The following is a 144,179-nucleotide window of genomic DNA, read 5'->3' as shown; positions in this document are numbered from 1 at the left end:
GAATGATTTCCAACCTAAATTTTCAGCTTTGGGTTAATTTTCCAAAGAGATTATTTTGTGGGTAATGGTGATTTAAATCTCGTAATATGTTTAATGCTTGGACAAGCAAATCCTTTTGATATCAGTTGAATTTCAATGTACAATTTCTTCTTATTTCACTCTTTGAATACGAAGTAGAGCAACCTCTGTCCTAGGACTGGTCCAGATTCCTGAGCTGGCTGGCCTTTACTGCTTGTGGAGTGAGGGGTCATGGAGAGTGCTGTGTGAAACAGCTGAGGAACGATGACATTCACGTAGGAAGAGCAGATGATGCTTTGTCAACAATAGGCATATTAGCTGCTTTCCACAAAATGTCTTCCAGGGAAAAGCCAGAAAGAAGCCCTTACCTTCTGATGGGAGAGACAAAGTGCTTGGGCATCTGCCTGCTCATTTGGGAGCTTCCAAACGTTCTCTGATGGTCCTTGCAGGGTTAGTCTTTTAGCCAGTCTGCTCCCTACTAGTTGCTTTACTGAGATAAGATAAAAACCACGACACAGGGTTTTTATTTTGAAGTAGTTACTGCTGGAATCTTCAAACTATTTAAACGTTGTTAAGTGACACTATTATTTGAAGTAATTGAGACTGTCAAAGGCTGCAGCTGGCCGGTCCATAAGCCGTTACCACTCTGATGTGTCAGAGACCAAGGGAATGGAGATTTGTATTGTTGGCTTTATTTTTAGCTTATGTCAGTCAGTCCTGCTGACTGAGGGCTGACACTAAAGCCAGACTATAATGAGATGTCATATTTTGTTACTTTTATGCATTCACCTTGGGGCAGTCATTATACCAAGTGAAGAACTCACAGCATCTCTTCCTGTGGCTCCTACTGCCCTCTCTGGCTCCTGCTGTTCCTGCAGTCATTTTCCCCTCTCCTGCCAGCGCATCTCTAGCCAGGGTCTTCCACCTCCCTTTCCCCTGCTATTGCTGATGGCTCCTGGCTCCTGGTGGCTCAACTACTGTTGGAAGCTAAAGGCTGCTCTCTCTCATTGAAGTGTGGTTTCCCAGAGTGTAGCTGTGGGCTGGGCACCAACTACTGTAAAAGGGCACACCCGCCTTGTGCTCCTGCCTCTCCCACAGGAAACGGAGGTGCAGTCCAGTATACCTGGTCACCTGCACACCTGATGAACTGTGGTGTCCAGCTGTACAGCATCTTTTAAGCATCACGATACTTTCAAGACTTTTAAAACTGCCATCTATTATTATTCTACATGAGTCCCAATTGGAATGATTTCTAGTTCCTGATTTTGTGCCTCGTAGGTTGGCAATAGAATACTTCTTACGAAAATCATGACAATAAGAAAATAAATGTGATGATGCCAAAGCACATTTTCTTGTCCATCAATAGTAGGATGAATAAATATCTAGTTTTTGGTAACTACAAATAATTTCATTATGAAAATTCCTGTCCCTGTCTTTTAGTGAATATATATGTATACATTTTTATTGGCTATGTACCTTGGAGTAGAATTGTTGGCTCATAAACTATATGCATATTGTTTTAACAGATCCTTCATTTTTCTTTTAACTTCCTACCGTAAATATTCTTATTGATTACTACACCATTTTTCAAATTAATTTTTAATAGTTACACAATATTTCAGTAAGTGGTTATAATGCAATGTACTTAATTCTTTCCTTAATGGTTCAGTATTTTACTGGCTTACAATTTCAGAACTCCTTATAAAAGAGCTTATAAAATATTTATTAATTTGAGGTATAACCTTTTTTACTTTATTTGTGGAATGTCTAAATGACATCCTGGAGATGATAGTCATATTCACAAGTGCACTTATTTACCATCTAATTTGACCCAGGCATTGAGACAGGTGCTGTATTTATGAGGATGAAATAAATGTGGTCTTAAGCACCAAAAACTTAAGTGCCTTGTGGCTGGGTCAGAATCAGTTTCTCTCTCTCTCATGTCCTCTCTCATCTCTTTTTAAGCAACACATTTGGAGGCTTTTTCCTATCAGTACATACAGATCTGCCTCATTCTTCTTAATGCCTCATGCCATTTTAATTTGTTGAATTACTAATTAATCTATTATTGCATTAAATAAATATACAACAACCAGGGTTGAGAAATCAGTAATCAACAGTCAAGACATAACCTATAGATTTTGATAGACTTTTCCACTGTAGAAGAGGCTTTTTAGGCTGCAAGTCCTATTTTCAGCAAACATGACTTTGCATATATAGTTCATCCTCACAAAATGGTAAAAAAATAAATATTTAATTTATTCAATTTTTCAGTGACAGGCACCTTCACTGTTTATTTCTTTCAACAAATGGGGGAACTAAAATTCTGGTGTATTATTCAATTAAACCAAAGAAACACAGCAAGTGGTATCCAAGCTGGGATTATAGTTCAGGGGCTCTCCTGGCTTCATGGACTGCTTATTAAGTCATGTTTCAATTAGTGCATCATTTCATATTCCCTGGTGTCTCATGCAAATGCAAAATGTTTAAGTTAAGGAGATTATGTTTTTAAGAACTCCAAATTGCATTTGAACATAAATTCCAGGAAGCCAACTCACCTTCAGAATAAAAAAGAATTTTATAAAAAGAGGGTCATGCAGTTAGGTATCTAGGGTCAGAACAATTGCATTTTTGTCCCTCTTTCCTGAGAGTTTGGAAGTGGCTCTGAGGCCCAGGTGAATAGCTCGTTGTGTGAAAAACTCAACTCTGATCAAATGGGCTTGGAGTGTGTTCAGATTTAAAAGATTTTTCCATCATTCTTTGTTGTGCTGGTTAGATGAACCTTTGTATAGGTACAGACTGTAAGTCAGTGCAAAGTGTATAGCAGGTACCTTGTAAATACTTTATCAAATTGACTTTTTGTTTGACTCATTTCTGCTTACAAGTTTCTATTTTTAAGTTTTTATCTATTCGACATCGGTTGGTGTATTTGCTGAAAACATTATGAAAAAGCATAACGTGTCAAGACAAATAATATGCTTACTATTTAAATCAATAGAAATATGTTAAATACCTCATGAGTGACATGCTGGTGCATGGAGAAATATTAGTATGATCTTATTAGAATTTATTTAGCTACTGATTTAAACAAATGCAAAATAGGGACATGGTGGGAAAGATTTTATACCACATCCACAAACAATATACGCATACGTGGTATATGACATTACAGTCTTGTAAGTCTGAAATGTACACAGTATGCTAATACTCAATTTTATAATTTCTTTTAAAAATGTTTATACCCTGCTGCTAAGAGCAAAAGCATACAAAAATCAGTTTTCTGTGCTTCCCTAATTCTGGGATGCAAACTAGCATACCCACATACCCAATACTTTCCACGTATTAGAGAAAAAGCTAGTAGCTTTCAGATACTGGATAACACACACACACACACACACACACACACACACACACAGAATCTTTTTCCCTTTAAAACCAATGACATCAACCAAGTAGCATTATTATTTCAACTTGTCAACAACTGGAATGTTTTGTTTATTAAAAACAAATCACTTTTTCATAAAACAAGTGATATATTTTTGCGACTGTGAGTAATCTAGGGATATACTTTACTTTTCTTATGAGGGAAAAAAAATTTAAATTCCTGAGTCAACTCTGCAAATAGTCTGCATAACAACAACAACAACAAAACTCCTTCATCATATGAATAGCATCATAGGATTTTCTTGGTGAATTTTATTGTCATTACAACAGTTAATTTTAATGTAATATGTTAAAGAGCATCTTGAATAAAACTGAGTCTCACTCCTGCCAAATAAATATTTCCTGATCAGGATGAATTACTTTATACTTTTCTAATCAATCAAGAGAAATATTTTAGCAACACCAAAAAAGGCACATACATCATACTGATTCTTTTAGCACTGATGCTCTCCTGAATAAGATTAGGTAAAGAGCCTATCTCTTTCATAAGAGCACAGAGAGACACTGAGTGTGATAGTGTGGTGAATTTTAATATTTCACAGTTTTGAAAGAAAGAGGTAAGTAACTGTGTTTTTGTACCTAAACATGCTATTCATTAATAAACTATTTATAACAGGATACCTTTTTTTTTTTTTTCCCCAAACTAGTGCAGTTAGAATAAATATATTTGTCGGGGCTAGCTACAGAGAACAGAACTCAGTGAGCTAGTTTCAGCAGAACAAGATTTATGGCAGGGTGTTAAGTGTCTTGCTGAATCTCTGGGAGGGCTCAAGAAAAGGACTTTAAGCTGAGTTTCCAGGAACACCTATGAGAGCCATACTCCAGAACTGGGCTGCCAGGGGGACTGCTGCTGTTGCCATGACCTTGTTTACCTGGGAAGCTGCAACGGAACCACCTGGCTCCCTGCTGCCTCTGGCCCAATTTCCACTAGCAAACCCGACGTCTCATGTCACTTCTCTTCCATTTACTTCAGATCCAGATTCTAGTCCTGCATGAAAACATCTGACAGCAGAACATAGTATCTGGAAAGCTAACTGCAAAGGAATCTGAGACACTCAGTCTTTAACTTCCTAGCCTTTGTAGCATACAAAGGCACATTGGGAGGAGATTGGAAAAGAGATTCAGCAAAGCAAATTACATGATATGCCATAGAAAAGAATGGTGACATATAGAGACAGTAACATAAAGGAATGCACAAGTTAACGAGTCAAAGCTTAAACAAGGGCAGATGTAGCTCTTTAGCTTTATAATTTCATACTCAGGAGATTGATTCCTATTCACAATTCTCTTTGTTCTTGCATAGAAGGTCAATTCCCCTAGTCCTTTTTATTTTTTTGATAGTCAAAGTTTCCAAAAGCTGACTTTTCCATAACCGTTCAGCATATGACTCATTGACACCAATCCTTTGTTTCACTCACCAACACCTGCTACGCACAGCCGTACTTCCCTCCTCACCTGGTTGTGTCCTATTGGCAATTTTCTCTTCCTTTCCATTTCTGGGCTTCTTTAATTCTTATCCAGCTCTCAAAGGTCAACACAAATTTTATTTCTTTAATGCAGACCTTGTCAAGCATCCATTTCATAATACCGTCTTTGATTTTTTTTAAAGCATCAAATGATTAGGAAGTGACAAGTTTTTAATATCTGTTTTGTAAATGGATTGACACATAATTGAGTTAAAGTAAATTGCACATATTTTAAATGTACATTTTGATGTTTTGATATATGTTTCCACCATCGAAAACCAAAAGTTTCTGCCCGCCCTTTTTTCAAGCTTTTAAAAAAATTTTGGTAAATACATACAACATGAAGTTTACGGTCATAACCTTTTTGTGTGGACAATTCAGTCTTGTTAGGCACACGCATATTGTTGTATAACAACAGTATTTTCCTCCTTGTTGCTATAAAAGCATTAGCTCTCTGTAGGCCACGAGTTGTGGTACCTTCTCTTTTGGCATTAGAGACTTCTTGGTTATCAGCCACGGAAATCAGCTCTGGTTGTCTGGATGAAAATCAGCAATCCATACATCGTAGAAAGGCGGAAGACCAGGCTGGAAAGTGAACGAAACCCAAGCGTTAGGCAACTTATACCACAGCAAACACCAAGTTGGAGGAACCGTCTTTCCCATGCTCTCTCGATGCTGCAGGGAAATTCTAACTCCTGTAATCTCTGTATTGTTAAGTCACGCATTCAGGATTTGAAATCCCATGTGTGAGGCTGTGTTTCTGATTAGGGAACCTATGCAAGTGTACAGTTGGTAACAGGACAAGGACAGGGAGAGGAACTGTTATGTTTCCCTGGACTTCCGTGGTGGAAGGGGGTCACTTCCTTTTAAGACCACACACAGTAGGGGCTTTATCAATTGTTTATGAGTCTCCTAACTCTAGTGTGACTATAGGGTCTTGCCTTGTGCATCTCTCATTTTCCAATAATTGGAAAATTTCTAGACATACTGCAGTTGTCTATATACATTTGTTAAATTGATTTAAATAGCAAGATACTATCCTTATGTTTCTCAGAGGGGTTATGTTCAACTAATACTCACTTATTCATCTGGCAAAAATAAATAAATTAACAAGAAATCAATCAATGAATCAACAGGTGAGTGGGGTGGTGAATCCGAGATTGCTGAATGTCTACTCCCATGTGCAATCCCATTTATGAGCATATTTGGTTCATGCGAAATGGTTGTGGGCAAGACCAAATATCAAGGGCCTTTTGTCATGAACCAAGTGTGTCCATGGATGTTTCAGATAGGACCAAATGTCTGCTAACCAAGTATATGCTATCCGTGAATAGAGATAATTTTATTTCTTCCTTTCCAGGTTGAATGTCTCTGATTTCTTTTTCTTGCCTCATCACTCTACTAGAATTTCCAGGACTCTGTTGAATAGAAAGCAGCTATCCTTGTATTGTTCCTGATCTCAAGGAAACACCTGCAGTCTTTCAGCAGTGACTATGATGTTAGCTACACAGATTTTTGGCTGTTTAGACTATTCCATCCACTTTCACCTCTCCTGCCACTTTTTGACTATTTTTTTGGGAGGGTTCCTATCTACTGTGGTCACTTTTTAGAAACTCAAGCTATTCACATGGTAGTTCTCTGCCTGTGCTTTCTAAAACTGTCATCATCATTTCTATCATTTTCATCTCTGTGTCCATATTCTCATTATTCTAGGGACGGCTTTCTTAATTTTCTTTTACATATTACTGATTCCAGTTTTTCCACATTGGTTCGGTTCTGTTTTCAGTATTTTTTATTTTGTCATTGCATCTTTTATTACCTTGTATTCAGTCCATATTGTCTTTTTTGGTTTTTTTGTTTGTTCTCTTATTATGATCTTCTGTTTCTTTTTCATAAAGGCCACATCTTTTCCCACTTCATTTTACATTTACAAGTACAAAAAATAAAATATATTTACATACATTGACATACCTGAGAATGTCAAGCAATTTTATAAAATTTTGTCTTGTGTGCTTATAATACAGCTTTCTCTGTCTCTCTGTATCTCTCTTTATACTTACAGCAGTTTTTAAATATATGTGCATGATTTTTTATTAATACCTGTCCTACCTATTTGACTTTAAATTTTATGCAGAAGACCCATGACTGATTTATTTTCCCTTCTATCTCCAGTGCTTCACACAGTGTTCATTACATAGAACAAGTTCAAAAAATATTTGTTGAACAAATGAATAAATAGTTTTAGAATTATCTCTCTTTCCTTTATATAATGTTTCTCAGAGACATTAGGTTGAACTTTTACATGTATTTGTTTATTAACATGGCAAGATCTAGCCACACTTAAGATTTTTACACACAGGTAACTCCTGGACCCACTCTTGTCCATGTGAATAGCAGCTGAATTTTTTTTTTTTTCAGATTTGAAGTCAGAATGCAAGTTGACATTCTAGCAGAAATTTTCATTGTACAATTCTGCTCTCCTTAGGGTCTCTTTCTATCCCTTTTCCATTTGATCTCAACACCCTGAACTCATGGAATATATTGAAAAACTACAGATTCCAGCATGCACTGCTACCTGGCTTCAGCTTGTACACATCTCAGGATGCAATTTGCCACTGCCCATCCTTCCAGATGGTCTATAGGTGGATGTGGTGTGAAAATTGGGGGAGTAGGAATGGGGAGGAGTTTCTGTGTATGCGCATCTATAAAATAGTTTTCTGGTTAATTAAAAAGGAAGCATCTTAAACCTGTATAGTAAAGAAATTAACACTTGGTTTCCAGGTTGCTAGAAATTGTGAGTGTCTGAATTAGAGAATAATCAATGTTCCCCTCCTTTTTAAAAGTAGTCTATATTTACTGCGATGAAGCCCAGATTGTTAAAAAATCAAGACAGTTATATTCCTTTCATAGTTTAATTTTGATATTTGGTGTTTTTATTCAGTCTCAACTTTTAGTTATGGTGTAGGATTTGGTGTTTTTTTTTTTTTTCCTGTGTATTTGAGTGGGAAGTAGGGAAACCTGTATGGGTGGTTCTTTTCTAGATGTCATTCTAAACTGAAAATTCTTAAAATCTGTTTTCAAAGACAGCTGGGTACTGTCTGAAAGCACAGTAAATTCACAGAGTCCTCCAAACCTTCTGTGCACGTGAAATGTGGCAACATCACCAGATGATGATAAACGAAAAACCTGGAGGCTCTCAGGAATTATAATATGGAACCATGGGCCAGAATACAAGTGAGAAACTGTAAACATTCTTCATACCGAGTCTGGCTAACTGTTAACATGACACGATTCCACCAAAAGTTCCTAAAGGGTCTGTAGTAATTGTAGACCAGGATATTTCACTTTCCTGACGGAAAGCCAACAACACTTACAGTTAAAGGTGGGCTTTCTGAAAAAAGATCTTTGAAATCAATTATCTTTCCATCAGTGGCTTTATGGAGACAGCATAAGATACGGCTCCTTAAATGAAATCAAGTTCGGTCAAGGCATTAAAGAACCATTCCTCCACCAGGGCTCTGCCACGCCTGGTCTCTGCCATGGTCACAGCCTGACCTGCCCCCAGCCAGCACGGATGACATGCCTGATACCCACAGGAGGGGCCTTGAAGTCACTGTTTCTAGGCAGGAAGCAGCTAGAGTTGCTCTCTGTGACTTTCTTGGAACTTCACATGTTTATTCCTCAGTATCAGAGTTTGAAGTTCGGGAGAAGTTTTACCATGGTAAAACACATCTATGAACTTCAGCCCGGCATGAGGATTGAAGAAGTGATGTCGCATGTTGAATCATCCTAACATTTTAAGTTAAGAGCCCTCAGCTTGGGCTACATTAATGTGTTTAATCTTCAAATAGAGTTTTGTTAAACACGTTGTGGTAGGGTGACCTGTGAAATGAGAGGCTCCTCAACCTCCAGTGAAGGATCTCATTTTCTTGGAGGAAGAGTTACTTTTCATTTTCCTCAAATCCTAACACATTTTGGGGGGTAAGGAGACACGGTCAGCTAGTACTAATTGTGGATGGAGATGCTCTTGGGGCCTTTAACCACTGCCAGGTCTCTGTGGGATGTAGAGAGCGGTGTCAGGATGAGTCAACCAGTATTGATTTCTTTCCCAGTGAAAACCAAATGACGGTGAGATACTATATTAAGTGGTTTGCCAATCCGAGAGGGTGACTGTTTGATGGTTATTGACCTATTTGCATGCTCAGCTCTGAGTGGGAGAATGTGATCTCAGTGAGGCATCACTGTGAACAGCCAACAGGGGGCTGAATTATGTACACAGTGCTTGCTCAGAAACCAGGCAGGGCCAGGGGGAAGAGTAACTGTGGTGCCACCATTTTACAAACCAAGTAAGAGAGGCAGAAACTGGCTGAGAAATTCCTCAGGGCACAGTACAAATTAGGGACAGAATTAGAATGAAATTCACAAGCACTGAGGTTCCAGTCTGTTGCTTAGTCACTGAATCTTTCCTCTATTCAGCCTTCAGTCATGGTTCTCCCTTTAGCCTGAAAGACAGATTTACTCTTGAAAGTGGGTGCATATAGTGTGACGGGGGAGGGAGCGGGAGCGCGAATCCAAGTGACGTTTCTAAATGTAGTGACTGTGGACACTGCCAAATTTAGGTGGTAAATATTTTATTCGTTACTTCACATTTATCTTTCTTTTAAAGAGGATACCTACTTTCAAAAAATTTGGCATTACAGTAAAGCAAGAAAGAATAATTAAAAAATAATTGTCCCATTATCCAAAAAAAAAATCATTTTGCTGAATTTCCTTCTTTGAGCACACACACATGCATTTTATTACATTTATTATATCCTGACTTTATCAGTCTTAAACAATGCTTTGAAATTTTAAAACGTAATTGTAATTATTGTGAAGATTGTAATTTGATGGTTAGAATTCTAAAGGAATGGCTACTACTCTGAAGTTGAACATACAAAATACGACAGAAATTCAGGGTTTGCCGTACAGTTCCACAGAGGCTTAATAAGTGTTTGTTGAAAAAACAAACATATATATATATACACAAACATATATATGTACACAGGTAATGCTTTATTATTTATATGTATATGTGTGAACACCCATAATTGGTTCAGTTGGTTAGAAAGAGACCAGAAAAAAAATACCAAAGCCTTCAATGGGATTTCATTATCTCATAATGTTATGTAATAATAATAACCATTTATTATGTACTTACTGTTGTACACAGTACCATATGGATGTAAATTCTCTTTACAACAATAACCAAGAAAGAAGTGCATAATTATCTCCATTTTACAGATGAGGAAATGGAGGTTTAGAAAGTTTAAGTGATTTACACAGGTTCACACAGCCAGTTAAGTTGCTTAATTTGAACCAGTTTACATTTAATTCCAAAGTTCTTCCATTTTCAATCAGTGCACAGGGATAAAGACAAACTTTTGTTTCTGAATCTCTATAGTTCCACAAAAGACTGGATGCAATTAAAAGACAAATGGATGAAGTTAGTCTCCTACTCAGTGACCTATCATAAGAAGTTCTGTAAATGTATTCCTCTATAAATACATGGCATAAATATCTTCTATAGAAGGAATTTAAAAAATTATCAGTAAAATAAGGCTGTAGCATTCTGAATGCTGTAGGTTGGAAATTCACCCTGTGCTAAACTATTCTGGTCTACCTGTCACTTAAAAAACAGTTTTATTGTGGTATATTCGAAATACAATAAACTGCATATTTTAGAAGTGCACAACTTGGTAAGTCTGACACATGTAGATGCATATGAAACCATCACCACATGTCCCTCACCCCACTGTTGTCATGCTTTTATGTAATGTCCCCTCTCCCCCCTGCCCCCTAGGCAACCACCGATCTGTTTTCTGTCACTATAGATTAGATGATCTTGTATTTTCCAGAGTTTTGTATAAATGGAATTCTACTGTATGTTCTTTTTTGTTGTCTGGATTATTTCAGCATAATTATTTAAAATTCATCCTTTCTTTTGTGTGTGTCAAAAGTCCATTTCTTTTTATTGCTGAGTCGTAGTCCATGGTATATATTTGCACGCTCCGTTTATCCATTCTCCTGTTGATAGACATTTAGGTTGCTTATAACGTTTGGCTACTACAAATAAAGCTGCTGTGACCATTCATGTTCAACTTGCCGTATGGACATACACTTTCTTTTCTCTTAGGGAAATAAGTAGGAGTGGAATGGCTGGACCATTTTATAGTGTACACGTAACTTTTTGTGAAATTACCGGATGGTTTAACCAAGTTGTGCCACTTTATGTTCCCACCAGTAGTGCACGAGAGCTCCAGTCCTCCATACTCCCCTCACATGTGGAAAGGCCAGCTTTCACACTGGAGCCATTCTGATCTACCTGTCATTTTAAAACAAGTTAAGCAATCTTTTTTTTTTTTTTGGTGGTGCAAATATTCAAACCAGGGTAATATTAGGCAAAAAATGTCAAAAGGACAAAGCCTTCCTTGATCACATTAGATAGCGTTGTCATTTTTTAATATTTGATGATGTCATGAACACTTATATTTCAGAGTTTTCCACCTAAAATGACAGTTCCTAGGGTGGAGAAGATGTTATTTATGGGTCTTTTTTATGGTTTTCCTGAAGATTTATAACATTCATATACAGTTCTTGTGTATTTTTGTTACACTAGCTTGTTTCTTGTTATTGTGAATTTAATTTTTAACATAATATTTGTATATTTTAAAAACATTCTTGATTGTTTATAGGAACAATGTCTTAGTCTTATTCAACCTCTTTGATAAAGTCATCTCTTTCTCTTGGTTTATCTATGAGTTCATTTACATTTTCTATGTAGGTAAACATTTTGTCTGCAAATGGCATATTTTGTCATCTTTTCCAATCTTATACTTCTGATTTCTCTTTGTATTGCATTAAAATTAAATGCTTTTTCAAAGTGACAGATTATTAAGGTTCTCTCCCTACTGTTTCTTTTTGGATCAAACCGGCATATAGTATGGTGCCTTTTGAGGACGTGAATTCTAGTCTTTTCTACTTATTATGTGTAAACTTGAGCAAGTAATTTGTTGAACTGAGTCTCAGTTTCCTTGTCTGAGAATAGGGATAACAAAAATATTTGAAAACATAATTTAATGGGATGTTGTGAAGATCAAATGAAATAAAATATGCAAAATAAATTTTTAGGCGCTGAATGGACATGCAGAGATTAAATTAAATGCCTGTTATAGAGGCACCATTGCATCTATTTGGGGTTGTTTTAAGGGAGCTATTTTATCCTTAAATAACCTTATAAATAGTCAACAACTTGTTAAGAACTTCTCTTTTTAAACAGTGATTGGTTCAGAGCCAACTATTGAAAATTTAGCATGACAAATAAATATAAATAATGAGGAAATCATTAGTTTTGTGTTTTTGGAGAAAATTTGAGAAAAAGCAAACCACATTAATAATAGGTTTGGGCATAAATGCTTTTGAGAATAAGACATTGTCTTAGTTCAGAAATTAGATCATATAAAACCCTGAAATATGACATTTGGTCACTCTAAATGACATATTTTGAACACAATAATCATCATTACACTTATCTTTTGGTAGTCTGTGGGAGGTCTGCTCACAACTAGATGACATATTTTAAAGTAATTTTCCTTTTTTATAAGGAAAAATATATATGAGAAACATGTATAGCCACATACTCTAAGCTAAATGGACCAGTTAATACTGAATTCCTCATAAAACTGGCCATCAAGAAATTGTTCTGACCTTTGACGTAAGAGTTTCATTCTGATCATTGAACATTCACTCTTGTTGATCAAAGGCGAACCAGTTATCAAAAGAAGAAAGAAAAATAGGTCAAAAGGTGAAAAACAAAATGAGGAATAAACTAAAAGAAAGTATCTCTCATTCCCAGATCACTAGTTAATCATGTGGTTTTTAAAAAACATATTTAAAATGTTTTAGTCATGGTAAGATACCATGGGTCATACTAGTTTTCACCATTTTAGACTCATGAACAGAGTTTATGGTGATCTGTATATTAGCCAATAGTTTTAAAATATGACAGTCAAATGGAAGGCATACTTTGCAAAAATGGAAAAGGTAATCTTGAATCTAATCAGAATTTATAAGTTAGCATTATTTCAATTGCTGCTATATGTTCATGCAACGTGGATGAAATAACTGAATGCTAACTTTAAAAATTATGTACATGTATCTAATGTCATAGTGAATTCTGTTCAAGCAAGTAGCACAGAGTTCAGATTCTGAGGGCTAGAAATTCTAAGTTTGAGCTACTTCTGACTTCTTCAAAGTGTGTATGAAAGAGTGTGTTGTGGGAGGAGGAGAGGAGAAAGGGGATATGGAGCAGGTGTCCTAATGGGGGCGTCACAGATCACAGAGAAGGGTACGGCTGCTAGCTGTGCTGTCCTGAGTTGGAGCTACGGGGAATGGTCCTGGCTTGCATGTTGACCATTAAGCCTTCTAGATTAGTGGTTAGATTGGAGCTAGTTGCTGAACAATGTTATGTCAGGAGAATCTTAAACAAAGCATCACGATAAGCAAACTATGGAATTTTGTATATCCTCAACCTCCTCTGTTATTTTTCCAATTTTTGTCACCCGACTTTTCTTAGTCTTTCATGCACCTCATTTCTGCCATTCATTGGCTTTCGTTGCCGTCTCCCACTCTTTGATGACGTCTGCACAGAGTACAAGATTTCTTTCTCTACTCTGCATTCTCTTCTCTGTTTCTGTGCTTGGCTCATACAATCGTGGATTCAGATTTCCTGAATCACTTCAATTTTGCTGAGTTAAATCCTCAGTTCATTTCAACCATGGGTCAACCACCATCCTGTCTTAGATCATGCCAACATTTTGAACATCTGAACATCTTAGACTAACAAATCCCCTCATAATTTCCTTGATTCATATCTTTCACTCCTTTACTTTACTACCATCCTACACCTTCTGAAAGTGTCCTCCCCCTCATTATGACTTTTGATCCTTTGATTTCTTAGTTGTCTCAGTATATTTCCTGCTGTGTGTCTTAGCTTGTAAAGTTCTTTCTGTCCAGAATATTATCCACCTATTGAAATACTCTTCATCATCCAAAGATCATTTTAATGTCATTTGCCTGAAGCATTCTTTTGATCTCTTCAGTGACAATTGAAAAAAATTTACATTTATAAGGTGCTTTCTCCTGCAATACTTGATTTTATGATCAGCTTTGTGAGTTCTGCTGTTATTTCACCCATTTTCAGGTGGCAGAATCGGATCTACAGATGAGGTTTTATTCCTTGTTCAGCGCTCTTTCTGCTAAGCCAGTCTGCCAGAAGCAAATCCTTAGAATTTGTTTAGTGTATCATTTGCATCATTCAATGACACTTAACTTATAGTGGTTTATTTTTATATGTGTAAGAGTGTCGGCTTCTATTTTTTAAGCTCTGGATAATGTCTTCATTTCCTTTAGAGTCCCAAAGAGACTGCCCCAGTGCTTTAAACATGGAAGATGCTCAATATATATTTGTTGAATAGATGAACAAATTAATTAAAGGACACTACAAAAGACAGAGTGTTGGAAGCCAGAGCCAGGATGTGGAGCAACATACTGGCACAATACTATTTTGTAAGTAAAACAATTGAGGCTTAAAGAGGGCAAAAGGTTTCTTGGGGTCACGTCACAAATTAGGAGCAGAATTAAAAAGAAAACGCAGAGGCCCTGAGGTTCCACTCTGCTGCTTAGTCACTGAATCTTTCTTCTTTTCAGCTTTCAGTCATGGCTCTCTCTCTAGATTGAAAGAAAGATTCGCTTATGGAAAATGGTGCATATAGTGTGACGGGGAATGAGAGTCTGGCCCCACGACATTTCCATACACTCTTAACAAGATCAGCTGTGTTTAGCATCTTTCTTTATCAGTTTTGTCCACTTCATGATCTTTCAGGTTTGAACGTGCTCTTTACTTCCGTTGATTCCCGTAAATATGGGATGTTATGAAGATTAGTGATGCAAAACACATAAAATCTTGCAAAGCTCTGCAGAAGAAAGGTATTACACAAATACAAAGCATGATTATTTCTGCCACTAGCAACAAGACGAGGCTTACCAACACATAGTGCACAGGCTGCTGCGCCATCAGCAGAAGATATATGTCTTCTTTTCCTCTATGTGGATTAAAGTGGAAAAGCTTTCCTTTGGGATATTTGGACCATTTACTCTATTTAAGTTTTTTTTGGGGGGCGGTGGGAGAAGGGAGTGGTGGTGGTAGAGGGAGAGGGTTAGAAACAAAATTAATTTCAGATGAAAACATGCACGGAGTGCCCAACAGGAAAACTAATATAAGGAAGTAAATACAAAAATAATATTTACCTGTAAAAAAATACAGACTTGTTTGTCCCTCACTTGCTTTTCTTGTGATGCTGGATTTATTCTGAAACAAAATATTATCAAACACATTGAATTCAATTGGACTTAGAAGAAAAATCAGTTGTGAATTCTCTGGGGGGAACCCCCTGTATCAATGGAGAAATGATAAAATTTAGAGTTGATTATAAGAAACACTATTTGATGAAAAAAGTTTTGTATGAAATCAATGTTATTACTGGATTTGTTGTGAGTTACACTTCTCACGTCTGGAAGGGATGTAATTCCATGACTTAATGCTCAGATGATAGTATTCAGCAGTGGAAAACAGAGATCACCTTTGTTCTACTTTTGTTTAGTGTGTGTGTTGATATTTTGGCATTTTATATCCACAGTGGAAAAGATATCCTTCACAGTCTGATGACCTGGTTTGATGGCTGCGTAAGGCAAATGACCATAGAATTTACTGCCAGAAAGATTGACTCAACATTAACTAGGAAAAGTGAAACTCATTATCTGACAAAGACGTGCTCCTAAAATTAGAACAGTGAGCACTAAATGTCTGTATATATCTGGTCCATGTGTTCAATGATCTGGGCATATATTTGCAGCTAACTAATTCTGGCATGCTCATGGGAAAGGAAGCTAAGTGGCTTAGCATCATCTAAGCCTTGGAATTTTTACTGAGACTTTTCTGTGGCCAGTGTGAGCAATGGAAAGTGTCTGCTTTGTACAGTTTCCACGTCGATATTGGACTAATTCTGTGGTGTGGAAATATGGAATCTCAGTTGAATACTTGTCTAATTCCTGAAGGGATTACGAGTTGCTCCTGGTGTAAGGGAGTCCTGGCTTTGCTCCCTCCCCTTGATTAGGCAGGTGGTTCTTTGGTAGAATGAGAATCCTGGAGAGACCTTTCTTTCTTTTTTTTTTTTCTTTCTTTTTTCTTTTTGGTATATATAAATTTTTATTGAAGTAAAGTCAGTTTACAACGTTGTGTCAACTTACACAATGCTTCAGTCATACATGAACATATATTTTTGTTTTCATATTCTTCACCGTAAGTTACTACAAGATATTGAATATAGTTCCCTGTGCTGTCCAGTATGAACTTGTTGTTTATCTATTTTATATATATTAGTTGATATCTGCAAATCTTGAACTCCCAATTTATTACTTCTTCCCCTGGTAAGCATAGGTTTCTTTTCAATGTCTGTGAGTCTGTTTCTGTTTTGTAAATAAGTTCGTCTTTTTTTTTTTTTTTAGATTCCACATATAAGTGATATCATATGGTATTTTTCTTTCTCTTTCTAGTTTACTTCACTTAGAATGACAATCTCCAGGTCCATCCATGTTGCTGCAAATGACATTATTCTATTCTTTTATATGGCTGTGTAGTATTCCATTGTATCAGTATACTGCAACTTCTTTATCTAGTCATCTGTTGATGGACATTTAGATTGTTTCCATGTCTTGGCTATTGTAAATAGTGCTGCTATGAACACTGGGGTGCCTGTATCTCTTTGAATTAAGCTTCCCTCTGGATATATGCCCAGGAGTAGGATTGCTGGATCATATGGTAAGTCTATTTTCAGTCTTTAGAGGAATCCTGTAGAGGCTTTTCAAGCATCATAAACATTGTAACTGTTTTGTCTGCTCATCTGAAATCCAATGTCCCTTATTTTTCTGCAGCAAGTAATGTCTCCTCCAGGGCATGTGTGATGATTTTATTTCTGCCTCTATTTCTCAACTGTATATTTCTGCTAAGGAAACTCGGGCTCTGGGAAGTGAAATAAGTTGTTCAAGATGAAATGGATTGTCAAGTCTGAATGTCCTTTTGATTCCAAAGCCTGTGATCCTTTCCCTGTGTACTATATTCCCTGTGTACCAGAGTCTGAGTGTGAGGTGTGATTTTTTGAGAGACATTAGTCCAGGGGCCTGAAATGGATCAACTTCTGTGGATACTCGTATGTTTTATCATTGGGTACAATTTGAAGCCAGAGTGGCAATAATATTTACCTACATTAACTTAGACCTGGTGGCGTCACTCTCCCTGGCTTCAGCTTTTATTGAAAGAGATCACAAAAAAAGCAGCAACATTAGTCCATTTCTTTCTCTGAGGTCCCAGATTAAATTTCATAGGAGAATTTATCCTAGAATTTAGAAACTGTTATAATTGTCTTCTGTGAGGAATTGAAACACTTTCTACTTAATAAAAATTACACAACTTTATAAGTTTCTTTTTTGCACTGGCTGCTATAAAGCTCAGTGTTAAATTTGATAGTTCTTCATATGAATCAAATAATGTTTTGGGCTAAAATATTTAGTTTTTCTCTTCTCGGTTCTGTTTTTCTAATTTATTAAGTATATTTGCATGTTATTCAGTTCAACCATCTCAATTCATGTCAATAAATAAGAGTAAATACCTTTATAAAGAGAACCTTTTATCTTCTTATGCTCTCTTAAAGAGATATTATATGCTGTACAGTGTGTCCTTTTATAGAAGAGGATCTGAATTCTAGGTAAATATTCTACAGAGAATAATTATGTTGAAGATAAAGAAACCAATTAAACTCATCCAATACTTTTTGAGTACAGACTATGTGTTAGGCACCACGGGATATTATGAGCATCAATATAAATGTAAACGTGGCATCTGACTTCCCTGGTCACAAACTAGAAAACAAAAAAATTGGTACAGTATGTAATTAATTTGATAAAAAAAAAAGAACTTTAAGAAAGTGAAAAGCCTCTAGAATATTATATATTATGACAGTGACATGTTAAAACTTGAAATCACCCAAGATAGTAACTTACAGCTTTTATTCTTGAAACTAAATAGGATTACCTCAGCAGTGTATTCTAGGTATGATTAGCCTTGTTTTCTAACGCTCCTTATACTGAACTTTTTATTCACTGCAACACATGTCATGGTGTTGTTCCAGGAACAACATACTATGCACAGGCAGTTGCATGATATTGTCATCTGTGTATTATGTATCTTTTCTGGTTTATCAGCCCAACCTCCTTCATTCAAGAAAGCAGATTGGAATGCAAGTGAGGGTGACATTGGTTTAAGGACAATCTTGCATCTGCTTTCATTTATATGATAAGTGAATTATTTACAGACCACAGCCTAATTGTGACTACAGTGAGTCAAGAGAATTGCTATGCCACACCAAAACAGGCTCAAAATTAAAAGGTTTTAATTTTGCTCCAGTTTCAAAGTCTTGGTACTTTACAGATATGAAAAAAATATTTGATCACTATCTTTCTTAGGGAGTCTTTGCTTCTCTAAACTTAATTGTTTTAATTCCTTTAAACCATTCTTTGTGACTTACTTTTGTTGCTAAGCAACTCCATGCCTAGCTGTGTGTTAGTAATAAATAGAAGACAAGAATCTACTAGCAACTATGGACTTGTGAGCTTTCCTTCTAAACTGGCCATACTGATCACCTGCACAATCAATTCATTAATTCTAGGTCTTGTTTTTGCTTTTGTTGCCCATTGCTTTTGATGTCATATCAAAAAAAAGTCATTTTTTTTGACTATTTTATTTTACATTTTTTAATTGAGTTATAGTCATTTTACAATGTTGTGTCAAATTCCAGTGTAGAGCACAATTTTTCAGTTACACATGAACATACATATATTCATTGTCACATTTTCTTTTGCTGTGAGCTACCACAAGATCTTGTATATATTTCCCTGTGCTATACTGTATAATCTTGTTTATAAATGTCATTGTTAAGATCAGTGTCAAAGAGATTTCCCCCTATGTTTTCTTCTGGAAGTTTTACAGTTTTGGGTCTTGTGTTTAAGTCTTTAATCCATTCTGAGTCAATTTTTGTATATGGTGTAGGAGTTCAGTTCTATCCTTTGGCATGTGGATATTCACTTTTCCCAACATCATTTCCTGAAGAGACTATTCTTCTCTACTGTGTATTCTGGGCACCCTTGCCATAGATTAGTTAATGCTATTTGTGTGTGTTTATTTCTGGGCCTCCTATTCTGTTCCACTTGTCTGTTTGCTTTTATGTCAGTACCATACTATTTTGATTACTAAAGCTTTGTAATATAGTTTAAAATCAGGATTATGATGTCATTAGCTTTGTTCTTTTCTCAAGATTGCTTTGGTTATTCAGGGCCTTTTGTTGTTCCATATGAATTTTAGAATAGCCTTCTCTATTCCTGTAAAAAAAGCCACAGTGCCTTTGGAATTTTGATAAGGATTACTTTGAATCTGTAGTTAGCTTTCAGTAGTATGGACATTTTCACAGTATTAATTTTTCCAATATAAGAACATAGGATGTATTTCCATTTATTTGTGTTTTCTTCAATTACTTTCATCCCTGTTTTATAGTTTTCAATGTACAGATCTTTCACCTTTTTGGTTAAATTTATTCCTAATTTAACTCCTGATGCTATTGTAAGTGGAGTTGTTTTCTTAATTTCTTTTTTGAATAGTTTGTTGTTAGTGTATAGAAAAGCAACTGATATTTATATATTGATTTTGTATCCTGCAACTTTACTGAATTCATTTATTAGTTTTAACAGTTTCTTGGTGGAGTCTAACTGGTTAGATATGAATATTCCTGGACCCTAACATCCATCCATCTACTAAATCAGATTTCAGTTTAACAAGATTTGTAGGTGATTTGTATGCACATTGAAATCTGCAAAGCATTCATTCAGACCACTCTGCAGGCTGATGCTGACTGGTTTTAGCAATAATTTCAGAAATATGAAAGAGCAACTAATTCAACATTTAGATTGACTGGTTCTCTAGTTTTATTTATCCTAAATTTTATGAACAAAGTAGGTCAAAATTTTCAAACTGGGTTTTTAAAAACATTTAATTTTGTTAAATACAAAATGGCCTCGTAATTTACTTTAAACATGTAACAGCTAAAAAAATCTCTATAAATTTACACATGCAGTCTGCTTGTATATCTGTAGGCAAAAAGACCATTGAGTAGATACATGATTAATGTAATAGAGTTTGCCGTCTCTATCTGCTGGTTTTGCATCCACGTTGTCAACCAACCATGGATCAAAATCCACAGATGTGAAACCTATGGATGTGGAGGGCCAACTGTACTGGTTGTACTACACCATTTTATATAAGGGACTTGAGCATCCTTGAGTTTTGGAATGGGTGGGAGCTCCTGGAACAAATCCCACCAGATACCAGGGGATGACTGTATGTGTAGAGAATAATTTCAGTGGCTAGTTTGCATTTGTTCTTTCCATGAATTCATTACATTTTTTATAAAGATACATGTCTGTTGAAAAAGAAGACTGAATTTCAGTTGAAAACTATGGAATGTGATAAAAAGTTTCCATGTTATGATTATCTATCTATATCTGTCTCTCTCTATCTATGTATCTCTCACAAAAAAGTATCTGTTTTGGTATCCATGTCTGTGCCAATGCTTATGTTTATACCTACATATATATGATTTTATATCAAAAGAAAGAACCTGTGGTTTCTTAGTTAATTCATAAAGAATAGAACATTGAAACTGAAAGAAAGTCTATTACACACATTAATCCAGTCTCTGGTCTCCATTGTAGATCTAAATCTGTCATTCTAAAGCTTTCTGACCATAAGGTTCATCTGAGACTTTACGTTCAGGAATCTGTATTTTAATAAGCTCCTAAGGTGATTCTTATGGATCAAGGATGTTTGGGAAGCATTGAAATCAATGAGTTAGTGTATATATAAATTATTCTCCTTTTAGAAGAAAAATAACTCTATTAAATTAATATATTCTGTTAAGGTTTTTTGATATGAATTTAGAGTTAACTCTAAATTTAGTATTTTGAAACTCTATCTTTAGTATTTTATAATTCAGAAGAGTCCAAAGCCCATTGAAAAGTCATAAAAAATAAATCTTTTTGACTCACTTTCAAGGTTTTTAAAAATACATAAAAGATATAGTCCATGTCATTTGTGAAAGTAGATTTTTTGATTTTGACAGATTGAATTAAGAAAGCATATACTCTTAACACAATCATTGGTGTGAAATATATCTCACTCGTTTGCCATTTGTCTTGATGTTGGCATCTGTATGTTCAGAGTTAGGGGGCTCCAGGACCAGAATATTTGGTCTATATCTATGAACCATGTAGGGGGACTTCAACTATTCTGCTGAAAAAAAAAATGCAGAACAAGGGAGAGACTACAATGAGCTGGTTACTTTAAAAAAAAAACCAAAACAACAGATTCAGTAATTATTTCTGTCTTTAGCTTAAGGGTTCACCAAATGTTTACAATCACTTGTTTGACAAGCTAGATTTTTGCATATTCCTCTAGTTCAGGAGTCAAAACCACATGCTACTTATAGCAATGGATTTTTCTAGGGTACCACATTATCATATTCATGTCACAGGAATTGTTTACATGGGAGCAAAATGCTCTAGCATCAGAACAAATCAGTCACATTTCAGAGTTCAGATTTCCATATGCTTCCTTGGCATAATAAAGAAGAAAAATTCTGATGTTGTATAATACACTTTAATTAAAAACAAAACTTTTCTACAAATCATGTAAGTTGTGGAGTAGCGCAGACAAATGTACCATTTTGCTATATCATAAACATTTATCATCATTTAGTGGAAATAAGAATAGAAGCCACAATGCAGGTATTGTGTACTTTTTCACCTCTGAAAATATCAATTTATTTTAATCAATTAAAATAGGGTTTGGCGTGGATTAGGTCTTAAGAGTTGTGCTCTGTCAGACTGCATCAGGAGAAATTGAGCTATGTTGTCTAGGTGATACAGAGATACCTGAAACATTTAATTCTTCAAAAAGTTATGAACTGAGGTTTTGGTTCTGCTTATTTTTTATGTTTGCAAACTTAGGTTGTTTAGGGTTCCTCTTATCATTAATACAGTTTATACCAATAGTTGATGATTTTGCTATTATTTAAAAGCTTAATTCACAGTTGTTTTGATGCCTTTCAATGAAGAAAGGTCAGCAGTAGTACATATAACTCAGAAAATTTCAAAATAGGATCCTGACTACGATAGGGAAATAGTCAATATGCATGTGAAACATAGAGTTCCACTTTATGTGATGAGTGATTTAATGTACACGTTGCTTCTTTTTGGAAAAAAGGCATTTGAATTATTCAGAAATACCCAGAATAACTAAGTTATTTATAAACATTTTTTCAAAATATGCTCTGGCACTAAGGTGAAAGAAATAATAAAATCAATGTGTTTTTTTAAGTGGAAGTTTCATCCTTAAATTACTAAGTGACTATTGGAATACTTCTTATATGCAAATAAAACATGACTGAGTTAAATCATCTGAACCTAGGATTTGCTATTGTCATCAATTTCCCCAGACCGTTTAGGTTAAAATACTCTTGGATTTTTTTTTTTCACTCTGAAAAAGTAAGTAGTAGAGCTGCTAATTTCATATAAAAAGGATAAGACTATCTATTTAGATATTTTTAATAGTAATTGCAAATACGTAATAAAAACCAATGTTTCAGATACCACCACCTCCCAATAATATTACGTGTTTTCAAACAGAAAATACAGGATTTTGTACTATACCTCCAAAAGGTAGCCTATGGAGAAATGGCAATTACAGAATGCACAGCTTCCATTTGCACGGACGGGTCTTATCTTTGAACCTAGCAGCAGTAAAACTTCATTGTCACTATTAAAGAAGTACACAGGCTTGAATGTGTTTTCAGGGTATCCAGGACCAAACATAATATAAAGTTTTGTTTTTGTTTTTGTTTTTTGCACTACACTTCGAGTTGCACCTGGAAGTAAATAGCTAACTAGAATAGACTAATGATGTGCTCAGTGTCGCCAACAGCCATGGAGTAAGTACTTCTCCCTGCCTAGGTTCTCCAGTGAACTCTTATACCACTGGCTTTTAATTCAGGAACACACTCTGAGGAGCGTGTCCCCTGCTCTTTATTACCTTCCAGGGGCAGCTCCATCAAACTGCATCACTGCCGCTTAGCGCAGCACTTACGCTCCCTAATAAAAAAAAAAAAAAAAAAAAAAAAAAACACAAAACACTCCAGGTGCTATGCTGAATGGATTATTATCAACAGAGGATTCCAAAATTTGGTTTATGCCCTGCTCCTGCAAAATTCAGGGCAGCCTGAGATGCCAGATGTGTTTTATGAATGCCAACGTGACAACTGAAAAAGATTGGGCCAGGCGCATAAAGATGGTCAGCAGAGAGCAGCGTTCCATGTTGGTGGCTTAGGAAACCATTTCAGGAGAGACAAAGATGGTTACTAAGCCCCTTTGTGAAAATGGTATGGAAGACGAAATGTTTGGTAAAGAAGGAAAGAGAAACAGCAATAGAGAGGGAAAGAGAAAGCAAGCCCCCGCATACGAGAAATACCAACAGGACCAACAGGACCAACAGGATTGAGGAAATAATCCCTTAGATGTAGTAGTTAAAGATTTGAGGATCTAAGTACCTTATTCTTCCTAGGAAGAAAACCAAGAACTTAATGGAATAAATGATGGGATTCATAGTTGCTTCAAGGTTATTTTAACATTTTTATTGATTTATAATCATTTTACAATGTTGTGTCAAATTCCAGTGTAGAGCACAATTTTTCAGTTATACATGAACATGTGTATATTCATTGTCACATTTTTTTCTCTGTGAGCTACCATAAGATCTTGTGTATATTTCCCTGTGCTTTACAATATAATCTTGTTTATCGCTTCAAGGTTATTTTTAAAAAAATATTTTAATACTAGCATAAAATCATCAAAGCCTGGTAGACAAGGCAGTACATAAATATTTAATGATAAATATTAATCTCAAAAATAGATTTTTGTGTATAAAATGGTTCTTTGCAGCGAAAGACTAAACTCAAACTTAGGGAACAGTGATCCCTTGCCTGCTGCCTCTTTTCCTCCCTTCCAGGATCCTCTTTTAAGTCTTCCTGCTCTCACATTTATATGTTCTGTTAGCAGTGCATGGTCCTGTTATCCTCCACCCATACTCGCTTTTTCCTCATCTCTGTGGCTTTGCATATCATCTCTTCTGCACTTGGAATTTCAGTTCCTTTTTGTCTAACGCAAGCCTTATGTTAAGGTTCAGATCAAGGGGTGCCTCCTCTAGGAAGGCTTCCGTGATGTCCTCACCTCCACTCAGCACATCTGTGTGCACCCTTAATTCTCAGTCCATTTCTCCATTGCATTATGATTGCATTTTTCTGTGTCTTTCTTCTTAACCAGTCTCTCATTTGTTTGACTACAGAAACTGAGTTGCATGCATCATTAAATTTCATGTTCCTGGAACTTAGTGGCTGTTCAGTAAATAATTTTGGAAAGAATGAATGACTGAAATGTCTTCAGCCACTTGTACCCCTACCATTAGGAAAAAACCAGCTTAGGTAATTTTATAAAGGAAAATGTTTTGAGTTCCAGATTTGTAATACTTGTGGGCTTCAATTAAAAGCCTTCAGTTGCTGGCTAGGCAAGGCCAGGGTTAGAAAGATGTTCTTAATAGGCAGGAAAATATTGAAATGACTATTCTAACAGAACCAAATATGTTGGTACATACTGCAAGGAGTCATTCAGAAATTGTGAATTTCATTTCCTTTAATATCTCTTTAAAAATAGAGTAGCTTCTGTCATTCATTCATATATTTATTTTTGAGAAATTAAAATGACCCAAGCCCTATCTTAGGCTCTGGGGAGACAAGGCTGGATAAGACACATGTTTTGTCTCTGAGGGTTCACAGTCTGGTCAAAGGTGATACTATGGCTAGCAGACAATTCTATGGGGATAAAAGATTTTGAGTGAAGAGAATTTCGCCTAGTAAACATAGAAGAATCTTCAAAGAGAAACAGACAACTTAAATCAAATCTGCAGACTGAACTGGGGTGGGTGAGAGAAGCAGAATGGGAGGAGATGGCAAGCCAGAAGTTCTCATGAAGCATTAAAGTGGGGAAGCGCTCAGACTCGTGAGATTTATTTTGCTGAGAAGGACTTTCATGGAGGAAAGAGAAGGAAAACAGTGAACAAGGCTGCCTGAGATAGAAAACGATGGTACGGGTGGAAGGGTTACACATTTGTCCCCCAGAAGCTTGTGACACTGTCCGGAACTAAGCCTCAGTTTCCTCACCTGTAAAATGGGTTTAGAGAAGTTATGAGTAAGTGTAAAATCTTTATGCAAAGGTGAAGAATCAGACAATAATTGTATTTTTTTAACAAATTAAGACTGTTTTTAAGCATACTTTAAAAAAAATTGAAGTACAGTCAGTTACAATGTGTCAATGTCTGGTGTACAGCACAATGTCCCAGCCATGTATATGCATACATATATTCATTTTCATTAAAGGTTATTACAAGAGATTGAACATAATTCCCTGTGCTATACAGAGGAAACTTGTTTCTTTCAAAAAATCTATTTTTATATATAGTAGCTAACATTTGCAAATCTCAAACTCCCAAATTTATCCCTTCCCACCCTCTGTCCCTGGTAACCATAAGATTGTTTACTATGTCTGCGAGTCTACACACGTGTATTTTTATGCACACAGACTGCGCATGCCCTGGGTGTCATCTGGCTCTGGCTGAGGTGCCCTGACAGGAGACCCTCGGAGGCACCCAGCCCAGGCAGTGCCCGTTGAGCAAGACTCACTGAGCTCCGAGCACAGCATGGCCTCCACTTCTCCACATTTGTAGCTGGAGGCCTTAACCTTTTATCATTATTAATGATGTTTTTATGTTTAATTTAACTGTAAATCACATTAACAGAGTTTTGACTGGTATGTCAGAGGGCTTAAAAACGGAGTTGAAGTCATTCTAAGAGCTGAAGAATTTGTCAGGTCTGATATGTTTAGTCAAGATGATCCACTCAAGTGTGGAGACGCCGGAGAGCTGGTGCAGGACGGTGTTTAATTTGTTCAGGATTTGAGGAGTGGAAATAAACTCGTCATCGAGCTTTTGCTCCCCATTAGCAACAGTTAAGAGGATAATTTATGGCTTTTGTTAAGGACATTAACCCAGGCAAAAATGCCCCTATAAAGCAACTAATTGTATATTATGCTTAAATTATTTTCTGAAGAATATGATCACATCGGAACATGGCATCATTTAGGGAGCAGTAGTGAAATTCTATCCTTCCCTTATATCTCATCAACGTATTGTGGTAATGGGACACAGGCGTTCATTTTCCCATCTTTGGCAATCATACCTTTAGGGGACAAAAGTCCCATTTGTGAGGTTTTTATTACCAAATAGGTGTTTTTTTTTTTTTTTATTGTAACGCAAGTTCTTGTTTTATTTATTTATTTTTTTAACATTTTTTATTGATTTATAATCATTTTACAATGTTGTGTCAAATTCCAGTGTTCAGCACAATTTTTCAGTTATTCATGGACATATACACACTCATTGTCACATTTTTTTCTCTGTGAGTTATCATAACATTTTGTGTATATTTCCCTGTGCTATACAGTGTAGTCTATTCTACAATTTTGAAATCCCAGTCTATCCCTTCCCACCCTCCACCGCCCTGGTAACCACAAGTCTGTATTCTCTGTCTGTGAGTCTATTTCTGTCCTTTATTTACACTTTGTTTTTGTTTGTTTGTTTGTTTTTGTTTTTGTTTTTGTTTTTTAGATTCCACATATGAGCGATGTTGAAGCAAGAAAAATGCAAAATACCAAAAAACCTACTACTACTGTTAATATTTTGATATATATAGTACTTTTTTTTTTCACTCTTTTGTATGAGTAATAGTAGTCAGGCTATCTCAACTGCTGAAACAGCCTCTAAAATATCGGTGGCTTAACACAATAGTTTATTTTTCATGCTGGAGGGGACTGCCACGGTAGGGTGATGGTGCACTGGTGCTCTGCTCCATGCAGTCACTCAGGGGAGGCCCGACATGAACACCTGCTCCTCGAGATGCCTGCCCATCAACCTCTGGCCACAGGGGAGAGAGAGGATGGCAAGAGAGGTGTTTATTCATGTCAGACTACAAAATGCTGACATTTCTGCTTACAATAGGAGAGGCAGTCTACCGATGGGCCCAGTCTGGAGGGGAAGCATTTTTGGTGTGCATATTGTTTCTTTGCCATAGCAAATATGCCTGTAAACAGCTCACCTACTACTATACATTCTGTTTACTATACGTTCTATACCTGCAATGTTGTTCATTTACTCAGCTGGTATATCTCAAGCCTCTTTTTTGTTACTTGTATCATCAGTATTTGATTGTGCTACAGTTTATTTTACTTGCTAATTTCTTGTGAAACATTTTGGTTATTACCAGTTTTCATGAAGGTGGTGGGCAATACTCTAATAACATTCTTAAACCTTTGCTTACTAGCCTGGTTGCTTCCTTAAAAAAAAATTCCCAAAGTAGAATTGCTGGGTCAGAGTGTATGTAATTTAAAAAAAAATGCTTTTGAGGGGGAGGGTATAGCTCAGTGGCAGAGTGCTTGCTTAGCATGCAGGAGGTCCTGGGTTCAATCTACAGTACTTCCCTTGAAATAAAAAAAAAAATAAACCTAATTACCACCCTCTCCAAAAAAAGGCTTTTGACACTGCCAAATTTCCCCCAGACATTTCTATTCCTACCATCAGTGAGTGTACCAGCGATGACATTTTCCTCTTGCAGCCTGTAGGTGGAAGCTGAAAATTGCACTTACAGTATCCTTTTTATTTTGGTGTGAATTAAAGAATCAATCACCAAGTACTTATCAAGCATCTACTAAGTGACTGGCTTGTGTTATAGGGATTTCAGGAAAAGTAAGTAAAGTTGTTTTTATTGGGAAAGAGTACTCTATTCTGTATATTTATCACTAAAAGGAGGTTTTGGTTTCCCATCTCTTCCTAACTCTGATGCTTTGGTTTTTACTGTGGCTGGAGAAGGGAGGAGGGGGAGTAGGGGGGTTTCTTAAAATTATAAAGGAGGAGGCACCTACACTATAACAAATTCAAATGAAAAAGTACAGTGCTTAAGTTTATCCTTATTGTGATAATGAGCTCAAAATGATTTCTGGGTACAGGTGGCCAAAAGCCCCAAAATTAGGGAAAGGCCACAGAAATCCAGCGAATGTATACAGAGGATCTCAGAATCACACCTCAGCTTTGGCTTCATGCATTTCTTGGGAAAAAAAGGATATGTAATTACATACTGTTGTAGTTATCAATCCCTGTGGCCAGTGGTAGCTAATGACAACCCTAAATTTTAATTTAAGGACATTTTTAAAGAGGATGTAAAAATTGAGGCACTTCGTGAGCTTTCTTTTTCTCATTATTTTGATGATCATTTTCTAAGTAGCTAATGATCCTTATAAGCTCATTTTAAAAGATAATGTTTAGATATACCCTGCAACCACATAGATTGATTTTATTTCAATGATAATTACCATCTTTTCTTTCATTATTTAAAATTATATTGGATTTAACTTTTATTTTAAAGTTGTGATTTTCTCAGATTTAGATTTGTTGCTATGTTTATGTATATATTAAATGGAAATAATTTATTATGAAATTCATTAATTAGATTCTTATTTTTCTATTGTAAACTATTGAAGTTTTTAGTGAAATTAAGACCTTGTATCTTCCTGAGATGTAGTGTCTATGGAAATATGATTTCCACAAAATGGAAATATGGTCTTTGTCAGTAGATACATGAGTTGTAGGTATGTATGTATGTACTTCTATGATATATAAGCATTTCTATGAACAGATAAATTAATACATGTTGTATAGAAATCTGAAGCTTTTCAGATAGATACTGTAGTCTCTAAATACACAGAATGGCCCTGAAAAAGTTCAAAGAATACTAGAGTAGATTTCAAAACTAATAGGCATTTATGCTTGGAGTAGAAATAATTATAACCGTCCCTGGGTGTCTGTGGGGGAAGCTCCCCAACCCTCAACAGATACCAAAATCCACTGCTGTTTAAGTCGTTTATATAGAACAGCATAGTATTTGCATATAATCTATGCACATACTCCCATGTACTTTAAATCATCTCTAGATTACTTATAATGCCTAATACATTGTGAATGCCATGCAGATAGCTGTTGGTATATGGCAAATTCAAGTTTTGGGTTTTGGAACTTTCTGGAATTTGTTTTTTCCTGAATATTTTCTGTCCTTGGTTGAATTCGAGATGAGGAACCATAGATACAGAGGGCTGACTCTATAAACAACAACAACAAACAAGTCAATCACATGAAAAAGCAAATCCCATTCCTTTAAATATACCTAAACCAAAATTCTCAGTGTCAAAATTTGTCTCACCACGACTTGTTAGCTTCAAAAACTTTTCTTTTGAACTTATACTTACCTGAGTCCACTAACTCAATTAATTCATCAAGTATGCATTGTGTGTAAGATACATAGTTCACTTTCCTTACGACTTCACAGTCTACTGGGGGAGATACAAAACAGAGAACCATGATTCAAAATAAGTGCTCTTGTAGAGGGAAGTCCTGGATTCTCTGGGAACACAAGAAAAAGACCGACTCTAGAGTACTAAAGAAAGGTTCCTGAATAAAAAGATCAGAGGACAGAGATTGTTTTATGTTTGCATCGACACCAGTTGTATTTTGAAACATTTGCTAATTTGTCAGTTTTGAAAGTTTCTAAGTGAGTTATCACCATTGCTAAAGACTCTTCTGATCATTCAAAGAGGAACACGTCTAGCAGTTTAAGTTTCTGAGTAAGTGCTATAAAAAGTACTGGAAGGCACTGTGCTATGAACCATAGTGGTGCACGTGGCTTGTCTTCTGGCCTCCATGATTACTGATGTTACTATTTCAGACAACACTGTCTGCAAATCTTTTTTTTTAAATAGATTTATTTATTTACTAATGGGGGTACTGGGGATTGAACCCACGACCTCGTGAATACTAAGCAGTCACTCTACTGCTGAGCTATACCCTCCCTCCCGCAAATCTTATTAAAGTGTACACATCCTAAACTTAGGGAAAACTTACACCGCATGACTATTAATGATTACGATGATGTATGGGAAGTTTTAATTGTTTATAGTCAATCCTATAATTTTACAAGTGATCAAATTCAAGCCCAAATAGACTTGAAACAACATAGGTCAAGGGGGATTTGAGGAACTTGAATCGGACTGAGAGAACATCAAAAAGGGCCAGAGAATCTGTAACTTAGGGTCGGAGTTGCTCGAGGTCAGGAAGAGGGAGGTTCTCTGTAAAAGGCTCCCAACAGCTGGGTTGTAAAAGGTACAGCTGGAGCAGTTGGAGGGGAGATTGGAAAGGTCTGAAACTGCAGAAGAATGAGGGTGAAATGAGATGTGACTTGCTCAGGACAATAAAAGAAAGGCAGGAACAGCTGCAGGGTTTGGATCTGAGATGCACGGCAAACCCAGTGTGCAGACAAGGCTTAAATGAACAGTGATGGGAAATGTATATGTATGTATGTGTGTATATATATATATCTGAAGATGCAGAAAACAAATACTTAGGAAAAACTAATATGCTTAGAAAGTTCTGAGCAATGCACTGGAGGAATGAGGATTAAAGGGCAGGAAGAATTGAATCGACAGATATTTTGATGCTGCTTTTGAGTTAGTAATACACTGTAACTACCATGTGAAGGAATACTTGGAACTCTACACTGGCCACCAAAACCAGTTATGATCTAGGTGAGTTTGGTATATTCCAAGTTCTTAACTGGAGCTTTTAAAACATTCCCCAGTCTATTTATACATGGACTGATAGGAAATCATTTTAACTTGCTCTACAGTTATTTAAAAATATTAAAACATTTCCATAATTTTGAGGTATTTTTCATTGTAATTGTAATAGGGTACAGTCATCAATTAACTTTTTTCCTTCATTATTAACAGTGAACTTTTATGAAATTGCTGCTTGGTGCAAGAACTGTTTTCTATCTTCGGGTCATTAGATTTGCTGATTTGAATTTAAACGGAAAATAGTATTAATCCCCCAAAATACCTTCTCTTCAAATTATGTGGCATTGCCTTTTATCCCCCCTTCTTTTTTGCACTGCATAATACAGCCTGGCAAAAAGTAAGTGTGATCTTAATTGTTAGACTTGTTTATTCCAGGGAGGAACCAATGGAGCACTTACAGTAATTAACATATTTTCTCTGGTCTTCTCATTTTGTTAATGATATCTTATTGAAGGCTGTGCAGTAATTACTGCCCACTGAGGTACATATGCCAAAACAAATTAATGGCCAATGACCAATAATGATTACACTTGTAATTACCTATTGTGAAGTATAAGCAGAAAAAAAATGAAATTAAAAACAATGTTCTCTGAAGCTAAAATTAAACTGTATTGTTAAACTGTCCTAAAAATGATATTAACAACTCAACAGAGAAATGATATTTCATGACTTTATCATCATATCATCAGTTGCATGGGTAAGTTACAAGAGATGTTTTTTGCTGTGTTACACAGTGTGAAGAATAGGGCATAAGTTTACTCTCAGGTATGACTTTTAGGTATTTGTGACACATTTATCTTAACATAAGCAGCATAATTTTCAGTGATTTCAAGAAATTAAAGTAATTTTCTTATACCAGAAAACAGTATTTCCTTCTTCTCAACAGCAGATTTTTTTCCCCCAGTGGCTTCTTGCTGTCTATGCTTAAGAAATGCTGGGTCACTTAGCACTTTTAACAATATCAATACTGTTTAATGCTCAAACTTTATTTACCTCATGGGTTTATCAAAATAAAGAGAAATTTTCCTATAACACTGCCCACCATAACTGGAGATAGAGGGTAGTGATAAAGATTCACACAATTTTCATGTGACATAATTTGATTTGTAAAGCTGAGCAGTTTGAAACTCCTCTTTCTTTAGACTACCAACAACTTTGGCATCTTTTTTCAAATGTGGGAAAAAGAATAAATTTTAGCTAAGGATTAGCATAGTACAGTATCGGGTTTCTCCATACTGAAATATAGGAGCCCTGGCACCTAAGCCTGTGTCACTAATTAGCTGGCAAGTCACTATTTCCGGGCCTTGGTTTTCTGATCTGAGAAATGGGAGCTTTGTATTAGATCACCTCCAAGGTCGCTCATGTGCTATGGTGAGCTTTGTGATAAGGATCGCAGGAGAATGGGAATCCCCTCTCTTATCTCTGGTTAAATTCTTGTATGAAAACAACTTGTTAGATGATTTTATTTATTTGGAGTTGAGTTTACAAGTCAAATTTTCTTATCTTTGATTCTCAGGCCTCATCAAATACTTAGGCTATGAAATAGAATAAAACATTTTTGTTCACCTGAGTAGGAGAAATGACACTAGTACCTCCACCTGGATAACTAGCTTAGCTGTCTACATTTTCAAATAAACTTTAAAAATAGTGTTTAGAATGATATGATTTTTAATTGAAATATTTAATAGAGTGTACTGATTTTGTTCACTGTAGTCTTTTGTTCCTAAGGTGAATTTGAGTTCCTGCAGATTCAGAATTAAGGTTTTAAGTATTTTCATACCTGTTAGCACTTGACCCTGTAATAGTGTTCAAGAAGTATTCATTGAAAGGGGGAAAAACATGATTGCCAATATTTCTTTGTTTTTGGTCATTCTGTACGTTGCTACGTTGTTTTAATCTGTTTTCCGGTAAAATATTGTCTCCTCAAATAAGAGGAGACAACTTAAATGTTTTACAATGAAGCAATCAAGGCTTGATTCTTTGAGTTAAAGTTTATCATTTGGGTATGGGTGTCACAATGAAATTATGATCTTGCTGTTATGAGTTGAATATCACCTCCAAATTACTTTTTTTTACATATGAGGAAATTGAGCTTAATGAAGATGCAAATTGCTAGATTATTATTATCTAAAATCTCTGCTCCGGAGATTGTAGTCCATCAATTAAAGTTTATTAACGCCCTCTTTAGGATCCACTAGCAAAAGATGAGAAAAGTTGTTATCGAGCTTTAAGATTTTTCAGGACCTCTTACTGCTTTTAATTTTTCCTTTCAGTTCATGGGAACTGGTCTTGTATGCCTGGCTGAACTTGGTTTAGAATTTTGACAGTTTTTTATTTGCGTCCCATTTGGATGTTTTTCAAAACGTCCAGACTATTCACATTACATCTGAATAAGCACCACCCAATGGTTTAATTCAAATTGTCTGACATACCTCTAATTAGTATTGCTCATGTTTACAGGTTATTCTTAATAACACAAAACTTTGTGGCCTAATTTAAAAACAAGAAGTAATTAAAGTTACAAATAAACTATTTCTAGATTAAAAATAATGTGGAAATTATCAGAAGTTTTAAAGAAAAATTTGTTTTAAAGAGCTGACTTTGATAGAAAACTCTTGGTCAGGGTAAAATGAGAAAGGACTGAGTAGCCAAAATAATGGTGTCTTATGATCTAATTCCCAGTCTGAAATAATCTTGATAGTCATCTGTTAATATATTTAGACTTAGAAGCATTGGCAAACTGGAGGTTATAGAGATGCATATAGAGACTTTGGCTATTAGTCTTGCTATGCTGGTAATTACCAGTAAATTTTAATTATGTCCAAAGCCAGTATATGCCTGTACATCTGTAAGTATTTTAGCAATTAAAAAAAAAAAGACAGTTTTCTACAATATTAAGCTAGAAATTTTTTCCAGTTCTAACTTAATCAGTAATGAATGAAAAAAATAATGGTTTCTGAGAAAAATGATTATTTAAAAGTAGGCTGGAAAAATAAAATTCTCATTACATGTCTCTAAGTTTCTAGCCCTGAAATCATGATACATTTGTTTATTTTGCTCAATATCATTTAAAGAAAGTTATTTAAAAAGTAAATAAGGCAAGAACCTGATATTTGTTTAACTAAAAAATAATGACTTTAAAAAAGGGAGGTTGCAGGTTCTTAACCTATAGTGTCGTCTCCCTAGCTAAGCTGCTTCATGAACTTGGGCAAGTGTACTTATCATTTAGAGACTCATTTTCCGCATCTGACATTCTCATCTTTCCTTATTGAAAGCATCACTGAAGTCCTTTCAGAAACCATTTGCTTTGTGTATGTTGGTGTTTATGGTTTTAGTTTATATATTATATACATACATTTAGTCTGTATGTATATATATCATATATAGCATCACACATTCTCTTAAAATTTATATGAACGTTTATAATTTTTCCATGTGTGTATGTATACCTTGTATGTTAAAGAAAAATTACCCAAAGGAATAAATTACTTTCCTTATTTTGTTCATATATTTAAGATAATTCCTGCATGTCATTTTCTTCAATGATGTGTATATTGGAATTATGGTCATAAGAATATCACATTCATTATTTTTTTTTTGGAAACATTTCAACATCTCTATTCAAGGACTCACTGGATCATGTTTACAGAAGCTTTCGAGGCATCTGTTCTTAGCCACAGCTGAGAATGGGGCCCACCATGCAGAGTGGAAGGATCCACCTAGAATTTGTTGAATTAAGTCCTTGCACCTGGATATAATTGTCGTGCCGCTGTGCTGGGGTTTTCTTAAGCTACTGGTAAAACAAATTAGCTCAATTTAAACTGGCATCCAGTAGAGAAGCAACAACTCACCTCATATAATGTTTTTCAAATAATTATTTTTGTATTGCCAGTTTTACCTCATGCATATTTTCCTGGGGGCTGGGTGAGGGGAAAAAATGTAGCTAAACCTGAGACGTGATAAAAATTCTACTCACGTTATAGGCGTTGGTATCACGGCAGTGTAATTAAGATATGGGTAAATATGCGAGTATAATTTCAGTTCAGCTGGATTTGTTGCCTCCCCCCCCCCCAAATGAAACAGAAATTCAGATACTTAGTTGTGAGGTAGAGTTTAAGAAGTATTCTCATACCCATATGCAATTTCATAAACCCCTGTCATATTTGCTGTGCTTTAACGACATAACGATTTTTTGAGATAGAAATGCGTGTGAGAGTCATGATAAACCGGAGACAAGATTCATTTACATTTGTCAGTAGAATTCATAGAACTCATATGGTTATGCATTTTCCAGTCATTAGTACTTGGCAACCAATTTCCCAAGTTTTCTGGAAATCCAATAAATTCAAAACGTCAACGGCTAGTAAGAACGGGGTTAGCGCTTGTGGAATTACGAGGCTCACCTGCACATGTATGTCCGTGGGCATTCGTCCCTGCGCCACTTAGCTCAGATTGCATGGCTGCCAGGATGCTCAGCAACCAGGACACAGCAGGGCAGCGGGAGAGGCTCCTGCCTTCCGGAAGTTTACATTCCACTTTGGGATACAGACCAAAAAAAAAAAAAAAAAAAAAAAAAAAAAAAAAAAAATATATATATATATATATATATATATATATATATATATATATATATATATATATATATATATATATATATATATATATATAATTTCAGGTAGTCTTAAGTTTTATGAAGAATATAGTGTGGGTTAATTACAGAGGAGGGACAAGGTACAATTAGATTGGTCAGGAAGACTTCTCAGCAAGCTTTTGTGTCAATGTACCTGTCCATGAGTACATAATCTGGCTGCATTAATATACACATTTAACTTCTGAATATGACTTGCTCAGTGTCTAGTGGGAGAAAATCATGTCCAGGTGGGAGAAAAATGCCCTACTTGATTTAAGACGGAAAGCATCTAGAATTTAGAAAAGTCTGTGCGTGTGTGTAGCAATAGACACATGTGTCTCCCAAGTATAACATACAGAACATAATAGATCAATATTACATGTAATTTGTTATAAAGGTTTGAATGTGAAGTCCTACAGAGTCTTTCCTAACCATTCTTTTCTTCTTTCCCTGTCTTAATACTTGCAAACATTTCTTATAGTACACCTCACCTTGTATCGCCATTAGCTGTATACCAATGTCTTTTCCTTTTAAGATTTTTCCTCCTTGACATGACTTTTCCTTTATGTATCTTTGTATTTCCAGGACTTTACACCAAGTCTAGAAGGAAATAAAATGTATGAGCTTTTTTGGGGGGTGGTTTTTTGGGGGGGGAGTTTTTTGGTACGGAAACGCGAATGAACCAAAAATGTGTTTTAATGTAAGTGTGTGTTAAAGGGCTTCTACTGTATTTCAATTGAGATGCCCAGAGCTGATTACACAGGAGAATTTCACTTATTTATTAATGTTCTGAAAGTAAAATGTTGTAAGTGGCAGAGCTGAATTCCAAATTCCAGCAACCCAGCTGGCTGACATGTGCTCATTGTTGGCAAGAAACACTGCAGCCGAGTTTGATTATCAATGACAACACTACTGCTGCCGATGGAAATAGCGACCCTTCATTCAGCTCCTTCTAATGTCGGCTGTTGTTCATTACGTACATTGTCCTATAAAATCCTGACAGTTGCCCTGTAAAGCAGGTCTTATCACCCCACTTTGCAGAGGGAATGAAAAACTGCCTGAAGTCACCAGGCTTGTCATAGATTAAAATACACCAAAATAATGTGTATTCCAAATTATGAGATGTACGATGTATAATAAAAATAGGATACAATTTCAGAAAAAGAATTACAAAGTGGCTGCCATATATATAATAAAAGTTTATGTATTTATGATGTATTGTTAAATGGCAGTGGGATAGTCTTTCAAATGCTTGGAGAGGAAAGGGTGTGAAGTGGCAGGGATATGTATCTCGGCAAAGTCTGGGGTGGTGTATGTATGCGTGAGAGTATGTGTGTGAGTGTACATATATGCTCATCATATGCATAGATATTTGCATAGTTTGACGCTATTACTTTTGAACTGACTTATTACGGTGCAATGTCTCCCTCCCACAAAATGAACTTTGGAGGACAGGACCATTTCTTGCTTATCTCTATATCCTCAATGTTTAACACAGTGTGTGATACAACCTAGGCACCTACTAAATGCTTGTTTTAAAAAATGAAAAATTAACAAAGCAATTTTATCACTAAAGTGCTCCGCAGCATAGGAGCGCCTAAGATTTTTATTCCCATTAGCTTTAAAAACCAATATCAACAACATGGGAAAACAACACATAAATACCTGTTGTTATGTTTTTTATTCTAAAAGCTCAGTGGAGCTTTTTGTAATTACAAGAATTAATCTATCTCAGTATTATAGTTCTGAGTTAGGCAGTATGGTATGGAAATGCAAGACTTGAAAAAATCACACGTGTGTGCAAAAATCTAGCAATAGTTTTCCTTCTTAAGTCTAACATTGGCATGTAACCAACAAAAAAAGCAGCTAAATGAGGTATTTTATGAACTTAATGCTAATAGTCACTGATACACATTTATATATATTCACTCAACAGGTCGTAATATTGACAATATATGTGTGTGTTCTAATATGTCATTCACACATATATACTCTGTAACTCAAAACGAGGCTGCCATGCACTATAAAGCTAACTGCATAGGTTCACCAAATATCATGTGCTTTTCAATTTATGGATTCTTTTGTTAACATAGACAAAGAAAAGAGGCACAGACAAAAAGATTTGTAACCTGAATAACAGGAGAAATAGAAATCTTTACAACTAAGCCTTTTCGGAAATATAAAAATAGAATTGGTTCAAAATTAATTAAAAGGATATTTTTCTCTTTCCATGGGATGATGGAGGTGAAGGGCAGCCCTCACTGCTGGTAATTTATTTTATGTTTATGTGTCTCCAGGTTTAGAGAAAGTAGAACTCACCCAAAATGCTCTCTAAGAATTTAAGCTCACAGACTCATTATTCTGTGCAGCTCAAAGTGAAGATATGGTTTGGGTATAAATGCAGGTGATTTGATTAAACAATCTCACTTTTACATGATTGTACATTTCAGATATTAGAAAAACCAGAATGTGATTCTCTACCTAATGAGTTCAACTTCCAAAATTACTGAGTACACAGTAAAAATAATCTAGTCCACAGTGTCTGCTCATTAGAAGTAGACGAAGACTTTGGGTAGAAGCTCCTTATAGACTGGGGTACAAGTGCCCAATTCTCAGAGTTAAAGGAAGATACTTTATAAGGATATTCTTATTCCCATATTTTTTTCTAAGGGGACACTGAGTTCATTTTGTGAAACTAGAGTAATCTCACAGAATGACATACTGCCGCAGACATCCCAGTATAAGCAAGGGCTCTTATAGTTCTAACATTTTTCTTAAATTAATATTTAGAACAAAACGTGAGTGTGGCAAGATTGAACATTTCTTAACTTTTCTGATCTACTCTTAGTGTTCCAAGTATAACTATGAAGACAAATTAAATTGTGTTGTGTTGAAAGAGAGTGTGGTAGAGGCTTATTACAAGATGTTACCTGCCTGTCACCAAAGGTTCGTTTTTACGGGACTGCATGATCGATTGTTAGTTTCATAGAAAATTCTATATTTTCAAATTTTTGATGTCCCAAATTTAATTTTGCTAAATGATACCCACAGAGTGGTTATGCTGAAGTGATACGGAGCTAGGTAATTGGAAATGAAGAGGTGCACAATAATCTAGTTGCTCCAGGCAAAAACATAGGCAGCTTTGATTTTTCCCACTTGTTCATGACTGCAAATGATCGACCCTCTGCTTTGAAAGTAAGTATTGTGATTCTGTTCACTTCTCTACATCTCCACTTGCACCAGCACCATCTTCTGTCACCTGGGCTCTTGGGCTTCCTTCCCCGCCTGTGGCTTCCCACTCTACACACTGAATTCACTCTCCATCCAGGAGCCAGAAAGTCTGCTTCTAAGCATAAGTCAGATCATGTCACTCCTTCTCTAAAAGCCTCCAGAGCTTAAATCATAATGGCCCCAACTAGAAACAACCCACGTGTTTATCATCAACCTGTGAATGGATAAACAAATAGTGCATTCATCCAATGGAATTGAATTCTTTTGGCAGAAATGAACAACTGATACATGCAACAGATGGAAGCATCTGAAAGGTGTTATGCTAAGTGAAAGAAGCAGGACAAAAAAGGCTACAGGATTCCATTTATATGACATTTATGACATAGGAATAAAAATCAAAGCAGCAGTGGCTGGAGGGTGGAAGACACAAGGGAGCTGTTCGGGGTGATGATCTATTTCTTGATGGTGGTGGTTACACAACTTTACACCTTTGTCTATAATCATCAAACCGTTTGACATTATTACATTTATATATGTGATGGTTTTATATATATTATATACAGGATATATATATAATGAGCACACATATAAATGTAATAAAACATATTATATAGAATAAAAATCCACACCCTGACTCAGGCCTGTGAGGCCCTTTGTGAACTTGCCCCTGCCTGCCCTTCACCTCATTTCTCTTTGTACCTCATGTGGTTCTTGACAATTTAGGGTGTTTTCTTAGACATTTGATTTGATGTTGACATTTACAAACAAATCATTTGCCTTTAAAAATACCATTTAATTTTTATTAATGAGGATTTAAAGTATAAAATTATGTATTAATAATTCTTTTGTGGTATACCTACATTTTCTCATAAAAATGACAAGCCTCGTCTACAAAAACTCTGTCCTTATCATCACGGGAAGCCTAGTTCTCTCTTAGTTCATAGAAAGGGAAGAGAAGAGGCAGTGATTTTAACTGCCTGAGATCATCTTCAACTCAGTCAGTGGCCAGGTACTTTCTGTCAGTTAAACATAATGTAAGCAAAGATGAATTTATGTAATATTAATTAATTAACTAATTAAACAAATGATTTTTATACTATTGTTTAACAGGACCCTCAAGGGGCCATTTTTGATTTTATAAAAATGTGAAAATTAAATGTCATTAAATAGTAACGTCTCCTTTTTATGGACAAATATAAATTTAATATACAAACATTTAATTAGAACTATTTCAGACAGACACCTTCATGTATGTCTGATGTGGGCCCACACACAAACACACAGAGGGGATAATACATAAAGAGATAGAAACTATGTGTAGAAGACACACGTCTACACCCGCACACACGTTTTCCTCAGTTCTAAGAAAAAATGTGCTTTTCTAATAGTGGGATTATATGGAAGTAAAAATTCAGTTCACATATCTAAATTAGATTTACAGAACTTCTATAAATGCATTAAAACAGATTCACATAAATCACTAAAATGTCATCTTTAAAAAACAAGTCACATCCATTATCTGATCCTGCACCTCATCACATGGTTTACATTTACATATTCTGCACCCCAGGAATATGTCAGGACTAGACAAAATTTTCAGCTCACATGAGAAACAGCAAAAATACAAGTTGACTCTCTAGTGGGATTATGGGACTTGAATTTTATTTTTTTTAATTTACTATTTCTTTCCTCCTTCGTTTTCCCCCTCCCTATCTCTCCTGTCCCCCCTTTCCTCCTTCCTTCCCACTCCCCATTCTTCTTTAGCCTTCCTTTTCCCCTATGCTCACTGAAAAGAATCTGGTCATTGCAGGAAGTTTCCAGCTTAGGGCTTTAGGATAGTTTCAATTCACCTTAAACTTTCGCTGTTCAGCATGAATCTAGTCAACATACTAACTTGAGTCCCAGAATGTGTTTCTTTTCTTTTAGTTTCCTTTTGAGCTATCCAAGAACAGGATGACATTATTCAGGAAACATCTTGTGCAATGATGCCACATCCATCACTTGACTAAGAGCTTGTTTTCAACTTTATAAACCAGCGGGGTAACCTTCTGTTCCCAAGAGAAGGCCTGAAACGCACTGGGCAAAGCTCTGGCTCTTGTAAGAGCTGTTCGCTGATACAGATGTTCAGGTGACTGACTGATGGTTTCCTTCCCCCGTGAGACAGCTCCTGGCAAGCTCTGGGATGTGACTTAAAACTGGAGTGACTCTCTGGAGATAGGCTTGAGATGGCATGGTCTCAAGGTCCTTAGTCGCAAGTTCTTTCAGAAAGTCTGATGAGGTCCAAACCTTCCCTGGCAACCCGGTCTGCTCACACAGTCTGACAGCACAAGCAGGGAAATGTAAACAAGAAAAGTGCCAAGGTCAAGGTCTTCCCTGGTGCTTCCTGGACTAATACAGCAGAGGGCTTAAAAGCTCTGGCTCTGAGGCTGAGATGCCTGGCCATCCCTGCTGGCCGCAGGACCAGAGGCTCAGGGTCCTCATTAATGATAATCACGTGTATTATTGTTTCACAGTAATAACAGTACTTTTCTAATGGAATTGCTGTGAGGGTTAGACTAAGTTAACACAGTGCCTAGCACAAAGTGAACACTAGCTAAATGTTATCTGTTAGTATTGTTGTAATTGCTATTATTTTTTTTAACATCTTTTGTTGTGGTATGGCTCCTGTACAGTAAACTACACATATTTCAGATACAATTTGATAAATTTTGATAGGTGTTTACGCCCATGAAACCACCACCGCAATCAAGATAGCTAACATTTCCATCGTTCCCCAAGAGGTGCACATTTCGAATTCCCAATTTATCCCTTCCCTCCCCCTTTACCCCCTGGTAACTGTAAGTTTCTCCTCTGTGTCTGTGAGTCTGTAGTCACTACTACTGTCATCCTAAGCCTCAGAGAGTAATCTGGCCCCAGTTGAGAGACGGCTGGGAATTTTCTCCTTCTATCAATTATGAGAATAATTTATACAACAGTTTTGATGAAATATATATATGTAGAGAGCTAAGTACATTGATAAGCAGAGTTCAAAAATGCAAGTGGGTACTGGAATTTAAACTATTAGAACCAGTGTATACAGAGGAAGGGAAATTTTGTGTTTTGAGTCAGTTTACTTTGTTCAGTTTTACACACAAACATCTTGTTTTCTTGGTTTTCTAATTAGATAACAATATTTAAGGTAGAATTAATTTGATTACTTACAGGAAGAAGCAGCTTAATAAGTAAACCAATAAATGTTGTATTTTTCTAGTATAACATTTCTGTAAGAAATTAGATTAAAGTAAGAAAAATAAAATCTCCTGTTAGAATTCTTTCAGCATTTTGTAATGCTTCTTATACTAAGTATTAAAACCAGAAAAAGTCCTGTTTCTTTCTTTTTGTACCACACATACTTTAGTAAATTCTGTACCAGGCAGGTCTGGGGAGCTAATTATTAAAAATGCATCTTCCAGCAAATAAATAGGCAAGTATTAAAATGTAAAGTTTTTTATATTATGTTTTAAATATATAATTATTTATATATTATTTAAATGTTTTAATATAAAATCGATGGAAAATATTTAACATTATTTTTATAGTATCTGTTTCTTTATCTTCCTTCATTTCTCATTATTATTTTTACTGCTTTTATTATTATAGCTGTCCAGAAATGACACATTACTAAATACCAGTGAACACTGGAGGAAGGTTAAACAAAGTTAATTTATGCAAGGAAACTCCAGCTAGAAATGCGGGAAGACCTTTTTCTACTTAATAAATACATTATTAGCACAGGTCATTTTTACCTGCTGGGTATTTCCAGGCATCCAAATAATTGTTATTCTCAACTGTCTCTTCTCGTGTCTTAGCCAAGCTAAGCCACAAAGGACAGACAGCTCAGAGATTAGCGAGTATTTCTCAGCTGCCCCACAGAGGAGCTGGGAGCGAGCCTGAAGAGTTTCCCAGAAGGCCTGAAAGCACGCAGCAGCATCTTTGAGCAGAAACAGCCTTGGAAAATGTTCGTTTTGGATTCATCTTCTGGCTTCGTGATCTTGGGAGACCCACTTCTTTCCCTTCATGTCTTCACATGCAAAACAAGAGGATGAATACCCACTTTACAGTTTGTTTTAAATGAGAAACAAAGGAAATAGTGTTTGTAAAATATTTGCTGAATGCTCCAGTTAAATCTATCCAGTAGTTCAAGGTGTGCCATGCATCTTGGCTTTCAGATGGGAATAATAATTGCCTTACTGTTCAGGGTTGTTGAGCAGGAGCTACTACATGTAAAACAGATGGGGCAGTTCTTGGCACATTTTAATGCTTTTTGTTGTCATTAGTCCACATACTTAATATAGATTGTAAAAATGATAGGGAAATGAAATAGTTTTTAAAAACGAACTTGAAAAGGAGAATCACCACATATTGTTTATGAATATGCAATATTGAAGTTCTACAGGTTAGACAGTGATAAAATTGTTCCAATTACAGAAATACCAACTGAAAGAAGTAATTTTGATCGTTCACATTTGTCTACTCCTTGGACAGGCTCATGTGAGCGTGAAATGAGATGGCTTTAGAAAGTCTTTCTGGCTTTGGCTGGAAATAATGTTTTTAATCGGAGAATGTTTGGCACCTGGTGGAGTTCTCGAACATCTTTAGTAATTAATGCACACAACATTAGCTAGGTGGATTTTGAACATCCAGAGATATTTTTTATCTTAAAAACATTGTGTTTCATGATTCATCTACAATATACAAGCTTATATCCTCTTTAAGATGAGATGAAAGTACATGATTTGATTATGTATTAAAAAAACTGAGCTGGTACTTCTTAAGTGTTAACAGGAGCAAAGAGGACAACACAATCAACCACAATAAATAAAATATTTCCCTGGTCAAGTTTGAGAAACACTAGGCTAGTTAAAACTCTAAAGTAAAGCTTTTATTATAGCATTTCTCAGAATCTTTACTATATAATGTGTGTTGAAAATCTCCAAGCTTGGCTGTAGTTGTTTGCTGTGCTTTCTAATATTATTTGACTACTGAATTCTTTTCTTGAGGGGCTATTATGAGGATATATTTTTGGGAAGTGCTGGGTTAGAAGATTATTGTGTTTCTTGTCTTCATTTTTAAATGAGGGGAAACAAAGTTTATCCAAACCCCAGGATGGCATATGAGTTTATAACTTCCCACTGCATTCCCACCTTGTTTGGTCATTTCCATTGGAGATATCCTCATAAAGCTAGCCTATCACGCAGTTCCTAGGATAAGAGTCTGTAGCTTCTGGCTTCTTTCTTCCTTTTTCTGTTTCAGAAAAGTGCAAATTATCTCATAGGCTAGGTCCAGAAAAATGCTGATTTTGCTTATAAGAGTGTCTGATCCTGAGGATGGAGAGAAAAAAAGTAGCTTCTGTGATTTAAAGTATCAGGAGAAAGAGTCTAGACTCCAAACAAAAGTTGATATTCAAGAACAGCCGTGGAACTTTAAACTATTATTTTAAATTAGAAAATCAGATGCATCGATTAATCACAAAGGTGATCATGATGACAAGTTTCATCATGGGTTTTTGGCTATCTTTCCCCAGGAAGGAGGGAAAACAACAGAAAAAAGAAAACCTCAAGTGAGAATCCTTTTACTGTGTTTTGTTGTTTTTGTTTATTTGGTTTTAGTCCTCCAGCCTTGACACCACTGGCATTTTGGGCTAGATAACTCTTTGGTGTGGGGGGCTGTCCTGTGCACTGCAGGATGTTTAACAACATCCCTGGCCTCTACCCACCAGATGCCAGCAGCACCTCATTCCCTTCCTTTGATAATCAAAAGTATCTCCAGACATTGCTGAATGTCTCCTGGGGGCAAAGTCGCTGCCAGTTGACAACCACTGAACTACTCGTTTCCCTCTGGTACTAAAAGATGGATGTAGAAAATTGAAGGGACTTATACCGTATACATGTTTGTGTGAATAATACAACAAAACTACAAATACATTCAAGAGGATTTACAATTCTGTAACAGATTTTGTCATTTTTCTAAGTCTCAGTCTGGAAGTATGAGATGACTTTCTAATCTCCTATTAACTGACTTATTTTTCATTCTTCTACACTGACTGATTGCCATTTCCACTTGAAAGAATATTGGCGAAAAGTTCACTCTTAAAGCATTTAACATGAAAATTATTAAAACTGTGACTTAACCTATCTCCTAGATAATCTTTCTGGAATTAACAAACGCAGTTATTGAAGTAAATAAGTAGTTGACAAATATGTTGGTTAAATCTATAAACCTAATGAAATGGGATGGTATGCAATGCCTTGCCTATTTATATTTTAACATTCTTTTGGGCTTTAAATTCACACCTATTTTTCTATCTCTCAATAGTTTCCACCTTTCATATTGGTGTTTGGGACTCTTTTATAGAAATGAAGTGGTCCGTGATAGGTTAGAAAAGAGAGTGTCTGAAAATAAGATTGTGGTTTTCTAGCACAATCAAGACTAACAATGTGAATTACAAGATTATTATTTTAATTCTTATTTATGTTTATTTTTGTCTTGAGCGTCTAGGATTGAAAATTCACTTCTGAAAAGAAACATGATGAATTTTAAATTTAATTAACTTACACTGAATTTGAGTAACTCCCTAAATGAAAAAAAAAAAAAGAATAACTAAAAAGAAAAAGAAGGCTGTATGTCATCATAACTAGACAGATTCTCAAAGCTTGTATCTGTGATGTACTCATGGGATAACTTAACATTTTGACATAATATCTTCTGTTTAGTTAATATTCAATTATATATTTTCCAGTTTTAAATAATCTAATTATGATATAGGTAGAAAGATGAGCTCTAGAAAAATAAATATCTTTTTAAATTAAAATTTAAAATTTTTATTGAAGTATAGTTGATATACAATGTTGTGTTCATTTCTGGCTTACAGCATAGTGATTCAGTTATACATATATATTCTTTTTCATTATAGTTTATTATAAAATACTGAATATTGTTCCCTGTGCTATACAGCAGGACCTTGTTGTTTATCTATTTTATATATAGTAAATTATATCTGCTAACCCCAAACTCTCAATCTATCCCTCCCTACCTTTGGAACCATAAGTTTGCTTTCTATATCTGTGAGTCTATTTCTGTTTTATAAATAAGTTCATTTGTATCATTTTTTAGATTCCCCATATAAGTGATATCCTCTTTCTGGCTTACTTCACTTAGAATGACAAACTCCATCTCCATCCATGTTGCTGCAAATGGCATTATTTTATTTTTTTATGGCCAAGTAATATTCCACTGTATAAATATACCACAACTTCTTTATCCAGTCATCTGTTGATGGATGTTTAGATTGCTTCTATGTCTTGACTATTGTAAATAGTGCTACTATGAACACTGGGGTGCATGTATCTTTTTGAAGTAGAGTTCCCTCTAAATATATGCCCAGGAGTGGGGTTGCTGGATCATATGGTAAGTCTATTTTTAGTTTTTTGCGGAATCTCTATACTGTTTTCCATAATGGCTGCACCAAATTACATTCCCACCAACAATGTAGGAGGGCTTCCTTTTAAAGAAATCTGTATCTCAATAGTAGGAATATTATTTTCTTTTTGCTTTCCAAAGTTTTTCTTTGAGTACAGAGTTTTTAAAATGATATGAAATACATTCCCCACCCAGTTATTTTTTGTGCTTATATTAGCCTTAAATAATAAAAAGCTTAAAGCCTATTTTTTATTTTTGAATTTTACATATGATTATACTTAAGTTAATCTTCTTTATTTGTTTTCCTTTTATGAAAAGGTACTCGGTTACCACTGTCAGATTACATTAGAGGATTTCAGTGACATTCTTGTACTAGAGAGACTACAAACACTTCTGCAGGCTGTGTATTTATGCAGCCACAATGGGCATAATCCTATTTTTATGAAGAATGAATAGAATTGACTTAAAAATAAAAACACCTTCCTGAAATCACCTATATTCTATTTAGCCCAATTAAAAAAAAACTTGCAAACATGTTGCAAACATTTAAATCAGACAAGTCAGCAAATCCCTTGCCAAAGGTCAAAAAGATTGCAGTAAAAATCCAAACAGAATATCAATTGGGACCTGACAAGGCAAAGGAAGTGGACGACTCAAATAAATTTATTTTCGAGCACACCTTTGCTCATCTTTGCTCAAGGGTCAAAACAGAATTATTTCTAGAATAGAAATGGTGACTATATGACCTGTTGTTCAATGACTTGTTGCTAAACTAGTTTATAATTACCAAATTAATCTCAGCATATATTAAAAACCGATTTGCACAAGCTATGGGCAAGTAAAAAAGGTTGCAGAGCACTCTACCTGCATCAGTACAAAGCGCTGCATAACAAGTATTTGTTTTTGTAGCTATTGTGGCTTTGGGAACAAGTAAATACAAACAGCGGGAAACACAAATACAGCGGCAGTGCAACTGGACGTTGTTAGGGAGCAGTGTGGCGGCTTTAGGAACTGAATTCGGCTTGAAATAAGCTTTGTCTCAGTATGCGTAAGAGGCTTTGGCGCGGTATCAGACCTCTGGGGCAGCCGCTCAGCGGGACAGGGATTAGCCAGCGGTTTACTCTAGTCCGTGCTTCCCGATTCACAGAAAACTTGCTTCCCTGTCACACTCTTACGTTAACTCACTAGGGACTGACTTTTCCATCTATTTTTTTTTTCCTTCTGGGATTTTTGGGTCTTTTGCCTAAAAACAGTAGCAGATGTTAATTCAGAATCCAAAAAAAAAAAAAAAAAAAAAAAAAAAAGAATTTAATAAACATGTTTGAGAAGATACCAAATGTTTGGCATCTATAGATAGTAATAAAGCATAACCGTGGGTCATTTTGCAAGCTGAGTAATTCCCATTTTTCTGAAATTGATGTTTCTTTTCTATGGGTGGCCCTACCAGAAATGTCTCAAGCACAAATGGCCAGTATTTTAACATAACTGCTACTCACTCAAATAAAATTCTGAATGTATTTCTATTCCAACAATGAGATGTGTTCTTTTTTTTTTTCCCCTTTTCTTTTCACTCTCTCTCTCTCCTTTTTTTTTTTTTTTTTTTTGAGGCTTGACAGGGTTAATTCCATTTAGCTGTGGGAAGACGATGCTGTGGTGGAAACCCCATGGTTATTCCAAACGCATGACCATCAAAGAGCCAGATTAGCTGAGCGAGGAGGGAAAGGAAGCTGTGCATTTCCTGTCTCTTAATAAAGCTAAGATTACAGAAGTATTTAATAACCATTGTGGGTTTTCATAGGAAACTGTATGAACACTTTTGGTAATTTGCTCAATCTATGGATACCGTTGAAGATTGTTTTTGTTTAAGCTAGCTTAGATATCTAGAAAATGTTGTAAAACCAGGATCCTATTACGCATAGCACCGCTAAGTAATCAACTATAAAGACATTACAAGTTCTTTTTGGATATCTCATTTGCACTGAGAAGAGTGAGTTGCACCGCGGCTAAAGAAGCCACAGCAATTGTTTTATAAGCACTGAGAAGGCAATAAAATGTGGATTCCTTATGTAGGTCCAAATGTAGCAGCTGGATTTGGCTTTATGAACCATGAAAAATAGTTCCCATCTGGAAGTTGATGTTGAATAAAGATGCCAACAGCAAGACAGCATTTTGCATGAAACATTTTATACATGTCTAGCACAATCATTGGTACTTTCTACTTATAACTGGGAAATAATAATTGAGGATCAGTGAGTTTAGTATCCAATACCCCAAACTTCTTAACCTTGGAGTGATGTTTGTTTTGTTCATTAAAAACAAACTAGACGACAGCAAAATGACTTTTCCATTTTCTTAATAAATAATTAGCACTTGATAGTTATATAATTTCAACCTAGAGGTTAAAAATTTCATTGGCAATAATGAAATATTGATAATTAGTAATAATGAAATAATGGTAAATTCTTTACTAATTAAACAATGTATAGTGATGTATATTTTTCACTTCTTCACTGTACAGCATATTATAAAATGTTAGTCTTCTCTCTGAATAAATTTCTTATCAAGATTTCCATGTCAGTAGTATTTGAAGTTACAGATGAACTGGACTGTCTGAGGAAATTTTACTATCCCTGTGTTTCTGAGGAGGAATATTCTCGAATACAAAATACACATATAACCATAAATCCAATTTTATAAGATTGGTATAATGGTTGTCAGTAAGTTCCAACCTCCCCCTGAATTTATCATGCAAATTGATCAAAATGATTGCTTACTGCCAACTCTTTTTAGTAGATTTTTTTTTTTGCAGTTAGCAAGGACAGACATAATTTGCCCTCTTTTTGCAATAGTTTTGTCCATATTAAAACTGAGAGACTGAGCAAATAATAAGAATGTTGACAATATTTATAATCTACAATGCATCATTTGATTTATGTTAATCCAACTATGGAAAAGTTAAACTCAAAGATGCTAGTGTTTAGGTTTTTTCATATTGGTTCTTTAAAACAGATAAGGATTTTAAATGATTAGAGTCTCAGGTCTGTCTTTTTTCATTTTTTTTTTTAAAAATTGCATTTTTTACTTACTTAATCTTTCAGATAAAACAGTATATCTCAACATTAGTATATCTCAACATTAAACATTTCTTTGTAGCATGTTTTGAGGTTCAATGAAAATGCAATAAAGGATAGAGACAAAATAGAAGGTGTGAATCTATCAAAATTGATTAAAACTGGACAAAATTTACTAGATAATACTTCCCTCAACTTTCTGTTTTTAATTAGATGCTTGTTTCTAAATTCATCTACCAGCACATAGAGAGATCAGTAAATTCCAGCACATCATTGTTTTTCCAAAGTAAATTCTCTTCATGTAGAAGTCCACATGTTACGTTCACTTGATTTAAAAATTTCATTTTCACACTTGTTATCTTTGAAAACAGAGGATGGAAAAAATGATTGTAAAGTCCTTAGTATAGTGCCCAGCCTTCAGGGCTCAATAAATGGTAGCTAGCAAGACCGAACGATGGAGAAACTTTCTGTTGTAGTCTAATCACTTTTGTTTGGGATGCTAATTATTAACATTTAATCAGTATTTAATGTAAGGTTAAGAACAGTAATATTCAGAAAGTGAAAGAAATTTTGAAACGTCAAAACACATTAATAATTGGCATGTGTAATGAGTTCTACCTATGTGAAACAAAAACCGAACAACCGGAGAATTTACACTGTGTTCTCTTCTGATGACTATCCAAAATATTTATTTGTGAGCTAGCTTTTTGCTAAGCCCCAAACTACAGCTTAAAATTTGTACACTACAAAATATTGTTCAGACCCTTTACGAATTGTATGAGTAAAATTTGAAATGGCAGTAACTATAGAGAAATATTTTTGTTTCTCAATGTAATTAAGCATAAATTCTTTTTAAAAATGGAAAGAGAAGAATCTTTTCTTCATTTTTGTTTTACAAGCTTCCTTTCCAGAATTGTATTACCTGTGCCTCTGCAGAGATGGGCAGAATGTTTTTTACCCAGTGTTTTCTCTTCAAAACCAATCTTGAAGATGCAGCTAAAATTGCATTAATCCATAAAGCTTTTCTCGATTCTTCCATGATAGGCCCTCTCACTTTTGGACTTGCAGAATTGAGATTGCCTCAGTAATCCGTTGGACAACTCTCTGTATATATGTGACAGGATATACTTATATATGTAGTTTTGACTTTGTATTTATAATCTGCTACTCTTTAGATAGTCACACAAGTACATTTTGTAACTCCAAGTACATAGTAACTTTCTAAAAGCAAACACTGTAGTTTTACAAGTTTGATAGTGGATTATTCACAGCTTTGTATATGACAGGCATGCAATAAATATTTGTGGCTTCTCTACACTTGATAAAATATTACATCGGTGGTTCTCAACCAGAAATGGTTTTGCCCCTCAGTGGAATTTGGAATGTTTGAAGAGTTTGGAGACATTTTCTCTTCTTACAACCAGGGGCTGGTGTGTGTATGTGTGTGTGTGTGTGTGTAGCAGTAGGGGCGGGTGGGTGGTTCGAGCATCGAGGGGAAGAGGCCAGGGATGCAATTAAACATCCATGCGCAGGATGACCCCCTGGCCTCCCTGACATACTCTTACTAGATGTTATCTTTTCCACTTATTTTTTTCCTTCTAGGATTTTAGGTCATTTGGCAAAAAAAGAGTAGATCCTAAGATAACAAAAAATTACACAGCCTGAAGTTTCAATAGTGCCCCAGTTGAAAAACCCTGCATTACATCAAATTCCATGGCCACACAGTTAAATAGCAAGAATTCAAAAGGCATCTTTGCTGGGGAAATCTAAATAGGTATCATTTTCCTTTTGTCCCAAATTTTACTAAATTCTGCATAGAATGTGAAATGTTAGGCATTTTTCATATGTAAATTATATTATCCTTTCTCCTGAATTTTATTTAAAGAGCATATATTTTATTATATAGATTTTTTTTTTTAACCATTTGCCAAGTAACGTCTTTTCAGGTTTGAAAGCAGAGACCTAGGGGAAAAAAGCCAATAGAAAAGTCATAGAAATCATGTGTTTTACTAGGCAGAAAGAAAATAAAAATTGAGGCAATTTCTCAATTTGGTTTATTTTAGGAACTTGACCGATTTCAGTATTGTATGTTGAGATGTTTTACGTGCTTTCCCTTCCCCTGGATTGAACTCTATGCTTATCTTTTTTCCCTGTCTTTCTTCTTTTATAAATAGGTAGCAAAGATTCCATTAAATTCGATTGTGCTTGGGTTGGCTGTAAATTTCCGACAGACAAGCCCACTGGGACTTTTTTCCTAAGGGAATTACAACATCTCATGGGAAGGGAGTATTACCTTCAACTAATGCTAGAGGTTAGTTGAGATTGCAAAATGTATGTATATATATGCATGACTGGGATAGCATCTATACCCCAGATATTGACACACTGTAACTGACTATACTTCAATTAAAAAAAATATAGAGCTGAATCCAGCATAGGGGTTTTACTCATTTTATTCTCAGGCCTAGTCGCCCCTTCCTTTCTTCTTCATACCCCGAGTCTGTGCCAGAGCCCTGGAGAGAGAACCTGTCACGATGGTCTTTGTCCCTCCAGCCTTTCTTTGGTTTTTGACACAAAACAACCTAAGTTAGGGGAAGGAAGAGGCCATAACGATACTCACCTCTTTGTGGATATTGATGTATTAGGTATTTTTCTTTTTAATATTTGAAGGTTTCTTCTAACTTGTGAAGTAGAAATGTTAGGAATTAGCATATGAGTTTATCTTTTAAATACCTTTCTATCCTAGTTTTTGGAATATTGTTCATACCTCCATAAATATAGAGAAATTTTAGTTTCTTACCAACAGCCAGGTACAAATTCGATGCTAGTGTTAGCATATTTAAAAACTTTCTCAGAATTTTTTTCTGAGAAAGTAAGTTGTGAAAACTATGGTTTAGAAGACTATGTATTTTACAGTATACAGTAGTTTTAAATTCCTAGATCTATTTTGCACCCTAGAAACATCAATATTACTTTGCTGCAGACCAAGCTCTGTTATAAACATACAGTTGTTCCTTAGTATCTGCTGGATAACTGGTTCCAGGAACCCCACAGAAACCAAAATCCTTGGATGCTCAAGTCTTTTATATAAAATGGTGTAGTGTTTGCATGTAACCTACTGCACATCCTCCTCTATACCTTAATCTCTAGGTTACTTAAACTACCTAGTACAGTGTAAATGCTATGTAAATAATTGCAGGCATGCAGCAAGTTCAAGGTTTGCTTTCTGGAACTTTCTGAAATTAAAAAAAAATTTTTTTGATTCTCTGTTGACTCTGTGGAAGGGGAACTCATAGATATGGAGGCTAACTCTTATAATTCAAAATAATAGATTTACTTTATATCGAGGCATGTCATGGTTAAAGTACGTCAACAAAAAAACTATGTATCCAGTTCCATGATTTCAAAAAATAACTTTCAGTTTCTCTGAGAAGCATTTTCAAGAGCCACCATGCAAGAGACGCATTTAGTTAAACCTCAGTTTTTTATAACAAGTGTCCACATCTATTTCTAAAATCCTGTTCCGTATTCTTAGATTATCTATCATAAATTTTCTCTTTCTGGTAAGTTTCTTCCTTCCTTTTTTGCTGGACTTTTTTTGGAATCCTTTATACTTACAACCCCCAACTCACACTTGGAAAAATCAAATATTTCTGCAAAATTTTTTCGAATACTTTATTTCTACCTTTCTCCAGTTATAATTCTGTGTATCCTACAAATGCACATTAAGTTGTCTTTAAAAATATTTGTCTCCTTATTGAACTTATTCTAAAAGGAAATGATCAGTGAATAACTTCAGTGGGGCTTTGAAGTGGGGTGGCTATCATTTATCATTCTAGCTGGAGAATGAGACTACTGTTAGATTATAAAAAGTAATCCCTTATTGCTCATACACATGGAAATGACTCACTATTTTGCAAATCATCTGTCTTACTCCTAGTGGGTCTGGTTCGGCCTAGTCAAACAAAAATGGGAGTGAAGAAAAAATAGTGTGGACATCCTTCATGCCCCGTGGTACTAGACTTTGAAAAAGAGTCAATGTTTATGCTGCAGATGCAGAAAGGGGCAGAGAGTATTTAAAATTATGGAGTGAAGGCAAGGGGAGAGAGATCAGATAAATATGGTTCCTTTAAGAAATTTAAAGACAAACAAGTAGAGAAAAGATAGGGGTAATATATAGTAAGCTAATTCTGAATTTAATTTCTTTTTTGTTTTTATTACCTGCTGCCTCATTGTCTTTCCTTTCTTTATATGTACGACTCTCCAACCACAGTATGAACTCTTTAGGGAAGGGATTGAATTTCATTCTTTATGTTCCCTGGACTCTATGAACTGAAGTAGCAAGTACATTCGTTGGAATAATCAGAATGCATGAAAAAACTGTGGAAATACAGTAGTTTTGGAAAATTATCACTGAACTTAAAAAATATTAAAAAAATTTAAAACTGCAGATAAGTATGGAAATAATGTAACAAGCATGCATGTAGCCAACACACCGATGTAACAGATGTTGGCAGTTTGCTGTATTTGCTTCAAGTCATTTTTTCAGAAGTAGTTAAAATTCCTCTTTTACCTTCTTCAATCTCCTTTACTTCCCTTTCTCCTCCTAGGCAATCACTGTTCTCATATTGGTGTGTTTACTCCCTTTTCATGTTTTTAATACATTTCAAGCTATAATCTGTAAACAAAAGAGTATTGTTTGTCATGCTTAAAATTTAGATAAATGGTTTGGTATTCTATGCATCCTGCATCTGGTGAACTTAATGTGTATAAAATCCTATCTCATTGTTATTTTAATTTACATTTGTATTTCTCTGACTTCTAGTGAGATTGAGCAAAGTGATAAAGGTTTCTTTGTCTTGTGAAGTTTCTCTTCTTGAATTGCCTATGCATAACCTTTTCCCATTTTCTACTAAAAACATCCCAAGTTATTTGTGTATAACATTCACGCCAATATTCTCTTCCTATTTCATATTTGTCCATAAATGCATATATATATATCTTATTATACAGGTATTTTCATTTTAAAGTTGACAAATTTATCAATATTTTCTTTCTTTTTAAAAAAATTATTTATTATTATTATTTTATTGTCTTTTTTTTTTTTTTAATGGTGGTGCGGGGGATTGAACCCAGGACTTTGGCATGTTAAGCATGAGCCCTACCACTGCACTATACCTGCCCCCATCAACATTTTCTTCTATGAGACATTTTATTTAAACAAACTTTACATATCATGAGGTCATAAAAACCATCACTGTATTTTCCTCTTTTCTCATGCATGAGGTACATTTAAGTCTTTTTCATCTGGAATTTATTTAGGTGTTAGAGTGTGTTACATATCTTATTTTATTCTATATCACATGGATAACCAATTTTTTGGGCCTCTTTCCTTGAGTAGAGCATCCTTTATTCACTGCATTATAATACCATCTGCCAAATTCCCGGATCTGTGTAGGGTTGTTTCTGGCCTCTCCATATATTATTTTAATATATATATTTATTGAAGTATAGTCAGTTTACAGTGTTGTGTCAATTTCTGGTGCACAACACAGTGCTTCAGTCATACATGAACATACATATATTCGTTTTCATATTCTTTTTCACCACAAGTTACTACAAGATGTTGAATATAGTTCCCTGGCCTCTCCATATTATTTAATTGAGCTATTGATTTTTGTGTGCACAAACGCCACATCATTTAAATTAATGTATTATTATATTATGTCTCAGTAGGTACTAGAGAGAGTTCTACCTTTTTGTACTGACCATTTTTGGCTATTTGCTTTTCATGTGAATTTTAGGGTAAGCCTATTGAAATGAAACTCGTTGGTATTTTGATTAGATTTGCACTGAATCCATAAATCAAATATGGGGAATAGCAACTTTATGCTATTGAGTCTTTTCAACTCTGAACATTGTATATCTCCCCAGTTTTTAAAGGCTTTTTAACGTCCTTCCTTAAAATTTGATAATTTTCTCTGTACAGGCCTCATTCTCCCTTTGTTAGATTTATTCCTAACAACCTTATTGATTATACTAGTGTTGTTAATGGAATTTTTCCTTAGTGTAGAGCAGATAGTGGTTAAGAAATCTGGGTTCTGGATCCAAGGGCCTGAGTTCAAATCCTGCCTCTACCAATTACTATGTTTATCTCAATTTATGTAGCTCTCAGTTAGGAATAATTATAGCACTTATTTAATAGGGTTGTTGTAAAGAGCAATTGAGATAATACATGCCTAGAAGATAGTACGTAATATATTTGAATTATTAGCACTGACCCAACTTTTATTATCCCTACTCCTTAGTCTTTGCTGCTATAAAAGAAGATACTGGTTTTTGTATGTTGGTCTGTAGTTACTTTTGCATTTTCCAGTTAGAAAATTATATCAGGCATGAATAATGACTATTTTCTTTTTAGTTCTCACACTTCTTATTTCTTCTTCTTGTCTTATTGTGTTAGCTAGGATCTCTAATGGAATGCTGCGTGTAACTGCAGTGCTACTTCTTCACTTCAACATTAGACTTTCAGGTAACGTTTGTGTTTGTTGCCTCTGGTGCCAATGGTTAATTACCATATAAGTTGTGGTAATCTACTCTTTCTGCTTAGTTTAGAGATTTTGCAAACAAAACATGGGACCACAAATCAAACTTTTCCTTCTGCCTATAACATCATGCCTCTGTCACATTCATTTTCCTAAATCCTACTCATATTCACGACCCAGTCTATATGCTAACTTCTCCGTGAATCCTATGACTCTTCGGTCTAGAAGTAACATCTCTAGTCCCTTACCCATTAATGCTTCACCAGAATCTTTCTTATTTGTACTTTTACCTACATTATGGGTTTTATACATATTTTATCATCTCTAGTCAGACCCTAGGATTTTTGAGGTCAGAATCAGCATCTGTTTTGTTTTCAACTTCTTTTCCGGCCAGTACTAGCAAAATTCATACTCAACAAATAGTAAATAAATAAATGCAAGAATAGATAATATCTGGAACTGAATATCAAAAATGTCCAATGCTTATTAGGGAAGAGGCACAGAAGCAGAAATGCATCTTTTGTGATAGCTTGCTATCATTTAAAAAAGTGTGTGGCTATGCGTATACACACATATAATTAATACTATGCAACAAAGTAAGAATTTGACTACCGCTGTGATTTCAGATTAACTCTTCTAGAACACGTGACAGAATGGAAAGATAGTATAAGAGCACCCTCATGGGGACAATCAGGATACACAAGTAAATGTCATTCATCTCTATTTAAGATTAAGAAAATTTGTCTATTCCACTTTATTCTCTCTAGTTGAATCCAGGCCATTTCAGGAAAAAATGCTCTTTGGAAAAATATCTTTCAAGAAGTAAGCTGACTCAAGTGTTTATAAATATGACATTTTGATATTTTCTCCTGTTTTTTGACAATTTTTTTTTTGATTAGAGGAGCACACTATTAGAAAATACATGGTAATAATCCTCACCGTCATTCAGTCTTCGAGTTTTCCATAGTTGCTTCATTCTATATGGATTTTGCCCCTTCAGAATCTGAGTTCTTAACATCTAGATCAGGTGTTGTAGCAAATAATAAATGTCTGGCAAAAATGGTAGACTGTTTCATCTTTGAGAAGAAGTAGAACCCAAAGTTTTTATTCATGAGCCACACAGAAGCTTTATACAAAATAAAATATTCTAGATATGTAAATATAAAATGTCCTAAAAATAATTTCCCAAGTTCTTAATTTATGTCATCTCTGTTTTTCAGAACTTGATCTCAACTTTATTTCTCAAAATATATCTGCAGAGGTCTGCAGGTTTCTGCAGACCCGCATCTGGTCCTGGAGGCCAGGTTCCCAGTTTGCACTGACTTTCAGGAGCTTCCTTCAGGCACACACCTGGAGGCAATCAGCTACAGATGCCATTCTGCCAGCAGATGTATGTGGGCAGGACAGCAGCACTTGACGCCACTAGAACAGCTGGGAGGAACGGAAAATGGATGTGTTCTGCTTTCCTTTGTGTCATATAAAACTCCCTCAGAGTACTCACACCTGGAACCCATTTTCCTTCTCTTCTGGCCTTGGCTTGTTTGGACGAGAAGAGAAGCTTGCCTTATCATCCTTCCAGGTTAAGAGGAAGTTTGTCCTTCCTTGACATCAGTCACCTTGGTTGAGACTGTTGCTCAGCAAGCATTCTTGTATTTCCCTAAAATATTTTCTTTTCCAGGAAGTGAGCCTCTTGAAGGGTTTACCTCTGACTCTGTAATTACTCCACTGTATGGTGCCTAGTAGAAGTTTAAATGTGCAGAGGCACTCATAAGTAATTATGATTTCCAATTTATATCTCAGGTGTAGCTGAAAACTTAATGTGTATAATTTTACTTGCCAATTAAAAAATATATCCTCAGATGTGGTTTCCTGATGAGATTTAGTGTGGAAAAAGTGCTATCTAATGTGATAGCACACTTGAGAAACATATTAAATTTTCTTAATTTAAGAATTTTAATTAAAGTAATATATTGACCTGATGAAAAAAATCAAATAGTAAAGAACACATATTTGAAGAGGACTTGCTTTCTTCCCCACCCTTCCCTGCCTTCAGTCTCAGTCCCTAGAGGCAACAGTTTTAATTGCTTCTGTTTAAGTTCTTCTCTGACTTAGCTCTATTAATATCAAATAATGTGCAGATTCCTATAAGTCTTTGATTTGTCAACTTAAGACGTATCAGTTGTCTTCCCGTGATGAGAGGTGAGAAGTAGCTCACACTAGCCCTGTCTTCCTTCTCTTCCTAGCCCAATTTTAGTACTTTTTAAATTCTTCTAACCACTCCTCATAATGGTGTTTTCAGGACATATGTATTTGTTTTTCTTGGGTAAATACCTAGGAGTGGAATTCCAGGGTCTTACAGTGAGTGTATGCTTACTTATTGTTATTTTTTTGCTTCTCTTGACTTTTTGCTCTTTTTAAATTAAGAGCTACAGTAAAATTGGCCTTCGTTATTGTACAGTACTGTGAGAGCCAACTGTATACAGTCATATAGCCATCATCATAATCAAGATATTGTTGCATTGCTTCCCCAAATTTTCTCATATCATGTTATAGTCAACCCTTGCCCCTACTGTGGTCCCTGACAGTTTCTTTCTGGTTACTGTTTTTGTGGTATTGTCTTTTCCAGAATGTCATATAAGTGGAATTTTACGTATGTAGCCTCTTAAGTTTGACTTCTTTCACACTGTATAATACCTTTGTGATTCATCCATGTTGTTGTATGTGTTAGTAGTTGTTTCCTTTTTTATTCCTGAGTAGTATTCCATTGTAGGGATGTAGCACAGTTTGTTAATCTATCCAGCAATGGAAGGGTATTGGGTTGTTTCCCTTTTTGGTGATTGTGAATAGAGTTGCTATAAACATTCATGTTCAGGTTTTTAAGTAAACATAGATTTTCATTTCATTTGCATAAATACTCAGGAGTGGCATCGCTAAGTCATGAGGTAAATATACACTTAACTTTGTAAGAAACCACCAAACTATTTTCCAAAGTGATTGTACCGTTTTGTATTTCCACGGCAATACAGCAGAGTGCACCCCAACTGGAGTCTTCATTTTTGAATTAGCCATAATACTTGATACCTAATGCTATTTTCACTGCTTCATTTAGTTTATGTCAATGGATCACAGTTCTTGCCTGGCTTCTAGTATAGGAACCTCTATTTAGCAGAATATCAGAGACAAGCCAGATCTTGAATTAGGAAAAAAAAAATTAAGTGATAGTTCTGCCATTTTCTAGCTCTCTGATCTTGCCTAAGCTCTTTGAAACTCAGTGTCATGAGTTTTAAAATTTAATGTAAAATTAAATAGTTGTAAAACTATTTGCAGATGTTATGACATGCTCCTTCCCCTTCCCTAGGCTCTGGGAAAGACAACAGTGCATACAGCGCAGCCTCTGTCTCAAGGAATCACGTAGGAGGTAGGGTATATGAAGCACCACGATGCAGATAAGAACCAGTTACTATGGCAGCATATTACAGGGTCAACTCATAGCACTGTGGGGAAGATTCAATTTAATATTGTTTCTAGGGGAACTGGCACAATGCCTAGCATGTAGGAGATACTACCAATTGGCTCCAGTTTTAAGATCCTTCTTTGAAATTCCTTTTAGGGCTGCTGACACACATCTGAATGACTCATGATACAGTTGTGTACTTGGAGGGTGGATTCAATTCTTAGAAGTGTCAGAAGTCATTTATTGGCCAGGCTTCGTAACTGAGGTAGAGATCTGGAAAGAAAATGCTTCCAAGTCAACGAAACTGAATTGTACTTACGTAACACTCCTAGACCTCAGATTTGAGGGATAGGACCCATATGAATGCAGATATTCTGCATATCTGTCAAAATCAATCACCTTCCTGCCTTATTCCTTGAAATTGGGGCTGCGCTGTGTTCACTGTTGTCTCCCCAGTGCCTTGGAATGTGACATACATTTAGCTGGTATGTGTTGAGTAGGAGAATATTCCGATTCTCATTGAAAAACTCATGACAAATGAATTTCAAATGCATTAGGCAAAAATCAGAGAGGTAGGCAATGACAGAACCATCATTTTAAATTAAATATGTGGCTTTCTTTATTCAAAATCCAGTTTCTGTCTCTGATTTTCTGCCAGATAGGAGGTTCTTATACTGAGGAGCTGGGGAGGAGCTGTGGACTATCACCATGTCATATCGTGGTGAAGATAGAATTAGGAGCCCCGCTCAGTGGATTCAGAAGCAAAATTAAGTCTGACATGTATGATGATAACAGTTGGCATTTGCGATAACTTTATGTGGCATTATGTGGCTTTATATATTCATTAATTAGTCTACATAATACTTCATTATGTGAGTCTTCATTACTGAATTTTAAGTACCTCAGAAACAACACAGTAGCAATTAAACTAAGCCACATGAATAAACAGACACAGTGCAGCATTCTATGAAGTCAAAGTGAACATTCATGTCCTTGGGAGTAAGAACTCAGAAATCATGCTTTTCTTCATACTGTAAAGAAAACTGTTCTTTTTCCCCTCCTCCAGGGCATCATTTCTCATGAAGCAGCTGGACAATTCAATGCAAAGGCCAAGTTAATTGATTTTTATATTTAAGTTAATTTTAGTTATGTAGTCAATTTTTAAAGTTTATTTCTGCCTTGAGGGAAATGAGTTATTCACAATTTTATTATCCAACTTTTTTCCCATATAATATTTCTATCCCTTGGCAGTGAAAAAAAGGTAGACTAAATTTTTTAAATACACATTTCTTAATTGTACTTTAACTTTCCAGGTTGGGAGTAAAATAAATCCAACCAAGTTAGATACTTACCTCAATATAAATAAGTAGAGAAAAGGCCAAAAAAAAAAAAAAAGTGTGGAGAGTAGAAATTGTATTTTAAACACTAATTTTTTAACAGAATATAGACTGGAAGTGAATCTTTCCTTCTCTATTTTCATAAGGAGGGTGAACAGGAGGCAAACTTTATTATTAAAAATTATTTTTATTTTTTTTTTATTGAAGTATAGTCGGTTTACAATGTTATGTTAATTTCTAGTGTACAGCATACTGTTTCAGTTATACATATATTCCTTTTCATATTCTTTTTCATTACAGGCTTTTACAAGCAATTGAGTATAGTTCCCTGTGCTATACAGTAGGACCTTGCTTATCTATTTTATAAATAGTAGTTAGTCTCCCAATTTATCCTTCCCTTCCCCCCTTCAGGAGACAAACTTTAAAATAGCATTTACTTTCTTTCAGAAAGAGATGTCTGCTAAAACAGGCATGTTCTCGTTAAAATGGGATTGTGGAAAGGGAGAAGACTATTCTACATGGTTTTTTCCCCCTGTAACAAAGAAGCCCCAGGAGGCAATTGAGCCCAAGGTTAGAGCCTTAAGGTACTGACACAGACAACAATGGCCGGCGAATGGGATTTTCCTCTCTGAATTCTGATTTTCTCAGGGCTTTCCAGAAGCCATATCTTTGGAAACCTGGAGTAGCAGCTGAGAGTCTTGTTTTTCTTTCTGTCTGATGTAGGGAAAGGGAGGCCAATAACAGAAGCTGTGCAGGGTCTGCCCTAACAGGAAGCTGCCTTTTGTTTACTTCCTCAGATGAGGCAGAACCATGTTGAAACTGAAAACGGATGAAGTTAGTAGTTAAACAACCCTAACTATGAATAGTTGCTACCCTTTAAAAGGTGAACAATTCTAGGTATTGGTGAAGTAGAAGACATCCAGGAACTATCAGGACCTTGTTCAGAGTATGACTAGTCTGGTGTGATTTCACGTCTGGAAACAAGAGAAGATCTGCACTATGGAAGAGATAGTTTCCTTAGAAGTCCCCAGTGGTGCACATCGCGAGGTGCAGGGGAGCAGTGCTGACGGTGGCCCAGATGGCAGGGAAGTACTGTGTCTCTTCTCGATGTCTCTGACTCCAGCTTGAGATAGATGAAAGATGTCAGTCTGGCTTTAGGGACTCTGTAAGTGTCAACTTGGCCATTGCTATTACTCATGAAGCAAGAAGCACACACAAGAGATAGCTCTATGGCACTTGTGAAAGAAAATGTAGTTAAAAACCTCTATAGAAATACTGATGGAGATGCCTTCAATTGTGAAATACTTAAAAAAAAAAAAAAGTTGAAACTAGAATCACACATTTCTTCTCTTTAAAAATTGCCTGTCAAGTTAGTGGTGAAGAAGTGTGACTGAAATAAGCTAATTTGTAAGTAACTGATTCAAAACAAAGTTTATAGGGCAACCAGATGCAACTCTGGTCTAGCCATATGTTTCACTGGTATACAGTTGTGTTATTTTATTAAAGGCAGATTTGTGTGCCAATTCTGTAGAATTTTTTAAAAATTAAATTTCAGAATTCCCTAGATAAAATGTGTATCAAAAATTCACTTTAAGACTTCAAGAGAATAAATGCAGATGGGCAGTATACAGATGAAAAGATGATCAACTTTTCTATAAAAGGAAAAAAATCAAAATAGTAAAAAATGATGACCATTAATTTAGAGGAAAAAACATTAAGATAGATATTTTAAAGACCTGGTATTAGCAACGATAAAGAAAATGTGCACTCTCCAGAGCTGCAGAATATATAAATTGGTGCAAAATTTTTGACAGTCTATATCAGAATTTAAATTTTGTACATACTTTGATCCAGCAAATTTGCTTGTTGAAATTTATTCTCAAGAAATGACTGGATAAGTATAAAAGATGATTTAAATATTGGAATAGCAACATGGTAATTGGTGGCAAATAGCAAATATTCGTTCAGTGGTCAAATAAATTGTGGTGTCTTCACATAACAGAAAACTGATTACCCAAAAGGATACTCTGTATTTATATTTATTGGCAAGAAAAGCTCTCTATAAAATGTTTTTGAGTGAACTGTGTAGACTAAAATGCAGCATTTAGATTAAGTCCATTATAATTACACTTGCATGTATTGAGGGATGTTGAATATCGTGTCCCCCCAGATGCTGAGTGAATCTTCCTTGGTAATGGAATTGCAGGTAATGTTTAACATCCTTTGTCATACTTTTCTGTTTGAACTGTATAATGGCATATATTTTAAAATCCAGAAAACCTACACCTGTTTTCATTTTGTAAAACAAATCCTTCTTAAATGTTGGAGCTACATACACTTTATTTTCTATGGTAGTAAAGGTAAATTTCACCAAAGTTAAGACACATTTTCATTTGCTCTCATTATATCTGTCCCTGCCTCCAGTTCCCCACCCCTAGTCCTCAGTGTCTCCATGGGAATGTTGATTAGGTAGGCTATTTTATTTATAAAATTTCTATGGGATTAAAAAATTAATTCCAGCCCCCAAATGATACAAATAGCAAATTGCAAAGGCTGCTACCTGTATGATGTGTTTTCAGGTAATGATTTAAACAAGTAGTATTGTAGACAACACCAGATTTTTTGCAGGGTGGGAGGGGTTGCTTTAAGTCTGTGAAAATTAACTTATTGCTTTGTCTCATTTCCTAAAGTAACATTTATACGTTAATGTTTTCATTACGACAACATCACCAGTAAAGATCTACTTGTATGCAAAGCAAAGGACTGTATTTTCAAATTTGTTTACTCATTATTTTGGGAATTTATTTTTGATAAACAAAAGGGTACATATTTCAAGTTGTTGAAGAATTTAGTTTTTGAAGGGCACTTATGGGCTAACTAAAGTTACAAATAGAAGTTGTTTCTGATCAAATGCTCCTAGATTTAAAACAAGTTTATTGTCATATGGGTGGAATGATATAAAGAAATGTAAGGATGTAAGGACTTTCTAAATCAGTAATTCTTCTTATTGGCATGAACTAGCAAAAATAATTGATTTGTAATAACTCAGTTGATTAATTGACATATAACTTGGATGAAATGAATTAACAGAAGTTAAAATTGTTTGGGTCAGTCTCTTGTCTGACTAAAGAATGGGTTTCTTTTCACTTCCTAGTCACTTTCAGAGAACAATCTATCCAGGCTCTTTTCTCTCTTTTTCTGTCCTTCTTCTTCCCTTCCTTCCTTTTTTTTTTTTTTTTTTTCCTATCTGATAAAATAGCTTGCCATGGAAACTTATGAAGGGTTTTACTTTATGTGCTATTTCCATAGGTCATAGATAACTTCTTCATAACATAAAGTAAAATATATTTCGGTATAATTTAGCAAAAGTAGGAAATAATATTAATCACCAAATCATCACCGCATATAAATTCCATGCTAAGTATATTTATCTTATTATCTGATAAAGTGAAGGGGAACTAGGAATCTGTACAACTTTTATTAAGTAGACATTGAATTCATTCATGTATGGAATATTCATGTAAACTTTTGATTTCATTGTAGTTTCTTTGAAATGTAAAGGAAATGTTCTTGCTTCATTTGGAAACCTGTTCATTCTCAACTGAAGCTTGATTTTACTTGGAAACAAAGACTGAAGTTTTTGTGATAGAAATGTGATGATAATGACATGTTCCAAAACTCTTTAAAGTTGATCTATAACTGAAAAACTTAGACCATTGTACTATGTGAAGCCATGAGGTTTTCTGTCCAGAGGCCTTGGATGATATTCTTTGTGGTTTTCTTGACAATAGTAATTGAATTTTGGGGGAGAAATCAGGCTACCAGCAGAGCCATTTATACTTACTATTTGAAGCCAGTAGGTATTCTGTCTGGAGGCCTTGAGTGCTAGTCTTTGTGGTTTTCTTGACAAAAGTAATTGAACTTTTTGGAAAATATCAAGCTACCAGTAAAACTTATGATCTACTTTTGTGCTCTTTTTTTTTTTTTTTTCCGTTGAATTTCCTGTTTAGTTTTAGAGACGACAAGGGTAGTAGTTATGCCTATCCAATAGTTTTATGTCTTCACATGTGTCTGGTTATCTTTGATTTTGTATTGGTCATTGCATTAGAATGCCTATTTGTAGAAAATATTTCTTGTTTATATCTTCCTCCAAAGAGGATTTTCTTTGCCTTTTCTTGGCATATGGGAGCACTAACAATCCATGAGCACCTTAATCTAAATTCAGAGTTTGATACATTCTGCAGTGCAGAAATGACTTGAAGCTAGGCAGCAATCCATTGTAGAACTGGCTTACTTCAGATGCAATTCCTAGTGTACAGGTCTTTGAATCCAAGTCTAAGTGTCAAAATGCCTCCCCTTTATGAACCCTGAACTGTAACTATTGTCTGTAGTTCTAAATGTCACCAAAAGAGCAGCTTTCCTACCTTTCAGGATTGGCAAACACTTTACGAATGAAGACAGTTCGAGGGCCAGAATTATCTCTTTGAATCTTGGGCTAGTAATTCTTACTATATTGTTAGCTCTTCATACTTTTAAAAGATTTGAAAGATTTCTAAAATATGAGATCTAGTGTTTTAGTTATTTTTTAGTGGGAAAGTGATTCCAAATTACCATTAATAGAAACAAAGTCCTTTATTCCTTTTAAATGTAAGTATTCCATCCTGTAATTTCTCCTTGGGCATTTTTCACTGTAAAATTATTGTTATGTATACATTGTTGGTAATATATATACTTTTATATAATAATTTGTGTATATATAACAATAATATGTAAACAATATATATACAACAATAATTATTATCTATAATCATATGTAAAGTTTTTTGGCCAACTGTCCTCTAACCTTAATAGAATAAAAATTAATGAGGTGCTAGCTACACAGTTTCATTTCCTGACTTGTATGCATGTGTGTGAACTTTGATGTCAGGCAGACTTACATTCAACTTGTGTTCACGATTTACTAGCAATGTTATCTTGGGCTAGGTAGTATAACTAATCTCTCTGAACTTAAATGTCCTTGTGTATAAGATAAGAACTGCCTTACAGTTACTGAGATGTGGTGTATTATATGCAAAACATATACTTGCTTATGATAAGACTATAGGGAATTTCCTATTCTCTATCACTCATATTTAACTTATCTCTTGAAATGAAAGAGTTAAGTCTTCAAGAAACAAGCCCTTACAGGGCATTTTCTTCCCTCCAATGATCTCTTGAGTTATTTTCAATGAGCCAATAACTTCCCCCTTAAAAATATATTTTCATTGTTATTATTTTTCTTGCCGATTTTTTAGTATTATAGACATTAAAAATTTTGCTAATATGGTGTAGTAGAGATTTCAATTTCATTGAGATTTTAATTGGTGTTTCTAATTTGATTGAATCCCTTTGCATATTTTTATTGTTCATTTGGATTTTTTCTTCTGAGGAGTTCCTGGTTTCTCTTGCTCATTTAAAAAAAATGTGTCATTAATCTCTTTCTTATTTCTATGTGGGATTTAGGCCTTTTCCTCTTAACATCTCCTCTTAATCTGAAGTTTTTTTTTTCACTGTCATAATGGTATTTTTGGGTGAGCAGAAATTATTCATTTTAATGAATTCAAATATATTAATCTTGTTCTTTATCACTAATGCTTTGTGTGTTTTGTTTAAGAGATTGTTTCCTACCTTGAGGTCAGAAGAGATTGTCTGACATTATCTTTCAAACATCTTTTAATTTTGTTTTCAACTTTAGATCTTTAACAAATTTGGAATTTATTTTTGTGTATGGCATGATTCATGGGTTCAATTTCACTTTTTTTCTAATGTGGATATCCAATTTTCCTGCCACTGTTTATTCACAGGACCTCTGTTGGTAAGTAGAGGAGTAAAAATGTGGTAACCTCTGGCACGTATCAAATATTTATATATTCATGATTCTATTCTGAGCTTTTTGTCCTATTCCACTTTTCTATTTGCCAATCCCAGTATAAATACAACACAATTCTAAATACTCTAGTTTATTATAAATACTGATACCTAGTAGAGCAAATTCCCACAACGTGTTCTTCAAGTGTGTAATGGTTATTTCTTGCCCTTTGCATTTTCATATAAATTTTAGAATGAATTTCTCCTGGTCCACCAAAAATAAAACTAAACAATGTTTATTGGAATTTCAGTTGGAACTTCATTTAAGCTATAAATAAACTAGGAAAGAACTGTCACCTTTACAATACCTAGTCTTCCAATCCCTGGACATTCTATAAACTACTTATTCCGTAGGGTTTTTAGGCTGAGCAAATGCTGGTAACAGAGCAACTCATAAAATGTCTCATATACATGTTAGATCATCATCATCATTATTAGAAGGAACATTTTATGGTATATCACTCTATTTATTGAGGCTTTCTTTATTGTTTCTCAAAAAGTTTGATAATTTTATTGTAATTTTCTCTATAGAGGTTTCACACAACTTGTATTTGATTTATTCCTAGATAGCTGATATTTTAAATTCTGTTTTAAATGGAATTGTATATATCTTATTCTATATCCACTTGTTGCTGGTATATAAAAATTAAATTGATATCTACATATTGATTTCAACCTGACAACCTAAATTTTTAAATTAATTCTGTTAATTAACCTAGAATATTTTCGGTTTTCTATACACTTAATTTTATCGTTTGTTAACAATGACAATTTGGTTTTTTCCCTTACAAGACTGACCTCACTATTTTCTTTCCTTTTTTATACTGTGGAATAGGGTCTCCTTTAAAATACTGAATAGATACTCTGACAGTAGACATTTTAACCTTTTTCTTCAACTCAAAGGGAAAGATTTCAAAGCTTCACCATTTAATAAAATGTTCACAATAGATTTTTTTTATAAGTATCCCTTATCAGGTTAAGAGCTTTCACTTCTGTTCCTAGTGTGGCACAAATTCTTATCATCAATGGAGTTTAAAATTTTATCAGTGCTTTCTCTACATCTATTGAGCTAACAATATGTTTATCTCCTTTCATTTGTTGATGTAGTGATGAATTCCATTAATTGATTTTTTTTAAACATTAAGGCAACATTTCATTACGAAATAAAATCAAGTTGGTCATAATGTTCTATCCTCTTCGTCTATTAATGAATTTGGCTTAATAACCTATACACTTTTTTATATTCAAAGTAAGATTTGAAATTGGCTTGTAATTTTCCTTTATCATGCTGTCCTTCAGGTTTGCTATCAAGTTGAATATAAGTTGAGTTGAGATATAATGTGTTTCTCTGTTCTCTGAAAGAATTTGTGTAAGCCTGTGTCTTAGTCTGCTTGAGCTGCCATGACAAAACAATAGACTGGTTGGCTTAAACAACAGAAATTTATTTTCTCACAGTTCTTGAGGCTGGACATCTGAGATCGGGGGCAGTGTGGCTGGAGTAGGATAAGGACTCTCTTCTGGCTGGCAAATGGCCACATTCTACTGTGTCCTCACATCAGATTGAGTGAGAGATTGAGAGAGAGAGAAGCATGAGTTCTCTGGTGAATGAAAAAGCTCATCATAATCCAGAATATATACAGACACATCATTAAGGCCCCGCCCTCATGACCTCATCTACACCTAATTACTTCTCAAAGGTCCCATCTCTCGATACTATCACGTTGGGGGGTTAGGGCATCAACGTATAAAATTTGAGGGGACACAACTCCATCCACGGCAATCTGGAATTGTTTCTTCAGTGACTGCTTGGTAAATTTATTCATAAAATTACTTGGGCCTGTAGTTTCCCTTGTGGGAAATATATTTTTACACTTGATTTTCAATTTCTTTAAAGGATTATTTGCGTTTTTCATTTCTTCTTGAGTCAAATTTGGTTAAAAGTACAGTTTTCTATGAACTTATAAATTTGTTGACAACATCTCCTTTTTATCTGTTTCATGTCTGTTGCATCTGCAGTGATTTCTCCTATTCATTCATAATATTCTCTCTCTCTCCTTTTCTCCCTCTCTCTTTTACCTCCTCCATGTCTCTCTCCCTTCTCAGTTAATCTTACCTAGGATCTGTCTTTTCAAACATACAACTTTAGCTTTGTTTGTCTTTTCTATTTTCTATTTTGAAAACATTTTATTCATTTTTGCTTTAATTTTCATTTCCTTCCTCCACATTTCTTTGATTTTATTTTTTGATAATTTTTCTAACTACTTTGGATAGATGTCTAATATACTTAGTTTACTGATTTTCAACATTTTATATGCATTTCCTGCTAATAATAATATTTTACACGTTGCTTTCGGTTCATTCTGTAAGCTTTGCTATCTAGCATTTGTTATTTACACAGTTCAAAATATTTTCTAATTTCTTTTGTGCTATTTCTTTGACCCACAAGATACTTAGAATATATTGTTTCATTTCTGAAAATATGGGACATTTTCTAGTTACCAGTTTCTGAATGATTTCTGACATAAATGCATTATGGTCAGGGAACATACTTTGTAATGTTCAGATCTATTTAAAAAATATTGTGAAATATGAATCACATAAAAAGTGCATAAAACAGCTATATAGCTTTATAAATTATTATAATGTGACTGTTCATGTTACTACCATCCAAAGTGAGCCATAAAACAATGCCAAAACCCCATAAATTACCTTGTGCCCCTTTCCAATTTTCTCTGTGACTCTAGTCCTTTAATATTTGTTGACATGTACTTTATGGTACAATATACAGTCAATTTTCTAAATCTTCCACGTGTACTTGGAAAAAATATATATTCTACAGTTGCAAGGTATAATGTCCATGGGTCAGTTTTGTTCTTATATTTTAAAATTTCTGTAGCCTGACTTATTTTTTCTGTTCATTTTATTATCGACTAAGAGAGAGGTATATCACAATCTCCCACTATAACTGTGCATTTGTCCCTCGTTTTAGTGCTATCAATATTTGCCTTTTTTTGAGGCTATATAATTAGATGCATACAGGTTTAGAAGCATTATTATTTCCTTCTGGAAGTTTTCACTAAATACCTCTTGTCTTTTATGTTCCCTTCTAATTTTCCATGTTTTTATCTCTGTTTGTTGCTCTCTGGACATTTTCTCTTGACCAACCTCCCAGTTTTCTACTTTTTTACTATTTTACTGCTGTGCCTGGTTTGCTGCCAACCATGACCACTGAGCATATTTTTAAACTTCTTTTTTTTTAAACTTTTTTATTGATTTATAATCATTTTACAATGTTGTGTCGAATTCCAGTGTAGAGCACAATTTTTCAGTTATACATGAACATATATATATATTCATTGTCACATTTTTTTCTGTGTGAGCTATAAGATCTTGTATATATTTCCCTGTGCTATACAGTAAAATCTTGTTTATCTATTCTACAATTTTGAAATCCCATCTATCCCTTCCCACCCTCCACCCCCTTGGCAACCACAAGTTTGTATTCCATGTCTATGACTCTATTTCTGTTTTGTATTTATGCTTTGTTTTTTTGTTTTTGTTTTTTAGATTCCACATATGAGTGATCTCATGTGTTATTTTTCTTTCTGTCTCTGGCTTGCTTCACTCTGAATGACATTCTGCAGGAGCATCCGTGTTGCTGCAAATGGCATTATGTTGTCGGTTTTTATGGCTGAATAGTATTCCATTGTATAAATATACCACATCTTCTTTATCTAGTCATCCATTGATGGACATCTAGATTTTACTTTTTACATTTTTATAGTATCAAATTTTTATAATTATTTTGTATGTTATGTTTTTACTTATTGTATTTTATTGTAACTTTTATTTCTTCAAACTATATTTGATTGTTTTTCAAACTTGCTTTGTCACTTTTTCTAGCTTCCTGTACTCTGCAGATATCTGGGGGCTTGTATATTTCTTCACGTGTAGTAAGCGCGGTCATGTTGTAATCTACTTATGATGACATCAATATGAAAAGTCTTTTTTTCTTCTGTTCTTACTCATATTTTTTTTTTCCTTTGCCACATGTGTTTGGTTATCTTCAACTCTCATTGCTCTTGAAAAACCATTTTTGAGAATCCCCAAAGCTTAGGGTCTAGATACCATTTTTTCTGAGATATTTGCTTATATGTACTCCAGTGGATAGGAACAATCTAAAATCACTCTAAATTGGTTTTGGCACTTAAAGTAACAGATCTGCACAAAAACCAGGATAACATTGTAGGGTAGTAGATTTCTTAACCACTAAGTGCACCCTTAAAAAATAATTTTGATAAATGAAATGATGATTGGGTTTTAAGGTAAGCAGAATTTCTCCCCAACAGGGAAGGCTTCATTCCCCAGCAGGCAGAAGAAAAACAAGTAAAATTTTTTATAATAGAAGTAGTAATAATAATAGTAGTCCTAGATGTTGAGCACTTACTCTATGGCAGGTACTGTTAAAAATAATATGGAATATATTATTTAATCTTTAACCTATTTACTCCTCATTCTGCTATTAAAGGAACAGGCAGCATGAGGTCACACAACTTGCCTAAGGCACAAGTGGCTAATAAATAGAGCTGAAATTCATCCTCTGGTTCCTCAAGAACATATGGGCAGAGGAAAAAAAGGTCTGTAGTATCATCTTTGGCATTTTTCCAAAAAGTACATTAGCATGTTAGTGTAGAAACAGTGGTTGGCAAAGGAAATACCTAAGCTCTACCTTGCCTCCCTGGCTTACTTAGACAGTTAACTCATTTTATCCAGTCTTGAATAAATTCTCATGGTGCACTAAACTATTTTTATGGGTGAAAGGTCATAAAATACCTTTGAATACTTCTGTATTAAAAAAAAAAGTGAGATACTCTTTTTCCATTTGATTAATGTTGCTGCTGCCTGAAGTATTACTGATGGCATCTGAAATGGATACAAGTGCCATTCTTATATTTTCTTAAAGAAGAAATAAGAAAAGAGCAATTGAGAAAGAAAAACATAATTACTTACCTTTTGTCAGCTTGTAAGTGAAGACTTTAAATAGCTGGTTATCAGTTTTGATGGCAGGGCATAAGGACAAATAAACAAGTCAACCTAAAAATATAAAAAAATCAGGAAAGATAGATGATTTGTTAACAAACACCGGCATTTGGTGAATCATAGTCTCTCTCTTCCTCTCTCTTTTTGGAGGGCAATAATACAGTTGTTTTGAAATTCTGAAAAAGGTTGCATTTACTTGTATTGCTAACACTTCAACACAACTTTTAATATGCAAAATCAGCTGCAGAATTACTGGGCCTTTGTGCTTGGAAACTCAACCCCACTTTGCTCTGCTATGTGTCATAACATCTTATAAATTTTTTATTGTTGCTTACTTGGATATTTTGTGAAACTGCATTCGGAATTAACTTTCTAAATTGTAAATCTGACCACAGAACTCTCTTGCTTGAAATCCTTTAGCAACTTTTCTTTGCCATAAAATATAAGACAGAAATGCTGCAGCTAGTATAAAGCGTCTTTCATTTTTAGCCTCTGGCTAACTCTCCAGTCTCACTTTTAACTCCCTCCTTACTTCCTCTGCCCTTAGCTATGCCAAATTATTTGCTGTTCCTCAAATGGGCCATGCTGTGCCTTACACATGCTTTTCTGTCTGTCTGTAATGCCTCCCCCCCCTTTTTTTCTTCAGATTTCCAGGTACCTTTCTTCCTTTACAACTAGGTTTCCCTATCACTACCTCTTTGGAACTCTTAGGCTCATCCCAACAGAAAGCTATATTCTCAGTTAGTTAAGCCTCCTGGTACCTCACTCTGGCTTCTACATCAGTGCTTCTTCACTGCATTATAATTATTTATATGCCTAATGCTATTTTTCTGGTAGGCCTTAAGCCTGGCACAAAAGAAAAAGCAAAAGCAAAGTATATTTTGTTGAATAAAAAAGTGCATGGATGAGACCTAATTCACAAAGTTATTGTAAAACAAAGTGAAATAATGGCTAGGAAACCTTTGTAAGCTATCAGACACTATAAAATTGCTATTTATATGTTCATCTACCTTCTACCCAACTTCTCAGCATGTGAGCCAGGTCAGACCACACCGTAAAGACATTTTGAGGAGGGTTGAAAATTATGCCTTTTTTGTGATTAAGCTTGCAAGATGTGCAAAGACTATGTACATAATTAGGGACTTAAAGAACACTCTCTGATATCAGAAAGCCTGTTACCTATATTGTGAGATAAGACATAAAAAAACCCCAAAATCTTTGAATAACAAATGATGCAGGATTGCCTGTGAATGAGTGGACCTTTGGTTCTGTAGGAGTTACTGAGTGTGGCGTGGGAAGGCCATCATGAAGAAGCTGATTTTGAAGTTTGTTTTAGCGGAGATTGAGATGTGGAGGGTCACGACCTTTTAATTGAGGACGAGGGGTACGCCGAATCTAAGGAGGGAGCTGCTGTGCTCTTTTCCACTAAATATGATATATTGTGAGGGCAACGTTTTCTTTGAGATCTTCTCTTTCATGGATTTCCCTGGCATTGACCACATGAAAAAATTCTGTACATTTATCAAGGTCTAGTTCAGATGTTACTAAAGACACCCAGTAGAAGTATTCCTTCCTTTTTCCCTTCTGAATTTCCAAGAGAGTATCACTTAGGACCAGGGTCAACTTTATATAACAGAACCTCCTTGTTCCCTTCTTAATAGCTTAGGCAATAGAGATGCTTGTTTTTTTATGACTCCACAGTCATCAAAGACTCAGGCTCATTTTATTTTTCTGCACCTTCCTAGCTTCCATTGGGATTTTCTCATCATCCAAGGTGGCTGCTGAAGCTCTAACCATCTTGTTCAAGTTCCAGGCAGCAGGAAACAGGAAGGAAAGAAATACACCCTTATAAAGAGCATGCCAAGGAATCCAACTCAACGTTGGCTTTCATTACATGAAGCAGAGCACCCCATGGCCATATCAGCTGCAAATGAAGTTAGTGACAAAGCCATACCTAGCTACAAGGGTGCCTAAGAACACTGTGGGTCAGAAGACTGGGCTCTGGTGTTAATGGGAAGGGGAACATGGATATTGTACAGGTGGCTCTCAGTCTCTGCCACAAGCACATTCTTTTCATGTTCCTTGAGACATTGATCATTATTTTCGTTTCATGCCAGTTATTTGGGACAATACTTATTTCCTCCCACCAGACTCTAATTATTTTGAGGGCAAGGGCTGTAGCTTTTAAATAGTTAAAGGGAATTAGTTAACTCTGTGAAGACAGAGAATTGGATGGGTTCAGAGAGTGTGTGCAGTGGGAGATAAGAAAGGCAACGTAGATTAGGATTGAATTATAAAAGTAAGGACCGAAGAAAGATACTATTGTTAAAAGTTATAAGCATTTACCTCAATTTTTACTAAGGATAATTAAAGAAATCAAACTGACCTCTCAATTTACTTTGAAATTTGTGTCAAGGCAGTGACAACTAGCAGTCTCATTTTTTTCCCCCAAGAGGAATAAATGGCTATGATATTGAACTGTCCAAAGTGAAAATGTGAAATAAGAAAAGTTAACTATGCAAAATCTGGTTATCAGAAAGTCTTCAGAAAGAAATGACCCTTTCACAAGGAAAGGAAAGCCTTCAAAGAGATACAATGGAGGACAAAGAAGACAACAGACATTTGCACATTTGACATTTTCTACAAAACTTCTCTTCTTTGGGATCTGCTAGAATATGCAAGATTCTGCTGGGATTTTGATTTGCTTCATTAAATATTTGTTTTTTTATATCAAAGTTCTCACTCTAAAAATTCTCTTAAGAACTTTTTAGAGTTTTATCCACTATGGACAAAGTCATCTATTTTCATAAATCAGTAGTCTTCAGGTTTTTAAAATCATGAACCCCATGGGTAAAACACTTTTTCCCCTCATTTAATGATATTTTACTTATTTATAAATTCATGGTGAAATTTATTGGGTGTGTTATTAAATATACTCCAATATAGAAATTGAGCAAAGGACAATATAAAATATATACCATTGAAATACCATTATTTTCTTCTTGCCCCCAAATGGATCACTTGTACACCTTTACATACCAGGAAACAAACCTTATTCACCTCCCCTGCCCACCTCTCTTGACCTCTCACCTCCTTTCCTTTCTCCGCAGAGAGTTGGGAGGACTACTGAGGTTAAGCAGTGGTTTTCAAACTTTTTGGATTCAGGATCCCTTTACACTTAAAAACAAATGAGAACCCTAAAAGCGTTTTGTTTATGTGGATACTACCTATAAATATTTCTCATATTAGAAATTAATACATTAAAGCATTTTGCATGAATTCATTTTGAAATGATGTTAATAAATCATTATGTATTGAAAGAAATCACATCTGTAAGAAAACATCTATATTATCCAAAATTAAAAAAAAACAGTGAGAAGAGTCGTTGCCTAGCACTTTTGTGATTTCTTTAATCTATGTCAAACTGAAGAATGAGGCTCACATATCTGCTTCTGCTTTCAGTCTGCGGGATATTTTGTTTAGGTTGAAGAATATCTAAAAAATCTGGCTTCACATGGATATATCATTGGAAAAAGGAGGACTTCTTGGACCCCTTGAAAGAAAACTAGGGACCACCAGGGGTTCTTGGACCGCACTGAAAGTTGTTGAGATGAAGTAGTGTGTAACTACAAAGTGTTAAAAACCAGCAAAGGAAACCAAATAGGATCCTTTTCATTGCAAAGGGAAACACAACATTTGGTTAAATAAGCACATAATTATTTGTTTTGAAGACTTAACTCCATCAGTTCATAGAGCATGTTGTGTTAGACCAGGATCCAGAAAGCAAGTCTTGCTTACACAGTTCTGAGAAAGAAGAGTTCTGTCCAATACCATCCAGAAAAGCTGTTAAACATCTACTGTATGCTTCATTTCAGAAAAGATGATGTCTTTGCTTAAAAGTCATTTCATATACAAAGGAGATAATGAATTCAAAGAGTTTAATCTCTCCCCTCCCTCTTCTCACAGCCACTCTGGGTAAGGCTCTTCAGAAAGAAAAATAATTTTTTGAGGAAAGGATTTCCTGATTATTAAAAACATATGTAAATACACACACACACACACACCTAAAAATGTCTTAAGAAAAATACATTTTGTATTTAACTGACCTGGTGGTCTGTTTAAGGAAGACAGGCAGGTTGGGGCCTGCTATCACATTTAATTATGATTCAGTGTCATTTATGCAGTTGAAGGAGGCTCAGTGTGGCATAAAACAGAGCCTGGCAGAGGACACAAATTTTCATGAATCCCTTGGAATAGTCCCAGGGCTCTTGGATACGGATGCTAACCTGCTAATTCTGTGTCCTGGCCATCACCCTTTTGAAAGGACATGTGCTCTGCTTAGATATGTCAAGTTACATTCTATGCAGTATGGATGAGACAGTGCAGGAATCGTCCTCCCCTTCCCTTTAACTGGTTCCTGCCTTTCTTTATGAAGTCACACCAATGTCACACATTGTTTACTAGTCTCCTACTGCTGCTACGTCAAACTACAAGGTCGTCATTTAGTGGCTTAAACATTCAAATGTATTATTTTATAACTCCATAAGATCAGCAGTCTGACACTATCACAGTGTCAGTGGGGCAGTCTTCCTCTGTGGAGATTCAACTTCCTTACCTTTTCCAGCTTCTGGAAGCCACTTGCATCGCTTGGCTCATGCTCCCTTCCTTCATCTTCAAAATCAGCAACGTAGCATCGCTCTGAGCTTTCTGCTGTCATCATGTCTTTTTTGGGACCTCAACTGGGAAAGGTTTTCTGCTCTTAAAGGCTCATGTGATTAGACTGCGCTCACTCAAATAATCCTGGATAATCCCTCCATCTCAACGTCTGAACCCTTAATTACATCTGCAAAGTCCCTTTTCCACGTAAGGTAACATCCTCACAGGTTCCAGGGACCAGGGCTTGGACATCTTTTTTTTTCACATTTTTTTTAAGTGGGAGAGGTAATTAGGTTTGTTTGTTTATTTATTTTTTAACAGAGATACTGGGGATTGAACCCAGGACCTCGTGCATGTTAAACACACGCTCTACCACTGAGCTATACCCTCCCCCGGGCTCGGGCGTCTTTGAGGGCTATTATTCTGCTGACCACACTCCATACTCAAATCAATCTCATTGGTTTTAACTTTGCTAATCTCCATTTTTAAATCATCAAAGTAAAGAAAGCTGAAAGCTAAATTAATGGAAAAACAATAGTGATGCCACCAACTGTAGGCTGGAGAACACATATTTAAAATATCTATTATCCCACATACATGAGGTTAAAACAATAGGGTTGCATAATCAATTGTGTTTATTGGATAGTCAGTTTTACTGTAAGAAAGACAAATATCTGCACTTCACAGTCAGCTCATGTACCATTTGATTCACTGGTTGCTATGGAGATCAGCCATTTTAAGTAAATATTAGACAGCATATGGATCTGCATAAGATGATGTGATGTGAATGGGCATGCGTTCTAAGGTCTATTCCTTATTCCTTAAAAATGTGTCTTTTCCTTTTATTGATTTTTTAGCTGAAGTCTTACCTCATTTTCTTCTGCCTTGTAGAACTTTTCAGTTGTTAGACTGACATATACATTTTATTCACACATTAAAATGGCTCCAAGAAAAGGGAAACTCCATCTCCTGCTTTTGTTCAAATTGTTGAAATCAATATGAAGACATCATTCTTAGACAGATGTTAGGTAGGTTCCCTTAAGTTAATTAACATTAATTAGAGACTGCATTCAACCTGAAAAATATGTATTATTTCACATTTATTGAGGTTTAATTGACAAATACAGTTGTAATATATTACATGACATGTACAACATGATGATGATTTGACATACACATACATTGTGAAATGATTACCACAGTCAAGTTACTTAACACATATACACCTCACATGGTTACCTTTTCTTTTTTAATGAGAACGGTGAAAATGTACTCTCTTAGCAGATTTTAAGTATTCAGTACAATATTATTAACTATGAGCCCCAAGCTGTACATTAGATCCTCAGAACTTACTTATAAATGAAAGTTTGTACCCTTTGACTAATTTTCCCTGTCTCCATACTCCTGGTAACTCCTACTCGATCCTCTGTTTCTATGAGTTTGCCTTACTTTTTTCCCCCTTTGGATTCCACATGTAAGTGATACCATGTAGTCTTTGTCTTTGTCTGGCTAATTTCACACAGCACAATGCCTTCAGGGTTCATCCAATTGTTGTAGATGGCAGGATCTCCTTCTTTTTCAAATGTATTGTAAATACTACATACTTAATTTAATAGCTCTAAGCATTATACGTAGCTCATAAGTTAAAAAATACAGTATAAATTTTCTGGGTGTATCAGAGGTAAACTGTGCATAAATTATAAAGCCATCATTATTTTATAGGTATATTACAGTAATTTGTTGTTCATGCAGAAATCTCATGGTCGTTGTCATATACAACGAGGAGTGTGAGTAACAGCAGTTTACCTAGATCCTCTGAGTAGTATTTTATTTATTGAATAAAAATGCCACTCACATGTTCGTGAAGGGCAAGGATAAGCAGAACCTCATCTGGTGTACAGGACTTGACTCTTGCCAGACTCTGTTTCTCTATCTGTTGTGACTTCTTTTCTCTGTGTCAGCTGAGATCTCTTGTCCCGCAGACTGGTTTTCTCTTCTAGGATATATGGTAACCGGGCATCCTTGAGTCTTGCCACCTCTGACACACACCTGTCCCAAAGGACTGATCCTCTTAGTTGTAATTCAGAAAAATCACAGGGAAAGAATTTGATTGGCTTAGCTTAGGTCAGGTTCTCTTTTAATTAAGAAACAAACACAGGTTAAAAAATCTGGAGAGAAGCTAATGAGGAAAGAAGCTTCAGGGAGAAGTGATTGAGTTGTTTTGAACCTGTTGCTTTTGGAGGTCATCTGATAGTATTCGATAAGAGGGTGGAAGATAGCTAACTAGATAGCTAGTTAATAGATAGTTAGCGCTAAGGATTATTGGAAGTGGTGATGACTGGATACCGGAAGATAGCTCAGAGAGTGCAGGACTATTATGATGAGCAAGACTCCTTTCAGAGCCCTAGAAAGCAGATTAATAAAGGAAGCTTTTGGGAAGAATTCTCTTCCCATATATGTCTGCGTAATTGTGAAGATCAGCATATACAGAAAAGTGCATGAAACATAAATGAACAAGTGAAAAACAACTCCCTTAATGTCATCATCATTCAAGTACAAAATTGAACTTTTGATCATTCAGAAGCTCCTTCTATGTCCCTTCTTGATCATACACCCTACAAGAAGTAACCATCGTTTTGACTTTCATTTTAAACACTGCACTGAATCTTTTTTTTTTAAGTTCCCAGTTTTATACATGGGAGTCTGGCTGATGATAGCAGAGTAGGAAGATCCCGTGATCGCCTCGCCCCACGAACACACTGGAACTACAGCTGCGTGTAGAGTAACTACCCCTAAGAACAGCTGTAAGGCTAGCAGAACAGATTTTCTACAACTGAGGATATAAATAAAAGGCCACATCAGGATGAGTAAGAGGGGCAGAGACGCAGTTTATTCAGAACCCACACTCCAGGTTCTGTGACCCCTAAACAGGAGAGATACTACAACCCCTGAAGGGCATGTTGGGCTCCCCAGCCCAGGGGACTTGCACCTGGAAGATGAGCACCCACAATGTCTGGCTTTGAGAACCAGTGGGGCTTATATCCAGGAGAGCTAGAGGGCTGTTGGAAACTGGGTCTCTCCTCTTGAAGGGCTTGCACACAAACTCACTCACTCTGGGTCCCAGTGCAGAGGCAACAGCTTGAAAACTACCTGGGTCATATGAGAAGAGTCATTGACAAATTATAGGGTGTGTGCCTGATGGGTAGGAATCTGGTGAAAATTTATCTAAGGATGTAAGCCATTTTATTCCAACTCTTTTTTCACCTAGCTGGCCCAGCATTGTCAGGCGCCGTTTCTGTCACCCTCCATCAACCTAGCTAACACAGTGTTCCCCACCTCCGTGTTCCCCTAAAGACCTGCTCTGCCTAACCCACTCATCTCAGTTGCCCCTTTCAAAGCAGCTCCCATCCCACCCCACCTGGCAGGTCGCCCTGGTCAGCACCAGTACCCATCTAAAGCATCTTCCTCCCAGCCTTACCTAGCAGGTGGCCCTGGTTGGGCACTGGTGCCCCGCCAAAGTAGCTCCTGTTCCTGGGGGCCAATTCAGCAAACCAGTGCACTCAGCAAACATGGCCAGGCCTTGCAGCCAGTAGTGCTGGGAGCCAACCCCACACCTCAGTGCACCTGCAGTGATCACGCCAGACTTCTAAGCAAGCTGGGCTAGGGGCCAGCTGCACCCATTACCATGCTCAGAGAAACTAAGGCCCAGCCACAACAGGAGGGCACACACAACCCACACAGGGGATGCTCCTGGGACACATGGTTATGGTGACCAGGGGCAGTAGCATCATTAGACTCCACCTTCTATATAAGGCCACTCTTCAAGACTGGGAGACAAAGCTGATATATCTAATACACAGAAACAAACACAGAATGTTAGGCAAAATGGGGAGACAAAGGAATACCTTCGAAACAAAAAGGACAAAACTTCAGATAAAGAGCTAAATGAAATGGAGATAAGCAGTTTACCAGATAAAGAGTTCAAGGTAATGATTGTAAAGATGCTCACTGAACTCAAGAGAAAAATGGATGAACTCAGTGAGAACTTAAAGATAGAAAACAAAACAAACAAACAAAAAAACCAATCAGAACTAGAGAATATATAATGGACATGAGAAACACACTAGAGGGAATGAACAGCAGATTAGAGGATGCGTAAGTTTGCTTTCTATGGCTGTAAGTCTGTTTCTTTAACATCCGTCTATGATAAAAACTGTCAACAGACAAGGTATAGAGGGAACATACCTCAATGTAATAAAGGCCGTATATGACAGACCCACAGCTAATATCACACTTAATGGTGAAAAGCTGAAAGCTTTTCTTTTAAGATCAGGAACAAGACAAGGATGACCACTATTACCACTTTTAATCAACTTAATATTAAAAGTTCTAGCCACAGTAACTAGACATGGAAAAGAGATAAAAGGCATTCGAGTTGGAAAGCAGGAAGCAAAACTATTGCTGTTTACAGATGACATGATGCTATATACGGAAAACCCTGAAGACTCCACCAAAAACTATTAGAACTAATAAATAAATACACAAAGTTGCAGGAAAGAAAATCAACTTACAGAAATTGGTTGCATTTCTTTGAGTTGTCTCAGGCTGATTGTGTGTTGCTGATGAACACTTGAGGCTTTCGGTTCCTCAGAGTATTTTTAAAGAAAATTTATATCAAATCAATACCCTTGGCCCTGAGGATCAGAAAACAGGTCCATTTATGGGTAAAGAGTGATTCAGAGGAAGTTCTCCGCCCTTTATGTTCCTTTCTGTACCTTTCCTTTATGCTCAGTCCTCTCTTTTGGGCAGAAAGGACTCTTAGGCTGGACATTGCAGATTTCTGGGATCCCTTGATGTAGAGAGTGTGCAAGAAGTGAGGACATCTCTGCTAAGCCCTTTGAAGCCCTCTTGTTCTTGATCTGGGCTCGTGGGTAAGGGAAGAAGCTTTATGATCTTTACACACTTTCAAATGTCATGTGTGGAGTAGAGCTCCAGACTGTAATTGCAAAAGTTCTCTGACCTTTCATCTCTGACATTTTTGGTTCTTTTTGTTGTATGGTAACAAATCTCTTTCAAACATATTTGTACTAGATATTTCAAACACAATTATACTATCGTGTCTAAAATGTACCTTTAGATACACTACCTTGACCTAGGGCACTCCAGGGCACACACGTGCAATAACCAGAAGTTAGAATGTCACTAGCACTGCGTACTCACTTCGACGTCTGGGGCCACTTACCATACAGCTATGAAAAAAAGGACTTTTTTTTTTCCTACCAAGGACGATAATGAAACAAACAGTGTGGTGTATGTGAAGCATGAATGTTTTCTAAGATCAGTTTTTAAATGACAATAGTACGTCAAGCATGAGATATGATTTAATCCAACTCATTCACTTTTTTTCCCTTTCCAAAGGAATGCTTTAATTTTCAAAACTGCTTTGAGTTGATCCTTCTTGCCTGTCTGAGTTGAGGCTTCCATCTTTTGAGAGCATAAAAACTGTACTTAGTCATAAGAGCAGGGCACTTGCCCCAAAGCTTTGTCTGTATTTCAGTAATAATCTCATCTTTCATTCCCAGCCCCATGTTGCTTCCAGCCCCCGAGTACTCTGCACCTGTGGTATTTCTTGGGTGCTGCTGGTGAGACTGGGCTCCACTTCTGCAGTACCTCTTCTCTTACCCCCTTGTTATAGCACATCTAATCTTGAGATAAGAAAGGGGACTCAGGCAGATTGTTATTTGCCCAAAGTCATCTACTGGATGTTCTGTGCTTTTTAGAGAGAGCATTTTTATTTTATTTTATTTTTATTCTTTCATTGTTACCATATATTATATGTCAGGTAATATATTAGGCATTGGAAATGTAAAGATGAAGAAGTTTTGTTTCAGCCCAACGTGTTCCTGTTCCCATGGAGGACACAAAGGACTGTAATTATTCAGGGTGAAACACGGTATGAGAGAAGCAAAGGAAGACATGGTTCTGCACCAGAGCAGGGGCTGGGGCAAGGATGGCCCCTGGAGGAGGAACCATTTCAAGATGGGCTTTGAAGGCTGAGGCATAAGACAAAAGAGGGACAAGTCATTCCGGAGAGATGAAATGTCATATGAAGTAGCATGTCCAGAAAACAGTAAGGACTTCAGTAGCATGGGGAAAAGACAGTAGGAGACAGACTTAAAGACAGCAGTTAGACTCAAACTAATTTGTTTGAATCTAAGAGCCGACAAGAAGACATTGCCAAAGATGACCCTGAAGTTTGGCCTTCTGGGTTAGTTAATCAATATAGGGGATATTTAGTTCTGAACATAAAGAGCTCTTGAAGTGAGTAAGTGAAACTTACCTGAAAGTCCTGGCGAGGCTACTAAAATTCTAGTCTGAGATTTCAGATAGAGCTGCTAACACAGATTTGGACTGCTTCTTATGGTCATGGGACCTTATCAGTTACTTTTCATCTTGGAGAGAGAGCATCTAAGTTTGAGCTGTGGGTCAAAGAGTATGACAGAATGCATTTATTCTTATTAAATGTTTTAAAGAGTAGATGGTTTTTTTTTGTTTTTTTTTTTTTGCTTTTGGAATTATATTGAAGAGAAATCTGAGAGACAGAGAAAATTATAGAATATATATTCTCCCTTCTTAAGTATAATTTAAATTAAGGAAAGGAATTTACATTACAGCTCTCTGGAAGGAAGGGAAATTGAATAATCAAAACAATTCATGGAAGATACGGCATAAACTGCTTTATTCCTTTACCACGCCTATATTTTTATAAAACTTCAGTGGAATTTTAAAAATTGGGCAATTTGGAGGTCATGGTAATTGATGATTTCCCTGAGTGTTGGAAGATAAAAAGAATCACTTGCAGCCTGATGGAAGACACATAGAGAGAGAGATCCTTATTAACTACAGGGACCTTGATGTTACCCATACCGTTTACTAGAACTTTAATTATTTGATTGATATCCTTTAAATGGAATTTTCATATTGGTTGAAGATTCTAGTGTCAAATTTAAAAGCCATTGTATGTTTCAGGGAGTTATAATGGGGGCTTCCATGGTCCTGATAATGTTCTGTACTTAGTCACAACTGTATTCACTTTGCAAAATTCATCAAGCTGTACACATAAGATCTGTGAGTATTGTGGGTTATATTTTATACATCAATAAAATGTTTACCAAAAAAGGCAATGGTACATGTTTCAGACGTACATAATACAGTTATTCCCTATGCTTTTTAAAAAAAGTACATGTTCGGCAATGGAATAATTTGATTAGAAACATACATACTGTTACTTGTTTCTGCCTATCGGACTTGCCTATGTTTTCAGGTAGTCACATAAAAATTGCATTACACCGAGAAAACTGGTTTCAAAAGTACAGAATGTGCTCTATGTGTGTCAGGTGATTTAAGGTTTTCCAAACAGTGTTCAGAGATTCCGTTTATGTTACCTAAACTGCAAACTAAAACTTAGAAAAATGCTTCCCTGAGGTGAAGTGAACTTGCCCGGGACAGAAGACTTTTTCAAGGATGCCAGTTTGCCCACTGTATGGCCAAGTATTTATTCAGCTGAGGCTTGGATGAAAGCCACCACATCAATGACACAGTCTCCACACATGTGAGGAAAATACATGTGCGACAGAGCAAATTAGGTGTCATGCTCTGGGAAGGGCAGAATGGGATTGATTTGCCACTTTGAGCAATGCTCTTTGACTGTCAGCCGTGGCTTTGAGCAAAGCATTAGAGATTCTTGTCACAGATGTTTCTTTCATATACTGTTGTGGGAGAATGACATTCTGCAAAAATGGTTTACTGCTCTTCTTTCTTCTCTTGGGGAAACAAAGTACGCTCACGGTCCTAGCCAAACGGACTCAAGGAGCGCCCTTCATTTCTCCCACAATAGCATTAAGGATCGTGACATTTACCAAGTTGATTTTAGGACTTTGTTGGCAAATGTAGTGTGTTGAGTATTTATTCAACGGATGTGCCACTGAGGCGGTTTGTAAGACTCATTTTGGGGGAGGGTAGCAACCAGTGCATTGGGAGCTTAGAACTGAAATAAAAAAAAAATGTTTCTACCATTTTTATTCAATGGTGCACAACTGAGGAAAGTAATTAATCTGTTTCACATGTTGTTCTCCATGCAAACTACTAAGCTAGGAGAAGTTAAGAATTCTTTCTAGCTCAGCCATTGTTGTTTCTAAGAAGATGACATTTATGAAGAACAATAATATTTGTGTGGAAAAAACATGCTTGATAAAAATATTTGATGGTAATTTTAAAATTAATGGGCAAGAGTATCTTCTCTACAGAGAATTTTAATTCATCACTTCCTTTTGGTCTAATTTTTCCCGAGAATTTGGTGAGTGAATGTAAGCATTCTGTACATAAGTATTTTCCTGCAGAACAAAAATACAGTTACTATAGCAACTGCAACATCACATGGGATCTAAGAGATAGAAAGGATGTTGTATTTTACTAAAAGTGTGTTATCCATGTGTCATATTAATTTTTCTATTTTATATTCTGTACAAGTCAGAATATTTTCCTCTGATGCTATGTGGATATCCACATATTAAATTATTCATTAGAAGTTTTTTTTAAACATTACAGATTGCCTCCAGAAGTTTTGCTCTTTTTAAAATATAGGTGACCACAAATTGGGGTTTATAAAATGTCACTTGTCAATTTAAATATTGAAGGTTAAAATAGGACAGTTGCCTATTTTAAATTTATGTGAAAAAATAATGCACTATATTATTTTGAGGTGTTAGGAAAACAAATTATATCAGGGCAGGTCATACTTGCTGGTTGAAACACTGTCCTCTTCCCCCAGTTTGCAAATACGAAGTCTTAAATGTTTATTTTGAAAGGCTCCCATCCTCTTTGCTGACAGGGAACTTAAATTTTTTTTGATTAATTGAGTGTAAATGAATGAGAAACAGATGGCAAAAAATCATTTTGTTACAGGTGAGTTTGAAGTTATATTTTCCTTTTTTTTTTTTTTTAACACCTAGCAATTTACTCATTCTGAGGGGTGGATTGAATCCTCTATGAAGCAGAAACAGGCCTTAGAACTTTTCTGTATAACTCCCTCCTAATTCTGTGTTTCAGAGGATCAGGACTTTGGAGTCTGTCTCTACAGCAGAAAGGTTAAGCGTATTTGCCCCCAAATCATCTTTACAACTGTTACTTTTGTGAATCAGGCTGTGTTCTCTGGAAGTTTTGCTAGATAACAGGTTCACTGAACTTGGGTGGAAGTAGCCTCAAATTCTTTTTTTTTTCCCCCCATATCCTTCCTTTGTGAATTTCAGATTCACATGGTTTATGACCGTGCTTTAAAACCTGAAGGTCACTGAGCGATTCATGTAGACCTTCAAATTTGGCTGGCCTTGAAGATATGTTTGTTTCTCTGTCTTGGCTGGAAATTAAGGCAATGACCCCTAGGTAATGGTGTTGCATATTCTGTCCCATATCCTTGTCATTTAGTCCTCCTCCAGATTCAAATGGATGAGATGCAGAAATTGATTGATAAAAAGGACATGTATGCTCTCTTTACTAATATGTATCTTTTTTTATTAAAATGAAAATCATTAATTAAATAACTGCTCAGTAAAGAGTGATTGGTCATAACAAAACACCAGATAATGAAGAAATAAGAAATCAGACACCATCAATTTTCTTCTTTTGATCCCCATCAAGGAGAGCAAGCTTACTCAAAGCCAGTGCCAGCTCGTGTCATTACCTCTCAACTGTTCACACAGCTTCTCGCTCTGTGGCCAAACAATGGACTCATTGACTTTTGACGGTCTCGTGAGCAACGTGCCCCATCTCTGTTCTGTCCTTTTCTTGCCATGGTGTATTTCTCAGTGCTGGTCCTTCCTGGGCTGAGGCTGTGATGGCTAAATAGAAACTACCAAAGAAGAGAAGTGCATTGATGCCAGTTGTACCTCTGCGGTCAAGACTTTCTCCTCCATTAGAAAAGATCCCTGCTTCTCCCTACCCCTTCCGACTCAACAGTTCAGGTCGGTTACTGTCCACTAAGGGCTGGACCTAACCTGCCTGCCCAGGAAGCATTAAGCCACCTGCTATCAGTCACCCCTGCTTCTGTACTATTTCTCATTCTCCTCTCTCTTCATCGCCTTCTCCTAAACTCAGTCCCTGGCTTCTCAATGGGACCAGCTTTTGAGCAAGTTCTGTATTTTCAGAAGAGTTTGCAAACTGTCTAAAGAAGTGACTTGCCAACATAGACTTACCTTTTTTAAAATGAATCCAGAGTTTTTCCACTAACCTGACCCCCCTTTCATCACTGCTCTACAATCCTGAAGTCAATTCCCACTGAAACATTTTTCTTAGAATCAGGAAATTAGAAAATTCTAGAGCAACAACAAGGCAATTTTTGCTTTGAGATTCTTGCAAGCTTTTTGCGAATTAGTTTAAACATTTTCTCTTTAAATTTCAACTCTGTTTTGATCTATTGAGACTATAGCTGGTCTTAGCCTGCAAATGGTAAACTGCAACGTGTATTGGGAATTAAAAGACTTCTTCCTAATGAAGTTTTTTAAGTGTGTGTATTTAAAATATGACAATGAATATATGCTTGGTGTTAAATGGTCAAACATTACACAAATATTAAAGTAAAAATGAGTCACTTTTCACCTTCTTTCTTAATCCACTCTCCTCTGCACAGAAAAGCAATGTTAGCAGGTTGGTAAGTGTCCCACAGGCCTTTTGTATGCATATGTATACAAACATATAACTCTATAAGATATGCACATTTTTCTATGTCTTGAAGATCTTTCCATGTCACCCTATATAGAATTATCTTATTATTTTTAAACAGGCATACAGCACATTAATTATTTTCTTATTGCTACATACTGAAAAAATTTAATATTATAAAAATACCATAAATAAACATTTTTGTCCATAAATGAGGATTTCTATGGGACATACCACCAAGAGTTAAAAGGCAAATGCAGTTAAAAAAATTTTAATTTAATATAATTTGTTTAATTGAAGTATAGTCAGTTTACAATGTATCAATTTCTGGTGTACAGCATAATGGTTCAGTTATACACATACACATATATTCATTTTCATGTTCTTTCTCATTATAGGTTACTACAAGATATTGGATATAGTTCCCTGTGCTGTAAAGTAGAAAGCTGTTGTTTATCTATTTTATATATATTAGTTAGTATCCACAAATCTCATACTCCCAATTTATCCCTTCCTACCCCCCCCCCACCTGGTAACCATAGGCTTGTTTTCTACGTCGGTGAGTCTGTTTCTGTTTTGTAAATGAGTTCATATGTCTGCAAATGCAGTTTTAAAAAACTGTAAGCACTGTACTTTTATAATGATTTTTCCAGTAGGCACAGAGAGGCTCTTATTAGAATTTTAATATATTACGTTTAGTCACTGAATTTTAAGAGGGCTATAAGGAAATTTAAGAAAGTAGTTTAGGGAAGATGACAACAGTAATTAAATAGAGAATCAGCTCTCTGGAGATAAGCTGAGAGTAAGGGCAGTTTAGACACAGAAGAGAAGGCTGTTTTAGGACGCTGCCTGGTTGTTTTCCACTTCTGCAGAAATTCCAGTTTTAGATTTACATTCCGATAACTGAAATCAACCTGGCAAGGTGAAGACTTGGTTGTTATACGTTTGCTTATATCCTAGGACTAAGGATAAGTGGAAGTTATAAAGCCTCTGATTTTTGAAGCCTGAAAATCAAATAGGCATCTGTAACTCTTAAGAGATCCTTGAGTTAATTTTTTTTCCATTTGTATTCCCATTACTTAATGGGTGCTAATTTTGAACATCAATCGCATCCCTATAGGAATTTACACAGACAAATGTAAGATTCAGCATTCTCTTCCAGGAGCAATAATAGTTCCCTTCGGAACTCTCGGGGCTCTGGTTTATCCTACTTGCATGGTGTCTCTCACAAAATACCTTGTCTGGACTTTATCTGGACACCTTCTCATCTCCCTTAAGAGATTTTAGGTTTCTTAGTGGCACGGAAAATGTTTTATCTTTGTGTCCTGCCCAACACTTGGCACTGTTTTTCACATACAACTGATGCCCAATGAATATTCTTATGCATAATAACTGGTTAAAAGGCATGTTTGCCACTGGGCACAAGATCACTCAGGAAACCTAACACAGCTAGGAGAAACATAATTTAAGGAATGGGCCAAATGACAGGGACTCAGAATCATCTTTCCCACACAGTATCATTTTATGAAAATCATTTTTAGTATAAAAAGGGAAAGTGGTATAAAAATCACCAAACAATATAAAATGAGCTTCTCTAGAAATTCCATTGATTCTATATATACAATATGCACACATCATAGGGTATTATGGTCAATTTTCTATGATTCTGTTATTCTATACTTTCTAATGTGAATTTTTGATGTTTACCAAAAGATTTTTAAAAAAGTGGTTATTTAGGAAAAACTTTAGAGTTATTATTCTCTAAAGAAGAAACATGGTGTACTTTAAAGCTGAGTTAAGTTATGAGCATAAGGAGATAGGATAACTGCGAGTCAGTCTCTTACATTACCTCACATTGCTACCAAAACCAGAATGGGTGCAGTAGTATTCGCTAGGCACCTAAAGGCAGAAATAGCATTCAATAGACATTTACAGCAACCACTTTTTTTTTTTTCATAGCAGGGTTTTCTTTTTCCTGTCAATTATTGGGCTAATTTGAAAGAACTTTACGTTGATAGGAATTTGATGATATTGCAGGATCTGGTAACAATGTCATTCAAAGGTTGAGAGTGGTTCACAGAACTCAGGGATAGACTCACTTATGTTTACCTGTTTATTAAAGGATATGGTAGAGGGTACAGATGAACAGCCAGATGAAGAGATACATAGACAAAGTCCAGGAGGGTCCCAAGAGCAGCGCTTCTGTTTCCACGGAATTGGAGTGCCTCGTTCTCCTGGTGTGGATGTGTTCACCAACCTGGATGCTCTCCCATCTTATACTAGAGGAGTTTATGAATGCTTTATCACAAGACATGATGGCTTATTAACTCCACTTTCAAACCTTCTCTGTTCTCAAGAGAAAGGGGGCATTGTTTTATCATAATGTGTTTGTTTGACATAAATTAATCATAGTCTAGGTCAGTTTTGATGTCATTCTTCCTGCTCTTTGGTAAATTAAACAGAGATGGCTTTTCTACATTGTGAAAGCGCATATCCTCAAGTCTCCCTTGAGAGGAGGGGAGGGCATGGGTGTTGACTGTCATGTGTATCCGTGTGGTCAGCCACTGGGAGACAGTCAAGGAGAAATGTGCCTACAGCCTCCAGCCTTGGCCCATCTGGAACCTTTACTACAAGTGGATGGTGCAGGGGTGGTGGGATTTCCAGGAGTCTGACTGGTCTATTTACCTTGTGACTTTTATAAAATTATGATCTTGGGAGAGACTGGGACCTGAGATTAACCAGATTAATCTTCAGAATTGATCGGTGAACTGTAAAAAATTTGTTGGGAATCTGATACAAATGGCGAGGGGAGTGGATTAACTACCAGGCATTACATTTTGAGAGGAGCGTGATACCTTTTTGTTTCTTTAGATATCCATAATGTTAATAGTTTTGCTGTGCTCACATGGAGACAGGATATATTAACAAGCTAGCGATAAAATTCTCTGCAAACCACACTTTAGTAATGTAATTTCTTTTTTTTTTTTTTGAAGTAATACAATTTCTAGTGAAAAGCACCCACTGACATTAGGGAGGGGCAGGATTGTTTTTGCAAATAGTGATTGAGTCTTCACCAAAAAATTTGATCAAATAATTTCTTAGAGAGGTAAATCAGATAGCAAGATTTCAAGTGGTTAAAAGTAAAGTCATTCCCTGACAAGAGTAGACTTGCCTTAGGTTTAGTCATGGTAAACACAACAAAATGCTGACCAACATACACAGAGGAGAGTTTTGAGAAGATATAAAATTTACAATGAAGAATATAAAGAACATTAAACTCAGTTTTTGACTCATCTGGTTTTCAGTCAAGAGATAGCAGAGACATGAGTCATGTCATGTCGAGGTAGATGTGTTTTCCTGTGGGTTTTTCTTCTTTAATGTAAGCTATCTGACATGTATTTTTGGATGTGGGAGAAGCGGAGAATATAACAATTGCAGTCTTTGTCATCTTTGTTTCTTTCTAATGGAAAGGCCCAGATTGCATCCAATAAAAGCTTTCTTCCTAGCCAAAATTTGGTCAGATTTTGGTGAATAGGATTTTCCCAGAGTGGGACTAGTAGCACTCAAATTACAGTAATTTATTAGAATTTGATCCTAGAAGACACATAAAACGATTTTCCAGTGCTACATTTATTTCCATCATCTCTTTCTTTGCCAACTATGAGTCATTTAAGTTTTCAAAGCATAAATAGCATTCTGTCTAGAAATAATTGGATGACCACATAGATGGGTCCTGTATTTTTGGAACCATTTATGACATGGCTTTGGAAGAAATCAATGTTTTAGAGTCTTATTCTGGGTTATAGGGTTGATGCTCAGTGAAACAACAAACCATCTTATTTACATAATATAATAAATAACACATTCATTCCAAAAATGAAAGTAGTAGAAATGTAGTTGGTGAAATGATCTTTTGCCACTTTTCAGTGATATTTAACATTGCAAACCTTGTCTTTTTCTTAAAGGATAAACATTTTACTCCCAATGAGGAGGATTTCAAACCATTTAAACAATTTTTTTCCAAACCTAAGGATAAGTAAGTACATGATATCCATCAGATTTAAGGTTTTATGAAACCTGCAGTGATCTCATTAAAAAGAGCAGGTTCTGTTTGCTCATTTGTCCATTTGCTTATTGATGGGCATTTGACTCGTTCCTACTTTTTGGCTTTTGTGAATAACGTTGCTGTGAGGGTTGGATTGTGATGATTGTTGCACAACTTGGTAAATTGACTAAAAGTCATTGGAATGTTCAGTTAAAATGGGTAAATGTCACGGTATGTAAATAACACCTCAATAAAGCTTGTTTTTTAAAAAGGCTAGTTTTAAATATAGCTGGATTACACAGCTCTCATTGATTATTGTCAAGAAGGTTTTCCTGCCTCAGTATATCTTGCTCACTCACTTTTATCAATATCTGGCATTGTACTGTTAGAGACTTCTTATTTGGGTTATGAACTTAATCAAACTTGAAATGCCATTGGGAAAGAAAACACATGAAGGCTAATCACTTTGTTGTGGGAGGCACAAATCAATGATTTATAAATGAATTAAAGATATATAATTGGATGTAGTCCAAGGGCTCACTTTGCAAGATGCCGATTGGAGTAGAAAAGGAAAGGGATGAAATAAACGTCCAGAGCAGGGGAAATTTCAGGAAGAGAAGTTGTAGACTGGGTACCACAGAGGAGGTCTTGGGAAGCAGAAAGCCACTGGAAGCCCTGGGGAGGGTTAATCAAGCTAGTGGAGAAAACATTCCAAAATGATGGTGAGATGTTGCTCTCCTTCTAGAAGAACCTGTTTTATGATTTAGCATAAACCTTTCCCTAGGTATCGAAATTGCAATGCTTACATATGTAAGTATTTACAAAAGAATAACAGAGTCTTTCAGTGAAACTGTGGACTCTACCAGCCTGCAGATCATGGTCAGATTCACAGACCCAAAGAGATGCAAACTGATGAGAGCAACATTGTGGAGAAAGCTAGTTTTAGAAAAAAGGGTACAAATGTCTCGATGAAAAACAATATCTTGGAACACTTTTAAGTTTTTTGCTGCATGTTAGAATTCCTAAGGGCTTCTGTTGGTCGGTGATGGAGCAAATACTCCAGTAGCATAATTCTTTTAACTGTATAGTGAGTTATATCCCAAACAATGGCATTTATGATGACATCTGTCAATGTTGATTGTGATATTTTTTAAGGTCACAATTTTCTGTTCAGGCCAATTTTTTACTGATGAAGTTGCCTTCTTATGTCACCTGCTTTATAACAGAGAATTTTCCCCAGTACAAAGAAAGACATCTCTAAATACTTAGCTGTAAGCCTCATGCTTTCTAGTCTTCTATATTCAACATCTGGATTTTGATTAATAATTCTAAATCCAGCATGAGAGATTGCAGTAGACAGAGAATTACTTTTGTACAAGTCTCTCTGTTATAATTTCATTGGAGCTAAATAAGGATGGGGCCAGGCGATGAGTTATTCACATAATGCAAGAAAAAAAAATGTCACTCCAGTCCCTGGACCCCTGCAGACTTCCACAGAGTTTACCGAAATATTTTGTAGATTTCTATTTTTTTAACTTAAAAATATGGAAGACCTGAATGAAATGGATAGGTCTCCTTTAAGAGTCAAAAAAAATTCAATTTCATTGCTCAGCATGTAACATTTTTTTCTCTGTGTTTCAAATTATGTTGTGAAAGTAGATCTCCATGTCTTTTTAATACAAAACTTAGTATTGTAGTTTGGAAGAAATCATACAGTGGACCAGCTTTCTGTGATTATGCTTTCATACTTGATAAAAAAGAACTTTTCTTAATGTTCTATTGTAACACATTTTAATTTATTTCATAAGGAAAGTAACATTTAAGATAATTATTTCTTCCCTGACTATGAGGAATAAGGAATCTATGCAAATACAAAAAATTATATCACAGCCATTTTGGCATCTTGTACCTAAATACCTTTTTGCAAAGAATACTTTCAGGCTAACTCTAAAGGCTAAGTGTGACTTGATGAAGTATTTATGAGGCCTGATTGGAACCCCATTGGAAAACAGCAGCATGCCAGGAAGAGGGCCCATAAGACACTAATTTTTTTAAGAGAATATTTCTAGTAATTGTATGTATGAAACAAGTGATGAGTTTTTTTTGCAGTTGATGATAAATAATATCTGATAAATATGTTGAAGTCGATTTGTGGGATCTAGAATTTTAAATTAATCAGTTGCTATGTGCAAACATATTTAGAACGTGCTTTCAAGTCCACCTTACTGTAATCCACCAGTAGAAAGGCTATTGGACAAATCCAACTCCTGTAATTACAATTTTTAAAATAAGAATGACTCTCAATAATTGCTAAAGGCAAAGGCAATCCAGGTGGCAGTTCAAGAAAGTGCAAGGCTAATGCAGTATGTGTCATGTACATAGTGGCACCAACGGCATTACTGAGCCTTTTTTTTTTATGGTAGGACTGTTCTAAATATTTCACTTTTTTTTTTAAACAATTAATACTAAAAAGGACTTAAGGTAGATACAACTTTATAAAGAGTACTTCTTTTTTACAGATGGGGCAATTTAACAAGAATGTTATTAGAGAACACACAGGGTGGCAAATACTGGGATTGCCTGCTCAATATTTATTTCTGCCACCAGAACCCCTAATGCACTGATGTTCCCAGATGCATGTATTGGATCATATTGATCCAAACCCAGAGTCAGGAAACTTTCCCTAAAGGGTCAAATAATAAATATTTTAGGCTTTGTGGGCCCAGAGATTTATCTTGCAATTACTGCTCAATTTTGCTCTTGTAGCATGAAAGCACCGATAGGTAAAAAAGGATGTGTGTGGGTGTTCCAATAAAACTTTATTTATAAAAACAGACGGCAGGTACATTTGCCCCATGGGAGTGGAATGTAGTTTGTTGACTCTGGGTCCAAACCAATGATAACTATTCTGTTTCTCATTTTTCAGCCTCTGGTACTGTGATCTTATGATTAAGCTCAGATAAATGAAACTTAAGCAGATACCTGCTGGGAGGCTATTGGCACCAATATGACTGGCATTGCCCTTCCTCCTTTTCTTCTTTCTTCTGACTTTAATGCTTTGCTGGAGCAAAAGCTGCCATTTTGTGATCACGAGACAATAAGGTGCCAGGCTAAGAATGGGGAACAGAAAGTCAGGGAGTTCCCCAATGGCAAAGTTGAGGCTCTGGACCTTTGCCTGCAGCTGTCTGTCTCTGGACTTACTATTATACAAGAAAAACAAATTGTTATTTGTCTAAAACACTTTGGCTTTACTGTTGTTAGTTGCAGTGAAGGGAATTCTGACACATTTCTCTAGAAATCTGAATTTAAATGCATAATCTTAGAGAGTTAAATTATTCATTGTTGTAATTTTCCCAAGTACAATGATGTTTTTGTATTTTAAAATATGGTGTTCTACATTCTGAGCGCAGATGAACTTAAAATTTCTAATTTTAGAGCCCATGAATTTATCCTTTAGTACAAATTACTCTTTTTTTTTTATTAGAGTATATTTGATTTACAATGTTGTGTTAGTTTCTGGTGTACAGCCTAGGACTTACATATGTGTATATATATTCTTTTTTATATTCTTTTTCATTATGGGTTATTATAAGCTATTGAATATATTTCCCTGTGCTATACAGTAGGACTTTGTTGTTTATCTACTTTGTATATTGTAGTTTAGTACAAATTACTCTTTTACAGACCTCAACATTTTCTGAATGTGATTACAAAGTCTCTTTCCCATCCTCTGTCTCACTAGTGGTTCTCAAACTTTCAAGAGTATACAAAGTACTGAGAGCTTGTTAAACATTCAGATCCCTAAGTCCCATTGCAAAAGTTTCTGACCTTGCAGGATTGTACACAAGTCTGCATTTTAAACAATTACTCCCAGTGATTGTGAAACAGGTGGCCTTGAAAAACATTGCTCTAGAGTCTAGACTAATTTGACTGGGTAACATGGGCCAGGATGGTGGTCATTTTCATAAACAGATGTACTGACAAAAGTCACGACACAAAGACCTCTCTCTTACTTCCCACCAACAACCAAACATCTATCTTACACTAATAGCTTTCAAATGGAATTTCTGTTTTGTTGACTGGTAATCTGATTCAGTCAGATGCTTGACTCTTTTTGCTTTTGGCTGAATAGTGTTGAGTGATATCCAGTAGATTTAGTCATGAAACAACCATGATGGTTAGGTTGCAAACACATGGCTGTGTTCTTCTGGCTTTGGTTAGGAAGCCTGCATGGATGGTACCCAGTACTTTGAGCATAGCAGGTGTGAAGTAAATATGTTGAAAAGATTGTAGTTCTTTATGGTAGAACTGGCTGAGATACAGGCTTCACTAACATTTGATTCTAAATTTTTATGGTCATGAGCAATAAATCATTCACCATGAACAGCATTCTCTGAGATCCAGGCGTATACTGTGTGCTTAAGACTGTATGCTCTGGAAACAGAGGTACTAAGTTCAGATTTTGACTCTACCTCTGAGCGACCTTGGCTAAGATACTAAACCTTTCTGCAATTCAGTATTTTCAACTGTGAAATGAGAATGCGTCTCATTTCCCCGAGTCATGGGGTTGTTGTGAGGTTTAAATGAATTAATAGATGTTAAGCAGTTAGAACAGTGCATAACAATGCCCTTGGTAATGTTAACAAATAGAAATCACAGGGCCCCAAAGATAACTCTGGTTCTAGTTTCTGGAGTCTACATTTTAGCTCCAGTACAATTTTCCAGCACCTCTCCCCTGCACACAGCAGTTAGTTCAGTTTAACTATGCAATTTACTGTTTCTGCAACCAGCATCTTGGCTCAAGAACATTCTTTCTAAAGTGCTCTATACTGTTTTCCCCAGTGACACTGTCAGAAGGGTTCTTCCTGTCCCCTAAAATCTACAGCCGGGATCTGCAGATTTTACATTCCTTATTGTTTCCTATTATAATAAGACGACATGGTACAATCGAAAGAACGTAGGCTTTCAAGACAGAGATAATTAAGTCAGAATTCTCTCTCCTGTCTTTGTCGGATGACTTGTGAGGCTTAGTTCCATCTATACTGAGCGTAACGTTACCCACCCCACCCTGCTTTAGAGCCGTAGTAACCATTGGAGATAATCCGTGGTCCTAGAAGGAGGTGCTTCTCCCTGGTGACCTTTGGCCGCTCCTTCTCTGTCGCAGGTTCGGTTGATGATCAAGGCACCGCAAAGGCGCGACTCAGCCGTCGGATTCCTGAGATGACACGCGGGATCCTTCTAACTCTGAGTTATCCTAGTGCTTGTTTGATTCTCATCCCGGTGCTGGTTCAAGGCAGGAGACTAACAGACTGCCTGACAATCTGTGGCTCTCAAAAAACACAGTTCGGAGGGCTGCACTAAACAAATGCCTGAAACGTGCCCCTGATTGCTTCCCGGCCGTCTCCCTCCCGCGCAGATGTCCCTGTCTGCCTTGAACTACAAATGGCTCTTAACACATTCCTGTTTTATTGCCTCCTTTTCTGTGTTGGATAACCCCGAATTAAGTTATCAGTAGAGAATAGGGGAAGTGAGAGGGTCAGGATAGGCCGGCTGCTGAGGGTTTGGTCTCGGTTTCCGCTCACTCACGGGCAAGCGCTGTACCTCATGTCTTGTCTCGGCCTTCTGTGTGCAGCATCGAGGATGGTGACTGGCTCGTGATAATGGGTACCACCCACGATGACGTCATTTTTATTTCTTAGTAGAAGTTACCGTTATTATTTCTTTATTCCCTGTAGGTAGCACAGTGCTTTGACTGTATCAGGGACTCACCATATTTGTTAACGAATGAAATAAAAGTCTTTAAGGGGTTGGGAATTAAAGAGGGCACTGGACATGTGGAGGGCAGAAGATACAACTAGGGAGAAGGAAGAGTCCAAAAGGAGAACAAGTAGATGGAAAGGCAAATTTCACTGACTTACAGGTTTTTTTTTTTAATTAATTATTTTTCTCTTGGTGTCCAGCATGTTTTAGTCATACATATACACATACATTCATTTTCATATTCTTTTTCATTATAGTTACTACAAGATATTGAATTTAGTTCCTTGTGCTATGCAGTATAAACTTGTTGTTTATCTATTTTATATATAGTAGTTAGTATCTGCAAATCTCGAACTCCCAATTTATCCTTTCCCACCCCCTTCCCTCCTTGGTAACCATAAGTTTGTTCTCTATGTCTGTGAGTCTGTTTCTGTTGTGTAAATAAGTTCATTTCTGTCTTTTGTTAAAAAAGATTTTTAAAGCAATATCATATGGTATTTTTCTTTCTCTTTCTGGTTTACTTCACTTAGAATGACAGTCTCCAAGTTGGATCCACATTGCTGCAGATGGCATTGTTTTTATTATTTTTTATGGCTGAGTAGTATTCCACTGTATAAATATACCACAGCTTCTTTATCCAGGGATCTGTTGATGGACATTTAGGTTGTTTCCATGTCTTGCCTATTGTAAATAGTGCTGCTGTGACTTACAGTTTTTATGTAGAACGTACCTTGACCTTATGCGTTTGGACCCAAAGAAGCTGAGAACAAAGGTATTTCACGTTCTACCATGGTCATTAGGTCACCGTCAGTGCCACCCTTTATTCAGTTCACTTAACCACTGGATAGAAGTATTTACTGAATGTCTGCCATTTGTCAGGCCCTGTGCTAGGTTCTGGATGTATAACATGAACAAAATCAGACCAGGTCCTCACCTTCATGGGCCTACCATTTCCTGGGAGAGTTAGATGTTAATGAAATAATCACATGAATAAATAGTTTATATTTATTATTTTTATTTATTTAAGTGCTAGAAGGAATTGCATGTTACACTGTAAGAGTGGAAAATAAGAAGACAACATTATGTAGGCTCAAGGATGACTTCCTGATAGAAATGACATTTGGAGTGAGATATAAAGAATGACTAGGTGTTAGGTTAACAAAGAGAGGGGTTGGATTAAGGTATAGAAGCACATAATCAGTTGGGAGAACGTCATCTGCTAAAGGCTTTCCAAGAGAGTGTGACACAATTAAGAAATGTGACCAAAAACCCCAGGTGGCTGGACCACTAAGAGAACTTGAGATGAGGCTGCCAGTGGAGATTCCTTGGGGCCTTGTAGACCTGGATTTATTTTGAGATCAATGAGAAATACTTAATAGGTGTTTTAAACATGACATGAAATGATAAGATTATCATTTAAAAAATTATTCTGGCTGCAGGAGAAAACAGATTGAAAGAGTGGATGGGCTTGATCAGTTAGGTTACCGGTTGTAGTTCAGGTGAGAGGTGGAAAAAGAAGAGCACAAATTTAGGGAATCTCAAAATGTAAAACTGTGAGGAATTGGTGATGGATTGGTGGATGGGAGAAAGAGAAGTGTTATAGATGACTTGCATGGCTGGATATATGGTGATGCTCTTCACTGAGGAAGGCAATACTGGACAAGAATCAAGTTTGGAAAAGCTCATGAGTAAATCTGGGAAGCAGTTGATTTTACAGGAAAGCTATATAGTGCTGGCTTCCAAAATTCATTTTCTATCATACATGGATTTTTTTTTCACTAAAGATAACTTAAGAACCATTTCATCAGTGTCTTCCAAAAACCATCCATCCCCAAATTTATTGTGTGCTCCCTTTAAGTAATGTTCCTTCTCTATACCTTAAGAAAGAGTAACACATACTTAGCAAGTGAAGGGGATATATGGTGTGCAATTATGGACACCAGGTATGTTCTTGACCAGTTAGAAAACAATGCCAAAAAAGATGAAAATAATCCTATCATCTCAGCATATTGTTTTCATTTTTTCATGTCTTTTAAATTTCATGTCCCTACTGATAATCATATTTTTCTGTAATTGTAATCAAAATATGTAGTCCATTTTGAGTAGTATGGGGTAATTGGAAAATAAAATTCTTTAGTGAGACATAGCCCTAGATGAAAATTCCTGTACTGTTTGCTACATGATCTTAAGCAAAACCTTTCACTCTCTGAACTTCAGCTCCTTCATCTGGAAAATGGGATAGGGGAAAGGCTTATCACTCTCTTTATTCATTGTTAGGGTAATGATTAAATAAATACTTGTATAAAATATTTTGTGTCTGGCACATGGTAGGTGCTTAATAAATGTTAGACATTTTCCCCTATTTCTTGTTGCCTGCTGTTTCCACTTAGCATTATATTATAAACGTTGAAAGATCAGTATAATGTTTATAATTATGCTTCTATTTTCTTCAAAAGATTTCATTGATCCTTGTGTTGCTTAATTTTCTTTAACAGCTTTCCTACTAGTGGAAACTGTTTTTCAATTTTTGTCAGTTATGGATAATATTGCATCTGTACATATATTTTGAATTATTTCTTAAGCTTAAACATTCAATATTGTGATTACATTAGGTCAAAATTATGGTGATCTGTACATTATTTGGATGCAAGTTTCTTACATGTTGGTCTGTAGGCTTGCAAATGTGTGAACACACCACATCAAACTTTTGCACTAGTGTAATATGCTTCATGGCCCTGTGTTAAGAGCAGTACTATCACAGTGAAGAAGAACAGGGGTTCTAAAGTCAGCCTATGGGTGGAAAAATCTCAATTCCCCCATTTACATATGACTTTGGGCCATTACCCAACCTCTAAAGTGTCCATTTTTTAATCTCTAAAAGTGGGGATAACAATGGTATCTTCCTTTAGGGTTTCTGTGATAAATAAGTCACAATAAATACACTGTCTAATATATAGTAAAAAAAAAAAAAAATATATATATATATATATATATATATATATATATATATATATTAGCTTTTAAGTGCTATGATTGCAATAGCTAGTGCATAGGTTAAGTTGCTGTAACAAATAGTCTGTCTTAATATGATAGAAATATCTGACTTAATATGGTAGAGGTTTTTCCCCTCTTATATAACAGTCTAGAGATGGCAAGATGCTTAGAATACGTTGGTGGCTTTGTTCTATGGTGTTATTTGAGGACCCAGCTTCCCTCTATATTATTGGTCTGCTATTCCATGAAGTGTTACCCTCATCTGCTTGGCCGGAGCTGGCCAGTGCCACACACCAGTACCCTGGAAAGGGAATACAAGAATGGGGTAAAAGTGGAGGATTATCAGCTTCCTTTTTAAGATTGAGGCTCAGAAGTTGTATACAATACTTACGTTCACATCCCAGAATTTACTTTATTAAGCCTAATAGGCCACCAATGAGAGGACAAACCATTACCAAATATGTTTGGTATTAATTAAATGGTTAATTAAATTAAATGATGACAGTGATTTATTATTCCTTATTTTTTATTTTAAACTTATGTAAAGAGCTCTTTTAGATGTATTTACTCATAGTTTTAAAAATATATTATTTTTGTGCTTTCATAAACAGAAAAATAAAAGTGCAAGAAATTGATTAAGGTATTCTTAAAATTTCTTTACATTTGAGAAATGTAGACTACTGGATCACTTTTTGGCTCAGAATTGTTGATGTCCGTGTTAATTTGCACAGTATTGTCCTTTGTGCCATCAAAATTCTTTGTGACATGGCCTTTCTCTTGAGTCTTCCACTATTGTCCTCAGGATTGTACTTCCACCAACTGACACTCATTCTTTGGAGCTCATAAATTTTTTCTCAATGAGAATTGCCTCAGCTGGATAGGATGGATTTTTAATATAATAAATAATAATAACATTAATAATAAAAAAATGCTTTTAAAATTTTGACTTTCCTGTTTTTTGTTTTTTTAAAACCTCTCAGACTGAACTCATAGCTTTCCAGTTACTTTTCAGTTTTCCAAAGTTTGACCCAGTCTAGTCTAATGTAAAATTTAGATTTCAAATTCATTTCAGGATTTACTCTCTCGTACTATCAGACTAGCTCTTGGCTTGAGGGAGGTGCACCTGTGAAGAAGACGGAATCTATTCTTCCATTCTATTTTCCTTTCTCCCCCTTGTGGCAGTGGTGAGGAGGTGGGATGCAGAAAAGAAGCAAAGAGCTCTTTACTCAGCTGTCCTCTCTTGGTTTTGGATACTTTCAGGATGCTGATGGATGAATTTACTTGGATGTCATGCAGGAGTTCCCCCTACTGAACAGTTTCTAAACTTGAAGGATTGTTCTAGTGTGACCATTGCCTTCTCTCAACTTCTTCTCAAGGCAGTGCACCTGTCCTTTTTAGCCCCTGAGGTTTCCTCACCCAGAAGGAGCCATCTCCAGAAGGAACAGCAAAATGGTCCAAACTCAGTTGCCTTCTATAGTCTACGTGACCTGCTGGCAAATCACACAGCCCTGCCATGTCAACCAGTGGGAGTCCAAGCTGCTCTGCTACATGTCTCCAATTCTCTTTCTTTAAACAGGTACCCAGGGCAGCTACACTAGTCTACCTTATAAACAAAAATTCAAATGAAAGTGAGATCTCAGATTCCTCTGAGAGGTTTTTAAGAGATTCTCTTAGAATCCTTCTGATTTGGCTCTAGATGAGAGGAATGAAGCTGCCTCCACTGTAATGATCCTCCTTGATTCATCTCATTTCACTGTTGTTATTATTATTAAGTTTTTCGAAATTTTACATTATTAATAATTGTAATTGAAGTATTATTTAATTTTACTATACTATGGTGATGGTAGGCGTAGCCAAGCAGTTCCGCCTTCTCTTGGCAAGTTCTATAGGGTAAGTTCTTGGTGGTGCTTTTTAGTTTGTGAGTCCATTTAGCTTCCATTGTTCTTGTAGCACTGGACCTTCAGTGATAGTCTATAAAAACAGGAAAGACGTTGGGTTCCTTCCAGGGTTATGCCATGTAGATAGGGAAGTTTTTGTGATTTTTTTTATTCAGATAGCCAAATGACTTACGGAAACATGAAAATAACTGTTCTAGTTCGTACAGAACTCAGTCTATGAAGTGATTTGTTGCTAGGATAGCATCATCTATATAAGCTCCAAATACGTAACGATTAATCGTTAGCCTTCTGAGTCAGGTTTATTAAGGTATAAATTGCAAGCAGTAAAATTCTCCCTTATTAAATGTTTTAATACTTTTTATCACACATCCCCTTACAGCTATATTTATATCTCTATCTATAATTGTATTTTTGTAACCACCACCACCACCACAATCGAGGTCTAGGATATTTCCATCATCCAAAGAATTTCCCTCATGCTCCTCTGTACTCAGTCCTTTTGCTTGACCTCCAGCCCCTCATCTGATTTCTGTCCCAATATTTTGTCCTTATTCAGAATGCCATATAAATGCAATCATACGGTATGTAGCCTCTTTGTTTCTGGCTTATTCTACTTAGCATTATTGTTCTGAGATTCCTCCATGTTGTTGCATATATAAATGGTTTGTTCCCTTTTACTGCTGAGTAATAGTTCATTGTATGACTATTCCACAGTTTGTTTGAACATTCACCAGTTGATGAATATTTGACATGGCTCCAAGTTTTAGATATCTTAAATAAAACCACTATAAGATTTCCATATAGGTATTTCTGTGGATATATATTTTTGAGGGTTTTTTGGTGGGGGGAATAAATTATCTCATTTAGGAATGAGATTATTGGGTTGTTTGCTCTAAGAAAACGTCACACTATTTTCTAAAGAGCTGTACCATTTTGCATCCCCACCAGCAAGGTATTAGTGTTCCAGTTGCTTCTCATCCTCATGAGTACTTGGCATTGTCAGGTTGCCACGAGTTATTTTTGCTTGTTTTTAAAATTTTTGTCATTCTAGTATATGTGTAGTAGTATCTTATTGTAGTTTTAATTTGCTTTCCCCTAATAACCAATAACATTGACATCTCTTAATATACTTATTATCCACTCATATATCTTGTTTGATGAAGTTCCTTTTGTTCATTTTTGGTGGGGGCCAGAATTATTTGTTTTCTTATTATTAAGTTTTGGAAGTTCTTTATATCTGAACACACACAGTTGTGCCCTGCCCTCCCCAGTTTGTGGCTCATTTGATAGTGTACATATTATTATTTTATTAGGAAGTGATTAACAAAGAGAGGAATAATTCACTCAGGACATTAAACTTTAAGTTAAAGAACAGCATTAGAACCAGGAGATCCATAAAATGATACTATTCTTTTCAAAGACAGTTTTAGAGACTTATGTAATAAAAACAATATGGCAGTTCTTATTTTACCTCGTGGTACCATTGATAGTCATCTGAGTCTTACTCATTGGCCATGAAGGGACTTGATTCTTTGGGATTGATTTGCGTGATGCTGACAGGAAACCTCTGATCAAATGATCTTATACAGTTAGGCCATTGAAGCATTAACTCTTGCCATCCATTCTCTTGGAGGAATCAAGAAATCCTTCAAGAGTAAAACACAAGATACAGCAAGTTGAAATTTGGGGGGTAGATGATATGTAGACCAACAGTCTACAGCTTAGCTGAGGATTTCCTTCCTCAGGCACACATTATGTAACACTGTATTATAGAAGTTCTCTTCCTGTGTTCTTAACGACAAAACAGTGATGGCAACAACAGGCTCAGTGTTGGTACTTTCATCAGTAGTTGGGCAAAGGAAATAAAACAAATGAGTACATTTTTTGTTTGTCTTCTGTTATCTTTGAAATGAAGTTTAGTGATTAATTTTAGATTTCTAATTTTTTACTTCCCTAAGCATTGAACAGAGACAATGGGAATTTAATTGTGGCATGAAGATTTAAGTTAAAGAGAAGAGAGCTGTGGGAGAAAGAGGATGTGTGTGTGTGTGTGTATAATTATATATATTATTATTATTATTAATCACTCCCTTTAGGCTAACACTGTGCTAAATGCTTTCTCATACCTTACTTTATATAGGTCAATGAGAGTTGACTTTGAAAGTAATACTAAAAATGCTAATTAGTTCAACTTCTTATTTAGAAATCATTTATTGAGCAGCAAGTTTCTGTACAAAACAGATACCAGAAGATAGAAAGGAAGTAAAAAGATCTGTTTCTCTGGTTATAGGTTAGTCACCTTGGGTCATCTTCTTTGAAAGAGAATGAGTAGTTGGTTAGATTATGTCCCAAGCCACTCCTAATTCTATAATTCGGTGGAAGTCTTGTTCCACTATGAATAGAGGAATCAATAAATGATCACAATAAAGTACTTTTAAGTGTGTGGCTTTCAAGTACACCCTTGTGAAAGGAACATTTTGCAGCCCTTTGTCTTCAGGAATGATCTTATCCAGGCCTTTTGTCCATCACTCATAAAGCATTTGTTGACTTAATTTCTTCATGTCTAAAATATTGCTAGATAACAAGAGGCATCTTCTGCTCTCAAGGAGTCCACAGTCTAAAGAAAAGCAGACAGGCAAGCACTATTTACACTACAATTTGATAACTCTTCAATTAGAGCCTTGTAAGCAAGAAGAAAAAGACTCTAACTCCACCTGAGGAGTCAGGGAGGGTCTTGCTTCAAAGGAGACAAGAATCAGCTGAATTGAGAAATTCACCAGGTAAATCACCAGGTATACGTGTGGAAACACAGCAAAGACAGAACAAACAACATGTGTACACACAAGAAAATGCTTGCTTGTTCTGTCAGCCAGCATGGCGAGCGACACAGCTGGGATATGAAGGATTGGCTGGAAATAAAGCTGGAAGAGGAAGATGAGAGCCAGATGATGAGGGACTTGGGTTTACTAGTCTTTAGATTAGAGCTTCTCAAACATCCGTGTGCACACAATTCACTTTGGAAATTTTATTAAAATGCAGATTTTGATTTAGTGGTTCTGGAGTAGGGCCCTTGGGCTTCCTGAGAGGCTCTTAGCCATCCTGCTTTCCCCCAAACCTCAATTTGAGTAGCAAGAGGATGGGTATGTGTTAAAGATTCTGAAATAATGTAGAGGCTCAATTAGATTTGTACTTTAGAAAGACAGCTCTGGACACAGGATGGAATGCAAATATATTGGAAGATTGTCATTGAGATGCTTTATTCCAGTGAAAATGTATTAATTAGTATCTGTATGAACAAATTTAGGGGCAGTATGGAGGATAGCCAAAAATAAGTTTCACCAAAGACAACTATTTCAAAAAAGATTTTCTGATCACCTATATATCATGATTTAAGCAATAAGAAGATTGTTTCTAATATTTTTTGCCATCCTAAATGTCATAGTTAAGCATAGACACAAAATTAGTCTCTTTCTCTCCCTACTCTGACTTTCTTTCTTCTTCTCACTTTTCCTTTTAATAGTTTGCCAATAGTGTTATTTGTTGAAAAAAGTGAAACAGCTCCTGCTCTCAAGAGGTGCACAATCAGAAGGGAAGAATGTTATTTTTATACAGCTATAGTAAGAAATGCAATATTACAAAATACCACAATAATATCAACCCTATTGAAATGATCACATTTCAAAAACTAGCGTTCTCAAGAACAGCTTATCGACTCTGAATCATAAGCACATTACCCACAAACGGTCAAACAAAACTCTTTGGAAGAATGTATTTGTCTAGGAGTTCTATACTTTTAGTTGTCCATTCACATTTGGTCATCTCGGTGGTAATTATCCCTATAGAAAGGAAGAAAAACTTCTCAAGACACCAGCTGGGTCACTGGTTCTGAACAGCTGCCTGAATATTAGAGTCATCTGGGGACCTTTAAAAAAAATACCAATGCCCAAAACTCCATCCTCAGAAATTCTGATTTAATTGGTTTGGAATGGAGTCACAGCACTGATGTATTTTTAAATGTTTCTTATGGGAGTATAATACATGCATTTAGAAGAGTGCATATAAATATACGGTTTGATAAGTTTTTGTGAACTGAAAACACCCATTATTCAACATGCAAATCAAAAATAAGACATTGCAAGTCTTCATCATAGTAGCCAAGATTGAGAACCACTGGTCTGGCTGCCGACCACACACATTCTGTGGGATTTCAAAGAATGGAGACATCCTTTCAGGACAGGGTGGAAGGATAGAGAGGAACTTTTTGTTCATTCCATGGAGGATGTGACGTCTAAGATTGGGCTTGAAAGATGGCAGAATTTGGAGACGCAGATTTGGGGGAAATTTATAAATCAACTTATATGAATGAAAGAAGACTGGCAGGAAATGAATGTCATGTTTAGGGAACAAGGAATGGTTCAATTGGTTGCACAGGAGAACGTTTGAGGTGAAGTAGTGCAAAAATAGAGTGGAAAGTTGACTGTTTATAAATAGGACTAAGTTAATATGTCAAAGAACATCACACATAAAGTAGCATGAAATTGTTTCATTTACAGAACAAAGGTAAACTGCATGCTAGCATATTTATGATTTTAGGCATTTGTATTTATAAATCTGTATTTACAAATATAGGAAAAATATAATTAATAAAAAATATACATATGGTCTGACACACTCACTTGATAATATCTCATATGGTTTTAAATTTTCATTCATTTACTCATTCTGAATAATTTACACCGAGGAATTTTTAGAAAATATTAAAAAGCTATTAATTTGAACTGTCTTTTTTTGAAAACGAGCCTCCAATTCTTATATGCAATGTTTTTAGATCTTCCAGTAGCATAAGAAGGGAGTGGAAATCATTATTGTAAGCAGAACTAATCTTTTATTTCAGGTGTATATGTACTCTGAATATAAAATTCATCATAATGTAAATAATTAGCCTTGTCACTTAAAAATGATAATGATCTCATTTACATGTCTATGAGTTTTAAAATGCATCATACTACTTCAATAAATTACATTCTGGATCATATCAGTATCTCTTCAAGAAAATGAAGTTAAATTTTTATAGTAACCAGCAGCTTAATTTTCATTAGGCCAGCTATTTGATAATTAGTCATGCACCATAAATCAAATCCTCAAGTCTTCTTCTGGTTTCTTAATTGAAATTATTGTTTCTTGGCTCTCTGGTTTAAAGTGCAGCAAGTGTGAATGTGATCGATGTGGAATCCGGCACAAAGAGTTTAGAGACATTCAGAGCTTGATAGATCATTGCCCCGAAGGGGCTTGCAATGGTGGGTCGGCAGAAATCTCCAAATTAAAGATTTACTTTTAAAATCACACGTGCAAAGAAAGCTCTGGTACAACAACTCCTTCTCTCTATTTTGGCCACCTTACTTTTTTCTTTTCTTTCTTAAAAAAAAAAAAAGTCAGAATGGACCCATGTGCACCAGTGACTCTGGAGATCATATAAGATTATTGGAAAAGCTAACTTTTTGTTTGGGATTAAAACAGGAAAATATTCCTCAGTAATGTCATGAGCAAATATTGAATTAGGGGGTATTTTAAAGTAATTTGAAAACATTGACTAAAAACACTCTACTCATATGACAGCTAATCGGAGTGAACAGATGGCTACCCAAGTATTGCCCCCAGTCATAAAATCATTTCAAATATGATACTGTTGAGGCTAAATAAAAGACTTTGCAAGTAATAAGGAAAATATTGCTTCATTGAATGGCTGCAGCTTGTTGCCATTTTTCTTCTGACAATCTAGGAGGATTTGCAGGGAACTTTGGTCATGTTTGCAGTTCTTTAGTTAAGAACAGCCACAGGGTGTTCCAGCATTCATTTCTTGTTTCCTAGTGGCCTGGCAGCCAGGACCTGATGAGGCCCACAGCAGGGAGCACTGTGAAATGCACCATAAATTTCAATGTGTGAAGTCAAAAGAGCTAAAAAAAAAAAAAAAAAAAAAAAATCCAGGCACAAGAACCACAGTTGGAGTCTGAAAAGTACCTGGGCAAATGCACACTGAAATAAACATAGCATTTTACCAGTTCCATGTATAAAGTGGGTGGATAAAGGTGGAGTACCTTGTCCACAGAGCATAAAGACCAATGTTGATATGATCTGCTCTGGTATAATCACACTCTTGTGCTATGTTTTAGTTACCTAAAACCTTTTAGATGGCACATTGCAATCACTAGTTGGTTTTGTGAAAGGAATTTAAATAAAGCTTTTTGATAAAGGATGGTTCAGACTAAAATAAGAATTAGCTAGAAAACCTGTGGAGATAGGATACCTTGCCATGAACTATATCTTAGGATTCAAGGAATCTTACCACCCTTCAAAGAAAATCCCAAAATAATTATATACATAGATTTTACTATCTTTAAGACTTTGAAGAAGTTGTTAAAACTCTTTAAACCTAAGCTGTCTTATCTATAAAAAATCTATAAAAAAATGAAGTTGTGGTCATTGAATTCTGATATTTTTTCCTATTCAAACATGTTGTGATTTTTGTGGAAAGTTGGTATATGAGGTTTAATTCGTCATTCTTGATTGTCTTGGATTTTGGCCTGAAGGAGTGATTGGAATCCACACTCATTTGCATGAGGTGTCTGTATTTGTGGACGTATGTTGAGGTATGGGGAGAGGCAGGTTCACAAAGTAGCTGTTTGCAGGTCTGATTCTATCAGTACGTATGTTTGACCAAAACAGTGTTGTAAATAATCTTGATAATTGCCAACGTTTCAAAATCTAGAAATGTCACTTAGAAATCTGATTTCTGATGTCTTCTAGAAAACCAAAAAATTAAAAAAAAAAAACCAAACATCTTTTTGCAGGAATATAGTCATCAGAAACTGAACAGCAGTTTCTTTCCCTGTAGATTACAATCTCCCCAACCCTAGTTTTTTGGTCTATGCAGAGGTGGGGTGTCTGTTACCATTTATCAATGTTTTTGCCTTATTATATACACTTTGTTCTATGTAGTCTCTTTACTCATTTTCACTCATTTATATTATATATTATGATGCAATGATAGTTCCAGTAGGCCTAATGATAATATGGAATATATTATGCAAAACAGAAGTTAAGCACATTCATTTTTTTCTTCCCTAATAATAAGGGAAGCCCCTGAGTGCTGATATGCTTCTCTTCCAGCCTCTCCAAAACAAACTAACAGACAAAGAAATTGAGCCTGAGGTTCTAGGATTTGCTAATCTGGTTCCCCATTCTATGGCTGCTGCAAAGCCTGTTGAAATTTGGACAAAACTTTGAGGATCCAGGAAGGCAGTGGGATCTCAGTCTACTGAATTGTGTCTTTAATCCGATGACTGTCCTTTGCGTTCCTTGTTTACTGGATCAGTAGTAAACTAAAATTAAAACAATTTCAACAAACTTTGAGTCATGGTTCATGCAGATCTCGGAACATACACCAGCCATTGTAGACTGGGCTAACTCATCTAGCTGGCTAGTGTGTTCTACATACTATCTGGAGTATTTCTGTTGCTGTGTTAGAGAAGTTAATCACTTTCTCCTGATTTCTATGCTTTTTCTAAAAGAACTTTTCCAACTCTGGAAGTCTGAGCAGAGGCATGCATATTTCTCCTGTACCTGCTAAATCCCTCTTGGGCACTGACCACAAAAGCTGACTTGACTGGGCCATTTAGATTCATTCTCCCAAGAAATGAGATTGAGACATGGAGATTGAGCCATTTAGCTATGGGGAACCAAACAAGATGATCCTACAGATCCAAGGCTGATACTACCATTTTTGGAGGGTATTGATGTAACTATGAGAAACAGAGGTAGAGTCATAAAGACAGAGATAAGTCACAATGTGGCTTAGTGAAGCTGCAATGTCTTTCCAGCAACTGTATTCTAGATTTCCTGTGATCAGTCTCTTTGTAACTCACTCTTAAATATGAATGAAGAGCTAAGACTCTCCAGACATTTGAGGAAGGACTTAATTACTGTAATACAAGGGTCAAAACAAACAAATCAAAAGTGAGCTATAGAAAATTCCTAGAAGAAAACGTAGGCAGAACACTCTTTGACATAAATTGCAGAAATAGTTTTTTGGATCAGTTTCCTAAAGCAAAGGAAATAAAAGCAAAAGTAAACAAAGAGCTTTTAATTTGACTTAAAAGCTTTTGCACAGCAAAGGAAACCATTGACAAAACGAAAAGATAGCCAACCTAAAGAATGGGAGAAAATATTTGCTAATGATGTTCAGCATTCGAGCAGTTCAATTCAATAGCCACTAGCCACGTGTGACTGCTGAGCACTTGTAATGTTGCTAGTGCAACTGATTTTAATTTTAGCTCATTTAAATGTAAATAGCTAGCTCCAGAACTAGAGAAGTAGACAAGGGAGATGCAGGGGGAGAAATGGGGGACTGAAAGAACAAAGCTTTGAGTCTGCAAAAAATAGTTCCTAAACCTGAAAAAAAATACCTTTTTCACAGACAGAGAAAGAAAAAGGAAAAGATGGAGGCTCATGGAGTAAGTTAGTAGATGAATGAGAAGATGAGGGCATTGTTGTGGCAATGAAGTACGAGGCAAAGATAAGAGGGAGGGAAGGAAAAACGGATGCTTCAGGAGGGGCTACAGTGGCTGGTTGTATTTCTTGTGTATTCCTAAAGACTCTGTGGAAGAATACACGAAAATCACCTGGCTGGCGAGCGGGCACCCTAGATGGTCGGAAAGAGGGATAAGAAGAAGAATTTTCACTTGTTTACATTTTCGTTCTTTATTTTGCATTTTAAGCCCGTGTAAATGTATGATAGATTCAAAAATTTCAGAAAATTAAATACATTAAATAAATAAAATTTTAAAATACCAGTCAAGGAGACTTAGAAATGAGTTTACCGAATAGGACTGTGAGGAAGTGTTGGGGATTCTGCAGAAATTTCAACTAAGACACAATAACCACAATGTTTTTTTTTCTGCTACTCTTTTTAAAAAAAATTGTATATTCTAGTGCATATTGTCCTGGAAAATACTGATTTCATATGCACAACAAAAATAAAAGAGTTTTACAAGACATTTTGACAAAGCAATGCTGTTAAATAGATTCTGTTTAATTTATAGATTTATTAGACATTGTCTTATATTTATATATATATATATTGATATAAATCCATAGATTTATGGCTGTGTGGTCCTTGAGGGCAGTGATGGGAGTAAGATAGGAAAGTGATTGTGAGTAGGTCTAGTAGGTTATAGTTTTTTAGAAACTAGTTTTAAACAGTTTGGATACAACAACTGGGCCTTCCTGATAACTGAACACAGTAGAGATATTCCATGGTATGCTTTGTATGAGTGACATTGTCCAAACCCCAACGTTTTGGATAATGATAGTATGCTATCAGAGAATTTTATGTCATTAAAAAAATCATTCAGATAAACTCTCAAAAGCAGCTTTTCTTTCACACTCCTGTTTCCCTCTACTGGATGAAAAATCTTGTTTTCCTGGTTCCTGAACCATCCTGCTTTGGCTCCTGGTTGCTAACACCAAGGATCCGTTGTTCTGAGGCACAACAGCCACGGTGGGCTCCCTGATCCTTGAACTAGGACCTGGGATCGCACGGCTTCAACAGCAAGGTGACAAACATGAAAAGGGGAAAATGAATTCTGCTTAAGTTTGTACATATTTTGCCCCCATTTTCAACAGAATGAGGCCTATCAGTGTCACTTTGCCATCTCTTAGAGACTGAGAGGTTGGTGGCTTTCATCAGCCACCTTTTCTTCTTCCTTTTCACTTTCTTGGAACTGGAATACTTTATCAGCCCCTTCAGATGAGTGACAAATGCAAGGCCCTATATTTTACACGCGAGAAAAATATAGACAATCAAATGCCTGTGTGATCTCAATTCTGTATTTATGTCTGGGGTCTAGGGGTAAATATATTTATGATATCAGAGAGACTATTACATATTAAAATTTTTGGTTAACATTAGATTTTATGGTGATCATTCTTCAAGCATCCTCCACACAAAAACCTCTGTACTGAGCAGTAAACATTGCTTATTAATGAAACACATTGCTTAGCCTGTCGTGATGCAGTGACGCTCTCCTGTAAACACTCTACACGTGGGTTTTCTTCAGTGTCACTAAGAAAATGTGTCAAGAAACAAGCAGCAACAGCTGTGTAAGATTTTAAAGGACCGACTGCTTGGTTGTTCTGGGAGGTCTACCTCGTTTAAGGGAGAATTTTCCCCAAACTCAGTGAGAGATTCTCTTCATTTTTATTCCCAACTCCTAGAAGAAGTCACGTGACATCTTTTTTTTTCCCTTTTAGACCCAAATCAACACATCCTGTTGAAATAGTAATTCCAAATAACCTATTGTTATGAATGTGAGAACAATTTGTCATTTAATATTTGACCTCCAGCATACCAGGGCCTTAAGTAGAAATGCCTGGTATCTTAAGGGCTTGCATTCTCCAGTAACCCAGTAGCAGGAAGAGGATCACCCTCCTACTCTAGGCTATTGGCAAAAGGCACTTAAAGTGAGATGGAGAATGAACATGAAACCTAACCCCAGTGTCTCTTCTGACCACTCTGCATAATCTAAGGTCCTTAAACTCTTCCTGCAAAATCCTGCTGTTTTTCTGTTGTTTGCTATTCTGACCATTTTTGAACCTGTGAACTCTGACAGAGGAGGGACTTGGAGAGGCTGCCATCTGATCTGTGTTAGAAGCAAAAGGAATAGCTCTCTAATCGCACTTCTCTCTGCTTAACAGTTGGTGAGAGATTAAAATGATCTAGGTGGAGGAGACTGGGGAGAGGTCTGGGCACATCCCTTTTTGGGGGAGGGCTTGTCTGCACGTCAAGAAAACAAGCAGGGTTTATTTTTTTTCCCCTTCTTTGCTGTCACACGTTAGTAATATTTCACTGCTTATTTATTCATTTTTATGATTTACTCCAAGTCTTCAAGGAGAATGAATTCCTGCTATGCTCCTGTCCGGCCAGAATCGTGGTTAGACGCTGACATTCTGAGTTCCAGCCATATTAATTGCTGGATAAAGGCTATAATCCTTCTCTCTTTGAAGCCCAAGGCTGATTTTTAGGCATTACTTCAAAAGCAGAGCACAACTGAAGAGGCATATTTCCTACCAGCACTGAATTACCATGATTGACTCAGCTTGTGTTCGTCTACATGTGCCTTACATATTTGGCTACCCAACCAAACAATTTGACTTTGATGCTAGAGAGCAAAAGAAAATACCTTTTGTTATCTAAAGGGTGATCTATAACACCTTGTGAGGTATATTTCTATGGTTGCTTCAATCATCTTAGAAATAGGAACACCTAAATCACTCTTTTCTTACATGAGAAAACGCCATATTTGAAAGTTCTCTCCTCTCTCTCTCTGTCTTTCATGTTTTGGCACAACATTATATAAACCATCAGTCTGAGTCCACTATGATTAATGACAAAAGCCCATGTAAATAAGGCATTTCATACATTCTCAAATTATTAGAACCCTTGGAAGTATTTCCAAAGTAATTTTTAACATCAGCTATTTAAAATTCAACCCAATATATGTAACGCAATTATAACTGAGATTTTAAAATAAAGAAGTATGAAGTATAAATGTCCTGTAAAAGGTGGAACAAAAACAACTACCAAACCAACAACACAAAAACATAAAAAAATAAAAATAAAAATAACTCAAGTAAAATGGAAAGCCATGACCAGTATGGAACTTTTTACTGGTGTCTGTTTCACGTATAGCTAATTTATCTCTGGATCTGTACTGGAGGGACCTTCTCCTATAGGATTTGCCAATTATACTTAGTGTGCTATGTTTGAGAAAGATTAACACTGTTTCAGATCAAAGCAGGACCCTGCTGCATGGTCTTACGAGATTGTCATTCACTCCCATTACGGCTCATTTGCACAAGATTTTCATGTAATATGAGCCATTGTTTTGATGGCAGTGATTTGACATAAAGACAAGGCCGAACTGCATCTCAGCGTCCTCATCAGTCCGGCTGGGGGGTATCTTGGTCCCAAAGAACTTGCCAATCATAAAAGGCAACTGTTACTCAGTTATGGCTCAACCCTTCCCCCCCTTGCCGTCCCCTACCCCTACCTCCTTGTTTTTTAAGGTGGAAAACTTCTTGAATGTTCATGGATACCATAAAAATCAGACAATGCCTACTTGTGCTGGATTAGATACAGTTTAACCAGACAAAGTTTCAGATACCCTATTCAAAAGAGCAAGTGATGAGGCATTTTAGGGAACTGCTTTTTCTTCTTGTGTTTTCTGCCATGCTGATTTTGATTTTAAAATAACTTGAAGTGGTGAAAAGTTATGCCTGAACTACATTCAAAAGTTTCCTTTGAGCTGTATTTATGTTTTTTCTGGTGATTTCGTTTCGTGGATATGCACGGACTATGTATTTACATATACCAGTCACTAACATTCTCTTCCTCTTTCTTTCCGCAAGTTAAATTTAAAAGAGAAAGAGAGAGGTGTTACTGCTGCTTCGATGGTACCTGATGATCTAAATGAAAACAAAATATTCAGTCAAAATCTGGATGTTTTCAAATATAATTTTATTTAACTAGAGAGACTATCCTTTTTATTAACTCTATTCAGCATAGGTCACAACAGAAAAAGTACATTTAGAGGCAGCAAATATACAACTATGGAGAGAAAACTTTTGAAATAGTTTATTCTAAGTTTTAAATCAAATGTAAAGAATTAAGAATGAAACTACATTAGAATAATATAATCTGCTTTTAGTGTCTGGCTAGAGTTCTTCTAAGTTAATGCATTTTAAATCTGGAATTTTAACACTTATATAGCATTTACCATTTCTGGCAAAGTGCTGGTTTGTTAGATTTAGCGTTTATCCAAAGCTTTCTCTACAAAGATGCATTCAAGTTTTTAGATTTTAAAAATTGATTTTGTAAGTTATAACAATATCTTACCTAAATTTTGTGTTTGGAACAAGATTGACTATAATTTGCATGGGTTTTTAACTCTATTTTTAAATTCTTTACAGCAACCATAGAACAAAAGAAAAGAAGTGAACTCATGTGGTTTCATGATATTGGAGAAAATGTTTAAAACTCAGAAAAATCACTATTATGTACTCATTTAAAAATATTTTGTAAGGATAGAAATATGAATTTTTATTTTAAAATTATTTTTCTCTGCTCAATCTCAGTCAATTAATGAAAGAAATAGTCTGTCATATAATCAAGATAAACTTTTATATTTTAGGACTGCATTAAAAGTCAGCCAAAAAGAAGCTGGCATGATCAGTGAAGTATTTTTTAAATGTGTATTTACTTAGAAAAATAATTAACAGAAACAACCATAGAAATTAAAAATGAGTTAAGTAATTGTAATATTTCCCCAAGTTTTTACTTTGAATAATTTCAAGCATAAGAAATGTTTGAAACACAATTTAACAAACCCTTGCATGCCCCCCTACCCAGAAGCAACAACTGTTAACATTTTTTGCCACATTTTCTTCACTTTTTTCCTGAACCATTTGAAAGTGACACCCCTAGATTTTTCAACATGCATCTCCTAATCACAAGACCATTATTTTTACAGAGCTACACTACCAGAAATTGAAATATTTATATAAAATCTAGGAATTAGAATGTTTAAAGTGAATTTATGTTTCGTTAGAACTCAGGGACAGTTAAAAATACATATATCCTTAATGGCAGAGGCAACAACTTTAATGATCTATTACATGAACAGTTACCTTTTGTCAGTTACTTTGAATTTAAATTCAGGCTTTATACATTAACACTTCCACAGTAATTTATAGGCAGGTTTTGAAAAACAAATACCAAACTATTAACTGAATGTATTTTGCTTTATGAAAACACTTTCAAAATACATGAACAACAGCGCCCTCTACATTTGGGTAGCACATGATGAAAAAGATTTAACTGGTTGAAAAAAGGAGCATTTTAACAATAATCACTGTGGGTTTGGGGACAAATTATGTGATTGTAATATATTACAAAATTACACGGTAATCTCACATATGAGTTTACAGTATTTTAAACCATTGATTTAGTATAGGAAATCAAAATCTGGAAACTCAATATTGCACCATTCAGCAACCAGACTGACAGAAATAATAGTCAAGTGGAAATAGAAGGCTCTCTAGGAAAATATATTAACCTGTTTCAAAAATAAACTGAATCATATTATTTAATAGATTTTCAGAAGTCAGTTGTGAGTAATTAAAATTATATTATTTTCCTTTCTTGCTTATATAAACAGGACGTTGGGATGTTTTCAAATTTGGAAGTGGATTAAAGGTTTTTAAAAAATGCTTTATAATTTTCAGTATGCAACTATTGAAGAAATACAGACTTAGAACTAGCATTTAATATGTTTGCATGAAATAAAGTAAATAAATTTGTATTTAAGTAAGTTCTTTTGAAAATTCTTTTTCAGATTATCATAATAAAGTTGTTTATAAAATTATAAAGATATAGAAAAATACAGTCATGTTACATATAGATCCTCGTGTCTGTAATTAATTAGCAAAACTATCCCCCAAACAATTATCATATCATCCTTTAAATAATTCAGAAGAGAAAAATTATGCACATATGTTATACTTTTAAAAAATTAGAACAGATTTTTATGACATAGAATAAAAATTTAAAATATATGTTTACCATTCCTTTTTTTACCTATAAAAACCTATTTTATGACATCTAAATTTTAATTTCTCTCAATAGACAACTCAGTTTTTAAAATGTGCTTAATAGCAGTAAAATCAGTCTAATGTACTGGCATTTGAAACGTTTGCTTTTCTGTTTAGTGTTTTTCCAGTGCAACTTTTTCACTTAAAAAAAAAATGCTTACTTTAAAAATAATATTTTGCTTAAATATACTCTTTTTCACACAAGTTTGATGCTGCTTCACTATTAAGTTTTGAGATCAACTTAGATACTAGTCTAAAGTAAACACCTTTCAGTAAATTATTTGTAAGTTGTTAGTTGGCAAAGAACAGACTAAAATAGTTAAAGACCAGAAACAGTTTGTGTTACTTTCATCAATTTGATGCAAGAGTTTCAACGTCTAAGTCACTTCACTGAAATAGAACACAATAACACAAAAATTAGAAATTAGTAATTTGCAAACACATATCTTACATTTTAAAAAGAGTCAACCACTAAACTAACTAAAATAAATTAAAGCCCTGCAGACTGCTTGGTACATTTTTAAGTTACAGCAAACCTGAATAATTATATAGCTTGTGAGAAAAAAAGAATGCTCTTTGAAATGATTTCTTTAGTCTTTTCCTTTGCTTAGAGGGCCATGAAAAATCCTAGAACATGCTCTAAATTTATAAAGACAAAATGCCCGTGACTCTGGGGATCTTCTTGTTCATTTTAAGAGCAAATTAAAACAGTGAAAGAATGGTGCAAATAATTGTTTCCTATGTTCGTTGCTTGTGACTGCTGTAATCATCGGGCCTGATTTACAAATGTAGACGTGAAGGTTTCTCAGCTTCCTGCGGGGTAGAAGACTGTTACATTGGCACTCACCCTCTAGCCCTTGTAATCACCACTCAGAATTGTGCCCTGGTACTTCCAATTCCCAGTCTCTTGATTGAACACCTCATTCTGTGCTAACAAGGTGTCCAAGGTATTTGAACAGGGGCTTCAGTCGGAAAATTGTTAATGGTTTTGCTCATTAAGAGTGGCTGTACTAGTTTTGGTAATTTGGTAACTGTCTAAATTGCAAGTATTTTCTTTTCCCCCTCTTCAGCTTAAGGAAGGATGCTAAATTTAAGACAGTAATGGTCATAACTTCTGTTTCAAAATTGACAAGGGAAGTGAAGTGGTGTCTGGGTTATTATGCAATAGTTGTCATGGAATTAATAAAATGATCTTGAAAGTCTAGGTTTATTCTCCAGTTATTTTCAAGATATGATTGAAGAGGAACCAAATAAAGTTGAAGATAAAAAATTTTCACAGGATGCAAGTATGAAATACCTAAGATTTCCTAGAAGTTTAAGGGGTAAAGAGGAAGCAACAAAAATAATTTCTTTAGAAACGTAAGAAACGTGAGTTGTTAATGAGTGTTTCTAAATACTCTGTTAAAATAAAATTAGATTAATTCTATTTTTGATACTTATTACTCTATTTCTATAAATATAAAAGTATATCTTTAAAAACACATATAGCCTATTTTATTTTTTAGAAAATGTAAATAGTATTGAATTACTTTACCATTAGAATGAACTTTAATGATCAGTAATTGTAAAGCCATTTAATTCAAAGGTCAATAATTTTAATAGATACATTTTTCTACTGAATGCTCATTTAAAAAATAATCCTAGATGTGATCTGAATGCTTGAATTTGGCTTTTCCAAATATACATAAAAATCCTGAGAACATTATTCATGAGTTTAACTGCATTTGCCTGTATGGAATTGGCCCTGACAATGCCAAATTATTTTACTTACGTAAGCCATTTTTTTAATATTTCTATCTTTATAAAAAACGCATTTCCCAAGAGGAATTTTAAAAAGTCAATATTTATCTGTCCTTTGGTTTAATTTAATACCTGTGATTTACTTTATCAATTCAGATTTAAAAGGAAGAACATTTCTGAAAAGAGTTTTTCTGACACATTCTCTGTCTGTTTGTTTCTTTCATAATCACGGAAGGCTTTACTAAGTTTGGCAGCAGTATCCCCAGGGATTTATTTTAAATTATTTTTAGTGATTTGGACAGTTGCCATTTTATCATAAAGATGAAAAGGTGAGAGATGAGATTCAGCTGAGGATGGAAGTTTCTCCCCTATACCGAGCAAAGGGCTATTTTAAAGTGATTTATGTGGCAGTTTTCTTCTGTGTCACCATTATGTCCCTGCTGCCTGAGTGTGACAACGTGGTGCTTGCTAACATTTTGGTAATAATTTATTGGGATGAGGTTTTTTTGCCTGAAGTTGAGCCTGCAATCCTTTTAACACTCTGCTAGAAGACGTAAGTTCTCTACAGGCTTATTTATTTTTCACTTTGGAACTGTGCACTCACACAAAAACCTGCCTACATAAATCTGCAACTTCTCTTTTTGAATTGGAAGTTGAATACAGACCATGACTTGTGCATATAAAAAAAATGCAGAAATAATGCCCCCCTACTGCGTAAGTATTTTTGTTTTTCATGAATCAAGCCCAAAGTTATTTAAATTAATTCTAGTCTCATCATGGTAATAGAATATCCTTTTTTGACCTCTTAAAAATACTAATGCATGAATGTAATTTTACTGGTTATTTGACCAAATTTCTCATATATTTAAAAATTCTGTAACACACACAAAAAACCCCATGGCTACAGTTTCCTGTTAACAGGCTTTAATCAGTCAGAATGAAAATACGAGTTTTGATGTTTACGAAGCATTATATTTCATTATATCTTTGAAGATACGGAAAACAAAGAATTTATGGGGATTTTTCCCCAATGTGTTTACACTGAAAGCTGTGCAGTTGATTAATCGATCAGGGAATCTCTGAAGTCTTACTCTTTGGATCTGGGAGTTATGATTTAGAAATTGTATTGCACATTTAAGCTGGACACATTTGCTTTAAAATAACAAGTATAGCCTTCCCTATGTGTTTGGCTATAAACATAGCAGATTAGAAATATAGTTTATTTTGCTAGATCTAGTTTTGGTTGTAAGTGAAAAACAAATTAGCAGGTTTTTTTTCCAATATTGAAACCTTCAACACCTAATTTGATTGATCTTTCCAGTTGTTTGGTGCTGTAGAGAGACTTCAAAATGCCCGTGAATGTACTGGGATGATTTCTGCTAATATTAGTGGCAACTAGTTGAAGATTGGATTTGTTCTTTTAATCTTGGGAGTAAAGCAACAGATTCCTGCTTGGAAAATACCATTGACTTCCGTAGTCATGAATCTGTAATTAGAATACGATCAAGCCATAAACTGAAGAGGTGGATATTAACTAGTGGAGATTCCAAGCTTCTAAAATTACTTTTGGAGGTTTCTTTTTAACTGGTGATGTGATTTTTCTTGACAAAACTCAGTACTCCTACTTCAAAGAAGATAAAATTGTACAACGTTTTGGCTAAATGATATCAATACGTGTAGTCAGTTTCGGTAATTGGTTTCTATACTTGGTTCTGAGAACCACTCAAAGTTTGTATTTCTTGCATGGACAGACTTGTTATGGAATACAGTAAGGTACTATTATTTAGCTAGTCTTTTAAAAATATATTGACTAGCTACTTTAGCATTAGTTGTAACTTTAAATTATGTTGAATTTACTTTTACCATTATAAAACAGGGCTGGCTCCACAAAGGGAAGGTAACATAATTTTTGGAGTGGGGGGTGGGTGTGGGAACCTAACTTTGTGTATGTTTCAGAGCTTAATGTATTGTTTGTTTTTAATAATTGCCAAAGTGCATGCTTAGGGTTCGCACTCTAGTTTCTGTAAGAAGCTGATGCATTTATTACTTTAAAGGCTAGTGTCACACAGTGAAAGGACAGTGAACATTTAGATGCTTATTGTTATCAGCTTTGATTATATTATTGCAAATAATAAAACAATCAGTGCTCAGATGTCTTACATCTTAAGTCATGATTATGGTGAGAATTCTAGTGATGTGCCTCACTAATGTGTAGAGAAGACAGAAATTTGACTTCAATATAATAGTATTGAGAATTGTCTTTGAAGTGACTAAAATATGCATTTCTAAGCCTGTAAACATCTTGTCTAGAGTGAATATACCCTCGTGTTTGAGAAACCTGGCTTCCTATTGATGTTCAGGGAAACTCACATTTGCTGTATTTTGTTTATCACTGTTACTCAAATGTGAAAGTAGAAGTCAGTGTTGGAAGGGATGCTAAAGGTCGATTTGCAAAGGGGCAAAATGAGATACAGAGTTGAGGTAAACTTCCATATACGTTTTCTTTATAGACCTTGAATTTTAGAGTCATAAGGACTTTGATTAACTTATTCCAAGGACTTTATTTGAAAGATAAGGAAGTTGAAGACTTGAGAATTTCAAGACTTTTCCCAAAGTCCCACAGCCAGTTAGCAGGTTCAGGACTAGAATCTAAGTTCTCTACTTTCCAGACCAGTATTCTTACCCCCATCCCCCCCCAACCAATTCCATCACCTCAAAATCAATACCTACTTGAATGGTTGTACTGAATAGAAAAATAGCCATTGTGCTGGCTTGGAGTCACTGAACAACTGAAGATGACTTGATCCTACTCATTGTGTGTTTGTTACTTGTTAAAACACATTAAAATCATCCTTATGAACTAACTCATGGTGCAAAGATCAGAGACTGGATCAAAAGGTGAAGTTTTACTAAAAAGGCTAGCAAATTCAAAAAGCAGATTATTTATGCTTTTTACTGAAGTTATCCTGAATATGAGACATATTGAATAAGACGTTTATAGAAGCTTGAGGCTAAGTTGGTTTTCATGATATTTTTGTGCCATTGGAGATGATACCTATTTTAGAGGAAAGATCTGAATGTGCATGTATGGGTATGGGTGAAGTTGGAGTGTATGGTATATGAATAGTTGGAGTTAGAGTTGGGTATGTAGTTGGGGATATAATGTTCATCTGTCACTTTCTATGCTAGTGATAATTTTCTAGAAACAACTGAGATAATCCATGATCAGGGAGGCAGGGACATAGTCATAAGAAACAAGTATCCAGGATTCAGCCAATCAGTGAGAACTGTTACATGACTATGTAATAAGGTGGTATGGTCTAAGTCTAGGGGAATAGAAATAAGAGCGCTACAATACAATCAGAGATGGGCATGGCCCAGCAGAGGTAAGGTTTAAGAAAATCCTTGCAGGATATATAGGAGATCATGATACCAACAAGGAATATACAGAAGGTTATCATAATGAGAACTCACGATATTTTCTAGCCTAATGGAATATTCTGTGTTTTGAATATGTAATGTGCTTTCACATCTCTGTGGATTTTCTCATGTTCCTCTTTCTACCTAAAATACACTCGTTCTACCTGGAAAATGTCCACTCATTCTTCTAAATCTGATTGGACTGATACCACAGCTCTTTAGCTCTCTTGGGTGTTTTCGTGCCTTCAAATAAAATTAAATGCTTTCTAACATACTACACATCACATTGTATTCTAAATTACAAGAGTTATAAATGCTAATTTAGAAAATAAGCATTCAGGATCCTTCCACTGGAGAAAGCCATTTTGATGTCTTTTTTTCACAGACAAATACACACACGTGCTTATATATACATGCTATATATATGATGCATATATTCATATATAGTTGAAATTATAATATTCATCTTTTTTTTTATCCAATGTATACAATTTTTAAAGTATTTTGTTCACTTAATATTATATTAGGAGCATTTATCCTTAGAATTATGTCTTCTTTATTTTGGCAGCCTCCAAAATTCTTTTTGAATTGAACAGATGTGGGTTTTAGAAAGAAAACTGGAGGTGGTAGAGAAGACAGTTTGGAGGGAAACCAGTTATTACAGTGTTCTAGGCAAGAGCCAATAAAGCATGAAGCCAGGGCAATGGGAGTGGGGAGCAAAGATGGGTAAGCACTCAGTCATGTTGAACATGCTAGAGAGAGGTCAAGTGAGGTGAGGATCTTAAAGGTGCCCCTGAACTTGACAGTAAATTGTTGGTGATGTTGGTAAAGCTAGTTTATTAGAAGTAGAAGGGCAGGAGTAAGATGGCCTTGATGAAGGAGTAAATGAAAGATGAGAAGTTAGATGCTATAATATGAATTCTGCCTCAAGAATTTTGGCAGAAGGGAAAAGATTTGGCAAAATAGGAAAGGAGCTTGAGGGGGAGGCAGGGACCAGAGAGGTCTTTGCTATTGCTGCTCTTTAAGAAAAGAATAAACACATTTGGGTTCAACGTGGGAGAAACCAATGAAGAGGGAGAAAATAGAAGATATAAAGGAGAAAGAAAGTAATTTGTAGGATGAAGTTATAAGGATGCAAGAGGGATAGAATACAGAGGAAATTTGCCTATTTATAATCCAAGCCTTTTAATGCTCGTATGTATATATCTTAGAATTTTGAAATTGAACATAGGACAGAATTGTTTGTCCTAAGACATTTTTATTTGTCTATAAGTAAAGACTGTGTGATTTGACTGAGCAGTCAACATGGCGGTTCTAGTTCAAATACTCAGGCTGGACAAGGCCTGGCATGTCTGAGTAAGAAGGCCTCCATGTGACCTAACCATAGCGAATGAGAGGGTTATGAAGAAGAGGTAGAGAATTAACAGTCTGCCACCCTTGGAAGTGGAGTGGGGCTAATTTTCTCATCTTTTGTAGTACACAATTAAGATGTCATCTAAAGCTTTAAAACATGAAATAGAAGTTTATTATATTATTTAAAGTTCACTTACTAATTATATTATGTAAATAATATAGTTACAAAAACAAACCATAGAAAATTAAAATTAATAAAACGAACATTACTAACAGGAGAAAATAAGCCACAACTAAGTTCCTTATCTTTCAAAGCAGTATGTAGATATATGTAAAATAATAAATGATAAGAAACAATATAAGCATTTTATTTAGATTCATGGTGTTGAACAAGTAAAGAAGTAATAAAATTTAGGTTGGGGATTCAAGATGGCTATGTAGGAAGATCATGAGCTCACCTAGTACCATGGACACACCAAAACTGCAGTTACATATGAGATAATTCTGTCTGAAAAATAACGGAAAACTAGCTGAACTACTGCTCCACAACAAAGGATAAAAGTGAGACAGGGCACAACCATTAAAAGAATGACACAGCAATTAGCAACAAGGTGGTGGAAGATCCAACGTCCAGGAGACCCTGAGCTTCACTATACACTCATTGTAATATGATAGCTGCTAAATGATACTCCCACAGGTGCCACGACAGTTACAAGACTGACCATAAAAGTCCAAAAAGTGGATGATGGTCTAATTCCTGGGAATCCCAGCCCTTTCCCCGAAGTAGTTGGAGTAATCCTCCCACTTGTTAGCATATGAAGTTACTGAGCCCATAAAAACTAACAACCCCACACCCAGGCTCTCTCTTTCTCTCCCTCCTCTCTCCTACCTTCTAGATAGCCCACACTCTGTCTATGGAGTGTGCATCTCTGAATAAATCCACCTTTACTCTATTATTGCTCACTCTTGAATTTTTCCTTGTGTGAAGCCAAGCACCTTCACTTGATGGGGCCCGTCCCAGGGACTCAACCGGAACCTGGGATATGTCCATCCTCTCATGCCCCATTTTCCTATATCCAAAGGACTACATTGAGACAGGGAGAGAGGCAGAGGCACTGTCATACCAAAAACCCAATCCCCACCATAGCGACTCACAACTGGGATGGATCTTGCAAGTCTGGAGCTTCTTTTGGAAAAAGAAAGGGTTTGTGCCCCACATTTGGCACCTCCAACCCTTGGGACTTGCACCAGAGATACGAGCCTCCAAAAGCCTGGTTTAGAAAACCAATGGGGTTTACAGGCAAGGGATCCAAAGGGATGGAATGAACTGAGATTCTCCTTTTAAAGAGCTCATGTGTATTTCAGTCACCAAGCGACCCCATGCAAAAGCAGTAGTTTGAAAAGCATCTGGACCATATGTGAAGGAGATTCATTTGCTAATCTTAAAGCATCAGTTGGGAATTTTGGGAGGCAGAAGGTAGGAGGAGCATTTTTAGATGACACACTATCTCAGAGAAAGTGAAGTAAAAGCAAGCAATAGTAAAAATAGAGGAATTAGGCTTGGCACCCATTGAGAACAACTCTGTCTCAGAGATGGTCATCAAGAAGGAAAAAAAAGCAAAAACACAATTAAAAATGTTTGAGGTAGGAATGTTTGAGGTCAGATGTCTTCGATCTTCAATGTCAAATAGGAGAAAAAGTCATCTGAAAAGTATGTTAGGGAAAGCCATTGTATTAGCTACTTAATATGGTAGACTTTTGCAAATAATGTCGTAAGCTAACAAGTATGAGAAGGACTAAAGAATTTTTGAGCAGAGAAAGACACAATAGAGGCTAAAAAAGAATGTAGTAATATGAAAAGAACCTAATCATCTCCCCACTGTACTTCAAAGAAGTTACTCAAAATAATTAACATGTCCCCTTTTGTCTGTTCACCTTTGTTTGGACCTCAGAAATTATGCCTTGAATCACCATTGGCAAACTGACTTCCATTTTTCAGCCAGTTCCAAATAGTTAAAATTGAAAAATTTAAAATTGGAAAAATAGGAAAGTTGTTTACTATTTAAAAATAATTTTTATCTCTCTTGGAAATTCTCTTTTCAAGTTTTCACCATTATTATGATTAAAATATGTATGCTTAGGCTCTAGAATGCTTTTTCTCCATTAAAGTTTATTTTATACCACTCTTCTTACCAAGGATATAATTATGGCCCATTCATTTAAAATTGCCTTTTACATAAAAGTCTCTTCATCCTGAAAATGTCATTGTGCGTGACTCCTTTCATTCAGATTTTGTTTCATCCAAGAACTATTCCCGTGTAAAATAGTAGTTTAAAAATTTTGGTGTTTGGATTATCTGGAGGACTATGCACAAATCTGAGATTCCTTTATGGTTTTTAAAACATTTTACTTTTATGTAGAACTGAAGATATTTTAGCTTAATTTTTCTTATTTCTTGGGCTGTGAAAAGAATAACTTTTCACTTACCTCTGAGTGGACGACTCATTCTGCACTGAGTTCCAAGTTCTTATATGGTAGAGAGTAATGGAGAAAGACTAACATTTAAATTCTGGTTCCATCACTAACTAGCTGGATGACTCTGGGAAATTATTTATCCTTTCTGGGTCTCAGTTGCTATTCTTCTCAGCCTATAAGGAGTTTTCCTTTTCATTCGGAACTTCTTATGACTGGAAGCCTGTACTAGTTTCTATTTCTGCTGTAACAAATTACCACAAACAACACAAAGTTGCTGTTTTCTAGTTCTGGAGTTCAGAAGTCTAAAGTGGGTCTCACTGGGTTAATGTCAAGGTGTCAGCAGGGCCGCCTTCCTTCTGGAGGTTCTAGAGTATCTGTTTCCTTGGCTTTTCTAGCGTCTAGAAGCCAGCCGCCTCCTGCCAGTGACCCCCATCCATCTTGAAGGCCATCTGTTGCATCATGTTGGCATCTGCTTCAGTTGCCATGTCCCCTTCTCCACCTCTGACCCTCTTACCTCCCTCGTTCACTTATAAGAACTCTTGTGATTACATTTGGGCCCACCCCAATAATCTAGGACAATATCCCAACTTTTAAAAATCTAACCACGTCTGTAAAGTCCATTTTGCCATATAAGGTAACACATCCTTGTGTAATAGAATATAAGGATTAGGCTGTGGATATCTTTTGGGGAGGTGGGGTGCATTATTCTGCCCATCACAAGGCCAGAAAGGATATACTCTGTAGATTTCCACCTCTTCACTCCACCACCACCAGGGAAAAATATCACTTTTATGAAAACTCTCCATGTGGTTGAGAAAAATCTCTCTTTCAGAGTGTATTTGTATAATGAATTATCTCTCAAAAAATGTTAATGTGTAAGAGTTCTATTTGTATGTTTGAACATTAATTAAGCAGGGACACTTCTTATTTCATTTGACTTTCATAGGTTTTGTCCATCAATACTGCATGGTGGCCCAGATGATTCTTTCCCACTGCAGCATCTTACTTTTATTACCTATGTATGGCTTCATGTGAGCCAAAAGGTTAGATGTTACAATTATTTATGCTAATCTCAATTTGCTTTTGTGCTGTAGACAGTACAAATAAAGCTGCAGCAACTGATTACACATCATTGACAGCAGAAAAAACATACAGTTTCATCAATGAAAAAACTGAGTCATGTAACAGTTCAATAGTTGTGTGCAGCCTCATGAGAATGACAATCAAAACCAGGTCGTAATGATATGAATATTTATTGGGTACCTCATCCTGCCTGGTGATTTTAATAGTCTGTAAAAAAAATGCATGTTTAAAGGGAAACATTTCTGTTTCTATTGAATACTATTTTGTGTAATACAATGTATTATATTGGAGTTTTAAGTATTTTTACATTGGTTTTCTTATTTCTAAGACTGGTTTTTAAGATTGGTTTTCTTTTGTTTTATTATTCTAGAGTCATTGGATTTAATCTTAAAATGGATAAATACCATATTTAAAAATCTATATTCACAAACATTTCTATGTCTGACACATGTCCATTGTTGTCTTATATGGATGCTATTTTGGCAAGTTGGGCTGAGGAATAGTTAGAAATAACATAAATGTGAAAAAATAATGTCTTACCAAACAGTTAAAATAAACATCTATAAAATTTATTCAGCAAAATAATTGTCTGAGGCTTTGCAATAAATTACTGAAAGAATAGGCCTGGAACACATAACTTCCAAACTGTTAGAGGAAAAAGGAGAGTAAAGAAATCTCTCAGTTCCATAGAAGTCTGGAAAGGAAGGGGGAAAATGAGAGAAAAAATTGGCCAAATATTCAGCAGATTCTTAATGAGTGTCTGCTAGAGATCAGAATTTTTCTCTGAAAATGTTTTTCAAACAAATGGTAAGCACAATAAGTGTAAATAGATTAAACTCTTCTATTAAATGTTGAAGACTTTCAGGTTGGATACATTGGTTTTTTAAGACTAGATATATATAATTGACACACTTAAAACACACAGAAAGACTTAGAGCAAATAAATGGGAAAAGTTATATAATACAAATTTTGTTTCACCTAATAACATAACCTTAAAATATGTAAAACCAAAGAAACAGACCTATAAGGTAAAGCCAACAAATGTACAACCATACTGGGTTTCATATTTCAGAAATCAGTCTATCATAATAAAATTCAGGAAGGATTAAAAAAATTCTAATATATAGACTAGATTTTTAAAACTCAAAGTTTACCTTTAAAATTAGTAGCACAAGGCACATAATTTTTGTTTCTGGTTGTCATGGACTAGATTGTCAGGCCATCTGATCAACCTATTAAAATATAAAGCAAAATTTTAACAGAATCTTCTCCTTACTCTGAAATCAAAATCCTGTGGCATTCTGGCTAATTAGTCTTAACAGGCCTGCTTTCTGCCTCCATTTGTTCCCTGCTTTTCCAGTGAAATGTTATTAAGGAGAATTAAATCTCAGCCCTCAAGGAAAAGAGGACACAGAAGAGAAAGTATCTACTTACTGAAGCATCCTCTATGAGTGAAGGAAACCACACTACTGTCTAATTCTGTAGGAGACAGATATCTTTTGCATCTTTTAACACACTCAGGTTGCCTAAAGGAATGAGAAAATAACATAAAAGTTTTGAATTCTGCAACTATGCATTCTAGTTGCCAAGAAGAAAATGACAAGATGTGGATATTCTAAAATTTATTTTGGTAAGTAATCTTAAAGAGGAAATCTTGTTAATAATAAATAAAATGAGATGCAATAGGAAAAAGTTATGATATTCCAAACTGTATTTGGTTGTTTAAATTGGGTTACATTATTTTGTTCTGAAGCTTGGTAGATAATGTTGTACTATTTCATTTAGATTTCTTTTTAGAGAAACACATATTGGATATTTAAACACAAAGAATGCCTACAACACCCTGTTATATCATGTCTTCTTGACTCAAGAATGTTCTTTATTAGGTATGATAACTAGTGAATATAATTAGCCTTCGTCCCAATGAAAGTGAACAGCAGCCTAACGTCCGGCATACACCCAGGCTCAGGCTACTCCTTTCAGACAGGAATCGGATCGATCAGAAAAGACAAAGCCATGAAGTTAGCATTTTAAATGATTGGTCTTGTTCTGTTTTGTTTTGGTTTTTTTGTTTTTTGGTGTTTGGACCTGTATTATATTACTTACTAACTGATTCTGGCTGTTCTGTGTTAATCTTCTGCAGGGTACTGGTGAAAACGTGTAGAAAGTAAAATGTGGTCTCCAAAGCAGTGTTACTCAAAGCATAATTTTTGGTTGAAAAGGATTGGTCTTTACTACACACCCCTCAACATGGCCACACTTTGTTAGGCCCAGGACTTTTTTTTTTTGTAATCATTTTTGGTGATATTTGATTACTCTAGATTAGGGCAGGTCGAATTGCCACAACTGCAAAGGGTAATAGATAACCAAAACACCTGATCAGCTGTAAGGCTTGAATCCAGCCCTGACCACTGACCCCGGCCATCATGCTGGTCGCTTTTGCTTCCCTGGTTAGAAGACCTGGTGTGGCAAATACCTTCACTGTCCTGCACTGCGCTAGAATGTTCCAGGCACTGAGGGACCTGGATGTCTACCATTGCTCCAGTGTCTATGGTTTTTCCTGGTGAATATTACCAAAATTGACTTAGCAGAAGGTCTACTGCTTGCTCAACCACCAGTCCTAGTTTGCACATTCCATGAGGCACTGTGGGATGACATTAGATAATCTAGAAGTAAGTTAGGTACCAAAACACTGGAGGAAAACATATTCCAAAGCAGGGATAGATCACACTCTATTATTGTGAATTTTCTGGGGCAGCTCTAATTCTAAATGTTCTATCTCTATCACCCAAAATTATTGCAATATCTTAGAATATCCTGCATTTTTGGTGTCTGACATTTGTTCCAGACTACCCCTTTCACTGGAAGAGCCACGGAATCTTTTGTCAGACTATATGTCCCAATTTTGGGTTCAGAAAATAGGCCAATGTACTTTTAACTCAAAGTTACAGTGCAACAAATTTGGCACCTCTCATCAGAGTATAGAGGCTGAAGGCCTGCTGGACACTATGAAAGGGGAAAGTGGAAGAAAAACAGTTTCTGTATAAGGTCTATATTTAGTTCATATGTACCGATATCCCAAAAAAGTAGTAATTTAGCCCAGTTTTTTAATAGTTGAAGTGGTCGTTACAAGTCTTCCTGGTGAGTGTGCATTTCTCAGCGATATTTTCTTGTGGATTTTTAAATATGTGTTGTTTTAGTATCACAAGAGAAGAAAAATTTCACCTCAACAAGAAGCTGTTGAAATTCTTGAACCCATTTTTGTGTTTGTCTTTTTCCCTGGTGATCTACTAAACTTCAAAAATTATGGTAGACCATAGTCATTGCTATCAAGCAAATGTGACCTTTATATCCTGTCAGACTATGAATGAGGGGTAAACCAACAAAACCCCACTCACCTGGGCTCTGGCTGTTTCACAAAGAGTGTATATGGGGCTAACACTGCCTTGATGTGTCACTGCTTACCTACACAGCCAAACTTGCGTGAGGCACCTCCTCGCCAGTCTGCTTAATGAGAATCAAAAGCCAAAGAGATTTAGGTCAATGGAAACAATTTCTGCCAAGCAAGTTCTTTTCCTCTTTTCCACTTTTGTCAATGTTAACCCAAGTAATTCCAGCATTATTGGTGTACATAATTAAGAAAAAAAACCTGTAACCCTCATATTTATCTGTTTAATATACTCTGGACTAAATGTTGCAACCACGCAATTCTGCCACTTTTCTTTTAACCAATCATTGTATTTTCCCTTAAATTTGTTTATATTACCTGCATAAACTGGATTATCTTATTGATCACTGGTACTCTATAAAATGAGAGGATATCTGTATCCTTTCCTATAAGAAATATGCCTCAATGGTTAATGGTTAATGGACACAATTCTCCTTAGGTAAATTTTTAATTGTACTTGTAAGGAAACTGCATAGTAACTATATTTTAAAACTTCTTGAAAAAGTGTTAAAAAATTCTTAAAGGGAATGGCCACTTTAGGAAATAAGAAATGACGGCAGAAGATCATAATTCTGTACGATTTGGTCCAAGAGCGATTCAAGTAATTGAGTACACATACAGTAGAAAAGGGAGAGTCAATTAAATGAATGAGTTATTTAATTGCCAAACTTCTGGACTGAAAGGGACATCAAAGGGTCTAGATAACAGCTTACATTGATGAAGTGCAAATAGTTTGGTTGTTTCTCCAAGTTTTCTGTTTCTGATGGGGAAAAGAGAAAGGGTCTAGAAACTGACAAAGTGGTAGAAGAAGGCCTGTTTCAAGATTAGCAAGGCAGCCCCTTTTTAAGAGCCTCACTGCTTCATTAAAGCTAAATGGTAAGACAGGAGAAGGTCATCTATCAGAGATTCTGAATTCAAGTATGATGTAGGAGAAAGTAGGTGAAGAACTTCTGTAGCTGGTGGCTTGCTTAAAGTCATGGACAGGAAAAAGTAACAGGGTGTTTCAGCTTCTGAGAGCTCTGTATTGAAAGCAAAGACATACCAGGAATGGAAGGGAGTCTAACATTACATTTAGTTAGTAAGCCATTCATTAACAGTTTAGTGAAGTAAAACTGTATATGCAGGCATTTGCATTTATTTAACTTGACGCTGTGGCTTGCCTTAGATACAGTAATAAGATGCCTAGGGTAGTGGAGACCATGTGGGATCACAAAACTGTACAGAAATTCTGATTCTGTTCTTTATCAGTTGTATGATTTATAAAACAAAGACGATTGGCTATTGTAAGAAGTAAGTTCTTTATAACTGGCATACGAAGATAACTTTTATATATACATTTACTGTTGCTGAGTTAAAATGTCAGTAGGAAAAATTAGCTTGGGAGGAGACTCTGTCTGATAGTCTCACCTATTCATGCTGGACAAGGAAGGGGCAGGGGAGGCAGTGAACGTGTTTTGAGTGCCTACTGTGTGCCAGGAATGGTGCTAGACACTTGATTACTCAAGTCTGGAATGTCTGTGAGATAGTTAATCTCGTTCCCATTTTGTAGGTGAAGAAACTGAGCTTCAGGGAAGTGATTTGTCCAGGTTTCAATGTTGATAGTTTATACATTTTAATTGAGAGTCAAACATAGATCTGCATGTCTTTAAAGGTCATGCTCTTTCTAGTCTATCAACTTCCTGATAAAAGCATAAGAAGAAAAAAACTTTTTTCAGTCATTAAAGGAAAAGTCTAATAGATTACAGGTAATAATTCTCATGATGGTGGGTATTCAATTCCTCCAGCATTTTTTCTGCAGCTGTTTCTGGGGTCAATACTCTCACCCCCTCCTTCTCTCCTGCAGTTCCTAAATATTTGATAGTCATTAAATATTGGTTTAAATTTGAGTTGGTATGCTGACTCTTCCAGCAAGATTTTCATTTTCACTATTATTTCTGGTAATAAAAGTGATTATTATTATTGGTAATAACTTTGAAAAGCTAAAATATGTCCAAAAATGCCTAGTAAAAAGCATATTGTGAGCTGCTTGTATGCACCAATTTATTTAAACCTCATGATAACCCTTGAGGTGATTTACAATTGTCATCGATCTTACAGATATTGAAATTAAGGTTTGAGAGATTGCCCACATTCATACAGTTAGTGAGCAGTGGAGCTTGGATTTCTGATGCCAAAATCCTTGCTCCTGGGCACCAGCTGTTCTGCTGGATGCCTAGAGATGATGAGTATCTTCTGTTAGCACGACCGCGGGTGCAGCGTTCAGAAAATGTGGGAAACATATTAAGAACGAGAACCTTTTCAGGGCTCTTAAAAATATTAACCTAATGGTGACCCTCAAGTGGTCATGCAATGTAAATTCACACGCACACACTAATCACAATATTTAAGGAAAGAACACGCAAGCAAAGTGATGTCTAGAACCCATTTTGTGAAATAATTTTCAGGACAAATTACATGTTAAATATTCAATGTGATATTTAAATATTTCCATTTCCATGTGAGATATATGTTTTGAAACCATATTCTAAATCTTCATCTAATTTCTGTTTCAGTGAGCAACAGAATACCCTCCATGAACAGCTGCAGCATCAGATTGATGGGTAAGAGCCTAGATTCCTATTGACTAACTTAGAATGATGCCACGTATATGAGGGGAGCATCTGAGTTCAAAATTCTGCATGATCTCTGAATTTTTTTACTGAAGTCTGGCTTTGGATATCCAGCCACACTCTAGGAAGATACTCAGACACATTTTTGTTGTTGTTGTTTTTAGCAGAATATTTGGTATTTATTGGCAGAATGCATTAGTGATGATGTCCAGTAAAATTTAAGCCAAAAATGTGATGGAGTATGAGTTTATTTTGTTTATGTCATTTTCTCTCTGCGTCCAAATCCAAAATACTGCTTCCTGCCTACAGTGGCATCTGAAAACATAATCACAGTCACAGGATTTGAGAAATTTCAATGAATGATGAGCAGAGCATGAACAATAATTTAGAACAATGACATACTATAATGTGAAATGTATCTCCAAATATATAGGAAAAGCGACTTCACAAGAATGCCCTTTTTCTCTTTTTGTATTCAGTACAGTTGGAAAGAGGCATATCCTAATTCCATTTCTCAAAGCATAAGTGTACTCCCTCCTGAACTGATCCTTCCTCAGCAGGCTGATTTAGATAAGAAAACGAATAGGAGATAACTGAACGGCTCCTCCAACCTTGAGCTTCAGAGATTGGAACTGGGAGAGCCCCATTGGGACTGGGGAGCAATTCGGAGGCTGTTGAAATTCTCTGAACAGCTGTTCGGCTAGCACAGCTCCTGATCAGCGCCATGTGAACTGGATCCCTTTACTGTCACCACGGCCTCCCTCTTATCATGTCCCTCCTTTATCACCTGCCCCCTCCCCAGCTTGCTCTGTTAGCACTTCTACTCCCCTAGGATGAAGGAATTCTTTCTTTCTCTCTCTCTCTCTCTCCCACCTCCCTCTGACTAATTCTTTCTCACCTCTCCCACATTTCCCCTCTATCCAAGGCTGCTGCCTCTTTCCCTTTCTTCCTTCTCTCATGGCTGTTTCTCCCAAACCAAATGGGTAGATTCTTTCTTTCCCTCCATCAAGCACTACTTTTCATAAGTTTCTATACTTTTGATGGAAAGAACTGCTTGAGTATCTTAAACCATCAGGCTAGAAGTGCATTCTCTTCCATTGTGAAGGGGACTGGAAACAGAATTGGTTGAGAATACAGGCTTTGCAATTCAACTAGAACTTGACTTACAGCTCAGTTCTGACACGCTGTTGAATGCAGTGCACGTTACTTCCTCCTCCTTAGCTCCCATTTCCACATCTGCTAAGTGGGGATAATAGTTACCTTCCTAAAGGTTAGTATAAGGATTCAATAAACCGTTGTTATAAATGCACTTTATACACAATTGGAACAGAACCAGCAGGCAATGAAGAACAGCTCCTGCTCTTCGTATACCATACCCGTTGATCAGATAGGACTGGTCCTGAGTCTTTGGCTTTGCTTAATTCTTGAAGTCTTCCCTCTTTGGCCATCTGGGGGAGCCTGTCTAGCTACAGGCATCTCATTCATTCATTCATTTGTTCATTCAGGAGCCTGTTTAGAGGATATATTAGCTCCTATCCCCAGGTACTTTTTGTCACTCTGCCATGGTCACAAAATTAATCCCTGCTAAACTGAGTCAATAAACTTTAAGACATTATTCCTTCTGAGACTATTTAATGATCTAGAGCTGGGGGAAGGGGAAGAGGAAATAAGAAAGAGATAAGAAGGGTCTTCTATTCCCAAAGAGTAGATTTCTTGGTAATGGATCAGCTGTGTGGGCAGGAGAGCTAATCTGGGCCAGCAACTTCTCTTTGTGCTCACTGGCAAGCTTATTTCTAATATCTCACTTGCTTCTTGGCTGCAAATAACTGCAGTTTTTGTTGTGTATCAGTTGGCTGGGTGAGGTATCAGGAGAATCAATGTGGTCCCAACACCATGCTAAATATATTTAAGTCTTTGTAAATCCTTTGTAATCTCACTTGAGTCTTACAACATTTTCAGTAGGCACGTTACCAAGTCCAAGCTCATACTGCTCACCACACGACAGGCCAGTAAATTGAGAGACAAGTTGTTGAGGCAAAGATAGCAACTTTATTCAGAAAGTCAGATCACCAAGAAGATAGTAGACTGGTGTCCCAGAGAACCATCTTGCCCAAGTCAGAATTCAGGCCCCTTTTATACTAAAAGGGGAGGGGGTGTGGTTGGTTGTTGCAAACTTCTTGGTGTTGTAATCCTTTGTTCTTGCCACTGTCCATGAAGATCAGGCCATGACGTTCCCATAAACCTCCAATAAGACAAATGTTATTATCTGTTCTGCAACTTTTTAATCTGTATATGAATGGAAAAGCATTATACTCTTAAAGACCAGAGCCTTGAGAATGGGCTGTCCTGTATATTTCAGGCTATAGGCAACATTCTTTTACAAACGGTGCAGAACCAGCATGACTAAGCACAGGAAACAGAGCACAGGGTTAGAGAGAAAAGACCAGATCTAATATGGAGTCAGATTTGTTCTTCCCTATTACAGACATTTTTATTCCGATTTAACAGAATAGAAAATTGACCTTTAGAGAGGTTAAATAGCTTGTTTTAAGCCACTCAGTTAGTAGAAGACAGAGGTCTTTCTGATGCCTGAATTCTGGCTTCACTGGCTTGCATTATACACAAACTCGTATCCACACTGCCTGTCAGTTGGAAGTTTCGAAACATCACAACTCTCTACATTCTTCACCCCTCCACTAACATTTCATTTATGTTCAGAGATAGATTTTTTTTTAAGTACCAAATAGATTGTCATCATCCTAAGCACTGCTTTGGAACCACTGTTTCCTCATTACAGTGGAGGGAAAAATTTCATGGAAGAGCCAAGAACCCCCTGCATTAGATTCTGATTCTTCTTCCACTTCTGCTTTGGCAGTGATGCTCTTCTGGTCTTCATTTTGTGTAAATGAAAAAGTGGACAAGAATGTTCTGTTTTTATTGCATTTAACTATTTGTAGGTATATATATATATATATATATATATATATATATATATATATATATATATATTTTTTTTTTTTTTTTTCTTTTTAGAATTTACCTGATTTTCTTTAGGTACAAATCCTAGACCAGAATTTATATCAGAGTTTTATTAAGGCAGGGGCAAAATGAACATCAATTTATGTTTCTATAGAATAATATACTGTGGGTATTTAAAAATGGGTGGGGGAAGGAATCAATTTATGACCTGTAACCTTAAAACATTATGCTTTTTTGCTTGGCCACATGAATGCCTACTATTTCAATTTGTGAGATGAGTTCAACCCACCTGATTGCATCCAAGCTCTACAAATCTATAGCATTTTGTGTAATTATGAACTGATGAAATTACAAGGGCCATAAAACACTGATTTTTTTTTTCCCTACTTGTACTATTTAGGTCAAAAGAGAAAGCACAGGTTCACACATCACCAGAAAAGAATGAAGATTTTAAGTCAGAAATTGCAAGCTACTGGACTTCAAGGTGAATCACACTAGTAGATATATGTGGTTTAACTTGCTCAGCGTTTTGGTTTGGGTTTTGATTTTTGCTTACATTAATTGTGAATACTTAGAAGTCAGTAGATTTCACATACAGATTCAGATTTCCAGGGTCACTTGAAACATTAAATGATTTCATAACAGTGGGCTGGGGAGCAGCAATTTCTGGCTTGCAGAGGGCACACACCCTCCGGTTGGCCACAGTCCTCCTCTGGCTGATTTATATTATTTGCTTAACTCCTGGAGCATTTGAGGTTTTGATCCCAGTCTTCAGGAATAGTTTTCAGATGACATTTCCAACATATTCATCTTTGATCTACTTCCAGTTCACTTTATCTTATCTCCGGGTACCTACACCTTGTTCTCAGGATGGATACTCAGGAGATCACATGAGTGGGCAGACGGGGCTTCCAATCACAGGCACCAACCAACTAGAAAAAACAGAAGTCCCCACCGTGCAGCCAACAGGGTCTCCTGCTGGGCAACTTCAACTCTTTCCTTCTAGACCTTGGGGATATTGGGGGAGGCGCTTCAGCAGCCCAGGTGAAGGAGGGTACTCCAGTATGGATGTGCGTCACCATTTAAGCAAATGGGACTGCTGTGCCGGTGCCTGCTGACTGGGGACCAGCCCTGCCTGTGCTAGAGGCAAAGTGGGCAGTGTCTTTACCCTTAAACACACCCTCCACAAGTCTGACTCTGCACATTACCTGTGTGTGTTGTGTGTGTGTGTGTGTGTGGTTTACTTATTAGATTCAAGCTTTAAGAAGATAGTATAGAACGCTGCCACCATGTAGACAAGCCGCAGATGTATTTTAAGTGGAGTGGATTGAATTATTTATTTATTCCACAGGCTCTGTAATGTTCATTGCCATATGATAAATGAAACCAGGTTTGGTTTCCTTATGCTTATTTGATTTTCATACACTTATATTTCATACCAAGAAGAAAACCAATCCACAGTCATGCAGAAACATCTCTGATTAACACATAAAGTGTATGTGGGAGGGTAGGGTATAGCTCAGTGGTAGAGTGCATGCCTATCATACATGAGGTCCTGGGTTCAATCCCCAGTACCTCCATTAATACATACATACATACATACATACATAAATACATAAATCTAATTACCTCCCCCCTCAAAAAAACAACAAAAAAAGACACACACACAAAGTGTCTTAAACAAACATTTAACCTTTAAAACTGAAGTATAAACAGGAAGAGAATTCATAGATTTTTCTAATTGTGTTATCCTGCTGCAGACTCTAGCAGGCATTCTGTCTATAGTTACAACCATGAATACATACAGCAATTAATGCAGAGCCTAGGAAAATTAGTTTAAAAGTATAAGGTCATTTTCAGATCACTAGATACTGAAAGTACTTTTTATTTCATCCTCTCCTATAATTTTAAGCTTTAAATTTTAAAAATACAGAAACAATGAGAAGAAATAATTGCTAGAGGAAATGTTTCTATTAAAATGGTGGATTAGGGAGAAGGTAAAATTTTTCTGGCTGAATATAAATTTTCCGTGTATAATTAAAAAAGATCTTAAAATAATAGTAGAAGATTCTTCCAATAAAAACTATTAAATGACTGGTTTTTGACACAAAAGATTTGGCTCAATCATTCCATGTGTAATGGTGCATAATACTTTCTAACTGAAACTTTTCAAGGAACTATATTGAGTCAAGAAATTTCTTTCTGTTTAGACAGTACTGTGAATAGTAATTGATACTTACCAGGGTTTAAGAGACTATTTCTCTTTGAAACAATGGATTTTCTTTAACCTCTCTGCCTTTTGTAAAAAAATGTCTTTGGAACTGTTGGTGAGACCCATGCAATTACTGAATTGACTTTATTAATCAACTTTATTAAACAAATCTGCTGTGTTATTTCACATAAAAAAAAAGAAAAGTTTACCTGAAATCTGAAATTTGATGACTTAAAAGTTAACTTTAAGAGAAAATGCAAGTAATGGATGCAAAGAATATTTTCTTTCAATGCACAGAGGATTTCATCTCTGAATAACTGTATACATACACTCATATTACCATTATGTCAAAGATTCTTGTGTTTGTTCTGTTAAAATGATCTATAATTTCAAAGTCTGGTTTACATAAAAAATGGATATTTAATTAGTCTTAAAAAACAACTATACAGTGGCACAAAAGTGTCTAAAAAAATCCTAATCAGATTAGAATTGCATCAGTGAAGGGTAGGTGTGGTAACCTGGCTGCAGTGGCCTGGTTTGGCCTCCTCTGCCCATCCTCCTCTCCAGAACGCTGGGCTAATTCCAGGGCCTTCAAGCCAGCAGAGTTGATTTGGGGTTGCTTGGCGAAGAGCTGCCAGCACTAAAATGATAGTAAAGCAGAGCTGAAACCAGAGGCTGTCCACAGTCAGTCGGATGGTGAGTCACACAGCAGGGGAGACTGGGGTCCCCCAGGCTGAGAGTCTGGAGGGATAGCGAGTTCAGAATCGGTGGCTTCTGTCATGGGAGTGTTTCTTTGAAGACTGAGAGCATAGCTTTGGCCGGTCTTAGAGTATTTAGAAATCGGGCCGTGACCAATTGCACCAAGAACATGGGCTTTTCCCTTGAGCGGAAGGTAAAATGTTCTCTTTTCTCCACACCTTGCAAGCTGATTGGCCACACATTCTCATGCGAATTTCATGACCATGCCCAGTCAGGTGGGGCCGTTTTACTCTAGTTGACAAAGACTTCTGGGTTAAGCAGACACTTCAGCCAAGCTCTCTGAAATTTTAAAGGGTCTTTGTAATACTATGGTGAGTCTTCAGCACATCCCCTTAAGCCTTGTGGTATACTGTGTTATCATCCGAGTGTCTTTTCAGCTGAAAAGTTATCGTCTATGCCAACAGACTAAATCCTAAAGATGTAATTTAAGCAGCACGTGGAGTTGCCAACATGCAAATCATCTTGGTTTTTTAAGAAAGCCAAGTTGTTTTAGATGAATAAAAGATTTTTACTCCTTGGACTCAGTATCATATTGGTAGACACAACATAGGACTCAGTTAGAAGTCCTGGGAGCTTCTCCCGGATTGGTTACTTGAGCTTTGAACCTCAGATCTCTCCATTTGAAAATAATTCCTACCTTACAGACTTGTTGTAAGAATTAATAATAAGCTGGATGCATATGAAAAAACTTTATATACAATAAACACTATATGAATGTCAAGTGGTATTTAAAAAAAAGAAACAAAAACTTTTGCCTATAGGTAAAATCAGGAGCCAACGGGCTCAGGTCTTGATGGCGAGATGATTTCATGCCCTCTAAGAAAATTAGTTTCTTTACACTCTTGTTCTAAACAATCAAAATATCTAACTAATATCTAAGCATATGAAACATGCTTACTTTCTAAAGATTTCAAACTGTAGAAATAAGGGAGGTGGATGTATTTACAGTATAAGTAATTGAACGCCTGGTTCCTGTCACACCTCTATGCCCACTACTTTTGTATGTCTTTCCCTGGGTTCTTTTCATCTCTCTTTATTCTTTCTATTTCTCTTAGCTCTCTAGCTTTTTCTTTTTTAAACACCTTTATTATGGCATGGTTCCTGTACAGTAAACTACACATATTTCAGATAAACAATTTGATGAATTTTAATAGATGCATACTCTCTAGCTTTTTCTCATCATAACTTTGTCATATACCATGGATGTAATGACCGCTTAGATAACAAATATTCCTCAACCTGCATTTTTAGCTCAGAAATTTCTCCTAAACTGTAGAGTGATGTACATCTAGGTATTCACAGATATCTGAGCTCTGTCCTCCCTGCTCCCAAGCCCGTAAACATGTTCCTTTTTCTATATTCCATTCCTTGGTCACACTCCATTTACATCTCTTCTCCACTGGAGTTAGGGTATCTTTCTTAAATGCAAATCTGATCATATTAAGCCCTGGTTTTTTAGGCCCTTCTATTTTCCATCACCTTTAGAATTCATATCAGTTTATCTCTCCAAATGCAACTTCCATTGCTCCTCACGTTTACAGAACTGACTTGTGGTTTCCCAAACGTGTTAGCTGGTTTCTTGCCCTCACACTGCTGCTCATGCTGTTCTCTGTCTGGAATGGCCTTTCTGATCTTGTCTGCTTAGCAAGCTCCTATTTCACATGCAGACAGTCAAAACGTCTTCTGTGACATCTGTCACAATATTCTCTAAGAAATCTACCCTACCGGTCAGCGCCTCCAAACACAGTTAATCACTTCTGTTATTGTACTTTGTACACCGCGTTGCAACTATTTGTTTATGTAGCCGTCTCCCTTACCAGAGTAATTCGAATATAAGGTCCTCGCCTTCCTCACCTGTGCACATGGCTCACAGCATAGCTCCTTATACACATGGATGTTTAATAATCTTTGTGGAGAGCAGTTCAATGAAGTCTGCATCATCGTTACACACTGATCTCCGAATCTGAGTTTATCTGGGCAGTGGAGAAATGTAGATGTGGAGAGGACATTACTTTTGTCTCTCACCTGTTCATGTGTGTTCCTCTGGAATTTATGTACTCTGTAAAGAGATTCTTTCCTGGGTGGAAAAAAAAAGATTTTTTCAGTAAATATTATTAACAGCTTTTTCTACTATCAAGAAGTAATACTTAGAAAAATACTCATTGAATGTCATTTACAGAGAAAAACCTCATTCATTCATTGAACACATGTTCTCTGATCACTGCTGTCTGCTTGACACTGTTTTGAACATTGAGGATACAGCAATGAACAAGGCAGACCTAAATCCCCACCTTCACAGAAAGAAAGAAGAAAAGAAAGGAAGGGAGGGAGGGAAGGAGGAAGGGTAGGAGGAAGGTAGAAAGAAAGATAGGAAGGAAGGAAGAAAAAAGAAAGAAAAAGAGAAATATACTTTATTAACAGAGAGGAAGCACTTAACTTTATATCTTACCCCTTGCTTTCTTCACTCCAAAACCTCCTTCCTTCCTCCCTACTTTCTGACTTTAAAACATTTTACAGACTTAAAGAAAAGGCCAATACAAAAATTGAAATGTCCTCGGAAGGGCTGGCTTGGGTTTCATGACAAATATTGGAAATGGAGTGGTCATATACACTTTGTAGAAAGAGTGAGAAAAGACCGCCGTTTTGTTAAGGTTAATTGGGATGCCAAGCATAGTAAATCAGTGTGTTCTGCCGTGAAGATTCCACTACTAATTTACGTTTTGGTCAAGTAAAGTTTTCAGAAATATGTTTTGATAAATGATTGTATCCTTGTTTCCTCAGTCAGAATGACTATGTGTGTGGTTTGTGTAAACGCAGCTCTTCAAAATGAAGCTGATCAGAGAGTTACACTGTTTGAGTGCGTGCTCAGTAATTTTTCACTCCAGTGGACCGCATGTAATATTCAGCCATCCTAGGGCAGTGTACTCTCCACTTTTTCATGAGTCTTTCAAAACCTTTTGATGAATATGTATATCATATGACTGTAAGAGCTATGTCTGCCCATTTTCCAACTTTTCAACTGGGTATAGTTTAGTTGCCTAAAACTAAAAGTTGACAGTGCGTAACCACATTGGAGAATGGAAACAGAATTGTAATGGATGTCAGTCCAGAAAAGCAGCACACACCTAGGGCAAAGGACTCCACACTCCCTGTGAGTAATGAGAGTTCCTTCGCGTGGGTGTAAGCCAACTCTTCTTGGCTAGGAGGCAGTTTTTAATAGTGTGTGTCAGGGACACAAAGCAAAGCTTGCTGTGTATCCTCACAGAGGAGTCTTACATTCCTGAAGTGATGATTAATGAAATATAGGCACTAGAATTTTAGTCAGATGGATTTTATTTTCTCCGTCATTTGGTCACGGCTTTTCTTATTCCCCTTTATGGTCAGCTCCTGACTTTGGAAACTATGCAAACACACTTAGGCAAAAGCACAAGAACAATAGTTCTGGGAAATATAGGCCAATGTCACTGAGAGCTCTGCCAGAAACTAATTTTAGTTGAAGAGCTCTGACTATTTTCGAGCCATTCACTTTCCACCCTTCCTACCAACGCTGGAACACTACAGATGAAAGTGTCTCTTCCAAGCAGGGTTTGGAATTTGTGACCAGAAAGTTCTTTAATCCTTCTTTCATCATTTCATACTAAATTCAAGAGTTCAATATCTTGTAATAAACTTTAATGAAAAAAATATGAAAATGAATATATGCATGACTGGGACATTGTGCTATACGCCAGAAATTGACACATTGTAACTGACTGAACTTCAACTAAAACAAAAAAAAAAAGAGTTCTGCTAGGTCAGAGGTTGGTGACCTCTGGCACAGGCACCAGAAATGGGCTGAGAACGAGGGGCAACATTTTGGATACGGTCTTCCTTTCTGACAGACACTCCTTTCCTTCCTCCGCATGCCACTCATCTCCAGGAGGGCAGCAGACCCACCAACACCCTCCCCTAGTTTCTCTTTCTTTTTCAGTTTGGTTTCTAGTTGCTAAGGTGTTAATTGCTAGATAAAATGAGTGAATGAAGGGCAAACCCTCCCAAGCGATTTGCATTTAAAAAGAGGATAGTAGGAGACAGGAGAGGCTCAGGCAGCTGTAGTTCTGGGAGGAGAGGTTGGGGGGGAGGGGTTGCTACCTTTAGACCTGGGCAGCTGGGCTTGCTGTGCATACTGCCCTTTGCACTTACAGCCAAGATTACAAGTAGACGGTTACAAATATCTTCCTTAGGTCCAAATCCCATTTTTAAAACAATTTTTTTTCTATTCATAATTTCAACAAAAAGAATCTTAGATGGATTTCACAAACATCAAAATCCTTACCGTGTTATTGCTCAGGCATCTAATTTTCATTTTGAAAATTGTAATTCCTCTTAAGATTTCTTTTTATGGTCACCTAATTCTTTGACCAGTGTCTCTATTTTCTTCTGAATTGTCTCCACGTTATCTTTTTTTTCTCTTAATTGTGCAATCAAGCACCAAATATGTCTCTATAGTAATATTCAACATAGGGAGAGGTTTGAAAGAAAAATTCCTACTGGTGATACTGGTGTTTTTATTTATTTAATTTTTTACTGTTTTAAATATTCTACTAATTTCAAGGATACAATTGTAGATGAATTTGAAACTATTTCTTTATATGTATCCAAGTTCAGCCAGTTTCACAATGATTTTGAGGGGATAAAAAAGCTAGGTTGAAATATAGCTGTTTCTTGTTCAATTTGCAGCCCCAGTCTAGACCCTTAAAATTTATTCACAACCATACACAATACATTTTTACTTGACATTTAAATAATTTAATTTACTTTAAAGTACCATCCAGTGTCTCTTTAGGTAACTCAGTTTTTTCCTGATTATTTTTCCAAATTACTTAGATTTTCTTGAATTTTAATCAAATTTTCCAAAGGATAAGCAACACCCTCTTTCAGGATTTTATCCTTAAAACGGATAAACAGGATCTCTGTTTCATCATCCAAGTTGTGGATAAAATGTGTAAAAGCCTTTAGCTTAAGTACCTTCTGGCTTGGAACACATCTGAGCAATCCTTCTTAATTGATGTTCTAGAATGCATAAATCAGGAATACGGTTTCTCTAACGCTTGACCGCCGCCACCACAGTCTGGGAAATGAGCACTGAATTTCCAACCCATTTGCCCAACTTGAACATTTCACATTACTGAGGCAGAGTTTGGTAGGCAGAGGACAGATGGATGCCCTTGGCAATGAGACATGAGAAAGTGTTTTAGGGGAATGAAGTGGCTTGTGTATGGGATGGGGGAAGACAGATTCCTGCAGGACAAGAACTCTGTTCCATATAAAAAGAATTCAGAATAGTCAGTGCATTAGCTATGCTATCTTTGAAGAATATATTCAACATGAATTTATAGAAATTGTGTCCCACCTAGGTGTACAATGGTAATTTATTCTCCATGACAAATATCAGAATTGATTAATTGAGAAAGAGATTGAGAGAGAACTTGAGATTCAGTCAGATGATTGACTCTTGGCCCAACTGTGTGGCTTTTTTAGCAGTGAGGAACCACAAATAGCCCAGTGTCACCACTGGTTAAGAGTGAGCTGGGCTGGAACCCATGTTTATTAAGTCCTTCCAGTGTTCCTTCCAACAAACCATCACCCACGTTACAACTTCCCTGATGATGATTTATCAGTCTAGCAGTTTCTTTCAGTGACAA

General features: G+C 35.9%; 1 non-coding gene across 1 annotated transcript; it reads left to right on the top strand.

Annotated features, from left to right (window-relative positions):
- The first annotated feature begins 137,030 nt into the window (after positions 1-137,030).
- Positions 137,031-137,104, top strand: TRNAD-AUC. The gene has a single exon. It is a non-coding gene; the product is annotated as a tRNA-Asp (tRNA).
- The last annotated feature ends 7,075 nt before the right edge of the window (positions 137,105-144,179 follow it).

This window comes from Camelus ferus, chromosome 1, assembly GCF_009834535.1.
Source record: "Camelus ferus isolate YT-003-E chromosome 1, BCGSAC_Cfer_1.0, whole genome shotgun sequence".
In the NCBI taxonomy this organism is placed as follows: domain Eukaryota; kingdom Metazoa; phylum Chordata; class Mammalia; order Artiodactyla; family Camelidae; genus Camelus; species Camelus ferus.
This window is presented reverse-complemented; position numbering and strand designations above follow the sequence as displayed.